Source organism: Misgurnus anguillicaudatus, chromosome 5 (assembly GCF_027580225.2).
Source record: "Misgurnus anguillicaudatus chromosome 5, ASM2758022v2, whole genome shotgun sequence".
Taxonomy (NCBI): domain Eukaryota; kingdom Metazoa; phylum Chordata; class Actinopteri; order Cypriniformes; family Cobitidae; genus Misgurnus; species Misgurnus anguillicaudatus.
In genome coordinates this window covers 12,142,241-12,286,419 of record NC_073341.2, presented here as the reverse complement: position 1 = coordinate 12,286,419, position 144,179 = coordinate 12,142,241, and the positions used below count along the sequence as shown (strand labels likewise).

Genomic DNA, 144,179 nt, shown 5'->3' with positions numbered 1-144,179 from the left:
CATCTGGTTCTGTCTCCAGTAAAGGAATTTCAGGAATACGTCCTGGAACTATGCCCACATCCGTTCACACACACCAGTGTTTTCAATTACACTCCTTTTAAATGGCTCCGAGGAGCTCGCTGTGTGTAAATGTGTGTGTGTCATCTGTTCACACAAAAGTGTGTTTTCAATTAGACTCCTTTAAATGGCTACAAGGAACCTGTGGGCTGGTGAGAAGTGGACATTGGTGGCCGGGCTGGGTTTTGCTGTCCCAGCATGATATGGTGACAAGTAAAACTAGTGCATTTTATATTTAAGCATTTAATAATGCATTTGTATTTTAAGACTGCCGTAAGTTATTTCTCCAGAGAGATTCAAATATCCAAGATGCATCAATAAAAATTTTATTGGAAGAAATACTGTATAGTAAACATCAACATGGGAGCTCCACCAATCAAGAAATCAGTAGTTGTATTTTAGTTCTACCTGCATAGCACTTTCACAATTTTCTACAGTAGTTATGCCACTTTAATTCAATTCAGTTTTATTTATATAGCGCTTTTGGATGAAAGAGGCCAAAGGCATGGAAGCTGCATTTAGACTAGCAGCGACTAGCAGTAGCAAAGCAATGCCATCTCATTCATTTCGTTGGAAGCTTGGCGACCTTCAGCGACACGAGCGATAGTTGGCGTCTGGTTTGGGCACGTCCAGTTGTGCAACAAAGTTGAGAAAAATTTTACTTTAATTATGCAAATTATGAGCGACTTTCGGGAGCGACTACTAATGAGAAATTAATTTACATTATGTGGATGAAGCCGGCTTCAAAAGTGAGTAGATGCAGGAGCAAAATCATTGGGTAAAGGGTCACTGTTACAGTGCCAGGTCAGAGGTCAGATGTGTGCTGCCATCTTCAATGATGATGTCCTATGCCAGTGGTTCTCAATTCCAGTCCTCGGCCCCCACCGCCCTACAACATTTTAGATGTCTTCATATAAAAAAAACCTGATTCAGTTCATCAGCTTGTAACGGTGCATTCACACGGGGCGTAAGCGTTAAGGGAATAGTCTACTCATTTTCAATATTAAAATATGTTATTACCTTAACTAAGAATTGTTGATACATCCCTCTATCATCTGTGTGCGTGCACGTAAGCGCTGGAGCACTTTTGGGAGTACTTCGACTCGCCTGAAAAGTCCGCTCCCCTTCTCACTCTCATAATGGGAGAGGGAGGGTGTTACTGCGCCGAGTCGAAGTGAGTCCCAGGGGTGCTATTGCGCCATGGAATATAGTTCCTCTTTTAAATCCGCTTAGAAAAGCGCAACATTTTATTTTGTACCACCAAACTTGCTCGTATAACTACTCGTCTTAAATAGGAAAAACGTTGATGTGTTTGGTCACTTCTAACTTTATCTCTAAATGGTACCATTGAATGAATGGGGCTAAGCTAAATGCTATCGAAGCGTCGCAGCGCGCTCCAGCGCTTACGTGCACGCACACAGATGATAGAGGGATGTATCAACAATTCTTAGTTAAGGTAATAACATATTTTAATATTGAAAATGAGTAGACTATTCCTTTAATGCTTCCCTTTCACTTTTAATGGGTGACATCATGCGTTGCCGAACTAAATTGTGGATCCGTCGGCGCCGCGTCAGTGCAGTTGCTCACGGCAGAAGTTGAACATTTCTCAACTTTTCAAGCGACAACGTGTGCATCAGCCAATCAGATCGCCTTATGCAAATAACCTAGGCAGAGCCAGCCAATTACGTTTATGGAAGACCAGAGCATGTGTAGCGGCCACTGTGATTGGCTGTTGGCCACGCTTCAGACAAGCCTTTTGTTAAGCGTTAACGCTTACGCCCCATGTGAATTTACCGTGTTAGTGTGTTAATTAAGGAGCCTGATGAATGACATATAAAGCTACATCTAAAACATTTTGGGAGAGGGGGCCCGAGGACCGGAATTGAGAACCACTGGGCTATGCCATATACCAGCTATTGGCCCATACCATACAGAATGTCTCCTCAAATTTCTTGATGCACTGAATGAAAGATTGGTTCCACTTGAGGGGAGAGGGCTGTTATCATTTGGGACAATGTTGCCTTCCACCACTCTCACCTTGTGAATGAAAGGTTTGCAGCATATCCCCGTATGACACAATACAATTCCTCTCTGCATACTTTCCTTTTCTGAACTCAATCGAGGAGTCTCTGCTTGGAGATGCAAGGTCTAGATTATCGTATGCCATATGAGCAGATGTCCCTTCTAGAGGCAATGAATGCTGGTTGCCTGGCAATAGGTGCAGAGGACCGCCAGGGATGAAGGTATTTCCCTTTGTGCATTGCAAGGGAACACATCCAATCTAACATTGAGAACCTCTGGCATAATCGTCAGGAACAAATGGACTAAAAGTTCTGTGTGTTTCTTTCTCTCTTTTATTTCATCCTGTATAATGTTTTATTTCAAATTGATAGCTGTTTTTTGTGTTGTGTTGTTTATTGTGTAATGATTGATTAAAAGCTTACATTAATTTGACCAAAATTGTGATGTTTGATATATATATATATATATAGAGAGAGAGAAATATTGGCATTTGTTGCATGTTTTTAATGTTTGGTGCATTTGCTTATTTTGCAAACAAAATTAGTTGTTCTGTCTAGCGAGCTTTAGGTTTAGCCTAATGTGTTAACTGTTTTAAAAATGTGTCGTCCGAGTGGACAAATGTGTTTAAGCAATCAAGAAAAAATGTAAATGCACATGAAATACAGAATATACAGGATTTACTGTATGGCATTGTTAGTACATAGGCACAAAAAATAAGACTAGTACTGTACTAAAAGTATGCTGTTTACCAGTAACTTACTGTAGATTGTTAAATGTTATTTACTCCCAACAGTTGAAAAGTTGTTAAATGAACATTAAACATTATCAAGTCTTTGTCTTTACAGAATAAAATGATAAAAACAGCCTCATGCAAAGCATTCTGGGAACTAGAAATCTTCATTAACCCTTTACTGTTTTTTTATTTCAGATTTTGGTTCCCAGAATGCTTTAAATGATGCTGTTATTTTAGTTTTATTCTGTAAAGACTTGTTAAAGGTGGGGTGCGTGATTATTGAAAAGCACTTTGGAAAAGGGAGTCTGGCCAAACACACTTGTAGCCAATCAGCAATAAGGGGCGTGTCTACTAAACAACATCATTGCCTGGGTTGCGTATGTGTGGGGCGGGTCTATCAAAATAAGGTCCAGATTCTATGGTGGTAGGGGCGTGTTTGTTTAGGTGATTTCAAATATCAACATTGGCTTTCAGAGATCATGCACCCCGCCTTTAATGTTTAATGTTCATTTAACTTCGAACAACATGTTGCCAGTAAATAACATAAATGTATATCTACAGGAAGTTACTGGCAAACAGCTGTCATTAATACAGTAATCTCTACACTGTAAAAAACTTTGCTGCATTAAAATTTTTTGTTAAATCAACTCAACTTACAAGTCATGTCAACAGAGATGAGTTGTCACAACTTACAAAATATAGTTGAGAGAAGTCAACTTAATTTTATAAGTTATAACAACTCTTTTAACAACTTTTTAAGGCAGCAAAGTTTGAAACATTTAACAGTGACATTAAAAGCCCTCCCCAGTAGCCCCTATCATACCCAATAAATGCTTTTTGCACTTTATTTCCAATTTTTGAACATTTCTTTTTTGGATATCTGATAGGAAAAAGAGATGAGCGAAGCTGGCAAAAAGGCAGATACACTGTAAATAAAATGTATAAAAGTTAAAAAAAACTTGAATTTGCAAGTTTTGCCCTGTGATAAGTTGACATAACTTATAAAAACAATTTGAAATTGTTTAACGTAATTTGTTGAGTGAAAGTAACATAAAAATGCCAACTAATCTGAATGTTTTAAGTATGCTCCATACGCTGTGATTAAACACCTTCAATAGATCTATGATGCATGGAGAAGGATCTTGTTAGCATTTGAAGACAAATGGCATAGTCTTAATTCCTCCCGACTATAAATCCTGTATTGCTTCATAATCAGGAAATTACACATAAAGAGACTAATTATTATACAATTATACAGTGTTTGTCAGTCAAGAAAAAAGTCTCATAGCAACCAAATTGCAGAGACTAGGCATGCTTGAATTGGCCTTGCAGGTGTAAAGCATCAAAATGTCAACATCAAAAATGTAATTTGTAAAGAATAATTGACGATGGACTGTTAAAAAAGGAATGCACACCCTGAGGTGATACTGTCATGAAACTGTCATGCGGCTACCTAGTCATTACTGAAAAATCTTTGAACGGTAAGAAGGTCCGTCAGCCTATCAGAGTCATTCATATATACTGTACCACTACAGTATGCATTTGACAGCACATTCAAGCTACCTGTATAGCCTACATTTCATCAATTTGTGTGTATTCAAACCTTTGCTCTGCCCATGACAAATTTTGCCAGATGAGCTACAGAAACACAATCGATGTCAATCTAACCTCCTTACGATGGCTCTATTCTATGGTTTTTTGAGCATAATGATGACTTTGTAGATACAGTACAGTGGTGGTCATCGTAAGGAGATTCACGTCATTTTCCTTAATGGTCCCCTTAAAGTACAGACCTCAACCCCTTAATCAAACCAATTTTAGGGTGATTTAAGAAATCAACTGCACTTGTACATTCAAAGGAAGTTGCAGAAGGCATGGAAGAATATTACTGATGAATACTAGAGAAATATATTGATAATATGTCAGAGAAATGTGCTGCTGTAATTGATACAAAAAGTGGACATACAGTACCAAATATTAAAGTTAAAAATTTATAAAAACAGTATGACATTCTTGTTGTGCTTAGAGCAACCATCATTATTAAATGAAAACATGTGTCATGAATTTATAAAGACCCTTTATAAATCAGTCAGTTAATATGTAATATTAATACATAACTTTCAAAAAAACAAAAAAATACTTTTATGTATTTTTAAATAGAAGCTGAAGCGTACAATATAGACATATTTGCAACATTATAGTATAATATTTTTACAGCTACAAAACGTAAAACATTTACAAATCTTTCATACCATAAAGATTGCTGTATTTCCCTTTAACCATTTTATTGATAATGTTACCCAAACTTTACCCTAAACTCAAACCCTTTTTGTACAAAAAAAATTAAATACATAATGCAGTCCCTCCAGAAGAACGTGATTATGCGATAGCATGATTCAATGCATAACCAGCCAAATCCGCAGGGGCCGCATTTTTCACATACACTGCAATTTCGTCGCAAAAATTGCAGATTTCCATGCGCAAAATATGTGGGGCTTGCATGCTTTCATAATTCATAGCAAAAAGTCACATATATCTCAGCAGACAGTTTAAAAGTGTGGCATTTAATTTACCCAAGCGCAGCCATGTCCCCTGTTGCACTGTAAAAAATACTTTGCTGCCCCAAACTTTTTTTGTTAAATCAACTCAGATTTACAAGTCATGTCAACAGAGATCAGTTGTCACAACTTATAAAATATAGTTGAGAAAAGTCTACTTAATTTTAGTAACTATTTTTAGTTATAACAACCCATCTCTAGTCAAGATAAATAATAGTAAGTTGAAATGACTTGTAAATCCGAGCTGATTCAACAAAAAATTCCAAGGCAGCAAAGTATTTTTTACAGTGTATGGGAACGTTATGAAGTGACGTAATTATGAACATCACTGAAAAGCTGCAAACTCCAACCGCAGTTTTTGCAAGTTCACGCAATTTCATCGCTTAAAATTGTATCAATATTCTGTATATTCCATCACATAAAAAAACTTGCCTCAAAATCAAGGATTTTTGCCTGCAACACTCACAAAAAAACTTTGCATTTTCTGGAGGAACTGGTAATGTATGCATGTTTTTTATATTACACCACATAACCTACAGAAATGTGTAGTCATTTGTTTTTAACAATATAGCATTTAAAAGTTCATTTAAGCCGCTAATACAGTCCTACCCAAAACTTATTTTTATTTTTATTAAAATCATGTACTGTTAGAATAAAAAAGAATAACAGACAGACAAGTGTAGTCACAATAACTTATTTATTGCAAACTTTTAAAAGCAATACAAAAAGTAGTTAAAATGATGATGTGCTGAAACCACGGTCCTTTCTGAAGTATATGAATTACAGAGAAGTATTAAAGTTATTAAACCATGATAACTTTAATCCAGCTTCTCTCTGTCAAGAGCGCATTTTGAATTTCAAAAGTACAGACTGAAAGATGGAAATACTGCCATAAAGCAATGTGTCGTAAAGCTTCTTGAGGTGCAATATTTAAATTAAAATTCATAACAAATTCCAGATTTGACGTTTACGATCACTGATGAAAATCATCAAGATTGCTGGATAAAGGGATGATCTCAAAACAATCTCAAAACGAGCGAATGAATAAAATTAACATCCTTTGTGAATTTATGTTGTGTTTTTTGAACGGTCTTAAATACATAAGACAGAAAATACAACCGAAAACATGTTAACATGAGTAAGAGATGCAAATGCCTGCGATTTCAATATTTATGAATATGAATACGTACAAATTTGTATGTCTGTAAAGCTGTTAATACATAAATAATTAATGTATTTGTGCTGTCAACATGTCGATATTATACGTTTTAGTGTGTATTAATACGCAAGTAATGTACGTGTGGTACAACCTCACTTTACGTAAACATATACTTATCACGTTACATAAATATAAACAAACCGTACATACAGTATACCACAGTTAAATACAGACATGGTAAGATTGGCATATTTAAATATGCATTATGTAAGATTGTTACTGCAGAAATAAGCCCCAACAGTGTAATCAGGACCCTCTTTCATACCTTAGGAGATTTAAAGGATTAGTCCATTTTCTTAAAAAAAATCCAGATAATTTACTCACCACCATGTCATCCAAAATGTTGATGTCTTTCTTTGTTTAGTCGAGAAGAAATTATGTTTTTTTAGAAAACATTTCAGGATTTTTCTCATTTTAATGGACTTTAATGGACCCCAATTCTTAACAGTTTTAATGCAGTTTAAAATTGCAGTTTCAATGCACTTTAAACGATCTCAAAGGGTCTTATCTAGCGAAATGATTGTCATTTTTGGCAAGAAAAATAAAAAAATGTGCACTTTTAAACCACAACTTCTCTTCTTCCTCTGGTCTTAAGACATGTCATGTCAGAATATGTCATCATGTCAAAAGGTCATGGATGACGTATCGAAACTACGCCCCAGTGTTTACAAGTGTGGAGAAAGAAGACCGTTCCGACGTTGTTGTATGTGGAATGATACTAATTAATGTCTTTGTGTCAGTTTATTGTTTAAAACTGTCTGCAAATGTACGTTTCACATATGTAATGCGTGACCTTTCGAAATCATTACGCAATTACGTGAGGTCGCGCTGGCTCGTCACATAGCCGGAGGAAGAAGAGAAGTTGTGGTTTAAAAGGCATATTTTTTATTTTTCTTGTCAAAAATCACAATCGTTTTGCTAGATAAGACCCTTATGCCTCGTTTGGGATTGTTTAGAGTCCGTTGAAACTGCAATTTTGGACTGCGTTGGGACTGTTGAGTGTTGGGGTCCATTAAAGTCCATTAAAATGTAAAAAATCCTGGAATGTTTTCCTCAAAAAACATAATTTCTTCTCGACTGAACAAAGAAAGACATCAACATTTTGGATGACATGGTGGTGAGTAAATTATCTGGATTTTTTTTAAGAAAATGGACTAATCGTTTAATGGATCTCTCTGTTGTGTTTCATTTATGTTTCAAATTAGTCTCATATAATTCTCCTAAAATTGCTTGAAAAAAAAATAAAAACAGAAACCAATGAGACCAAGTTTGTGACATTGTTGAGATGTCTTCTGGAGACATTAATTTCTCCGTTAAAATTTGTGGACGCACGAGACTTAAAAGTTTCCTTTTGCTCTCCATTTAATAACATTGATGTCTAGAAGAAATAATTGAAATAATAGAGGTCTCATCTGTGATTTTTCTTTCCTAAGAGCAAGTAAAATTATTTTGACATCCTTCATTTCAAACTCTTCCATGTGTTGAAGTCACTTTAATGTAGCTTTAAAAACTTCCCATGAGTTGAGATCAAAAGAAGAACTGTGAACAGTTTCAGAGTAAAAGGTATTTGAGTATGAAAGGGACATTTGTTTTGGAAAGTGTGTGTCTGTGTGTGTTCCTCTGAACACAGCAGCATCCTTCCGGCCGGAAGCTGTAGCTCAAGAACATCAGCAAGTCAATTACACTGGTTAAGGGACTTTCTCAGAGACATGCGCATGTGTGTGAATGAATGCCAGTGTAAATGTATGAATCATGCCCAACAACATATGCCAAGCAAGGAGATTTCCCATAATCGCAAATAACAAGGATATGAACTTAAGTTCACATGAGAAATGTAGGTTAAAGAATATATGAAAAAGTCTTTCCAGTCCAGTTTTTACTTAAATTATCATTTTTTTATGCGTATTGTGACCATTTCAATCCAGTTTCTGTTGAATTTCAACAAAAGCAACCCTCAGGAGTGACATAAAGTCACCAAAAAGCAGTGTACATGTAAATGACTGAGAGCATGATAGGACACATGACAGATGCGATTAAAAATCAGGGTTATTCCATCAAATATTGTTTTTTGAAGTATACAACATGTAAAACATTAGCATTGTGTTGTTTCAAAATTTTAATGTGTTTTCTTTGCAGTGCAAGACCTGAAAACATTGCATGTTTTGTTAGTTTTATTAGGAATTTTGCCGAAATGCTGACAGAATTAAACAAAAAATTACACTTTTACTTAAACATATCCCTAACAGTACATTTAAAAAATATATATATCTTAAAGTGGTCTCTTAACTTTTCCATGGCTATACTGCACACTTACCTAAAGGACTATTAGGAACAACTGTTCAATTTCTCATTAATGAAATTATCTAATCAACCAATCGCATGACAGTTGCTTCAATGCATTTAGGGGTGTGGTCAAGACAATCTCCTGAACTTCAAACTGAATGTCAGAATGGGAAAGAAAGGTGATTTAAGCAATTTGAGCGTGGCATGGTTGTTGGTGACAGACGGGCCGGTCTGAGTATTTTACAATCTGCTCATTTACTGGGATTTCACGCACAACCATTTCTAGGGTTTACAAAGAAAAGGGAAAAACATCCAGTATGCGGCAGTCCTGTGGGCGAAAATGCCTTGTTGATGCTAGAGGTCAGAGGAGAATGAGACGACTGATTCAAGCTGATAGAAGAGTAACTTTGACTGAAATAACCACTCATTACAACAGAGGTATGCAGCAAAGCATTTGTGAAGCCACAACACACACAACCTTGAGGTGGATGGGCTACAACAGCAGAAGACCCCACCGGGTACCACTCATCTCCACTACAAATAGAAAAAAAGAGGCTACAATTGCACGAGCTCAACAAAATTGGACAGTTGAAGACTGGAAAATTGTTTCCTGGTCTGATTAGTCTCGAATTCTGTTGAGACATTCAGATGGTAGAGTCAGAATTTTGACGTAAACAGAATGAGAACATGGATCCATTATGTCTTGTTACCACTGTGCAGGCTTGTGGTGTAATGGTGTGGGGGATGTTTTCTTGGCACACTTTAGGCCCCTTAGTGCCAATTGGGGATAGTTTAAATGCTGTGGCCTACCTGAGCATTGTTTCTGACCATGTCCATCCCTTTATGACCACCATGTACTCATCCTCTGATGGCTACTTCCAGCAGGACAATGCACCATGTCACAAAGCTTGAATCATTTCAAATTGGTTTCTTGAACATGACAATGAGTTCACTGTCCTAAAATGGCTCCCACAGTCACCAGATCTCAACCCAATAGAGCATCTTTGGGATGTGGTGGAACGGGAGCTTCGTGCGTTGGACGTGCATCCCACAAATCTCCATCAACTGCAAGATGTTATCCTATCAATATGGGCCAACATTTCTAAAGAATGCTTTCAGCACCTCGTTGAATCAATGCCACATAGAATTAAGGCAGTTCTGAAGGCGAAATGGGGTCAAATACAGTATTAGTATGGTGGGTCAAATACTGTATAAACATTTTGTGAGAACTACAACTTGCTTAATAATTTGGAACAGCATCATTAGCATATTTTTCAAAGTATTAAAGTATCTTTTGACATTTTTATTTTATTTAAATAAAAAACATCCACACTGTCATAACTGTTAAGGGTAAAATAAAATTTGTAAACTTACTGACTGTATTGGAAAAATAAACCAAAATGGCATGTGCAAAATAATTTATAACGCGGTGTAGTATGACGGTAATATATTTTTGATGGTTTTTAAAACAAATCGTTTAAATGTTTTCTCAGCGCATACTTCAGTTCGCTCTTGTTTCGTTTGCTGCATCATGCCACATAATTCTCTGAAAACCTGCATATTTGCTCCATACAGCTTGCATCTCTCAAAGAATGCAGGCACGGTAACAGAAGTTTCGGCATGCCTTGGGAATAAAAGGAACAAAAGCCAGATGTGAGTATGTTTACTCGGCCCATAGTTTCTGTCGACAGCGCTGTACACAACCCCCTCCCTCCACACGCCCACATTTTTCCATGCTCATCTGACTCTTCCAGTCCTTCCTGCGTTCACATCAGACGTGCGGCCCGATCGCAGTACAGCGTCAGTTGGGTCACTGTCAGGGTCAAATGTGTTGGAAGTGACGTCTGAGCTGTTTGCTTTTCAGCCATTTGAGACGGGTGTGAAGGAAGATGACTTGCAAGAGGTGCTGAGCAGCTGAAATGGACTTAAACAAGCATCCCGTGAGATGACAGGCATTTCAAACTGATTCACGACCGAACCGTAATGTGTTAGAGTTTTATATAAAGCATTTGCACGTAACAGCATGGCTTTTAAATCCTAATAAAACTGCAGGAGGGAAAGAAAAAAAATCTACAGATTATTCACACTCTCAGCTGTCCAGCAATGTGGCCAATAAAAAACAGAGACCCGTGTGTCATTTACATCAATAGTTAGGTGTACTGGAAGACGAATACTTGTAGTAATTATGTAACTAATATAATAGCGTTTTAAAAAATGGCATTTTACTAGTAGCATTGCTTTGTTGTTAATGCATTTAATTAACTTGTTTCTTTTGTTTTTATGAGGTGATCCAAACTGTGAGAGTAATCTATAAACTAAAAGTAATCAGATGTAGCAATATTTGGATTATGTTTCTTAGTGAATGTTTTCTAAATATATTTACATTTGGCAGATGCTTTGATCCAAAGCAACTTACAGTGCATTACAAGGTATACATCTTATCAACATGTGTTTCCTGGGATTGAACCCATGACCTTTTGCACTGTTAACACAATGCTCTACCACTGAATTTCTATAGTACATTTATAGCTACTAAATTATGGCTTTTCCAAAACTCTAGATGTTGATCTATTTACAGAACAGGAATTATACAGGTAGTGTAAACTGACCATAGTATAACTAAACCAAGGCTTAATGTAAACTCCTTTACAGCGACTGAGGGCCGTATGGTGTCAGAACGAGTTCAGAAACAGTTCAGTGATCAACAACGACGGTTTCAAATATTGTATTTCACAGACATGTCCTTCTTATTTAAACATACTTGTATGTGTGTTTACTGGGAATTGAACTCATGACCTTGGCATTGAGTGTTCACTTGTTACTGTATACAGTGGTACTGTAGCTGTACTAAAGCTTTTACTGTACAGCCTTACTTAAGAAGTGCAAAGGTCATGGTTTTGATTTCTGTAGTGAACAGTGTTGGGTGATATGCCCCGTTTTGAGATCGTCCTATCGTCAGCATGTGAGATCGCCAAGGCACTATAGTATTAGGGGGGCGGGGCAATAGTTGACTCATTTATTTATTTGTTCATTTATCATCATGAAAATCTGACTTTTTCCATGTTTAAGTGCTATAATTGGGTCCCCAGTGCTTCTATCAACCTAGAAAATGTGAAAAAAATCAACCCAGTAATTTAGTTTTGGTTAACTATTCTCTGCAAGCATGTGAAAAATAGGTCATTGAAATTTGACTCCCCTTGTGATGTCAGAAGGGGATAATACGGCCCCTTAATCTGTACTAATCAACCACAGCACTGCCATTTAGTGCAGAGATCAGCTCATTAGCATTTTAAAGGACACACCCGAAAATGGCACATTTTTGCTCATACCTACAAAGGGGCAATTTAAACATGCTATAATAAAGGATCTATATGTTATACTACGGGTCTGTTGAATGCTGTAATGTTCCACGGGTATGCATTAATTTTCCATAACTGCAGACCTAACTTGTTAAATGTCTTAAAAATAGGCACCAGAGCAATATTTGTGGTAACCGTGGTATAAGCGAAAATAATCGACTCCGGTCCTTTGAATTATCTGAAAATAATGCACACCCATGATGTGCATTATTTTCTTATAATTCAATGGCCCGTCGTCAGTTATTCCTTACATATTTTGAGCTAAAACTTCACATATGTACTCTGGGGACACCAAATATTTATTTGATATCTGTAAAAAGTCTTGTGAAATGTCTCTTTTAAAGCCCAGGCTCTCTGAAATTTCCTGCGTGCCGGGGAGTGGAAACAACACACTCGCTAGTTTTAAACCCCTGCATGCCTAACAACCTCTCTAGTGCAAGAAAATGTCAGAGCCGCACGTATTAGAAGCTCAGGTGCGAGGAAGAGTCCGAGTCATGCGCATTACAAGTTCGAGTGCAAGAAGGAATCCGTGCCACGCGTGTTACAAGCTCAGGCAAAGTGAAGCCCACAAACTATCTCAAGCCAGCAATGCACATACTAAAGGGATAGTTGGGTGAAAACTGGGGTTCACGTACTTCAAGTCCAAAAAATGTGCACCCATCCTTCACAAAATAAATCCAAACGGCTCCACGATGATAAACAAAGTCCTTCTGAGGGTAATCCGTGCCGTTTTGTTGTAGAAATTTCAAAAGTTAAAACTTTATAAACGAAAATAACTAGCATCCTGTAACGCCGCTAAGTCCAATATTTTTTGGACTTGGGGGACGTGGACCCCGTGCCTTTGCATTTGATTAACTGAAAGATCTAAAACATCATCTGAAAATGATGGACATGTGCGTCTCGTGCAGCTTGGGGGTGAGTAGATCATGGGCTTAATATAATTTTTGTTCGAACTATCCCTTTAATATTAAACTATGATGATAATATTGAATTTAAAACTATAATGCACAAACATGCCAACTATCAGAGGTGTATAATACTTAAGTATTTTAGTTACATTTTCCAAGCATCTATGCTTTATCAGAGTGTTTGTCTTGGGAAAAATTTTTACTTTTCTTTACTGAAAAATGTTCACTACATTCTAAAGCATAGAATCATACTGTGTATTCATTATATATTGCATATTAAAATTGATGTAATGCCTAATTACATAAAAATTGTGTACTTTTACTTTCTTGAGTAAAAGTACGAACAATTTTTTTACTTAAGTAAAAGTACAAAAATTGACTAGATGTTTAATGTACTTAAATATTAAATATAAACCAATAACTTGAAATTATGAAATGTAGTGGAGTAAAAATTATGATAATATGTTTTGGAATGTTTGTTTTCCAAAGAAAAACACTAATAAAATACGAATAATTGAAAATTTACTTTTATGTAAAAAGTAAAAATACTTAAGTACTATACAACTCTGCCAACTATCATCATAAAGGCCCGCTATCAGTCATATGTCTGAGTTTTGTCTATGTGTGTTCACTATTAAGGTTGATAGTGAACACACATTCTTACAAAAAGTAAGTTGCTTTGGAGTGTTTGCCAAATCCATAAATCTAAGTGAGTTGTAGGAATTACAATAGATTGCTGTAGAAAAAAAATGAGTTCTCATAGATATTTATACTTGACATCCAGCATTTTTTACAAGATTATCTTAGTTTACCTTAGTCATTTTAAAATGTGCCAGTTCAATTGGGACACATTTGATTTTTATAAAACTCCTTAAGCCCTCCGCATAGACCTCCATTTAACTGACCATTACTGTAAAAGCATTTTTGTTTCGTAAGGGAGTTATGTACATTGAAATTACATTGAGTAATAATTGACACCACACCACAGATGTTGTGAATAGAGTATGTTTTCCCTTTAACCTTGCAATTTTGCGCAGTACACTGCGACCAATAAAGAGCTAACAATGACAAAGACATGTACAGAAACGCAAAGCATGTTTTCCATGCAAAATAAAAAATCCAGTTTGTCAGCAAATCCACTATGATTTACGTTGGCCTAATGAGTGGTTTATTTTTCTTCGGATCACAAACATGTTTCGAATGATCACAAATCAAAGTTGTCATCCGAACAGCTCTCCCATGAAGTTGTCAATGGCATAGATCTTGATGTTATTTTGGAATGCATCTATATCCACTGCATTAACTGGCACAAGACATGTCAATAAATTATGATCTGCTGAAGTTTCTCATGCCATATTTTGGCACTTAAAGCATTTTCTAATATGAAATCTGAATTAAGCAATTCCAATGCATATATTCGATCCACAAAGCAAAAGTTGCATGTGGGAGCATGTGGACCCGGCTCTCTAGCCAAGTACTATTTTTGGGCCCATTAATACGTTGAAGATGGGTCAAATGGAAAATTTTGATATTATATAAATAACCTGACGTCACGAAACATCTTTCTGAATTAAGTGCAGACGCAAGGCCGGTTTAGCTGCGTATGTGCTTATGAACACTTGGTTGGCTGTGTAATGCATGCAAGCTGAAGAGGTCTATTACAAACAGTTGTATTCCACATCAATCAGTAACCATCTGCATTCACACGCCCTTTGCCAGGGACAGCGAATCAAACAAGCGAGAGAGGCCGAACGAAAGTATGCAACGTATTCGTCGAATTTCCTCGTTCCCTATCCGACCACCCCACCCATCCTCTGTCAAGCATGTCTCCCGTTTCGAAACGAGCTGCTCGGGAGTTTTGGTGCAAGCAAACACAGATGGTTTGCCCAGCAATGGAAAAACGGAGGGGATAAACGCTGTAATGAAAGCACGATGGAACAGTGAAAATCCAGTCCAAGCTATCAATGAGAAAGCCTTCGGGGTAGGAAGATGTGCTGCAGTGTGCGTGCTGGGGGCTGGAAGGACGCCCATGCTAATCCAAGAACGAGATCTGAGCTGGGCCAAACATAACTCCCTTTACGCTAACTCATCTTGCTTTGTTTTACCCACTGCATCTCCGGGGAGCAGTCAGACTTACAGTTGTTCTAGTAGTGAGCCAAACAACAGGTTAAATCCAACAAAGAAATGATGAAGACCTGATGTGTGAAAGAGTATGTGTGGGTCTTGAAGGGCTTTATGGCTTTGATTGCTAAATTGGGTTCGCAGCCTTAGTAGGAGCTCTTAGGTGTGCATGAGTCTTCATCTAACAGCCTGAAAACCCAGGCATCGATCAGAAAAAGCATTTCAAAAGATTTGCTTAAATGTTGCTCTGTTTACTTAAGCAGTTCGATGGTGTGAATTTAAGGATGGTTTTGTTATCCTATGACCTACACTGTAAAAAAATGCAGTAAGATGTTTAAACAACTTAGGGGCTGTTTACACTTGGTATTAAGATGTGTTTTCATCGATCGGATCACAAGTGGACGAGAGAGACACGTCACGTTTACACCTGGTATTTAAATCTGTCTCTTTAGTCCACTTTCGACCGCTTCTGTCCTGAATACTGTGAGGGGGTGGTCTGTGAGACTGTGGGCGAGACTCTCTTTTAAACGTGAGCGGGAGTAATGACGAGTTTAAATGGACGTGAACTAATATTATGTCAGAGTCCGCTGCTTGTGTTGTAAGTGAACATGCTGCACAGTTTTTTGTACACGTATATGTTAAAGCTTTCTCTGATATTTCAGCGCAATTGATGAAATAAGATCGCGCAACTTTCACACGCTTTCAAAACGAAACTATGGAGATCACCCGCTTTAGTTTTATCAATGAAAGGCTAAAAATAGCACTGTACACCGTGTGTTCGCGTCAGAAGTCAGAAAAGACGTAAAACATTGAGGTCAGTACCTCAGATTAGATAAATTGGTGGAGAGAAGGCGGTCGCGTGTGGCTGTTCGAACAAATTGAACTACATGTGCGTTTACACTACAAAAGCAATCCGATCCTAATGGTTTTCGACTACCTCTGAATGTGGTTGAAAGTGGTCGGAAGTGGACGAGCTCAAAACGTTTTGAACACCGTTTACACCTGGCATTAACGTCGTCCACTTGTGATCCGATCGATGAAAACGCATGTTAATGCCAAGTGTAAACAGCCTCTTAATTATGCAACACTGTAAAAAAAATCTTTGCTGCCATAAAATGTTTTGTTTGTCAACTCGCAAGTCATTTTAACTTACTATTTATCTTGACTAGAAATTAGTTGTTATATATCAACTTAAATATAGTTGAAATAAGTCAACTTCATTTTATAAATTGTAGCAACTCATCTCTAGTCAAGATAAATAATCGTAAGTTAAAATGACTTGTAAATCTAAGTTGAGTAAACTTAAAAATTTAAGGCAGCAAGAATTTTTTACACTGTACTTTTTTAAGACCTGTGATAAGTTGACATAACTTACTGTGTAAAAACAAGTTGAAATTATTTTACTTAATTTGTTAGGTTAAAGTAACATAAAAATATATTTTGATATAATATGAAGTTTTACAGTGTATGCACTGTAAAAAATACTTTGCTGCCTTAAAATTTTTTGTTGAATCAACTCGGATTTACAAGTCATTTCAACGTACTATTATTTATCTTGACTAGAGATGAGTTGTTATAACTACAGGTGAGTTGTTATAACTTATAGATTTAAGTTGACTTTTCTCAACTATATTTTATAAGTTGTGACAACTAATCTCTGTTGACATGACTTAAAAAATCTGAGTTGATTTAACAAAAAATTTAAGGCAGCAAAGTTTTTTTACAGTGTGTGATTTTTAGGACACTTTGTTCTTTCCTAATTATTTAAAAAGTTATTTAAAGCTGTCATCTTTCTAACATGTTCTCATCTCTTTATCTCATAAAAACATGTATATACGTTACAAAAACATCAACCAACTCAGTATAACTGAAAGCCACAGCAAAAACGGACCACAAAGTATTGTTTAACTAAGTATCGGTTAACTAAGCTGGATGTTATGACGGAATGGAGAGAATTTGTCAAACGAAACGAGTCATTATTAAACTACATGGCAAGAAGAGAAAAACAATTTGTAGCTGAATGAAAGGAGGGTTGCCGTTAAACGAACAAAGCTGCTAAGGAAAAATTTAATAGATGCTTTGAATAGAAAAAGAAGAGTCTTTGCAAAGCACTTTCCGTAGTATGAGTCAGAATTAGTGGCACCATGACACACCCAAAACTATTTGATGTTCAGTGGCCATTAAGTTTTACTTTTCGGGGGGTGACAATTTGTTGAGTCAAGGAAACTAGAGCAGTGACCTAAAGAAAAAACATTGTACGTTGTAAAAAGTGAAAGTTGATTTACTTAAAAAATTATTTTAATTGGTAACACTTACATTTTAAAACACTTAAAAACTTAAATTTTCTCAATTAAAAAATAAAATAAAAAATTACTTCAGTTGGTGACACCTAAAAAAAGCTTATTAACTTAAGAATTAAGAAAAGTTTAATTTAAGAGAAAAATCCATTTTTTAGGGGTTACCAACTGAAGTATTTTTTTTAAGTTAATCCAACTTTCACTTTTTAAAGTGTATGTGTTCTCTTAATTCAAGTATCTGGTTTATTAGAAGAAAAAAAGTGTTAAGTAACGACACATGATGGTGGTCAAATCAAGCATGAGCATTCAAGAACCGTTTCTAAATGTGCTAAAGAATGCATTGAAATAATCTGTTAAATTGTTCTCTGATAGATACATAGAAGGTATTTAGCTTTAAAAAGTGCAAAAATTACCCAGAGATGGTTTTACATGTCCATTTACAACCCTTGGATTTGCCTTTAGAATGAAAAAGTCTATTATTACATTATTTGAAAGGGTCATGAATAATAATGATGAGCTCTGCTCTGATTGGCTGTTTCTCAGAGCAGTTCAGAAGTGCATTTCCCAAAAGCATTGTTAGCCAACTACGGTCGCAATTTCCATCGTTTCAGCATAGATCAACGATTCGGGTGTTTCTTGAAACTATCGTTCTAGCGGACATTCGCAAACTGCATCGCAAACGTGTGTGGTTGTAACTACAGTGGTTGAGCTGTGGTTAGAAGTGTAGTTCCTTGTTATTATGACATGTAGGCTGGCATTGATCACGCTTTTGAACAAAATAAGCAAGCAACATGCATTGCATGCTATATCCATCTTCATCTTACTTTCTCATATTAAGAACACTGTCATTGCTGTTGTCATCTTTGGGACATCGTCGCTGAACTTTTTTGACAGCAATCAGGTGTAAAATGTTTTGGTCCTGCATGATTTTCATTGACTTTGAGTAAAATAATGGAAAAGTTTTAGTCAATGTGTTAGCATGACAGAAGCTTGATGCTGTCGTGTGAGAACAAGCAACAGCCGGCATTTTTCCTTCGCCCGAGTGCCTCTCACATAAATTATTTGATTTTGATGGTTTACGTTTCTTGCCCGCCAAAGAAAACCACCACAGGTTTATCAATGGCATCAAATTTACTATTTTGTTTTTGTTTGTTTGTAGATCACAAAGTACAAAGTAGATGAGGAAAACTAGGATTCTGTGTGTATTCAAATGATTGTTTACGATGTGGTGCGCTGTGATTTGTTGAGCAGATTTATTGAGGATTGGGGTTTGTCGCTGTTTGTAAAAAAGGAAAAAAATACGACAGAACAACACGTCGGATATCGGATTTTCTTTTTAATACTGACCAGATACAATATTGATTTGGCGGTAACTAATTAAAAAAAAGACGTTTTGGAACTAAGCTCTTCATATTAAATTTTTTATTCATGTAATTTTGTATTTTCTGCAAATAATTACTCCCTGAGATGAGCTGGCCATTTTAATTACAATTTTACAGTTAATGCAAAACCTAGCTAGCGAGTGTTTGAGATTGTTAAAGCAAATTGATTGACTTTTTTGGGCCTGGACCAATAAAATGTAACGGTTACGCTTTTACAACGCATACAATATGTGATTCATGTTGGCTGGCCATAAATTATTTGAGAGGACATTTTAATATTCTCTCATAAAGAGGATGTAAAATCAGCCTCCCACCACACACCCATGCCTCTCTAGCACTTTGCCTATCTTAGTTTGGCACAGATCCTAAGATATACAGAATCTACGATTACATAAAGTTTTGAATTGCAGCACTAATATCTTGCAAAGTATCAATCCCGGTGTGCACTTTTCCTCTCCAACAGCCGGTCCAGATACTCTTCACAGCCCCGTCGTGCCCGTGACAAGCTGGTGTTTACAAGGTAATAATGTTCATCATGGAAAATCAGTCCGCTCCCCCACATTACCATCTCTGGTGGAGCAGTCGCTCTCACCTTGGCTTTTCCACATAAAACTCAACATCTCCTACTCAGAGCCACACCACTATTGATGCCACTTTAAAAACAAATAATTACTATCGCCACAAATTAAACATTTGAAGAAACTTCAGCATATTTATTTTATTACATATTAAATAACATGCACGCCAACTGAGGGTTGCATTTACTAACAATTTGTAGCATTTTTTTATAAAACGTTATTCACTAACCAATCAAAATAAATGTTCTCAATTTGTTGTGAAATAGTGATACACATATGAGTTGAGCCGCTGTCGTTCTGTTTAGCGCAAATACAACACAATATTGGTAAGCTAAGGCATAAAAGTGAGACTGTTCTGTAAAAAATACTACTAATAAAATAATGACCCTGTACATTTGTGCAAGCAGCTTATTACATACAGTTATTTTAGGGATAAGCGTCATCTCACCAGCAACTTATTACGACCTGTTTGCATTATGCGTCAGATTAAGATGCATGAAATGGTTTCATCAGCATTTGGATTTAAAAGGATCATATCATGAAAATCTGACTTTTTCATGTTTAAGTGCTATAATTGGGTCCCCAGTGTTTCTATCAATTTAGTAAATGTGAAAAAGATCAACCCAGTAACTTAGTTTTGGTAAGCCATTCTCTGCAAGCATGTGAAAAAATAGGTCATTGAAATTTGGCTTCCTTTGTGATGTCAGAAGGGGATAATACCGCCCCTTAATCTGTACTATCCAACCACAGCACTGCCATTTAGTGCAGAGATCAGCTCATTTGCATTTTAAAAGGAAACACCAAAAAATGGCACATTTTTGCTCATACCTACAAAGTGGCAATTTAAACATGTTATAATAAATTATTTATATAGAACTCGAATTTCACATACACACACCAAAGTTTTATTTTACATCTTAAAAAAGCCTTGTGAATACAGGTATGTCCCCTGTAAATATATTCTGGAACACTGTAAAAAATTGCACTTTATTTTTGGATTCATAATTTTCATTTTTAATTTTGACTAGTGATGAGTTGCTGTAATTCATAAAATAAAGTTGAATAAGTTAAATTTATTTTAACTTTATGGGGCGGGCTTAAGCCCAGTCTCAGACTAAAATGGATGTTTTAACTAGGGGTGGGCCTATCAATAATTTAGGATTGACCTTTTTTCTGGCCCATTAGTTCAATCCAAATCCAAAACTGGATTGTTACTTTCATGCTATAGAAAAGTCAGACGTTTATAAAAGCACCATAAACGTTGTTATACACTATATTCAAAGTCTTCCTAATATATTCAACAGCTTTATGTGAAAAACCAATATGAAGTTATTTAAGATTACAAACCCAGATCGATATCGGCCGATACTCAGAATTCAGGTAGCGTAATCGGATCGGTATAGACAAAGTGGAATAAACACACCCATCTTACTTTAAAACAGCTTGCACTGACCTATTTTTAATTATATCAGGGCCACAGTTTTGGCTCAAGAGTATTGTTAAAACAACTGAATAGTCAAGATAAAAATAATTGTTGAAATGACTTGTGAATATAAGCTGATTATACTTAAAATGTAAGTGCAAAAATGTTTTCGTGTGTAACCCCGCCCCAAATCCAGATGCTGGGGGCCCTAGGCAAACCTTTGTGGGGCCCCTGTCAGTGCATTAATAAAACCCATTCATTGTTTCTGCTTAACCTAGTTAGTGCTGGTATTATCTTACAGCTGTATATTATTGCCACATATGGACATTACTTTGACACTAATCTCTGATGGATAAAAGAATACTTGGTGATTATAACATGGAACATGCATTTGCTGTAAAGCTGTTTTAATTTAATATGTGTTGAGAGAAGCATTAAAAATAAACCTGATTTAATTTTAAATATGGGACACGCTGTTTTATCATATTAGACTCATATTATATTAGCAAGGTTACATTTTAATAATTTTAATTTGCTTTCAGGCAATGGTTCTGGGCACTTTGGCGGAGCACTCACTGCTATTCACAATGGCCCCCGTCATCGTCAACCTTGCACAGACGCTGGCTGAGGACAAAGTGGCTCTGTCTCATGCTCATGAAGCTTTCGCGAACATCAGCAAAATTTTAAATGTTTTTTATGTCTGTCTGTCTTTTGTTATTTTTTATTTCAGTGTCATGCTTCACAACACTTCCAGGTGTTTCCGTTAGTTGTAAATAAAATCATTTTAAAATATTAGATATGTCATTCTCTTTAAGCCTCAAGGATGTTTTGACATTGATTTTTCAATGAAAAGTCAGAAATGTTTCATTTGCATTTTAAAATCGAGCTGTGGCAATTTTATGAAAATCATAAAAAATGCTGGCACTGGCTGTCAACTTATTAAAAAAGAAGCTGGCGGTAAGAGTTAAAGGTACAGACATGAAAACAGTGCTTTTTTGCTCTCACCCAAATATGGGTCATTATGGACATGCTATAATAAATGATCTGTGTGGTATTGTGAGCCTAAACTTCACAGACACATTCTGAGTCTTGGCATACTTGGAAAAATTGGCAAAATATGTTTCTTTTAAGTCAATTCTCTACCCACTGAGCTTTACTGTTGTATAGGTTGAACGCAGGGGTCCAAACTCGGTCCTGGAGGGCCGGTGTCCTGCAGAATTTATCTCCAGCTTGCCTCAGCACACCTGCATGGAAGTTTCTAGTAGGCTTAGTAATACCATAATGAGCTGCTTTAGGTTTGTTTGATTAGGGTTGGAGCTATAGCGGCCCTCCAGGACCGAGCTTGGACACCCCTGGGTTGAAGGATACGTTGAATTTCTTTAGGAAAACTGGCACAGACAGCAAATGTGAATAAATGATACTACACCGGGCACAGTTCATTCAAAATGAATCAGATATGTGAAGGGAAAAGTTCCTGCAGTATCTTGGCACATTCAAATTTTGGAGAATAATTTTGGAAGGACGGAAGAAAATGGTCTTTTTTAAGTGTAGTACTTTGTTTAATTTGCAATCCAGATTTCATTCATCTATAAAAGTCATATCATTATATTATACTGACTGCAATCAGAAGCAGAATAAAAGACCCTTTCTTTTTCTATTATAATAAATGGAGGCTAATCAAGTACTTTATAGGATGTTTGAGACATTATCCCATTGAGTTATCTACAAAATCCCTATCCATGATATAGCATAATCGTTCAGAAAGCCATATCACCCTGTAGCCCAAGTCTGGTTGCCCACTGAAGCTAAAGTAGGGTTGAGCCTGGTCAGTACTTTGATGAGAGATCTCCAGGAAAATTAGGTTGCTGCTGGTAGAGGTGGTATTAAGAGCAGCAGGGGGTGCTCACCCTGTAGTCTTTGTGGGTCCTCACTCCCTAGAATAGTGTTGGGGACACCATACTGTCAAAAAGCACCATCCTTTGGATGAGACGTAAAACCGAGGTCTTCTCTGTGGTCGTTTAAAATCCTAGGATGTCTTTCGAGTAGGGGTATATCCCAGCATCCTGGCCAAGTTTGTGCATCCCAGACAGTAGACGATTTCGGGCCAGATCCGGAACTGCTGACTTCAGCAAGGATCAAGCCTGGAGTCATCTGCTGTCTGGGATTCGCCTACTAATCATCCCCATATATAATTGGCAATATCACTCTGTCTCCTCTTCACTAATAAGCTGGTGTGAGGTGGGTAAGCTGGTGTGCACAATAACGCTGCCATCACATTATCCAGGCGGATGCCCTACCCAGTCTCATAAAATTATGTACCTATAGTCATGTAATTTTTTTATTCTTTTTAGTGATCTTATCACAAATTTTGTTTATGTGTCATTGTCACACATTGGCTATGCTTTTTCCTATTTTCAAACCATTTTCGCTTCGGTTTAGGGTTAGATTTGGTGTTTGCGTTAGGATGTTACTTTAAGTATTGGTTATTTTTTCTGATTTCTTTTTTTATATTTTCTCAATTTTAAAACATTGTCACCTGGCGTCAGGGTTGGAGTTCGGGTTTGGGTAAGGATGTAATTTTATGTAAATCTAACCTTAAACCGAAGGGAAAATGGTAAGAAAATAGGACAAAACAGTTGAGTAACCAATACGTGACAATGACACATAAACAGAAATTCGTAATACGATCACGAAAAAATGCGGAAATTCGTGACAGTATCACGAAAAATAATCAAAAAATTATGTTACTATAGGTATGTAATTTCGTGTGACTGTGCTGGAATGCAACACATGGTGATTGAGAAGAATCCCCGTTTCTTATGTAAAGCGCTTTGAGTGCTGCAAAAACTGCTATATAAATGTAACAAATTATTATTAGGAGTCAAGCCCCAAAATTGTTAGTTTTAGGTAAGTCATGAAATTTTGCACACAGAGATCAGTCCGAAAAATTACCAAAGCAAATTTGGAGTCAAACCTGCTAGTGCCACCAAGAGTCCAAAATTTCACTTATGTTTTTGCTTATAACTTCTAATACGTAGGTTGTAGAAACAAAATTCCTTTTTCCTCTGAATCCTTGGCTTAAGACGATTCAAGATGATAATGTAAAAGCGTAAGGTCGAACTAGTACTTCGCATGGCTAGTGTAAGACGAGAAGTTGTAGTTTAAAAGTACTTTTTTGTGCGAAAATGACAATTGTTTTACTAGATAAGACCTTTATGCCTCGGTTGGGATCAGAGACCAATTTGAAGTCCACTATATGTTTTCTTTAAAAAACTTAATTTCTTCTCAATTGAACAAAGAAAGACTAAAGGATTACTTACAAATGTTTCTCATCTCGCCATATCCACAGGTACATCATATACAATAAATCCGTAAGGTAGCATTAAAAAAAAACATTTAAAAACAGACGCATTTGTTCAAAGCAAAGCATTTATTTTCTTACCAGGCTGCAGGTAAAGCAGCTCTTTGTGCCTTTTAACGTCTCATAATCGGTCCTCATTTATGTCCAAGAGACTCAATAATAATCTCTTAAACTCAATCCTTTAATCTTTCATATTTAAAAGCATCTTTGTGCTGCTGCGCATTTATGTACTTTGTGATAAGCAAACCCGCGTTGTCCTCCCGTTTATAGGCGCATATTATTACTAATGCGCTCTTTAAATAACATAAAACATATTGCGCCATTGACTTTAGACCAGGTTTTTGTTGGTCAATGGCGTAGTCTATTTTAGTTGCCTCAAAATAGCAACGTGCCAACAATGCGCCTGAACACACCTCGTTTTTCAGACCAGAACGCCCATGGGCGCAAAGGGGGCGCAAATGCATTTGCTATTTAAACAACGCGGCGCTAAACGTGAAAATTAGGGTGGAAACTAGCGAAAGACACTTGCGTCGCGCATTGCGCTGCATTGCGCCGGGTGTAAGATAGAGCCCTAAAAGTCTATGCTGTAGATTATTCGTAGCCTCTGCATAGCCTGACGTGAACCTCGTCAAAAATTTTAACAGCGCGTCAGTTCTACGAGGAAACGCAATCGCTGTTATTGGTCCACTCCCGTACGGAAAAAAGGCATCATAGGCGTCATTTCCTTTGTGACGGTGATAACAAAGATGGGCCAAGTTGAGGAGTAATTTAACTCAAACTGGAACAAAAGTCACTGTCTCTTTACTCCCATCACTGCTGGTCTACTCAAAACAAACAAGCTGCTGCTTCTTTTTCGTTGTGGGTTAAACTGGTCAAGCGGCTTCTTCATTGACGGTCGCACTGCTACTGTGGTTACACGAGTGGATACTGCCTACCAGCGGTCTGTGTGTTTGCTTGTCAACGCAGACAATGATGCAGAAGTATTTATGAAGAGTTTGGTTCCAAAACGCAATAAATCCATTTTGACCAAAAACGTGTTTTCTATACAAAGAAAGTGACAAGATAAAAACCACTATTTTCTGTTACAAACTTTCACATAGCAGCTTTAGGTTATAATAACATTAAAGATTCAAATCCATAACTTGATTTTTAAAGATTTATTATTAAAACTGATTATTTTTTTTCACAAAATGCATAAAACCATGACAAGTTTTTTTTCATAATGCTATAAATCTATTGAATCAATATATAAATATGCATTCATCTTTGCCGTGTTATATTCATTTAGTTGACTAGTCGTATACCAGGCGCGGAGCTATGGGCGGGCCTGGGTGGGCCTGGGCCCGCCCAGATTGACAGCTGGCCCGCCCAATCAGAAATGTAAAAAATACTACTCTGTATAGTTAGACATGTATACTACTTTATGTGGTGTAATTTATCTATTGCATGTTATGTTAAAAACAGTAAAATTATAAGTAAGCCTGATAACTATTTAAAAACTATTAAAGCAGTTGAATGTTGCGTTATAATGAAATATTCCCAAGCAGCTTTCAGCCATGATCACTTTGAGAACTTTTTTTGCAAGCAAGTAGAAAACGTATTTTGAATAACAACACGTTATAAATATGTGCTGCGCGCTTTCCTCTCAATAACATAAACACACAACAAATATGACAGCGGGGTAAAAAATAGAAAGAAAACATCTGATCATAGTGATGTTGTTTGATATAGCGATATAGCAGCACTATAAGTCACGCCACGTTTATTGCTACACTTTATACAATATAGCCTATTGCTTTTAAGCAACAAATAGCCTATCATAACAACCTATAAGCCTACTGTGTAATTGAGACATTAATTTAAGAAATGCATTAAAGCAGAAAGACGTAGGCTGCGGAAATATAGTGGGTTCACTTCAATCCACACCACAGACGTTCTTGGTTTGCTTCTACTGATAAAAAACATGAATGGCATTTATCAAAACACTTACTTTGTCATATTTAGAAGACTGTCATTGCTGCTGTTATCCTTTGGGACGTCGTCAATGAATTTTCTTGACAGCGATCAGCCTGTAAAATGTTTTGGTCCTGCTTGATTTTGAGTGCCTCTCAGGTAAATTATTCGATTTTGATGGTTTATGTTTCTTCCCCGCCACAGAAACTACCACAGGTTTTTTAAAGCCATCAAAAGTACTATTTTGTTATTGTTTGTTTGTTGATCACAAAGTACAAAGTAGATGAGGAAAACTAGAATTTCGTGTTTATTCAAAGCGTTTGCCATTATAGTTTACAGTGCGTGGAATGGTGCGTTGTGATATGTTGAGCGGATTTATTGCATTCTGCAGAGAAGGAAAAGTGCCGTTTGTTGCGATTTGGAAAAAAGGGAGAAAAGATGACAGAATAACACGGCAGATATCGGATTTTGCGTAAAATTAAGAATTTACTTTTTGATACTGACCAGATACAATCCTTATTTGGTGGTAACAATAAAAAATAGTGTTTATCTTGTTTTGGAAACAAACTCTTAATATGAAAACCGACGCGTAACATATGCCGTGACTGCTACACCATGAGACCTACACACAACTATAAAAAGCTCAGTAAACATCTTGGATGACATGGGGTGAGTAAATTATCTGGAGTAATCCTTTAATGTTAATGCACTGAAAAAAAATGATTCATTCAATTTACTCAATTTTTTTAAGGTAAGTGGTTGCAATCAATTTATTTAAGCTACATTTAAACAAAAGTCATTTTGTTTTGTTTAGTATTTCTAGTTTTTTAATGTAGCTTAAATAAATTGATTGCAACCATTTACCTTAAAAAAATTTGAGTAAATTGAATGAATAATTTTTTTGTCCGTGTGTTGAGAATAGAGGTCTTCTCGGGTCCAAAGAAATGTACCCGACCCGAAATGACCCGAATCACTTCATACCCGAACCCGATGTGCATAAATACAATTTTTTTAAAGAAAGACCCGACCCGAGACAAACCCGAGAAAATTAGACCCGAGTCCGACCCGAACTAGTGAAATTTTTTTTTTAGCCCGACTGGAACCGAATGTAAACGGCACTAACGTGTGTGCATTCTGCAGACCCACACACAGCAGTCAGACAGAATGAAACTCCGGTGGCCTTGCAACCAATTTGGCGAGCTGCTCCATTCGTTTTACTTTGTTATCTGACAACGACACCAACGTAACCGCTAAAATGTACATTTATAATTGACTGACATGTTTGTCTCAACAAAAATGAACCTTCCGACAACCACACAATGTCGCAGGCGCTCTTGGCAAACAGATGAGAGGTTTGAAAAGGACATTGACGCACACAGGCGAGAGAGTTCGGGTCTTCTCGGGTCCGTTCAGAAAAAACACATTCATTTTTAAATTACCCGATGCCGCTATTATTGTACCCGACCCGTGTCCGAGGCACATGTGAAACTTTTAGACCCAAACCCGATCGGGTCTCGGGTCGGACCTCGGGTTTTCGGATCTAAGTGGACCCGTGAAGACCTCTAGTTGAGAACTAAATGTGTTACCATGACCCAGTGATGGGTTGTTTTAACCCAACTGCTGGGTTATTATAACCCATGGTTGCATAACAACCACCCAACATTGGGTCATTTTTAACCCAGCACTTGTTCTACAGTTCTGTGCATGTGTCTAATATTTAACCATTATACAGTATTTAAATAACCCCAAAAAAACTATATGAATAATTAAGTACAATAAAATTTATATATATATATTTTTTTTTTTCTTTTTTTTTCTCTTTGTGTATCTTTGTATTTATATCTTCATAAATTGTCTTTTGTAACTGTATGTTTATTTTGAATGAACCAGTTTTGCTTATTGCGTAATTATGTATAAAAATAGGCAAAATAAGCATAAGCTTCAGCCTGCAACTTTTTCGGTTGATATGTATGTATACATTTTGTTTGTTTTGTAAATTATGTGTGAGGACCGAAATAAATTTTGTTGATTGATTGATTGATTGATTGATTGATTGAAGCATTTTTAGAGTGTAGAATCATTTTATAGAAAAAATAACGTTAGCTGGGTTTTTACAGACAGGGTCACAAATTTTCATTTTTGGATGAACTACTCTTTTAAATTGAAACTTAGTGCAACAGTCCCCAGAATGTTTGGGTGTGTTTTCTTCAAGTGGGTGCAAACACTTAGAGAAGGTTGAGTTGTCTAAATAAGAAAGTTTCCGCTGCACCTGCAGCCGGCCTAAAAAAGTGACTCACAAAACATCGGCTTTCCCTGTTTGTCTAATAGCGTGTTAGTAATGCACTTACTCACCAAAAAAAAGTAAAAAAATACATCAAAGGTGATGAATGTAAACCAGAGGTGGATCTACAGTCAAGTTCAGCTGAAATGACTATGAGTTGCCATACAGATTTCATTATGTCCCACTGTTTAATATCATTTGTTTGGAATTACAGTACATGTGTTTGTGTATCTGTAAATCAATATTTGCTACATACACGATGGTATACCGGTTAATAGCGTGCATCATATTTATATTTTACACCTGCGAGGCTGCATGATGTGTTTGAATGAGAAGTGACCATGTCTGTGAGTGATCAACATCTGTCTGCAGTCTCTCTGTATCGGTTCACTGAGGACACATGCACACTAAAAAAGGCATTTTCCCTTTTGCCCCAGACCTCCTTTTCACGCAAACTATTTTTGGCTCGTCCGTCATTGTACACAGGAATGCAAACAGCGTTGTTAACAAACACCAGCAGAGTGTGGGTGTTGTGTATTTATGAATAGCACTGTTTGTGCTTTGGGATAGTATTACATATTACATGATGTCTTATACACGTTAATATTTATCTTATTGCTTGTTTTTTCTCAATTATTTATTATCATTTATGCATTTGACAGAAAACGAGTGGATGCAAGGTACATACTGTATCAGTACATGCGTTCTCTGTAAACAAACCCGTGACCTTGGCGTTGCCGGATGAACTATGGGAACACCAGTATAGCTCACCTTCCTATAAAAATAACTTTTTTGTTTACAAAACGATACCTCTGAGTGAGGAACGGAAAGATGTTATTAATTTTCCCCTCTGACGAAGCTCTGATATGTCACTCGCATCTGTGTTTAGATTAAGAGAAATGACATGTTGATGGGCCGCATCAGATTTTACGTCACGTCTCCCACACGCTATCGGTTCTCACGTATGTCCCGAAATGATTTGATAATGTATTGCACAGAACAATATGGAAATATTTCTGTCTTTCATATGGATTAGAAAGTCTTATTCATCAGGTAGCAGAAAGCGAGCATTTATTCACCTTCATTAAACAACAGCTTCCCACATGCTACGGTTTAACATGCTGGCAACTTGAAAACATCAGTGGGGAGTCGACTTTCATCACTGTGGTCGGGGAACAGGTGTGGGCTCCAAACTCAATCTGTTTACAGATGTAGCTCAGGATCAAAGCTACTATAACGTCTGTGGCCTGGGATGGTGGATTGTGTTGAATGAAAAAATCAACTTCTTCATGTCTTAAAAAAAGTTCACCAGCATCTGAGGAAAATGACTAACAAGGGAAGGCTACAGGTCATAGCAGTCAAAGAGATTACAGCAAACCTTTAGTCTTTAGTGAGGTATTAGGTTACCTTTTAGACCACACAGTGTCACGGCTGTTGGTAGATTAAAGAATTTAATCATAATTAATCCCGGCAAAAACTTGATCTCATCTCAAGTCCAGTGACATTAAACCTTGTTTTCTCTAGCAGTGGTATCTAGTAGTTGTAAATCAGAATGATTTTTGTGAATTAGTTCCCTTTATGCTATAATAGCAGTTTTTGGGGGGGATCAAGGGTAGTAGAGTGTTTTGCCAGTTGTGTTCTTATTACAGTGTAATTGCACAGATAAGTACTGATTTATACACTATATTGCCAAACATTTTGGGACCCCCCTCCAAATAACTGAATTCAGGTGTTCCAATCACATCCACGGCGTCAGGTAAAATTACAAACAATGCTGTTACAATACTGCATATTTACTGTATAAGCATCTTATTTAATTTATCTATTATGTATCATTCTACAACCAAACTGTAGATTCTAATTTCAATAAACAGAAATACATCTAAAACAAAGTTATTAAAAGCTGCTGGAGACTTCCTAGTGGCTGTTGTATTTAAATAAATTATGAGGTGAGTCTAATGCTGCGTTCACACCAGACACGGAAGAGGCGGCAAGCGCGTGTGATTTACGTGTTAAGTCAATGCAAAGATGGCAAACGGCATCCTGCGGCGCAGTAAGCGCGAATGACGTGAACTGAGCATTTGCCGCGAGTTGAAAAATCTGATCTTTGATGTATTTTCGCGGCACGTTAACCAATCAGGAGCTTGCTCTAGCAGTGACGTTATTACAGGAGTCGAGCGGAGGCAGAAAAACAAAACAACAATGGAGGACAATCATCATCGCTACATGAGACATCTTCGTACTTTTACAGGAATTAAAAGGATCTTGTTTGGAAGAAAGTGAGTGAGGAGGTCATACAATCTCTTAAGTTTACTCAATTTGAGCTATATAAGCCCCTCCCTTGATGCGAATTTAGGTGTGAATGTCTTGAATGACTAGAATTTTACACGCGACTTTCACGCGCAAATAAAGCGAGTTAACTCAAAATGTGCGCGTTTTTTCAGCCTCTTCCGCGTCTGGTGTGAATGCACAGTAAAAAGGATTAGGGGTTATTTTGGGGATGTTTTACTGTAAATATATAAGTTTCATATTAATATGTGTTGTGTTATTACCAGGCTTGTGCACAATTCAGAATTTCAGAATTGGCCTCCATTCAATTCATGAATTGGAATTTGAATTGAATTGAATTGACTCCGCCCAACAGGAAGTTGAATTTGAATTTGAATTGGAATGACAGGAAGTGGAATTAAATTCATGGCAATTCAAAGAAATTCCACAGTCACACAACAAAAAGAATCTCACATTCAGTGTTAGGAAAGTTACTTTGGAAAACTGTTTGGCAACCATTTTAAATACTTGATTAAAGTAAAGCATTCTGGGAAATGAAGTCATGTTCAATCGTGTTCCACAAAATTTCAATTACAAAAAAATCAACCTTCATTATTTGTTATGTGACTAGAGTTTTTAACATTAATTGCTGGGGGAAAACATTTCCTGTTAATGTAATATGTACAAGTAGTTCAAACTAATGTAATTTATAGAATATGTAATGCAGTCATATCTGACATATACTGAAAGCTTCATTTTAAACACTTTACTTACTGTATAATATGTATATGAATTTCTTTGAATTTCTATTGAATTGCAATTCTGCTTCCTTTAATTCAAATTCGAATTGTAATTCTAGATCCTTTTTTTGACATCAATTCAAATTCAATTCAAATTTAAGAATTGAATTGGAATTTAGGAGTCATTCTCAATTCAATTCTGAATTGTGCACAAGCCTGGTTATTACATTTATATAATAGTGAATTGCATGTTTTCTGATATATATTTTAAAGATGCTTTTCTTTAAGTTACAGACCTAAGTCTGAGTTAAATAGTTAAATAATGCTGAAGAGACCTCTGAGCTTTATGAGATAACCAGACATTGGTGGGCGGGATCTAATATTTTGCCAACAAGGGACGCTATTTGTGTATAGAGACACTTCGTTTTTTTTATATAGTTAACAGGATTTTTTTTGGGGGGGGGGGGGCAGAGGGAAAATCTGGGGGTGAAGCCCCGTCCTTGGTGACACATACAATCCAATGGATTTTGTAAATAAGAACATAAATGCAAATACAGCCCACTTTCATGAAATTTCATGATATAGTCAAGTAAATTTTTGATTCTTTTTTCGTGATATTTCCCAGTTTTTGCGACCGTATTACGAATGTCGGTTTACGTGTAACTGTCACGTATTGGTTACTCAACTGTTTTGTCCTATTTTCTTACCATTGTCGCTTCGGTTTAGGGTTAGATTTACATAAAATGACATTCTTACCCAAACCCAGTGCTTCTCAATTATTTTCTGTCACGCCCCCCCCTAAGAAGAAGTAAACATTTCGCGCCCCCCCCCCCCCCCAACTCTCTGCCGCGACTGTAAATAGTATAATTTGTCTATAAAATTACACATCTGCAAAACATTGTATCCTTATTAATATTGAGAAAACACAAAAAGAAAACAAAAAAAGAAATATCGATCAACTTACAATAACTTTATTAACATTGTTTTTTAGTCTGTAACAGAAAAGACTTAAAATGCATCAACTTGACGGAAAAAAAAAAATCAAACCTTATTAAAAGAAAAATATACTTTGACCATTTCATACTGAAAAACAAAATTAAATATAATCAATAAATAATAATAAAAAAACAAGCGACTTATCAGCGTGATTGGGGTGTAATGTCTTTAAGTGACGGTGCAAAAAAAATCACTTCCTGAAAAAGTATTTTCCCCAGGGGCTCGCGCGCCCCCCCTGGTGTCGCTTCGAGCCCCCCCTGGGGGTCCCGCCCCACTATTTGAGAAGCACTGTACAATACTGTACGATCACAAAAAATGAGGAAATTCGTGACAATATCACAGAAAAAAATCAAAAAGTTACGTGACTATATCACACAATTTTGCGAGACTGGGTAGGCAAATAAAATGTTAGATCATCAGCAGGAAAAACGATTTGCAGTCATAATGAAGATTCCAAAAAAATAGTTGAAATTGTGCAGCATGGCTTAATACAGTTTATATATACAGCAGTGTTTTTTTTATCCTGACAGCCTTTTAGCAGTCTATCGTATTGTGTGAAGATTCGTCACAATTCTTCTATGATTTTACGACGAAAAAAGGACACTTAATTTTTGGTAAGCAATTTCTTCAGATGTGTTTTTTTTTAAAGAGAGAGTGATATTTATTACTAACTCTGCCATGTCTTACAGTGGCGAAAGAGATGAAAGACGTGTGGCAAAAATAACATTTCAATATCATTAAAGTTACTGCAAATCTTTCATCTCCTCCGCTGTGCTCCTTTCACATGTTTTCCTCTTATCTCCATTTTGCTTTTCAGAATCATATCATCTAATATCCGGACCAAACAAAGCAGAGTGAACCTGCCTGTGTGTTTTGTTTTCCGCCAGATATAGATGGAGCTTTGATGGATTGGTGGAAAAAGCATGCTATCCTCTCTCTCTCTCTCTCTCTCTCTCTCTCTCTCTCTCTCTCTCTCTCTCTCTCTATGAGCCCCCTCGCTATAATTGGAAGTTGTACATAGCTGCCATAGTGTAGCAGACAATAATAAACATTCAATAGACCTCCACATCACTAGAGATACACTAACTCAATCCAGGTTGCCTTTTTTAAAGTAAAGTAAAATGACATTCACAACCTATTTTACATTATGTGATTTCTGGGTTATTTCTGGGATAAACAAAATAAAAAATGAGAAAGAAAAAAAACATCAGGAATTGACTGGATAGTGACAATTTTCACTTTATACCAAAATGATGCCAAAGGGATTGAGTGGATTTGTGTAGTTTTGAGAATATGCTGAATTTGTATTAATAAAGCACTGAAATCTATCTAAATCATAATCTTTCTTTTTTTCTCAAATGATTGGTTATTTGCTTTTTATGACTTAGCATTTATAATCTCCATTACATTACCGTGTGTACGGTTTTAACGGCTGCATTACCTACAGCTGTGTTTCCAACTCCAGTTCTCACACACCCTTTCCTTTTTTTCCTTATAAAAAACACCTGATTTGACTCATTAGATATAATGTCATGCAGCATGGCAAGAACTGACAGGAGGAGGATGTCCAATTACCACGAGAACGATTTAAGAAATCACACGTGGATGAGTCTGTTTTCTAATCGCTCTTACTTTGATGTCATCTGCCTGTCGGTCTGCACGGTGAGTCGGACATGAAGTCAATAATAATACAATATCTGGGGAAATAACTCACTAACTGTGCAGCCCTTTCAAAAAATATATATTTATATGCATTGATGCATAATAAAAGGATGGTTAGACGAAGGATCATGCATGGATATAGATATCCACACACTCATTTATTATAGGCAGATATGTAAACAATATCCACCTTTAGTATATAGACTGAACTTGATTGAATTATTTGTGTTTAAACTAAATCTTCTAGCAGGTGTTACAACAAACCCTCTGTTTGTTACAATTAACCCCACCTATTGGGTAAGTTGTTTGCACTCTTGTAACTTTTTGTATAATTGTACGATAATGGTACGTCCCACAAACCAACTTGAGATGTGTGTGCTGATGTGTGTGTAAAAAAATGATTCATCTTAGCTTGTGCCCCGCTCTCCCATACATTGAATACAAAATCAGTACATGTGTTCTCATCTGTGGGATAAAACCCACAAAAACGTGGGGTTATGCACAGTGCTTGAAGTGGGGAAAAAGTTCTGGACTCTTTTTTTGTCCACCACTGACAAAGATATTAGAATGAACTGATTTTCAGGCTACAATATCATCAAAATAATCTGTACGTTTATAATAGCAGAACCCTCAAACTACAGTAATAAATAAAGCGTCATGTTAAGTGTAAAAAACACAGATGGACCTTTTGTTCCTTCATATAACATCTTGCAAAATACATTGGCAGACAACAGACAACTACAGAAACAAATATGCAGCACACATCATTCTTTATAGTGGAGTACTTGCACATGTTAACACGCATCTGGATACTAAAAGAGAAACAACACAGATATTTTTAGTCAACTAAAAATACTTGTATAAATAGTCAAACTGTCAAAAGCAATAACTTGTTGATACTTACATTTACATCTATAATTGTTGGGAAAAGAAGCCCCACATGAAAATCTTTATGTCCGATTAAATCAAATCATATCACAAAAAAACATTAAATAATTAAAGGGCACCTATCCTCCGATTCACATTTTTACATTTCCTTTGGTGTGTAAGTGTGTATTAGTACATGTTAATGATATGCAAAAGATACAAACCCCAAAGTAAACGATGATGCGAGTTATCGTCTCCAAGTAAATCTCTTTAACAAACACACGGATTGTAGGAAACAGTTTACTTCCTGGGATTGGTGATGTAGACAAGACGGACATTTTCATAATTACTCCTGCTTCAGACTCACAGCCTGTAAGTTAACTCCTGTTAGCAACCGAATCTTTCAAACATGGTAAGCGGCGTCACATTTCCGGCTGACTTCAGAGGTATTCAGGCCAGATTAGCTGGCCAATCAGGGACATCAATGAGTTTCAATGAGTTTTGTACAGCGTTTGAGGAAAGCAGGAAATCTGGAGCTACAAAAATGTACAGTATGTGGAAAAAATTGTTTTTTTACCAAAAACCATGCAAACACATTGCATTATATCAAATACACAAAATAACGTTGTTTTGTACACTGAAAAAAATGATTCATTGAATTTAATCAATTGTTTTAAGGTAAGTGGTTGCAATCAATTTATTTAAGCTACATTTAAACAAAAAAGATTAGTAAAGTAAAATACAATATAAAACTTTTGTTTAAATGTAGCTTGAATGGATTGGTTGCAACCACTTACCTTAAAAAAATGATTAAATTCAATGAATCATTTTTTTCAGTGAAGGCATGAAATAGGTGAACTTTAACTCTAACTTGTGAGGTCAAGACTGTTTCACCACTAGGGCTCTTGTTCCTTGCCACTGTGACCTTTATATGTCTTGTAAAGTATTTGACAGGCTTGTTTGATAGCAAAATAAATTTTACAGTCTGATAAGTTTTTTATACTGCTTATGTGCATGGATTTTGTAAAATTACCATATATTATATTTCATATTACACACCAGTGTTGTAGTCGAGTCACCAACTGTCGAGTCCGAGTCGAGTCTCGAGTCCCAGTGTTCGAGTCCGAGTCCAAGTCCGAGTCATCAAAGAAGAGTCCGAGTCGAGTCCAAGTCGAGTCACCATTACCAGAGTTCGAGTCCGAGTCGAGTCTCAAGTCCCCAGTGTTCGAGTCCTAGTCGAGTCTCAAGTCCTGTATTCGAGTCTGAGAGTGCCTACATGTCTCCACTTTGGGACCTTCAAAAAACTGATAAAATGTATTAAAGAGGTTCTACATTAAACAAAAATGACACCACTGTCACGATTGCAAAGGGAGTTTATTTACTGATTTGACATATACACTTTGCAACACACTTTGTAACTTTACGAAGTCATCAAAAGCATGTGTGTACTTCCATTGTTTTAACTTGTGATTGAGAACTAGCGTAGAAAATTTACAAATTTAATGTGTAATCATGCTGCATTTTGTTTTTTGAGGAAATAAGAACAAACAACTGAGTTGGCATTGAAGTCTATTAAGAAAACATCCTGAAATGATTTTCTTTAAAAAAAAAACAATTTATTTTCCATAGTAGGAGTCATTTTTTGGACCCAACATCAAATAGGAAAATTCAACTGCAGTAGCCACCGTTCAACCTGAAGAGGGCAGCACTCAGACGTTTTTACACCATATATTGTAGTATTGAAACACTTTATATCCAAATGTCAAAAAACGTACATCAAAATCAATGAACAGCACTATTAAACCATCATTCTTACAGATCAGTAACAAAAAAAAAACTTGGATTAGGGTTTAGTTACTCTTTTGAAGTTATCAACAGACAAAAAATGCTGTAATCTGAACCAGACATACAGTACATTAACCCTAGCTTCTTCTGTTAGTTATATATGCATTAGTCAGTAATATTTTTTGAAAAAAGCTAACGTTAGGCACTGGAAAGCATTTTACTTACTTTTCTGGGTGCATCCGTGACAGGTGTCTGTTAAAGTTTGAGTTTGTTGTCCCAGTCTTTTCCTACACACACAACATTTAGCGCTGCTCTTTCCAGCATTAGAAGCAAAATTCGCGTAGGCGAACTTCACGATCCGGGGCACGTCTTTCTGCATTTTACAAATGTGAACATTTAGCCCGCGAATCATGCATCATGCATTGCACGAGCGTAAAAGTTAGTGACGTCAGGGAGTGTGTTGTCAAGCAAAGAGAGCGAGAGGTAGCAGTGTCTGTGAAGGGAGATCGCGACCGGTCTTGGGCACGAAACAGGAAAAGTGTAACACATTATATAATTTTTTATAACATATTTAGTCAAAAACAAAGTGATGAATGCTCAAGTCCGATTGTATATATCCTCGAGTCCGAGTCCAAGTACGAGTCATCAGTCCGCGAGTCCAAGTCGAGTCACAAGTCCAGAGAATGGATTCTCGAGTCGGACTCGAGTCCAAAGAATAGTGACTCGAGTCGGACTCGAGTCCGAGTCCAGGACTCGAGTACTCCATCACTGTTACACACTAAAAACATTGTGTTATTTTCAACCCAGCATTGGGTCAACAAGAGACGAATTCGACACCCTGGGTTGTAATTTAACCCAAGGCATGAGCATTTGCAGGGCCTAAAACATGGTACATGAAGGTACAAAAGTTGTCACTGGGGTGGTACGGTACCTTTCAAAAAGTACACTTTTGTACCTAAAAGCCTTTTACCTTTACCTGTTTTAGTAAAAAGGTACACATTGGCACCTCAAATGTGTACCTAAATGGTACAATAACGTCCCAGTGAAAGTGTGGATATTAAAAAATTCTAATATTGGGGGGCAATTGGGCATCAGTGTCTATTGTGGTTACAGTCCTGATATAATCTATGCTTTGTTGTTTTAACCCCAAAATGCTGGGTTGATTTAATTCATTGTTGGTTCAAATCTAAACATTTTCTCGGTTAATTTATCCCAATGGCTGGGTTCATCCATTTTTGACCAAAACCTAGCATTTTTAGAGTCTATATGTTTCACATTTTATTTTCCTGTACTGCAACCAGGAAAACTGTGTAAAGCGCTATAGTAATAAATTGCATTGAAAAAAAGTGCTGCACACGTGTCAAAAGAGTAATTTTTTTTAGTATTTCACATTCACAATATACCTGCAAGACATTCACTTAACACTAAACTCTGATTACACATGAGATTAAGCGAGTATCTGGCAAACGCGAGCATCTCTTTTATCATAAACCTCGTCTAAGCGTCAGCAGCAAGCACGTATTTTGAAATGATGCATGATGCACATAGGTTCACATGACTCTCTGAACGCATACACTCACCTAAAGGATTATTAGGAACACCATACTAATACTGTGTTTGATCCCCTTTCGCCTTCAGAACTGTTGTAATTCCTTGTGGCATTGAATCAACAAGGTGCTGAAAGCATTCTTTAGAAATGTTGGCCCATATTGATAGGATAGCATCTTGCAGTTGATGGAGATTTGTGGGATGCATATCCAGGGCACGAAGCTCCCGTTCCACCACATCCCAAAGATGCTCTATTGGGTTGAGATCTGGTGACTGTGGGGGCCATTTTAGTACAGTGAACTCATTGTCATGTTCAAGAAACCAATTTGAAATGATTCGAGCTTTGTGACATGGTGCATTATCCTGCTGGAAGTAGCCATCAGAGGATGTGTACATGACGGTCATAAACGGATGGACATGGTCAGAAACAATGCTCAGGTAGGCCATGGCATTTAAACGATGCCCAATTGGCACTAAAGGGCCTAAAGCGTGCCAAGAAAACATTTCCCACACCATTACACCACCACAACCAGCCTGCACAGTGGTAACAAGGCATGATGGATCCATGTTCTCATTCTGTTTACGCCAAATTCTGACTCAACCATCTGAATGTCTCAACAGAAATCGAGACTGATCAGACCAGGCAACATTTTTCCAGCCTTTAACTGTTCAATTTTGTTGAGCTTGTGCAAATTGTAGCCTCTTTTTTTCTATTTGTAGTGGAGATGAGTGGTATATGGTGAGGTCTTCTGCTGTTGTAGCCCATCCGCCTCAAGGTTGTGCGTGTTGTGGCTTCACAAATGCTTTGCTGCATACCTCGGTTGTAACGAGTGATTATTTCATTTAAAGTTGCTCTTCTATCAGCTTGAATCAGTCGGCCCATTCTCCTCTGACCTCTAGCATCAACAAGGCATTTCACCAACAACCATGCCAAGCTCAAAATTGCTTAAATCACCTTTCTTTCCCATTCTGACATTCAGTTTGGAGTTCAGGAGATTGTCTTGACCAGGACCACACCCCTAAATGCATTGAAGCAACTGCCATGTGATTGGTTGATTAGATAATTGCATTAATGAGAAATTGAACAGGTGTTCCTAATAATCCTTTAGGTGAGTGTATTTTGACATGACGAGCTATATACTGCCACTGTCCAAGAATCAATCAGATGCTGCTATATTTTATTTAGGCTGTGTGTGCACTAAAATTATGTAAAAGTATGTAAAAAGTATTTTTATTTTATTCCAAACCCTATTGTATGCCTTTGGAGCACTAGAATTATAAGGCATGAATTTGTTTCTCAATACAGTGCTTTTGTGTCCTTAGTTAAAATGATAGCGATGGGTGCTTTTCATTGAATGGACAAAAGTGAGCAGAAGTCATATACTGTAGCTTAGTGATCCCTTTAACCAAAACCTTTTTTTATTAAGTTTTTAGTCTGTTCAAAAAAGATTTAGAGCAGATCAAACTGTGCAGATCAAACTGGACACACTTATCCGTTCTGTCAGCACAATGTTTTAAATTGTTGGTCTATAAACTGAAGCAGACAGACACATTCTGCTCTATTTCATTGCGTTCCATGCAGTTATTTTTGTGCAACAAAAAGAATATGTGAATTGTTTCTTTATTAAGGGCTGGCTGATGTTGATAAGTGATTTGGTGAGGCCTGTTGTCTCTTACAGCAGATGGAACTTAAAATCACAAACTGGTACTTGACTTACTGGGATGGTAAAGAAATATTTATTATAAAATGAACTTACAGATAATACACTTTTTAAAAAGTTGTGTTATTTTCCACCCTGCATTTTTATTGAATGATTAAATTCATAAATTTATTAACACATTATTAATAATTATATAATTAACTATGCACTCTTAATTAAGAAAAACAGCGTTTTTCTTTTCTGGACCACATCCAACCTGCTAGTATTACAGATTGCATCTTTGAATTGTTAAGCATATCCTGGTCGACAGGAACCTGTCAGGGTGAGTCATTGCAATACAACACTTTATAAAAACTAATGCTTTCCTGAAGATGACTATGCATGTCCAGTTAAATATATAAAACGTCACCCACTTTTTGGGCTCTTTGCACAGTAACTTGCAAGTGTTTTGAGGTTTTCACTTCTCCACTGCTGTAAATTTGCCAAAATAATTTTAAGGATATTAATTTGCCCCGAGAGTTTCATTTTCTTGGCTGGTGCATTTCTGCCAATTGAATTTTTGGGTCCCAAACCTCAATCGACGCAATGCTCTACAATAAAATTCCCATTACAAAATGTGCCAAGGCTTTTTGAATAAAACTCATAATATATTAAGCTGTCGCAAGGCCGGAAACAGTTATAGACCACAATTATTTTAACTGGAATCGCTCCAGGGATGGAATCTGATGTAATTGAATTTCTATGGCATAAGTGGACACTCATTAATAGTGTGATCTAATCAATATTATAAAATGGGCAGTTCTGGTTCTTCATTCTGATTGGTTGAAATGTGTTCTAAGCCGTGATAAAATACCCCGGTAACCTCACGGTTCAGACCTTATTACATAAGTATCACTGCGCCACTGTTGCTGCATACTGATTTATGAAAATAAACACCACAGTCTTTAATCATAATTTTAATTTGTCTACAATTGCACAATTAAATGGCGATATCCAGATAAATATCAATAAATATTGTTGAGTCATTTCGTCGATAAAGAGAAAACGTTGTCTGAGGAGTTTCTAATTCAAGTTACGTCCGCTATTATCCACTAGATGGCGATCTCACCCAACACTGACGCATTCACTCAACATTGAAAACACAGCGTGTACGTTTTGATGGCTTTGAATCTGTTGATCTCTTACTAAAGTTCTTCACAAAAATGGAATTATTTCCGCTTTTAGCTAATAAATTTGAGAGGTGATAAGAGAACAAATGAAGGTAGGATGAAACTTTGTTGTTGTTGTTGTTGTTGTTGTTGTTGTTGTTGTTTGAAAGCAGATGATCTGTTCTTTCATTTGATATTTTATGTTTATTTAAAGAAGATAATTTTTCGGCAAGGCATTAAACTAAAACTGTGTGGCAACTTAAAAAAAAAATGCTTACGGGGAAAGAGTTAAGCATGCTTCCAAGCATATTTGATCATCACTTAAACAGTTGCACGATTTAAATGTTAATGTATGAATTAGATGAATGTTGGTTTATAAAATAAACACCACAGTCTTAAATCATATTTTCATTGCGTATTTGCTGCATCTGCATTGGTTGGGAACTGCGCTCTGTTTCAGCCACTTGATTCTGAGGAACTACTTTGTTTGGCGGAAGAGTAATATTTGTACTAATATAATTACAACTTATTTGTGTTTTATTTTATAAAATCCCGCTAACGTTATGCATGTGAAGTAACCGTTTTATAAACGCAATAACCCCCGCGAAGCAGTGGGGTTACAGTGCATTTTATAACAGCTAAGGGGGACGCTTCACATCGTGCCTAACAACGCCCCTTAGCTGTTATAAAAAGCACTGGTAACCCCACTGCTTCTTGAGGCTTATTGCTTTAGCTTAGCTTCATTTACAATTTATCTATAAAGGTCAAAACAATTTACGCTACACCAACGAACACTGAAAATACTGTGCATGGAAAACTGCAAGGGTTGATGCTACACCAATCAAATGCTTTTAATTTCATTTATTTTTTGCATTGGAGTCTGATAGATAGTTGTTTACCAGTTCAATAGGTCTAATTATAGTTTTAGAAATCCAGTTGACTCTAAACCGTTTTGTTTTTAAACTATCCTGGCTTTACTTAGAAAACAGATCCTATATGCTTTACAATCCATGCGATGCCCTCACTGTCAGGATTCATTTGATTGTTCAATTATACAAAAATGATACAGACAGTCTGTTTATATGCTAATATATTCATGCGAGCAGTTGCACAACATTTTCAAAGAGAAGTCATCTAGACCAATCTTCCCAACCTTGTTCACTTCAAGGCCCCCTAGTTGCCCACAACAATATTTGAAGGCCGCCCACTCACTCATTTTTTTCACAAAAAATTCAATAGAACTTGAAATTACCAAACAGATTTATATTCGCTACTAAAATCTTGATTTTTTGTTTTGTCCAATTTTTGATACTTTTAAGTCATCTTGAGGCCCCCTTGGAAATCTGCTGAGGCCCCCTGTGGGCCCAGACCCACTGATTGGGAAACACTAGACCCACTGAAATGTAGTATGTTTAAAAAAGGAAATAAAAATAAAAAAAGGAAATAATATTAGGAAGTAAAATCATTGTCTGTGTGGTATTACAACAAAATAAAATTTAATAACAAACAAACAAACCACAGCAAAACATCCTTGTAAACACATGGACTTCCTACTATGCGCAATGTTTACAATCCATCTTTTAAGTGTATGTTTTCACACCAAACTCATCACCACTAATCATCCATAGCTTCGACAGGAAGTTGCTGGACTTCCTTTTGTTTTGACATCATTTCCTGTCCAGGCCGCTCTGGCCACATTGTTTTCCCCAGCATGCTTATTCTTAGTTCACACGCATATTTATTCATACTTCAGCGCAGGCTACCGATCGCTTTATTGGTTCTGCCCCCAAATCCCACTGTACCTTATTCCCCCCGCTCTCTGCTTTTTTGGTCTTCTAATGTTCACACTTTGCTAAATGTGAACACTGTGTGTTGAAAGCAACTCTCTCCTCACTTACTCATATGGTAGCCCATTTAGATTCGGAGTTCCTCTGGATTTCTGGTTGGCTGCAGCGAGCCCTTCCTCTCAGCTCACACTGGAAGTGTAATCAGTAAATTTAGCCCTCCTGTTTACGCGGTGCTGAAAACTGAGCTATTATTCTAGGATCTCATCTTGCTCGCAGCCGACAGGGAAAGAAGTGTTGACGTACAAAGTTCCCCGGTTAGTATCAAAGAGAGTAGCTTTATTGGGATTCCCCAAGATTGTCAATAAGACAATGTTTGTGTATTTATTTAAGTGTTTTTTGTGTGTGTGTTTGTGTGTGTGTGGGGGGGGGTTGTTATATGTGGTTTACGTGAACATGAATAGTGTATAATGATATGTTTATTATTATTATTACTATTTTTAGGAAGTGTCCCTGTAAACTGTACTTTTCATAAATGAAATACTGCCAACAGGTTTTTGTGATGTTTGGGGTTAGGGACTGGGGTAGGTTAGGGGAATAGAATATACAGTTTGTACAATAAAAATGCATTGCGTCTATGGAATTGTCGCCGTAAACCACATATGCTAATATGTGTGTGTGTGTGTGTGTGTGTGTGTGTGTACCTGGTAATTATCACGTTGTGAGGACCAATTGTCCCCACAAAGATAGGAATACCAGTGTTTTTGTGACCTTGTGGGGACATTTTGATGTCCCCATGAGGAAACAAGCTTATAAATCAAACAGAATGATGTTTTTTGAAAATGTGAAGTAGTAGAAGGGTTTCAGTGATTGTTGGGGTTAGGGAATGGGGTAGGTAAGGGGAATAGAATATACAGTTTGTACGGTATAAAATGCATTACGTCAATGGAATGTCCCCACAAAACATGGAAACCAGAATGTGTGTGTGTGTGTGTGTGTGTGTGTGTGTGTGTGTGTGTGCGTGCGTGCGTGCGTGCATGCAAAAAATATTGTGTTAAAAAATAGGTAATTGAAATTTGTCTCCCCTTGTGATGCAAAAAGGGGATCATATTACAATAATACCACCCCTTAATCTGCACTAATTGACAGCACAATTGAGGCTTTGTCCACACGAAGCCGGTGCATTCCCTATCCAATCTGTTTTTTTCCTTGTTCTAAAAAAATAATCCGTAAACACGAAACCACTGAAACCGACTGAAAGCGGTGTAGTTTATATGCCGGACCAGTATGGGGCATTGTAATTCTGCCACAGATATACACTATACACGAAGAAAAAGACTTTGAGCATGCACATAACCAACGTATGGTGTTGTCCATTATCGCTTGTTGCTCACCACAATTGCATAGAAGCAATAGATTTTGCGGTAATAAAGCTAGTAGGCTTTAGTAGCTTCTGTAGCACGAACAAAATCATGTAGTTCGCCGTTATTGTTGATGCTGTTACGTGTGACGCTTCCGACACGTGATGTGATGACGTTTTCGCTTTCCAAAATATACGGATCGGCTGTACACACGAAACCGAAAAGGTGTCGATTTCAGATTTATCCACTTTAGGACACGGTTTCAAAAAATAGCGGTTTCACTCTCTCAAAACGCCGGATCCGTGTGGATGAAACGGCAATACGATAACAAATTTATACGTATACAGTGATATGTGTCTCCGTGTGGACAGCCCCTGAGTTTCAGGCTGTTTCCCAATTCCAAGAACACAAAGATCGGACTTGCATTCTCGTGGAGATCTGTCTTGACAGGCGACCTTGCAAGAACAAATTCAGAAAGTCGCGAGAACACAGAACGCACTTGTAAGAATTGAGATGTGTGCGATCTTCCTGTTGGTCACCTGACCTCTGCCATAGTTTTGCCGCAATGACTTCTGGGGCATAAAGTGATTTCAGCGCGCAAGTCTGCACTTGACGCAACCTCGAAATTCAAGAACACATGCGGGTATTTTCATGCGTCCTCTGTACTTGCGTTCTTGAGAATTGGAATTGAACTTTGACGGTTAATGATGACGTAGAGGGAGAACGCGAGGATGCAAGATCGCTGAAGAACGCATATTGAGAAACAGCCTCAATTTCAACAAACCACCATTATGGCGATCAGTGTTTGCATTTCATCAGCTTATTTGCATTTAAAAGGACACCCCCAAAAACAGCAAATTTTGGTCACACACTCTTAAAATGGCTGGGTTATTTTTGACCCATAATGGGTAAATATTGGACAGAACACGTGCTGGGTTAAAAATTGACCCAATGCTGGGTTATTATAACCCAACTGCTGGGTTATTATACCACATGGTTGCATAACAACAACCCAATATTGGGTCATTTTTGACCCAGCATGGGGTAATTTTTAACCCAGCACGTGTTCTGTCCAATATTTACCCATTATGGGTTAAAAAATAACCTATTTTTTAGAATGCACCTACAAAGTGGCAATTTTAAAGGGACACTTTTTTTGAAAATATACTTATTTTCCAGGTCCCCTAGAGTTAAACATTTGATTTTTACCATTTTGGAATCCATTCAGCTGATCTCCGGATCTGGTGCTACCACTTTTAACATAGCTAGCACAATCCATTAAATCTGATAAGACTATTAGCATCGTGCTCAAAATAACCAAAGAGTTTTACTATTTTTGACAATTTAAAACAAGACTCTTCTGTAGTTACATTGTGTACTAAGACCGACGGAAAATTTAAATGTGTGATTTTCTACGCCAATATGGCTAGGAACTAGACTCTCATTCCGACATAATAATCAAGGACTTTGCTGACGTAACATGGCTGCAGGAGTGCAATAATATTACACAGTTCCCAAAAATAGTCGTTTGCTATTGAAAGCAACCAAAGGGACTACTTTCAGGCACTGCGTAATATCACTTCACCTGCTGCAGCCATGTTACAGTAGCAATCCTTGATTATTTATATCCTTGAATAAATTGTCTACATGGTATTTTGAGCTAAAAAATTCACATATGTAGCCTACTCTGGAGACACCAAAGATTTATTTTACTTTTAAAAAAAATCTTGTGAAATGTCCCTTTAACCTATGAACATCAGAAATTTGGCATTTAACCAGATACAAAATGTGCTAAAAATGTGATGCACTGTATTTAAATCAAATTGCGGTTGTTTTTAGTGGGAACACCCAAGTTATTCTTATATACAGTAATGCATATATGTTGCAAATGTTACAAATTAGTGATTACAATCGAAGTATGACTAAACATTTCAGCAAGTTTTCTATGGACGCCTGTGCATGACAATTACAAATAGCCGCACAGTCTGTGGCACAGTCATCAGCGTTCCAGTAGCTTAATTGGTAGAACATTGCATAACCAGCATGAAAGATAATGGGTTTGATCCGCAGGGCACACACAAATTTAGTTGCTCTGGAGGGGCTCTTGAATGTCTGTTGCAAATAAAGCAAAATACCTCCAGATAATCAGAAATTGCCCAATTCATGTACATTTCTTATTCAAAATATATAATAGTAATGTACTTTCTTATGTTGTCCACAGGCCCATGTACTGTGTCCTTCAGACATCATCAGTCAGTGTAGAAGCTTGCCATTTTCATTTGTAAATATGTGTAAATATCTGATACTTGTCAATGCCGCATTCAATAGGGTTGAAATGTGAAAACGAAGAAATGTCAGGAATATCCAAACTCTACAATGTGGCCAGGCACAGTGTCAAAAATCCTATTAAAACAATTAATGTTTTTTGACTTGCAAATGCACTGTGAAATGATTTCCATCATCACAAAACACACAAAGATTCCCACACGCATTATAAGTTCACTCTTGCACAGGAAAGGACACGGTCTCTCTTTATCTTGGCAAAACATGGCTTCCGAGAGCAGGGCAATGAGTAATTTGTGAACGGGACAGAAGCCAGTAGCTCTCTGCCGTTCCTTTCATCCATTCCCACAACACGGAGACTCAAGGATCCCGGTTATGGCAGGAAAGTGGATGTGGTTAGACAGCAACAGGGATGTTCGACTTCCCACAGGTCACATGGTCAGGATACAAGGCATGCGGAGGTGTGGAGTACAGTAACCCTTTACAAAAAAGCTCGGTGTGACAGAAGTTGTGCGAGCAATGTTGCATATATTTCTCACGAACTGCAGAACCTGTTTATTTCTGGAGATAGCAAAGTAAGTGCCGAAGGAAATTGAGTGATGTTGGCTGGTGACAGTTCCTGGAAACTTTTACAATTACTTTATGTAAATAAGTGTAAAAAAGGTTTGATTTTATGAAGCACTCAGTCTGTGGGGTAAACGTGTTGTTTTACTTTTGTTACATTTTGTTGACACATTTGTTTTGCTGTCTAATTTCCCCAGGCTTGGAACACTCACAATAATTCATGTTCATCTCTGAGCTAAATTTAAGCAATCCAAGTGCTAAAAATAGCAAATCACAAATAGTGATCAGAAATTACGGCTATTGCTGATGTTTAGTTGACCAGGGTTGTTTACAGACCCACAGAGCACCTGGATTTTCTTGGTAACACTTGGAAACCTTCAAAAACAGAATTAAATAACAGATTTGTCATAGTAACACTACAGTAAGATTCCAAATATTGGAATTAATTAATTTATTGGCTATAATTTGTCACAAACTCACACAGATGAAGGGGCCCAGTTTTGCAGGATTTACTGGTGATAGAACAGTGAGGTATAACAAAAATACAAGTTTTAAACTGGGTGGACCTCGGTGAAATAGGGTGGACCTCAAGGCCTCAAGCTGTCCTCAAACTGTGACCTCAACCTTTTTAAAAAGTACAGCTTTGCACCTAAGGATTTCATTTTAGTACCTCAGATGTACATAATGGTACCAATTACCTTTATTAAACATGGTGGGTACATGGTGATCATAAAGGGATGGACATGGTCAGAAACAATGCGCAGGTAGGCCGTGGCATTTAAATTATGCCCAATTGGCACAAAGGGACCTAAAGTGTGCCAAGAAAACATCCCCCACACCATTACACCACCACCAGCAGCCTGCAGAGTGGTAACAAGGCATGATGCATCCATGTTCTCATTCTGTTTACGCCAAATTCTGACTCTACCATCTGAATGTCTTAACAGAAATCGAGACTCATAAGACCCGGTGGGGTCTTCTGCTGTTGTAGCCCATCCGCCTCACGGTTGTGCGTGTTGTGGCTTCACAAATGCTTTGCTGCATACCTCGGTTGTAACGAGTGGTTATTTCAGTCAAAGTTGTCACCTCAAGCTGTCACTGGAGCTGTACCCTTTTTAAAAAGTACAGCTTGGCACCTAAGGATTTCATTTTAGTACATCAGAGGTACATAATGGTACCAAAGAGAGCCTATTAGTACCTCAAAAATACATATTAATATGTCAAAGGTACATATTAGTACTAAATGTTTACTTATCTATACCTAATGGTCCATATTAGGACCTTTTTAAAGGGTAATGGCCCAGTGAAAGCTAGGGTACATATTTTGACCATTTTTCTAACAATGTAGGTCCTTAAGGTACAGTAATCTACCCAAAATTGTATTCTGTTTTATATCCCTGTAAAGGTACAAAACAGAAATTTAGGTACAACCCCATTGACAAAAAAGGTACAGTTTCAAACCTTTTTTTTTGACAGTGTAGGAACAGAAATAAGGTCAAATGAATTAAACCTTTATTCAATAAATGAAATATACACTCACCTAAAGGATTATTAGGAACACCATACTAATACTGTGTTGGACCCTCTTTCACATTTAGAACTCCCTTAATTCTACATGGTGTTGAAAGCATTCCTTAGAAATATTGGCCCATATTGATAGGATAGCATCTTGCAGTTGATGCAGATTTGTGGGATGCACATCCAGGGCACGAAGCTTAGAGCTGAAGATCTTTGCCCGAACCCGACGGGACCCGACAGGGTTCGGGCTTCATTTCTAACATTTTACGCTCCGGCTTTGCGCAGTAAATGAGCGGTCAAGTTCAATGCTGCTGGATGCAGCGCAGGATCAGTAAGCGCAGGACCGCACTGAAGCCATTTACAGTGGATTTAATAATTTTCCTTAACAAAAACATGTAGCCTAATCTTGGTGAGTAAAGGTTTTTCAATGTATAACTAATTATTAATTGAGTCTTAAATACATAATTTAGACAGAGGATATAGACTAATGTTGGCATTAATGGAGAGAAGTGCCGACGCAAATCCTGCGGAGCCTTTATCTTAATTTCATTATTGCCAAATACCCATCTTAATTCAGAATGTATCATCTTTATTTAATTCGTTAAGAAATAATAATTTTGATTGGCATGTTGGCCTATTTATAGTGTATTGCATAGGCCTATTTAGAATGAGATGTTACGATGTTACAGATTCATTATTTCATTTGTTTTAACTTCCAAGTTGCGTAGCCTATATAGTTAGTCATAAATAAATAATGTTAAAACCAGTGTAAATTACTCATTCTTGACAAAAGCTGTGTACGTGCGCACATTTAAATAATGTCGGGCTGTAAACGGGTTAGGGCTTTTAAAAAGCTGTCAATCAAAATGTACTTTCGGGTTCGAGCCGAATTCTGTCGGGCTTCGGTCATTTCGGGCCTAACTTTTAAGGCCCGATTACAGCTCTAACGAAGCTCCCGTTCCACCACATCCCAAAGATGCTCTATTGGGTTGAGATCTGGTGACTGTGGGGGCCATTTTAGTACAGTGAACTCATTGTCATGTTCAAGAAACCAATTTAAAATTATTCGAGCTTTATGACATGGTGCATTATCCTGCTGGAAGTAGCATCAGAGGATGAGTACATGGTGGTCATAAAGGGATGAAGATGGTCAGAAACAATGCTCAGGTAGGCCGTGGCATTTAAACTATCCCCAATTGGCACTAAGGTGCCTAAAATGTGCCAAGAAAACATCCCCCACACCATTACACCACCACCAGCAGCCTGCACAGTGGTAACAAGGCATAATGGATCCATGTTCTCATTCTGTTTACACCAAATTCTGACTCTACCATCTGAATGCGTCAACAGAAATCGAGACTCATCAGACCAGGCAACATTTTTCCAGTCTTCAACAGTCCAATTTTGGTGAGCTCGTGCAAATTGTAGCCACTTTTTCCTGTTTGTAGTGGAGATGAGTGATACCCAGTGGGGTCTTCTGCTGTTGTAGCCCATCCGCCTCAAGGTTGTGCGTGTTGTGGCTTCACAAATGCTTTGCTGCATACCTCGGTTGTAACGAGTGGTTATTTCAGTCAAAGTTGCTCTTCTAACAGCTTGAATCAGTTGGCCCATTGGACTGCCGCATACTGGATGTTTTTCCCTTTTCACACCATTCTTTGTAAACCTTAGAAATGGTTATGCGTGAAAATCCCAGTAACTGAGCAGACTGTGAAATACTCAGACCGGCCCGTCTGGCACCAACAACCATGCCACGCTCAAAATTGCTTAAATCACATTTCTTTCCCATTCTGACATTCAGTTTGGAGGTCAGGAGATTGTCTTGACCAGGACAACTGCCATGTGATTGATTGATTTGATTGATTGATTGATTGATTGATTGATTGATTGATTAGATAGTTGCATTAATGAGAAATTGAACAGGTGTTCCTAATAATCCTTTAGGTGAGTGTAATTAATCTTTTTAAAGCTACAGAAGTGATTTTCCTTTTGTCTTCTGTTAATGTGATTAACATAATGACACAAACATAAGCCGATTTCTTGAGGGTACTGCCACTTTAAGGACGCATAAGCGCAGATCCATAGAGAAGGAGGTCTCTGCAGAACAAAAAGAGGTGTTTACCAATTTTGGTGGCTTTTAAAACTGAAATAGGCGTTAAAAATAATGATGTACGGCTTTTCAGGGCTTCCGTACTTTTTTGATTGGATGGTTAAAAAACGCCTAATCATAGTCTGAAAACACCCCAAAATCGTGAAACGCCCCTTTTTTGTTCTGCAGAGACCTATACTTGGGATCCATACACTAACACACATCTGACTTCTATCTGAACTGTTTGCGTTTTCATGAGAATACTTGCCAATACTTGGAATTTCGAGATATTTTTGCGCGTATGTTTCTTGTCAAGTTCATAGAGATTCTGTTTTTGCGTGCTTTTTGAAACGTACATCTCTGTGCGTGTACCCAAGGCTTTGAAAAGGATTTGAAATGGCTTAAATGTTAACATTTGCAAAGTTTAGAAACACATGCAAATGATAAACTTTCTAAATTAAATAGTTATTTATTTCAGAATGATGCATATTTGAGTGATTATTATTATTAAAGAGATTATGGGGCGGTTTCCCGGACAATGATTAGACTAGTCCTAGACTAAAATGAATGTAAAAGCTGTCCTAACTGAAAACAACTTGCACTGACATATCTTAAAATACATCAGTGCCATTTATTTTGCTTTAAAATGCACACAAGTAATGGTTTTAGTAAGGCATGTTTGTTAAAACTACTTTTATTTCTTAATTAAACTAAGGCCTAGTCCTGTCTGAAGATAATCCATGTCCGGGAAACCACCCCTATACCATTTATGCATGATTTCTTCTGCTTTTCCACAAAATATTTTGTGTCTCTTCGGACTGGGTGGGCCAGCCGTCAATCTGAGTGGGCCAATGCCACCCTGGCCCTCATGTAGCCTTGCCACTGCTGTGCAGAATGGCTATTTTTAGTTTGCTTCGAGAAGGCCCACAGTTTGGCTAGATCTGTCTCTGTAGAGCTCTTTCAGATGTACATGATTTGCTATTTTTGTCATTATTTGTTCTAATAAAGGCCAGGTTGTGGTAGTGTGGGATGAAGCAACATGCATTGAGTCAAGGACTGCTGTTTCCATTGAGTTTGTGTAAGCATGTATATGTGTGGGCCTCTTACAGTACTGCATATACAATGCACTTTTGTATATGTTTGTACACGTATGTAAGCAATCATAAGATGCTTTGCATTCATGTGTGTGCCTTGGCTGAAGAATGCAGATCTATTCACATTGTACAGAAAAAAAAGCACTGTGCAAGCATTTACAGTATACGAATGCGTTTACTCTCTGTCTGTTTCTAATATCTTCCCTCAATACATTTTTCTTACTTTTTCAAACAAAGCTATGCAATGGAGTCTAAATATACACAGTGGAACTATAATACGTTCAAGCTGGTTTTAGACAGTCCATCTTTGGAAACAATGTCAAAGGTTACTATTGGAAATGCTTTCATTTGGCATTTTTTTTTTCGAATTTTGCATTACATATGAAATTATCAGCAAAACATTTTGAGTAAGAAATGTGCATGAATTTATCAAATTTTGTTAGTATCTGGCGTTATTTTGCTTTAATGAAAGCACACATTCAAACTGGCATGGACTCCACAAGACCCTTACACTCTTAGAAAGGATGTGTTAATTTTTTACACATCATTGAGTGGTAAGCTTTTAACACATATGTAATTTTAACACATTATGTGTCGTTTTGTGTTGATTTTGAGTTAAAATATATCACATGTTGTGTTAAAAGTAACACAAAATGTGTTGTTTCAATAATAACACAGAGAAGGGTGAATTCTGGGACAACGCAGTTACTGTGTTGTCCCAGAATCAACCCTAATGTGTTGTTTTTAACACATTCATTCTAAGAGTGTACTTCCATTAAATTCCAAAATGTGTCTTGTTTTAGACCTTTCAAAAATCCTAAATTTTAAATCAGATATTGAACTCAAGATTTTCAGTGTTGTAAGTAGGGTGACCCCGAATCCTGCTCCAATTGTCCCGAAAATGATACTGAAGCAAAATCTTGAGTAACGTTAGTTATTGCCTGATAAAACATGAGCGAGGAGGTTAAGACATGCTGCATCCAGCCCCCGCCGGCTGCTCATTGGCTGCAGCATCTTGTTTGTTTTTTATATACAGTATGCGTGCTTTAAAATATGCACTGATAAGGCACAGGAGTGCTGGCAGCAGTTAAAACCTCCGCGAAATATGCTGACGTTGAGCCGGCAAAAAATTTATTTAAATAAGATAAATAAATTAAACTATTATTAGATGATCCCCCCGTAACGTCTGCCCCCCGTCCCGAATTTCAGCCAATCTCATTTGGTCACACTTGTTGTAAGGGAACCACCCGATGGCCCGATGGTGCAGTCCAATCGGCTTGGCGAAGAGTCCTGTGAGTTCTGTCTTTTCCGGCACTTAATGGTGTCATTTTTATGTTCGGTAGTTTTGGTAATTTGATCTGACTCCAAAAGATAAAATCTTGTTGTTTATCGTTGAATCGATTGTAACCTAGAAATCCAAAACCCCATTCACAGAACACTTCCCAGAAAATTTCCGTAAAAAAAGGCTTCTGTGTGAACGCAAACACATCCCATGAATGTTCTGGGATCGCTCCCGTAAAGCGGACCTACATTGCCATAATATTCACGGAAAGCATTCTGTGTGAACGAGATGCAAAAAACAATGTCATAAGGGGTGTACTGTATGAGGATGCGCATGCGCATGTCATTGAAACCAGAAGTTTTGGTTCAGCTTTTTGACACAGGGATTTAAATGCAGATCAACATCCATTACAAGAAATATCAGCAAACTGGACTGAAGCTGAGATCATTCACCAGCATGACAGAACAGTGCACACGCGCCTTTGTCACGACCTGGTCTCTCTGTTTCTTGTCTCATCCGAGTTTGAGGGATTAGGTTGTGACAGTATGTGTCTGCCCTGAGAGAGTTGTGTGACATGCCCTTCCGTGGTCCACGTTCCTCTCAGGGTTCGTGAATTGTTTCCCGCTCCCTTATGTTTGATTAAGCTCCAGGTGTATGTTGTTAGTTCTCCCTATTTAATACCCTTCTGTCCTGTCCTCCGTGCGTTGGTATTATTCTCTGTTTCTTTCCCAGTTCCTAGTGTTTATTCCTGTTCCAGATATTGTGTAAGTTTATGTAGTTAGTGTTTTTCAGTATTGATGTTAGTCAGTGTAGTTCTTGTACCTGTCATTGTATGTTTTACCCCCTTGTGGGTGTTTTTGTTCCGTATGTTCATGTTTATTAAAGTATTGTTTATTTAAGTCTGCGTTTGGGTTTTCCTCGTCCTCCCAGTGTACCGTGTCGCGACAGAATACCAACGCCCAAAACTAAACCCAGCAGACTATGGACATCAACCCCAAGTTTGACTACGCGGCGTTTAGTGGGACCAGACTGGTTCGACGCGGGGGAAGTAATGCGTGGAGAGGTGCCACGTCCAGAGGGGCATTCCAGGGAGGAAGGACCTCTTTTCCAGCCCCTCTGGCAACCATCCCGGAGCGTCGGCGAGTGGGAGTGTTTGCTTTAGACAGGCCTTTCTCGTCGCTGCCACCGGTGTCCTGTCCACCCGACAGTCTCAGGGGGAAACGTGAAAGACATGCCTCCTGGGACTCGGCGTCGGGTGGATCATCTTCGGAGTTCGGTGGTCCGGCCGTGCTGTCTCCCACTCCTCCGGCGCTTTCCGCTCCTCGTCCCAGACGGAAGACGAGGAGGAAGAACACCTCTCCCGCGCCGCCTGTGCCAGCTACTTCCCCCAAATCTCCAGAGTCGCCGGCGCGTCCAGAGTCGCCGGCGCGTCCAGAGTCGCCGGCGCGTCCAGAGTCGCCGGCGCGTCCAGAGTCGCCGGCGCGTCCAGAGTCGCCGGCGCGTCCAGAGTCGCCGGCGCGTCCAGAGTCGCCGGCGCGTCTTAAGTCACCTCTACGTCCGATGGACTTTGAGGAATCCGCCTTTTCCTGCGGGGCAGAACCGTTTTGTTCAGGTCAGTCTGCTTTTCCTGTGGCCCCTGTGTTCCCTGTTCCTTCGGCGATTCCTGAGTCCTTTGTACCTCCTGTGCCCCCTGTGCTTCCTGTTTCTGAGTTCCCTGTACCTCCTGTGTCCCCGGTGTTCCCTCGTCAGTCCCCTCCCGTTGTGGTGAACTCTTGTCCCTCCCTCCGGACTTCCCCATCTGTACCCACCACCACCAAAAGAACTCATAAAACTGTAAGGACACAAACTGACTCTCATCATTCAAATTTTACCGTTGCTCACCCTCCGCTTCCATGCATATTGTTTTTGTTAACACATCCCAACCCTGTTATTATGTTATCTGTTTTACCATTAATTTTGGTGTCTCTGTTTTCTTGGTTTTTGTCTCACTTTAGGTCCTGTGTTTAGTGTCTCCTCCTGAGGGCGTCTAGTATCCGCCCTTAGGGGGAGGGTACTGTCACGACCTGGTCTCTCTGTTTCTTGTCTCATCCGAGTTTGAGGGATTAGGTTGTGACAGTATGTGTCTGCCCTGAGAGAGTTGTGTGACATGCCCTTCCGTGGTCCACGTTCCTCTCAGGGTTCGTGAATTGTTTCCCGCTCCCTTATGTTTGATTAAGCTCCAGGTGTATGTTGTTAGTTCTCCCTATTTAATACCCTTCTGTCCTGTCCTCCGTGCGTTGGTATTATTCTCTGTTTCTTTCCCAGTTCCTAGTGTTTATTCCTGTTCCAGATATTGTGTAAGTTTATGTAGTTAGTGTTTTTCAGTATTGATGTTAGTCAGTGTAGTTCTTGTACCTGTCATTGTATGTTTTACCCCCTTGTGGGTGTTTTTGTTCCGTATGTTCATGTTTATTAAAGTATTGTTTATTTAAGTCTGCGTTTGGGTTTTCCTCGTCCTCCCAGTGTACCGTGTCGCGACAGCCTTATAATCTTGTCATAAACAAAAATGCATGCGCGTGGTTTCTTGGGAGAGAAATTATCACAGATAATTAGCAAACTTCAGATGCTGTGGAAAAAACTTACCAAGTGCAGGACTTTAAATGTTTTACGGGATCTTTACGGTATGTGTGAATGCACACACAGATTCCAGAAAATCATTGGCATTGTGAATGAATCAAAAAACGAATGATCCCAGACAAATCCCGGACGCATTTTCTGTGTATTTTCCATAATCTCAAATGTGAACTCTTTCGAACAAGACTCTCAGTTTGCTACTGTATAATGTAAAAGTGTCCTGATCCTACAATTTCCCAAAACATGCATATATCTTAAATATTGACACTTCCAAAAAAAAACACTCAAACACATTTTTATTTAAAAAGCTCTTAATAATGTCTGATCAAAGACCATTATAGCTGAACAAGAGAAATTTGGCTTCATTTACTGAAAGGTCATTGTCATCCCGGTCCATTGTATTATGTTTCAACTCACTCATGATCCAGATGGTCGTCTGGAAGTTGAATCTGAAACATATTTATAGTGTCTGTTTTGATGTCCCGATCTTGTTGTGCTCTGGTTCTTTTGTTGTTAAGTTTATGCAAATTGAAAAGTCAAGGAAATAAACAAAAAGAAAAGGCTTGAATTTGTTTTAAAGACCTTTATGATTTAATAAACAGTAATACAGCTTATATAACATTTGCTCAACAAAATGGTGTTGTGGTAATAAGTATTTTATAGTCCTGTAGCTTGATTCTAGGCAGGTTTATTTTACTTATTGAAAGATTAGTACCACAGGTGATGTTTATTCAGAAAATTATTAGCTCATAATAACAGCTTAAAGATTAATGTTAGTATTGATATATGGGAACACATGTACTGATAAAATAGCTTATTAAATAAGTAAATAAGTCACTTTGGATAAAAATGCATGGATAATCTCTCAAATGCACATATGCTAAATGCAATCAAAAATCCATTTAAGCCAAGACATCTAAATGTGAAGTTTAGTTTAGTTTTTAAAATAAAAATGCATCATAATAATAACTGTCTCCATCTCCAGCTAAGAAATGGTTGAGTTTTCCTCTTAAATTACCTTTAAGAATTCTACCCAATCTTAAACCTTCAATTTCAATGCCAAAGCACATATTCCTATTTACTTTTAGCGTTACCTAAAGCTAACGATACAAGACAGTGACATACCATATCTTGGACAGAAGCATATAGCATTAAAAAATGTTGTCTTGCGCTAGGAGTCCGGATTATCCATAGACGAGATTGGACAAGTGCACTGGGGCACCAGGCAATAGGGGCGCACCAAGGGCTCCTGACTGTGACCAAAATGTTTTTAACTTGTGCATGTGCATGAACTTGTGACAAAAATATGAAATGCGCGATCGGGTTTTAACCGCTCATACCCATCAATTGTTTAATGTCCGATGGGTCTACACAGCCCGGATAAAGTCAACACATTTCACTCAGAACCGCGAGAAATCAGGGTCTACAGTGCTCCTAATAACAAAAAGGTTAGTCTGGAGCCCTAAATGATTAGAGTTTTAAAATATTTTTTGTGATTTCCGAAAAAAAAAACAATTGTCTGAAGCTCATATTAGAGTTGATCATGTCTGATAGCATTCCTTCCCTAGGGACTGTTGTATTAAAACAGAAAATGCCTTGAATAGTGCTGCCAGGAAATCATTACCTCTGCTCTTAATGAGGTACTTGTTAGTCACATTACTGGCCGCATCCTTCACAGCATGGCAGTACATCCTAACCCAATACATTTAATAACGTTATTACTGCACAATACTGAATTCACTAGGTCGCCTGAGCATTCAGGTCTTAATGATTAATGGTAAATTAACTTGGCTTGCTGTTCTCGAAGGGAGCTCTGCACCAGAGCTCTCAACCTAGAGAGCGAACCTGAGGCCGGGGCTCGAGCCCCAAGTTCGACCCCCCTACAACAGAAACTGCACGAAGGAAGAAAAAGAGCAGTGAAGATGTGTAGGAGGAGGGATGCCGGAAAAAATTGCAGCTGGACCCGGAGGCCTGAAGGATGCCTTAATTACGCCCATAAGGATGATTGACAGGCCTGAATGTTTAACCTTCTCCTGAACCTACATTTAGAACTACATAAGAAGTAGGCTAGGTAAACTACAGACAAGTTGCACTTGCAAGTAACTACTAAATGTATTTAAAGAGAGTTAAAACAGTTTTTTTTCAAATACAGTATGTTATACTATTGGATGATATATGTATTATTGCAGTCGTGAAATTGGGACAGTCAATGCCTGATGGGGCAATCGTGGCCTTATGGTTAGAGAGTCTTGTAACCCAAGGTTGTCTGTTTGAGTCTGAGGTGCATGCCCTTGAGTCACAGACTGTAAAAAAATATGGACGTAGTGTCTGTGTCATCACCCATAGCTCTTTTGAAGCCAATAGTGAACTAAACTAATAACACACGGTTACCTGGATGCTGCAAATCATTCTGACAGATACATATTACACAAAAATATAAATAATATCTTTTACATAATGATTAAATCAAATAGTGTGGTCATGACATTTAAACACCTTGTCTTATCTTGAACCTGAAAGTAAACATGTTTTCCTTGTGAAAGTCTACATTCATTACAAATAATACACAAAAATATTTCAAATTAATATTTAATGTTCCTCACCTTACTTATGAAAGGAATAACTGACGACGGGCCGTTGAATTATTAGAAAAATAATGCACACCCGAGGTGGGCCGTTACACCTCGGGTGTGCATTATTTTTCAATAATTCAACGGCCCGGTGTCAATTATTCCACTTATACTATGGTTACGACACCTCAAGACATTGATCACATGTACTTTACTTAAATCGCTATTGTGAGTAGGACTATTTCTTCCGTGTCTCATCCAACGGCTCTTTTGCTTGTTCCAAATGTAATTTTAAAGCTGGCAATGGAGGCTTGAGCTGTTGATAGCATTCTAATGCAGTTATTAATGAAGTTATTGGAAAGAGAGCGAGAGCGACATAAACACAGAGAGAAGAAAGAGAGAGAGAGAGAGAGAGAGAGAGAGAGAGAGAGAGAGAGAAAGGGCGAGCGAGAGAGAGATTGTGTAAATGAGGCTACCTCTAAACGTCTCTAAACAGTGCTGTTATTGCCTCGGAAAATAGTCTGTCATGTTGTTTTTGTTAGTCCGTTATTACAGTTTACTATGCGAAGTGATATGGAACTCTCATGCTGTCAAGAGAGCTGCCTGGAACTACGTTCCCCGTGCGTTTCCCAGAAAATAATTGCACACCTCAGAACGTTCATCAGCCAATCAGATTCAAGCATTCAACAGAATGGGATAAATCATCTCAAGTGCATTGCTAAATAATTGCTACATATAAATCATGAAAACAAATTTGTTAAAAACAGAGAAAAGCAGGTTGTAGTCTTAGAAAACAGCTGTACTATTTGAAAAAATAAGCCTTCTGTCTGATGCTTTTGGTGTCCTTTCTGTGTTAAACTCGTGAGTTTATCTTTGTATTTTGTTGCTGTGCTGCAGCCAGAGCCGGCACCAGACCATAACTAACGGGGGCACTTGGCTTCCAACGGGGGGCACGCAATAGCAACAATAATTAGCAAAAACAAGACATTAAAACAACAAATACAGCAAGACAACCTCATACAACTGGTACAGACTTTCAGCTCATTTCCCGTATAAAGTGCAAAAGACCACAAACTATGCGCAAAACTATTAAACTTCGACCGCGGCGTGAGCGCAAGCTGAGCTCCACTGCGCTCACTCTTGGCTCGACGCAACAACAAACCGTCCTCGTGCGCCGCAAGCCATTGAAATGAATGGGTTTCATAGCGCAGCGCACACCGCGCCCTAGCTTTAAAAAAGCCGCTTTACCATAATCACGTCGTAATGCTGTTAATGGTCTATAGCCATACTTCACATTTAAGCTTATGTAATTTAAAACAAAGCTAATTTACCTTTAAAATAGCTGAAGACGGCGTAAGAACATTAAACTTCCTTAAAACAGTGTCCTGTAGATTTGTAAATTCCACCTCAACCTCTAATCTCTGAGTTTGAGCCAGTCTGTGTTTGCATGAAGATGAAGCAGGCGGTGCTGGTTCATTCTAAATGTTCTAATATCCATATTTTACACGATCCATAAAATGCCGCGAAAAAACACGTTGCTAGTATCAAGTCACAAATATGCTAAAGACGTAAGACGGGTGAGACACGGCAATACATCCAATCAGGGAAACTGGTCTATTTTAATTAAAGTAAACATATATCAACTATATTTTCCTCATTTGATTACATTACAAGTCATGAAACATTCAATGTTTATTTATTTTTTATTCTTGATATATATTAAAGTAATAAAAAACTTTGTAGGGGGGGCACAACAACCTGTTCGGGGGGGCACTGCCCGCGAATGCCCCCCCTTGACGCCGGCCCTGGCTGCAGCCCTCATTTCCACTGATTCATGTCAGTGAGCAGTAATCTGTGTAAATGAAAAGTATATTGGTGCACCCTCCTGTTGGTGCTGCCCTAGGCGACTGCCTAGTTCGCCTATGCCTAAAAATATCCCTGTTTGCAATGACAGCGGCACACTGTTTCTTTAGCTCAAACTGTGATCAAAAACTTTTTGAAGGTTGTTTCAACTACTTTGCATGCTCACATGTTGTCAAGCACCTTACATGACTCTGTACAGAGTTCCATCCCCAGTCTCTATCCATTGATGATTGGTTCTTTTAACTGGAAGGTGGGACTTTCATCACCAGAGCAGTCATATTGAACCTTGCATTGTTCCCAATTCATATGAATAGGAGTGCTCAATTTTGTTATATCCAACATCTTTGGTGATTCTTAAACAAATTAAGGGAGCATTCTTTTTACTTACAAAGCACCATATTTTAAGGCAGTTCAGCTCATAAAGCAAATGAACTTGTTCTGACTGCATAAGTGCTTCCTGCAAATTATAAAGTATGGCAGTATCCTAGCAATGCCAAGGTAATAGGATCGATTCCCATGAACTTTAAATTACTTGGGATAAAATGTCAACCAAAGAATTGTTTAAAAATGTATGGTACATATTGTACACACCCTTTTCTGGGAAAAAGTTGCCTTTTTTAATTCCCACCCTCAGTATTCTGTTCTCTTCATTAACATGCTGATAAATTGAGAGAAAGAATTTTCCATTGGACTTAATGAGAGAGGAGTGAAAGTGAGGGAACGGTTGAATTCTCGTGAAGGTGGGAAGGCGAAGTTTGAGTAAGCGACTTTGATGAGAGCAGGATTTATTAAGTACCAAAATTATTAAAGTTCCATTCAGGTTGTAGTGCACCACATTGTTACAAGATTTTGTTTAGGGCAATTAGCTTTTATAGAGCTGACTGCCAGAGCACCAGAACACTGCTGTCTAGACCCAAACCGCTCTCATGATACAGCAACACGTCTTTCATGGGTTGTGTGAAATACAGCGGGGGTTAATGAGGGGAGGATTTGGTCGATAACCAACGTCGTCCTGACTCTGCATGTGTTTTACAGACGAGGGCATATGGAGATGAAGGCTTTCTCTTAAACGCTTTTGAAATAGTGCAAAGAAGATTGTTGCCGTAAATCGTTGGCGTAATTCACGTACAAGTCTCAGACTACTGGAATTCATTGTTGGGATTGGCCAGACACCATGTCTTGATGTTGCTGGATGGGATTAGTATTGCAGAGATTTATTTTAGGCAGATGGCAGTCTTAAAAGTGTTTAATGTGAATATGTGCGCAGGGGTGTAGGAGTGACGGGGATTGGGATTACACAATGTGTTAGAATGTGAAGGTCAAATACAACATTAAAGGGGCAATAAGTAGGATTTTAAGTGCTTAGAATTTATTTTCTTTACTTACATTGAACGGGTAAGTCCAAGGAGGCATCCATATCGTTCCGCCATAATGATAAACTATAATAGCAGAGAGGGACAAAAAGCACTAGCCTACCAACGCGTTTCCACAACGCGTTTTCATTCAGAACACGTGAACCAGCTGCAACAGACAAGGAGATCAGTGATTACATAACGGCCACCGTAGTTGCAACACACATTTGAAAGGGGAGGCGCTAGAGAGCACTGTTCGTTTGAATGCAAAATACAATTCCACCACTAGATGGGGTAAATCCTACTTATTGCCCCTTTAAAATGCAAATAGTTTGCTGTTCTTTTCTGTTGGTAGTTTATATAAATAATTATGTTATAAGGTAATGTTTGTTTGTAATTACTTACTGTAACTGTCACTTGGAAGTGGTGTTTAATTACTAGTCTTATTAATTAATGTTGTTAACTCTGCTCTCTCTTGCCTTTCCTTATAGGGGACATTCCATGAAAATCAGACTTTTTCATTGTTTAATTGTTATAATTGGGTACCCGGTGATTTTACCAAGCCAGAAAACATCTAAAATAGCAATCCTGTAACTTTGTTTTGGTAAGGCTCTCTCTACAAGCATGTGAAAAAATAGGTTATTCAGATTTCGCTCCGCCCATGACGTAGTAAGGGGATCTTATTAAAATGATACCGCCCCTTCATCTGCACTATCCAACCATAACGCCGCCTAACCAGTGCGAGAGACAGACAGAGAGAAAGAATGACTGACAGCACAACACATTTGTATTCCCTCAAACACATGCAGTACAATCTTATAACTTGTAGTTTTAATTGTCTTTCTAAAGGTTAAAGGATTAGTCAATTTTCTTAAAAGAAAAATCCAGATAATTTACTCACCACCATGTCATCCAAAATGTTGATGTCTTTCTTTGTTCAGTCGAGAAGAAATTATGTTTTTTGCAACACATCCTCACCCCATGTCGTCAATATTTGACGACACTTGACCATTTGTCAATATGTGACGGGGAGGGTATACCTTTCGCTTCATTTTTTGACAAACTGGGGACTTCAATACTATTACGTCCGTTGCATTCTCTTTCCTATTTTCTTACCATTTTCGCGTTGGTTTAGGGTTAGATTACGCAAAATTAAACAGTGTACGCGAAATTAAACAGTTGTCACCTGGCGTTGGGGTTAGAGTTAGGTTTGGGTAGGGATGTCATTATGTAAATCTAACCCTAAACCGACGCGAAAACGGCAAGAAAATAGGAAAGAGACTGCAACGGACGCAACAGCACCGAAGTCCCCAGTTCGTCAAAAAACGACGCGAAAGGCACACCCCCCCGCCACACACCGACGAACGGTCAAGCGTCGCCAAACACCGACGACATGGGGTGAGGATGGGCTGGTTCCCTGAGGAAAACAATCCAGGATTTTTCTCATTTTAATGGACTTTAATGGACACCAACACTAAACACTTAACTCAACACGTAACAGTTTTTTTCAACGGAGTTTCAAAGGACTCTAAATGATCCCAAACGAGGCATAAGGGTCTTATCTAGCGAAAGATCATTTTTGACAAGAAAAATAAAAAATATGCACTTTTAAACCACAACTTCTCGTCTATATCCGGTCCTGTGATACGCCAGTGTGCCCTCACGCAATACGTCATGACGTCAAGAGGTCACAGAGGACGAACGCAAAACTACGCCCCAGTGTTTACGAGTGTGTTGAAAGAGGACCATTCCGACGTTGTTGTATGTGGAATGATACTAATTAATGTCTTTGTGTCAGTTTATTGTTTACAATGGTCCGCAAATGTGCGTTTCATATATGTAACACGTGACCTTTCTACATCACTACGCATTTACGTTAGGGCGCGCTGGCGTATCACAGGACCAGATATAGACAAGAAGTTGTGGTTTAAAAGAGCATTTTTTTTTTTTTGTCAAAAATGACAATCGTTTTGCCAGACAAGACCCTTAAGTGTTGAGTTAAGTATTAAGTGTTGGGCTCTATCAAAGTCCATTAAAATGAGAAAAATCCTGCAATGCTCTCCCCAAAAAACACAATTTCCTCTCGACCGAACAAAGAAAGACATCAACACCCCGGATGACATTGTGGTGAGCAAACCATCTGGATCCTTCCTCCAAGAAAATGGAATATTCCTTTAAAGATGAGAATTATCTTAGTGCAAGAGCGAGAGAGAGAAAGAGCGAACGAGCAATGGAGAGAGCAACGCGACTGTATTCACTTTCATCAATATAAGTATAAATATGTTGTTTAATTTGTTTCTCTAAAGTTTAAAATGAATACAAGGAGTCAGAAGACAAGCAGCTCTAAAGATTGAGCATCATTTAAATGTGCTTGCGTGGTTCGGTCAAAAAGTAAACTCCTGAGTGTTTGTGGAAGTGTATTTTAATGTAAATTGCTGAAAATCATTGTGCCTGTTTAAAACACAAGCACGTGAAGGTAGCATAAGACCTAAAAGTCTTTAGTTTTATCCCACAATGTTCTCTATCTGCTGATGAGCTCGTATTTAATATGCATAGAACAGATGATTGACTTTTTAAACTGGTTCAAATATATAATGCTGAACACCGCTTATTGACAATTGTTTTGTGAGAATCTCCTGATACTGTTGCTGCCTTCACGTGCTATGGTAATTATGGTAAATACCAAAAGCCTATGTGGAAAATGCATATGAACACCTCTCATGTGGTATTTTCCACTGTGCAACTAATAGAATATTTTGATGTACGAGTTGTCGAGATGAGATAACCTTTGACCTTTTCAAAATGGCAGAGAGCAACAGAAGAGTCGTGAATGATAAGCATTTTTGCTACTGTTAGCGCTATACAATGTTGTGTCATTGACAATTGTAATATAATGCATTAACACTCAGTGTCACTTTTAAAAATACAGTTATGATTTGGTGTCACCTATATGATACCTATTTAAAAGCTATCCCGCATACTATTAGCTTGCAAAATATACATAGATGGGTGATTCTCACGAAACCATTGAAACACCACGGCACTGATGATTTTAGCTTTAAAATGTGTAATATAGTAACATTAAAAAGCATCAGAATTAACACAATACTGTGTTCTACCTTGCACAATGTGTGATTTCAACATAAGAATTTATAATTGGAAATTTTATCTCATTTTCTGCTGAAATTCTCATTACCGCAATGTGTCCGGCTGTGTTTGAACATGCGTTATGTTGTAATTTAATCAAATTAACACAAAAATATTAAGAAAAAAAATAAATGGATGTTTTGCTAGACTACTTTAGATGACAGAAAAAATATTTACTGAATATTCATGTATAATAATAATGAAGAAAAATTAGGAAAATGATGTGTCCATGCCTGATGTTCTCATCCTCCGCAACACTTTTTGAGAACAGTTTAAGCACACATACAGAATTTTAATAAAGTTTTTGAGTGACCAAGCACATGGACCAGTTACTTCAAGATGGCTACCAGGTAAGATCATTTTTTTACAGTTAATTTGAAACATTGTCTTGTCAGAATGCTTACACGACATTTTGATTATCATTACCGCAACAGATGCTTATTAAATGTTAATTTAACTAATAGAAGCATAATACTTTGATTTTAAATGCATGTGCAGAATCTCCAAATTATGTTCTTTCAGGTTTGTCATGTCATTTTGAAAATATGTCAGTGTTGATGTTTTCTGACTGTTGCGGTAATGAGATAGCCTGGTAATACCATCCTCTGCTATTTTGCTTCGCTTCATAGACAGAGTCTGGCTGGGCATAATTGACAATCGTTTTCCTTCTCGTGGGAGGGGCTTGTTTGAAGTTTAAAATCATTGGTCTAAACGTAAGCCAATCACACATAACATTTGGATATGATGTGCTTTATGCGCCGGATCAGCCGCATCGAATCTCTGCTGTAAAATACACGTATGATGTGAAAACAAACCCATCGAGCGAAATACCAGAGTTAACATGGCTATGAACGACTTTTGCAGATTATGTAAAGTAAATCGGGCCAGAGCTAGTTGAACACTATCCTTACGGTGGCTTTCCACTCACGTCTAACGGGAGGAAAGCCCCTCTCTCCTCTCAAACTCTTCCACCAGACAACCATAACCATATGTAAATTAAATCTCCCTACCTTATTTTCTGGTTAATCAGGAATGTCACGTTTGCCCACGCGTCCTCCACCATTAACTGTGAACAATATAATGCCCTTCCATGATTTCTCGATCGTTGTGCACGTCAAGCTGTGCTGCACACAGTTTCTCGCTGACGATCGGTAAAGTTGATAAATTAAACTTTTCCAAAAACTTGTCGGGAGCAGGGCAACAACATAATCTCCATTCAAATGTTTAACAAACACTTTTCTTGTTCGGGTTTAAGTTGGCAAGTGCCGGTTCTCCACAACAGAGCTTTCTGTGTCTCCATGTCCTCAACAGACTTCAACCGTGATTCGGCGTTTAGCGTCTACGTCACGGCTCTCAGCCCGCCCTCTGTTCGTTGATTGGACGGTCGTTTTGAGACCGGTGGAAAACGGTTTGAATGGGAGGTATCTCAGACTGAGTACAGAAGCGTAATGAAATTTAGCGGAAGTACGAAGTCTGACGTAGTCAGGCTAGTAATGAGATTTTTTAGGACTAATTTTTTTAATTATGTTACAAAAAGTGTTAAATGATAAGTAAAAGTTTTTTAATTAATGTTCCCATTTACTCCAGACTTTGTTTTTCAATGTCTGGTGGGAAAAAAAGTAAATTTAAGCAATTTTTACATTTTCATGCTTGACATTTTTAAAAACAAGTTTTCGTGAGAATCACCCAGATACAAGATCTTCATCAGGCATACATACATGGTTGCAGTTCCATGAAGTTATTTAAAAACCTCTCTTGAGACTCTTTATTTTGATAGGAAACAGTAGAGTTAAAATAAAGATAGAATTTTGGGTAACACATTATTTTACGATGTCTTTGTTACACATGCTACATGTAATTATTATAGTAATAACAGTTAGTTATACATAATTACATGCAACTAACCCTAAACCAAACCCTTATCCTATTCCCAACATATAGTAAGTACATATTGTAGATGATTATTAATTGGTACTTAAATGTATAATTACACTGTAGCAGTGATGCCGTAAAATAAAGTGTAACCAAATTTTGTTTTGGAGCTCACCCATTTACAAAGCTTGTGAAGTGGCATTGTAACACTAAGACAAAAGAATTGAATACACAGATAACACTTACTTTCTCACACGATGTGCATCAATTATTTTAATCACATCTTACACTACGTAGCATAAAGTGGGGGCTCACCTGGGACTTGAACCTGGGACCTCTCGAAGCCTGAGCAAGAATTATATGTAAGGAATAATTGACGACGGGCCATTGAATTATAAGAAAATAATGCACACCCAAGGTGCAATGCACCGCATTATTTTCAAATAATTCAAAGGACTGGAGTCAATTAATTCAATTCAATTCAATTTTATTTATATAGCGCTTTTCACAAGTGTTAATTGTTGCAAAGCAGCTTTACATGAGAAGATGTAGAGGAGAACACAGAAAATCAATAGATAATATAAGAAGTAGAGATAGCGGTTAAACCGTACAAGCGAGCATATTAATAATGTAACGTATACAGTAAAGTGCTAAGTTAAGCCAAAGTTGGCTGACTCTCCCTGGGACGAAAAAACCCCCTAGGAAAAAAAACCCAATGGGAAAAACTCCTAAAAGGACAAAAACCCTTGGGAGGAATTAATATATATTTATATATAGATATATATATATATAGATACGGTAGGGAGAAAATTATTCCTCTTATACCACGGTTACCACAAACATTGATCTGGTGCCTATTTTTAAGACATTTGACAAGTTAGGTGTGCGGTTATCAGAAAATAATGCATACCCACGGAACATTTATCAGCCAATCAGAATACAGCATTCAACAGACCCGTGGTATAATACATTATATTTACATTTATGAATACCTTTATGCTATTTACATTTATGCTATTATTCAGAGCAATTTACAATGGGTTCCAGTTATACTTTTCATGTTTCCTTGAAATTGGACCAATTTACATGTTAAAATCAGATTGGAGATTCCTAAAATTGGGAGCTACAGTACTATCAAGGGTATTGACAGTGTATCTGTTCCTCGTCTGAAAAACATTGAATATAACATTATTCTAATTTCTGGATGACCTGTTCGTTAATGTTATGTAAGGAATAATTGACGACAGGCCACTGAAATATATTAAAAAATAATGCACACCCAAGGTGGTAATGCGGCATGATGTGAAGCAGAGTGTGTATTGTTTTCAAATAATTCAAAAGACCGGACTCAATTATTCCTCTTTTACTACAGGGACCACAAACATTGCTCTGGTTATTTTAAGACATTTGACAAATCAGATGTGTGTATTACAACTCATGGAACATTTGTCAACCAATCAGAATAAAGCATTCAACAGGCCTGTGGTATAATGCTTATAATAGAATTCTTGTTCTTGTTCTGCAGAAGGGGGTCTTTTTTATAATATTTTTAAAGAGCACCTATTACATTGCTAAAAACAACAAATATATTGTGTATTTGGTTTTGTATGTTCCACATACCGTACATTATTGTTGCTTATCTATGCCCTGCCTCTCTGAAACATGTTGATTTTGTACAAAGCTCATCGCTCTGAAAAGTGTAGTGTCCTCCGATTGGCCAGCTAACCAGAACAATGTGATTGATCTGAATACCTCTGACGTCAGCCGAAAATGTGTCGCTCCTTAGCATGTTTGGAAGATTACTCCCAATGCAATACTGACAGGAGTTACTATCATCTTTACTATCTTATTAATACGAGCCAAATCTGATCCAGAAAATGCAGATGACCAAGCTGATCGATCAACTTTACCAGTGCGGCTTGAGCAGGAGTTAACAGATTGTTAAGGTAATGGTACTAAACATTGACATTGGAAGCCAATTAACTTACTTGTCAGTAGTATATTGCAGGTAGGCCTATATGGTTTTCGTTTAAGATTATATTAAAAAGAATTTTTACTGAAATGACCAATTACATTTTCTCTGGCACCTTAAAGGTATTGCGGAGGATTTTCTATTTCCGGGTGGATCATCAAGACTATTGGTCCTCCTATATGTCAATATATGTCAAGAGTGTTGCGCAATTGCATTTTTTAAAAAAGTGGAGAAGGCGGTTCTTTTCTAAAATTTGAGAAAATCCTCTGCTATACCTTTAAGAGAGAGAGAGAAAGATATAAAGGTCGGTTTTTCGAAAAGAGACGTCAAGATGATTGTTGTCTTGACATTCTGTTGTTAAAACAATGTCAATTAAAAAGAAGGTTTTAAGGTGGTTTTGTTTCGCAAGCAAACGGGTTTCCTTCATTAATATTTTGCAATTAATTTGATTGAAAAAAGTCACATTTCAGCTACAATATTTTTTTACAAGATGCATAAAGGTAACATTTTACAATCTCACTCACAGATTTGAAAGGAGATTCATTTATGTAATGGTATCCGTCGGGTCAGGAAAATCATTAGATGGGGAAAACAGAGTGATGCGATATTTTAAGTGTGAGCGGGTGGTTGCGAAATAGAAACTTTCGGTAGACGGAAAAAAAGGACCTCGCAAACCTCTAGTGCAGCATGGCGAAAAAAGTGAAAACACAATTTTTTATGTTTGTGTTTTATATAATTTTCATGAGTTTAATTTATATTGAATATAAAGTGAGACAAGTGAGATGGATTTGAGGAAGCAGCAGCATGGAAGGTTAAGGTTGTAGCTGAAAAACGGAACAGAGTTTAGTTTATTATGGCATTCCTCTAGTCTAGTGGAATGGATTTTGACTGACAAGTGAACAGACATATGCGCTATATTAGAGAAAAAGTGGGTGGGTCCATTATCATGGTCCTAAAAAGTGGGTGGGTCTTTTCCCACCCACATATAATGGTTCCGACGCCCATGATACTAAAACATTAAAACCATGTCTTTGGCATTTGAAGTAACGACAAATAACAAGCGCTAATCTGCATTGCACAAAACTTGTGTTTAATTCATGGTTTAGTCAGTAGTAAATTCTTTAAATATGAAAACATTGGCTACCTACAGGCTGTGAGTCCATGCAAGAAGAATTATGATAATGACCGTTGTGTCCACGTCAACAGGCCGAGGAAGTAACCTGTTGCCTACAACCCGTGTGTTTTTTGTAGTCCAAGAAAAGAGGTTAAAAGGAATAGTCTACTTATTTTCAATATTAAAATATGTTATTACCTCAACTAAGAATTGTTGATACATCCCTCTATCATCTGTGTGCGTGCACGTAAGCGCTGGAGCGCGCTGCGACGCTTCGATAGCATTTAGCTTAGCCCCATTCATTCAATGCTACCAATCAGAGATAAAGTTAGAAGTGACCAAACACATCAACGTTTTTCCAATTTAAGACGAGTAGTTATACGAGCAAGTTTGGTGGTACAAAATAAAACGTAGCGCTTTTCTAAGCGGATTTAAAAGAGGAACTATATTTTATGGCGTAATAGCACTTTTGGGAGTACTTCGACTCGCCTGAAAAGTCCGCTCCCCTTCTCCCTCTCATAATGGGAGAGGGAGGGTGTTACTGCGCCGAGTCGAAGTGCTCCCAAAAGTGCTATTACACCATAAAATATAGTTCCTCTTTTAAATCCGCTTAGAAAAGCGCTACGTTTTATTTGGTCACTTCTAACTTTATCTCTAAATGGTACCATTGAATGAATGGGGCTAAGCTAAATGCTATCGAAGCGTCGCAGCGCGCTCCAGCGCTTACGTGCACGCACACAGATGATAGAGGGATGAATCAACAATTCTTAGTTAAGGTAATAACATATTTTAATATTGAAAATGAGTGGACTATTCCTTTAAGTTGAAAACAATAACTTGTGTCATCGTTTACTTTGGGATTTGTGTCTTTAGCATATTGTTAACATAATACACACTTACCAAACGATGTGTAAAATCGTGAATCGAATAATAGGTGCTCTTTAAATTATGTGCTTAGATGCTGCTTTTCATTACATTTGTCATTTATTTTGCCTTATTACTTTATGCTGGGAAAAGTGTTGAACTTTGGGAAATGCTCTAAATTGTTAAAGCTACAAATTAGATGTATATTTCAATACATTTAGAAATAAAGATTGAGATAAAAATCAGAGCTGAATCACTGCCCACTTTTATTTTCCAAACAAACAGACACATTCATCATGTTGCACAGAATACATTTCAAGTGACTTCAAACTTATTAAAACAAGAATTGTGAAACAAGAATCGGGACAATTTGATGGAAATAAAATGTATCTTCTTACAAATGCAAATAGCATTTAGTAGCATGTACTGAAATGAATGAGATCTGGCACTCAAGACAGCTTTCGCCATGTTCCTATTCCCATACTTTGATGTAGTTTTAAAAAAAAAATGCAGTTTATATTACCAATGATTGCCAATGAAAAATTATAAAATGTCAAAGTCTCTTTGATCATTTTACACAGTCTCTTCCCACACTTAAAAAATGCGATGTTGTTTTCAACCCATGGTTAGGTCAAATCTAGATTTTTTTTCAAGGTGAATCCAAACCAACATTTTTTGCTCAACCATGAGTTGAATATTACCCAGTGTTTTTTTGCAAGCAAGCTATGCCTTTAATAAATGGCACAACATTTGACAAGATAATTAAGATGAAGTTGTCTTTGGCTTTAATGTAGTGCATACTTTGGCAGAACAGTCCGAAATATTACTGATCAGGGTAAATAAATGTTCATGTTTTTTTTTTTTTGACCCTGATGTTGTAAACTTCATGTACAAACCTAAGAAGCTGAGGTTGTTGGCTGGCTACAGTAACTTGACATTAAGCTACATCAAACAGTTATTTAGCTATTTTTCCTTACTGATGTTTTAATCATCATCAAAAATATATCCCACATTCCTCGTGTCATTGCAGTTGTGTTGTAGAGCTGATCCTGCTGTAATGTCTCCCACCTGTATCCTGAGCATGTAGTGTTCTGGAGAAGCCTGTACCTCCCACTTGTGCAGCTGTAATATTTTCCCAGTGAATTCTGGGATATAAGCCTCTGATCAATATGGATTAATGAGCTTTAACGGAGAGAAGTGCTGTGGAACGTACAAACATTACACAGAAAGGACAAAGTGTTCAACGTTTCGCTTCTTTTAAAACTTCTCTGACTATTTCCAATTCATAGTTAGGGAATAATGTTTTAGGATTTGTGTTTGTAACCTCTGTCTCAAGCGAACCACATTCAGATGTTTTTATTGCGTGCAATATCATTTCAACATTATACAAATTTATTTGAGGCATGAAAGATCTGTTTGTCTCTGTATGTCTGTTTGTCTGTCCATCCATCATCTAAGCAGAGATCTGCCATTCGTCAAGAAGAACAATTGATTCAGATTATTTGACTTGAGAGGAACAGTCAGACAGATTTTGGCAGTGAGTGACTAACACTATTACAATTAGGCTTGGTCCAGTCAGATTCACACTTTGATCTTATTATTTGTTTAACCTTTCGTTACATTTATAGGTTTTCTTTCACGTCATAATTACAAAATGCAAGATTGTTTTATGTTAAAATCCCATCTGAATAAAACACAGCAGAATTAAGTAACACTTTACAATCAGGTTGTATTTTTGAACATTAATGAATGAATTCACTAACATGAACTAACAATGATCAATAAATATTTATTAATCCAAGTTTTAAATCAAAAGTTCTTAACATCGGTTAATGCACATAATAATTGTATTGGCATTCATTAACAGTAACAAAGACTACAAAATGTTGAACGTTAAGGGGGCGGTAGGGTTAACGGTATTTCATGCATTCTGACTTATTAACACAGTTTAAAAGTTGGTTCAGTTCGCAGTTCGCCAGGGTTTGTACAAGTTTCAGAGTTTTTTTTCGAATACTGGTCCAGCTGACGTTTCAGGGGTAAGCTATACCTATCACTTCTTTTTATGGGCACTATTTATTCACGCTGCAAGTCTAGCATGGAAACTATGGACCAATTTTGCCCTTGATATAAGGAACCAATCACAGAAAGGGGAGGGGGCAGCAAGACGATGACGACGTCTATGTACACACCGAAGCAGTTTTGTTTGTCCAACATGGCAGCAGACTTGAAGTTACTTTTCGATGCAGCCTTAGATAGTGTTCGAAGTAGTTTTGAATGCAAGTTTATTTAAAAAAGAGCAACTTTTGGCGTTAAAAAATTCCATATCCAAAGAATATGGTTGGATATGGCAATATATGATAGCCACGGAGTTTTATAGGACCAACCTGCTAGGCATCGTCGTTGACGAAGTACAGTTAACTTATACGGACTACCGGCACATCCGGGAACTTGACTGTAAATTTCGTCACCGCCCCTTTTTGGGGGAAAACAAACTAGACTTCTCATAGACTTCCATACAAAATAGCGAAACAAAGCAACATTCGTACACAGCCAGCAGGCGTAAATAATTTGTGTAACAAATGTTTTGTAAAATTTGTGTAACAACGCTACAGAGTGATTGCTGGAAATATCACTAAGCTAGTTAGTGGTATGGCTTGACGGAAAAGTGGACTCAGTACTCTAAATATAAAGACATAATATATGAATACGAAGTAACTTTCAAATACGAAGTAAAATCATTCACTGGCTTCCCTGTTGACTCGATGAGGTACAAGTAAATGTCCGGGTAAGACACGTCTGGCCAATGGGGAGCGTTGTTACACAAATTTGACGCTGGGAGAATGAAAGAGACATGTTTTTATATTGACCAAATTAAATGTGTTAATGTATCTTTCGCGCTCTATGGCAGGCAGGGTGGACAGATAATTGCTCAACATGTTTAATCTCAGTGATTTCTTAAGTTATTTACGCCTGCCGGCTGTGTACAAACGTTGCTTTTTCCGCTATTTTGAATGGAAGACGCGCTGTTTTTAAACACTCTCCGTGTGTCTCATTAGTTCACTAGCTCGTGAAGTGATTATCCCGTCAAAGATCAGTGCTTTTGGTTGTAACTTTAAACTTAAGTGGAGTAATGTCACATCGTGTGGACGATTAACACTTGGAAAAAGGAATGAAAACAATCATTTTCTCTGAAGCGATCTCTCTTCTCAGAACGCAAAAACACCATGGAACTGCAGGAAAGCACTGCAACTTTTAAATTGGACAATAAGGTAATTTATTTTATCGTGACGTAACTATTAAACACATTATGAGATATCACCACTGATATATTTATAAGCAGCATGCAAAAAACATCTCTCTGACCCTTATAAAAAACTGTTTTATATAGTACTGACAAGAACGAAGTCTAATAATAAGCGAGTGCTCGTATCGCGTTAAGATTAAATGGGAAAGCAATAGTAACGTTTAAATATAAATATAGTTTTATTAACATTTACCTCGCGCCAAAACAACAACAACACCAAAGACACTAAATATGAACAAGAAACCAAGTAATAGTTTCATGACACCAAATACTGCTGATTTGATATAATTTTTGACCATCAAAAACAGACAGGACCAACATGAGAGCCAGGGAATCCCTGTCAGAGATGTAGCCCAGAGAGGGCGGTGATCAGCGGGGCGAGTGAACACTGACGTCCGCTCATGCTTTGGTTCTCATACGTACCGAATCTCACTGAGCTACGTACAGACGCATTTGATAGACATTTGTAGCGCCCAATAAACGGCTCTGGGCTTTCGTAAACCACGCCTCAAATACGAGAAAATGAGCATAGGGTTCCCAGACCACGTCTCATTCTCTATGAGACTGGTCTGGTGTTAACCAGGCTAATAAACAACACGAAAATGTGGTGAATCATAAGTTATACAATCAATGTTGTATAAAGTGTTGACACGTGACTCACTCCTCCCGCAGTTCGTAACGCCTCCTTCCAAATTTTTCTGTACGTTATCGGAAAGACTCGGTAAAGCTAATCTTTCTTCGATAAATCTGATAAAACTAATGACTCTTTGGAGATATGAACAATCTAATACTACTCTATAGGTACTCCAGATTATCATCAGATACGCAGAAACAAGGTGTGTTATGGACGCTTTAACAAATACAAACTTTTGTTAAAGGGACAGTAAGTAGGGTGTTAAGTGTTTTCATAAATATTCATAAATATGTCCTCGTTGGTGTCAAATGAACTCTGCCAGTGATCTGACTTTCTTTGTAAGCTTAGAATTTCTTCTCTTTACTTACATTGAACGGGTAAGTCCAAGGAGGCGTCTATATCGTTCCGCCGTATTGATAAACTATAATAGCAAAGAGAGACAAAAAGCACTAGCCTACCAACGCGTTTTCATTCAGAACACGTGAACTAGCTGAATCGGACAAGGAGACGCATTTGGAAAGGGGAGGCGCTAAAGAGCACTATTTGTTTGAATGCAAAATACAATTCCAACACTAGATGTGGGTAAATCCTACTTATTGTCCCTTTAAGTGTTTACAAGATAACGCTGACTGTATAAACTAAGCAATTTACCAAAATAAAATGCAAACATTTTAATATCTATACATTGTAGGGTGCAGTGCTTCACTGTTTACAAAGGTTAAAGGTGAATGAAAGGCAGGAAATCTCACCCCTTACGATATGACTTCAGTTTGCATGCATGCAAATGTGAATGGATTAAAATTTAAATGTTTCCCTCATACACTTTTCTTCCATAGGTTATTTAAGACTTTGTTTCAGAACCATCTATATACTATAGCAAATTAATATATGTGCTGAGTTTTTTAAATATTGTTTTACTGTTAAGAGCTTATTATTGATTATCTTTTTAATACAGTAGCATAAAATCTACATAGTGCTTTCTTATTAACAAACGCATATCTGTGTGAAAGTCAGTTTGTTTCATTGTCATTGTCATTCTTTATATTGTGTGTGTGTCTGTTGATATAAATTTAATCCATGCTTAAACCGTTTGAAAAATCGATTCAAACAATTAACCCATTGTTATATAAACGTGTTTTCGTATTATTTTACAACATGGGGTGTTTCCTTGTAAAGAACTGCATCGAAACCTAAATGAATATGTTAGTTTCTTCAGTTGCTTTATTGTATCAGTCTGGAACCATAACATCATCATCTTTTCCCCACCTTTTAATGTTTACAGGGTGGCAATAAGATTTCATTCATCTTTTCCGTTACTTCAGTTAATCACTTTGCCATTCGTCACTTTAGAAGTTTCAGTTCATGAATCTTTTTTTGTTGTTGTTGCTGAAATTAAGATCTGTGATAGCTGCATGATGGATTGAAATGATTCACATGAACAACAAACACTTTTAAGCGCAACATTTTCTAACATTAAACTATTACCAAGTTGGTGGGTTTTGATGGCTTAAATACTGATCTGGTTATGCATATTCACCCTCATGTTTTTTTTCTTTCAGAAGATTGAACCCTGGTGCTAATTTCTGGTCTGGTAATTTGAAACAACATACTTAACTAACTTCACTGCATTACAGTAAGCACTGCAGAGGTTTACAAAGCATCAAATGTACATACAATATGTTTTTATATATTTGTATTTTACTCATTATTTATTATAATTGTATTACATTTTTTATAGAAGCTAGGACACATTTCTCAATACATAGGTCACTTTTGCTTAACTCTTCACACAGTTCTCCTAAGCAACTTTCAGCTTGGCAAAGCAGTTCATTTCACATTCAAAATGCACTACAACTACCAAAACACTATTCAGGTCTCAAATCAACTCATTCTTCTAGAACACTAGCAAAGGTTGACAGCCGACAAACACACTTTGTCACCCACAAAACAATGAACTAAAAAACACTAACAACATATAGCATTATACAATGTTTTCTTGTGTAAAACAAGGACAAACTTCTGTTTATAATTCACTGCAATATATGTTACTGGAATGAATCAGACATGATGCAGAATTCTTCAATATTTTATGTCGTTTATTTATTTTTACTTTTTTGCATTGCGTAATTCCAAAATACAATAATTTGTATACACACCATCCACTGATACAGATACAGTAGTAATGCTAATCTACTCGGCTGTGGACCGTTGTGGCTGGTCCAATTGTCAAATAGATTTTATAGCATTTAATTTTAAGATTTAAAATATATTTCATTAAAATATTACTGTTGAAATGTAGCAAATTGCTGTCTTATTCAATTTTCTATTATGTTATTGTTTTGAACATAAGTTTAACAGTTTTGAAAACAGTATGTAAGCATGTGCAAATTGGCATGTATGTATAAAGAGTTTTGGCTGTTGTTGTATCTGAGTGAGAAAAGAATTCATGAAATTTGAGAGATGTAGTCATTGAATGCATTTTGTGCCAAAGCAATGATAATTGATCCTCAGTTTAGCCCACATAGACTTCTGTTGTGCTCACTGTGTGAAGAGTTTTGCAAAAGTGACCTAAGTATTGAAAAATGTGTCCTAGCGTCTGCAAAAAACTGTAATATATGTTGTATTTCAATGTCTGGAAGCTTCAATTACCAAAGAAAAGTCCTTGTGTGCGCAACCTGGCAGTAAAGTTCTCTTTTTGAATCTGAACGTAATAAATAATCATAAAATTTTCATTTTTTTCCCAAGCTTTACTTTAAAGATCTTTGTACAATTATCTTCAGTCCCAGGTACTCAAGGTTTGACCTATGAAATGAAGTCAATGCCTTTTAACAAGCACTGACTTTCATTTTAGTCAATTGTAATATGTTTGCTTCAGTAGAAGTGTCTAAATATGTATTTTATTGATCCAGAATTTTATAAGGTTTGCTGTTATATGGTGCAAATAAGCGATGATTTGTTATCAACTGTTATCTGAAAGCTTTGCAAATATCCAGATGCTCTGAGTTTATCTTCGATTACCTACTTTGTGATATGATATCTACAGTACAGCTTCCCACATTATTTAATGTATTTGTGTGTGTGTGTGTGTGTGTGTGTGTGTGCGTGCGTGCGTGCGTGCGTGCGTGCGCGTGCGTGCGCGTGCGTGCGTGTGTGTGTGTGTGAGCACTCTAATAGTAAGCATCTGATAAGGGAGAGAGGTAAGAACATCCAGGTAGCTATACATTGGAAGGAGAAAAACATGAAAGCAGTGAAAAATAAGATGTATTATGTTGTGATCTAGTGACTAGGACTGCCAGATTCTTTAAAGGGGTAGTTCACCCAAAAATGAAAAATCTGTCATCATTTACTCACTCTCATGTTGTTACAAACTCGCATACATTTCTTTGTTTTTTCAGACGCTAGGACACATTTCTCAATACTTAGGTCACTTTTGCAAAACTCTTCACACAGTGAGCACAACAGAAGTCTATGTGGGCTAAACTGAGGATCAATTATCATTGCTTTGGCAGAAAATGCATTCAATGACTACATCTCTCAAATTTCATGAATTCTTTTCTCACTCAGACACAACAACTGCCAAACCTTTTTATACATACAAGCCAATTTGCACATGCTTACATACTGTTTTCAAAACTCTTAAACTTATGATCAAAACAATAACATAATACAAAACTGAACAAGACAGCAATTTGCTATTTTTCAACAGTAATATTTTAATGAAATATATTTTAAATCTTAAAATTAAATGCTATAAAACAATTGGACAATTGGACCAGCCACAGCTGTCCACAGCCGAGTATATTAGCATTACTATTGTATCTGTATCTGTATCTGTATCAGTGGATGGTGTGTATACAAAGTCTTGCATTTTGGAATTATGCAGTGAAAAAAAAACACATAAAATATTGACGAATTCTGCATCATGTCTGATTCATTCCAGTAACATATATTGCAGTGAATTATAAACAGAGACACGTCCTTGTTTTACACAAAAAAACGTATAATGCAGGCCCGGATTGGCCATAGGGAGAACCGGGAGGATTCCCGGTGGGCCGGTCTGTTTTTTTTGGCCACGAGGGCCGGTGTTGTCATGCCACCGGGATGACGCGTATTTGCGGGTGAGAGATGTCCCCACCGCTTTATGCACAAGTTGATTGTGTCCCGAGTCCCGACCACTTATTGGAAGAATTCTTGCATTAGGGTTCATTGACATCTAAAACGCATGGGAAACGCAGGACGTGCCGCTGTCTTCTGGTTTTCAAAGCGCTTACGTGGACACGAGTTTTGTTTCAGACGCATATTGAGTGCGCTTGCCGGCCGCGCGACTATTTAAAATAAACTTGAGCCCGTCTTTTGAGTGCGCTTGCCGGCCGCGCGTCTATATTTTAAATAAACTTGAGCGCGTCTTTTGAGTGCGCTTGCCGGTGTTGTGTCGAACTCAGTTCCCCCTATGTTTCCCCTTTAGTGTAGTGCTTTTATAGCGTTTTCATCACGTTACATTTAGAAAGATTAAAGATTTGAATTGGTTATACTAAAAAGGCATAATATCATGTATTTTATAATAGAATTTATTAAATATTTCATGCATTTGACAGTTTTCTATTAGGGTATTTCTTTTAAAATATAGCCTGTCTTTTTCTTTTTTTTCTTTACTGGTTGTTTTAAAAATTTAATGTTTGCATACATAATTAAATAAATATTATACATATAATATGATTCATACTGTAAAAATAATTGACTTACCATTAAGAACAATACAGATACATTACAGAAATGCACACATATACATCTCAGTAGCCATTAAAACTTTAAATATATAAATAATAAAACCTATAACGTGATAAAAACGCCATAAAAACACTACACTGAAGGGAAAAATAGGGGGAACATAGGGGGAACAGACTTCGACACAACACCGCGCGTCTATTATATTTTAAATAAACTTGAGCGCGTCTTTTGAGTGCGCTTGCCGGCCGCGCGTCTATTATATTTTAAATAACTTGAGCGCGTCTTTTGAGTGCGCTTGCCGGCCGCGCGTCTATTATATTTTAAATAAACTTGAGCGAGTCTTTTGAGTGCGCTTGCCGGACGCGCGTCTATTATATTTTAAATAACTTGAGCGCGTCTTTTGAGTGCGCTTGCCGGCCGCGCGTCTATTATATTTTAAATAAACTTGAGCAGGTCTTAATACAAACAGGCTGGCCTCTTAAAGGAAAATAATTTACAAAACGTATTTTTTATCCAAGTCAGATGAATTCTCTATGAATAGTCTATGAATTATTGCAAGAGGAACAAACATCTATTTGATGCAAAACTCATTAGTTTATTTGAAAAAAGTAGTTTTAAAAGTATATCCATGATGTTTTCTTTTTTTTACCACAATGTAGGCCTACGTTATTTAGCAATAGACATGATCTAAGTACTAAAAAAAGATACAGATTTTTCCCATTTGTTTCCAATGCATACTTGATAAATCTTGATTGTGTATTGTATATCAGGGGTTTCCAAACGTTATCAACCCAACAGTTAATCTCAAGACTCACCATTTTTTAGAAATAGAAATATATAGAGGAAAACACAAACACATTTGTTTCCTTTAGTTTTTGAATAAGTTTACTTTAGTAATATTACTTATGGTAGGGCTGCATGATTATGGCAAAAATTATAATTGTTTACTGCATTTGCACGGAATATGAAATTATATATTTGAAAAATACAGTGAATTGCAAGGCTGCAGAGAACAGTGCTCTACTGCAGACTTATACTAGTACTGAGGGTTTAAAGATATTATTTTAATAGTCAGTCATGAACTAAAGTGGGCCGGTCTAAGGCATGAAACTCCAGGGCTGAAAATGAGTCCCACTCCGGCCCTGGTATAATGCTACATGTTGTTAGTGTTTTTTCAGTCATTGTTTTGTGGGTGACGAAGTGTGTTTGTCGGCTGTCAACCTTTGCTAGTGTTCTGGAAGAATGAGTTGATTTGAGACCTGAATAAAGTGTTTTGGTAGTTATAGTGCATTTTGAATATGAAATGAACTGCTTTGCCAAGCTGAAAGTTGCTTAGGAGAACTGTGTGAAGAGTTTTGCAAAAGTGACCTAAGTTTTGAGAAATGTGTCCTAGCGTCTGTAAAAAACTGTAAAATAATGTATCCTGAAGAGTCCCAGATAACCCAATACATTTGCCAAAATTTGCACACCCAACACCCAAACAGATTCATTCATTGACTTAGACTGACATAGCGTTACATTATGTAGAATGCTTGTTATTAAAATGTTTATATTCATTTTGTTTCGCAAAATATTTATACTTTATATATATACTGCAATAGACAGCAATATACTGTTTAACTGTGCAGGAAGCAATGATGTTTCAAAAAATAGTGTCTAAAACCTTAACATAAAAGATAGTTGAAAATATAAAAGATGGTTACAAAATAAAAAATATGTCTTACACAATGTCTACTGACTCACCTGTGTTTGTGCCTTCAGTACAGTTAACCCTTAAAATAAAAATCCACCCAAAATGGAAAATTCTGTCATTATAGGCAACTCCCCCTTGTGTCACTCCAAACCCATATGCTGTTGTTTATGGAACAGAAAAGAAGAAATGAACAATCCCTATAAGCTCTTTTTCATACTATGTCTGTCAAGCAACTAAAAGAAAAACAAACACCCCCCACCCCCCATACAAACGGCATAAAAATATGAGTCATTCCCTATATTATGATACAAGTCTTCAGATTATCAGTGGAAAATGACTTAAATTTTATTTCTCACTCAAAGCTACACCCTTTAAAAAGCTACCCAGTCTCACAAAGTTATGTAGCTATAGTCCCGTCATTTTTTTTTATTCTTTTTCGTGATACTGTCATGAATTTCCGAGTTTTTTCGTGATCGTATTACGAATTTCTGTTTATCTGTCATTGTCATGTATTGGTTACTCAACTGCTTTTTTCTATTTTCAAACCATTGTCGCTTCAGTTTAGAGACTGGGCAGTAAAATAAAGACGATAGAAAGGATTATTCACAGCGATACTATAGGAGAACTATTTTGGGTTCAGCAGCCTCTTATACGTTACATTATTACTACGCTCACTAGTATGGTTAATCTTAAAGGCTGTATTCTGCTATATGTTTTATAATTTCTAAAGCTGCTTTGAACCAGTTAAACAATTGTGAAAAGCGCTATTTAAATAAAATTGAATGTTTCATTGTCATTAATAAAAAGAAAATGGTTCCTAGCTGTCACTGGGGCAGAACGCTTTTAAAAAGTACACCTTTGTACCTACAGAGTTCATATTAGTACCTCACAGGTACATACAGTATTGGTACTAAAGGGTGCATATTATGCCGCTTTTCCATTGCATAGTACCCCACAGGTTGGGTCAGGTCAGCTATGATTTTCAGGGGCTTTTCCACGGGGTACAGTACGTAGTACCCGCTACATTACTTTTTTTAGGACCACCTCAGTTGGGGTTTCAAGCGAGCTGAGCTGATACTAAAACGTGAGAAAACACTGAAGATCACTGATTGGTCTGACAGAATCGTCACTACCAGTGACATTGCTAAACCCAAGATTAGCTTTACCTTTGTGCATGCGCTGTCTTGAGCAAACCTGTTGGCATCTTGCTTTCTTTGTAAGTTCCCAAACTCCCTTATAGCGGTGAAAAACATCCACGGTTGAGAATCAGGAACACCAGCGCTTTCCTTGCAGTTTGCAGCACATCCGTGACAGACATGTCTGCACACCCTTTTTGTAATTTTTACTGGAGAGGGTTGACGGACAGAGGTATAGTGATAAATGCAATGTGCAAACATCTATGTTGTGGCGGGAATGTATGTATGGGAAACACTGCACTCCGACGATGTTCGCTCCCACTTTTTGTATGATGTCACAGCAGTAGGCAGTGCAAATATAAATACACGCCTATAATCCCTCCCGCTCTGAAGTGCTACTAAACTGAATGGAAAAGCTAACCAAGCCAAGGTAAGGTGAGCTGACACAACCTGACCCATGGGGTACTATGCAAGTGTGCCGCACAAGCCCTGAAAACTGAAGCCAAAACGTATCGATCGTCCCTCAGTGACTGGTCCCAGTATAGATTGTAAACCCCGCCTCCCCATGTTATTCAATGGGACTTGAGACCAACTAAACAATTTAATTACACTTCAATTATCTGTAAATTCAAGTGTTTGTTTTTAAAATAAGTTTGTTTTTAGTTAGTTATTTAATGCTATAAAAAGGGTTGTGTCACGTCATGATTGACAGCTGTAATATGCACATTCTGCGAGAGTGAGGGCGGGCCTTGATTTTGCGGCTTTACTTCCTGCTCAATACTGTGCAGGACTGGTCCCGAAATCGCTACTGCGCAGACTCAAGACCCAGGATGTCAGCGCCGCATTGGGACACTGGCGACTTCACTTTTCTTTCACAAATGAAAGAGAGCAAATGGCGTCGTCCATCTTTTTTTACAGTCTATACTATGCAATGGAAAAGTGCCATTAGTACCTTAAAGGTACATATTAGTACCTTTTTAAGGGGAACAGTCCCAGGGGGTCATTTAATGATCATTTATTTCTGACAGTGTCCTATGGAGGTTAAAGTTCTTTATCATGTAGCACCTTTATGTTTAGAAGTGTGTCATTTATAGGAGTGTGAATAAACGACACAAACCATTTCTGTTTTGCAAAAGCTTTAGACTAGAAAAGGTAAAAAAGAAATGATTTTTAGAAAGGAAAACTCCACTCATAAAAAAACCATAATAATTTAGGAAAACATTCCAGGATTTTTCCATATAGTGAACTTTACTGGTCCTCAACAGTTTCAATGCAGTTTAAAATTGCAGTTTCAAATGGCTCTAAACGTTCCCAAACGAGGCCTAAAGGGATAGTTCACCCAAAAATGAAAATGATGTCATAATTTTCTCATCCTCATGTTAATTTACACCTTTATGAATTTCTTTTATCTGATAAACACAAAAGAAGATATTTTGATAAATGATGGTAAGCACACAGCTGATTGTAACCATTGACTTTCATGGTAGGAAAAACAAATACGATGGAAATATCGTGAAAAATGATGAAAAAAATATTTTGCTAAATGATGGTAAGCACACAGTTGACTGTACCCATTGAAATCCATCGTATTTGTTACATGTGAAATGCACACTTGCGGACCATCCGTCATGCGTGCCCTTTTAATGTGATAATGTAAATACGTAAGGTTACATTGGCGCATCACAAAGTTAGCGCAAGACAAGAGGTTTTGGTTAAAAAGTAAATCTTTTTTAGCAAAAAATACGATTTTCTAGACCCTTATGCCTCGGTTGGGATCGTTTAGAGCCCTTTGAATCTGCACTAAAAATGAAAAACCATTGAAGTCCACTATATGGAGAAAAATCCTGGAAGGTTTTCCTCAAAAAACTTCATTTCTTTTTGACTAAACAAGGATGACATGGGGTGAGTAAACCAAAAATGGTTATTTTATGGCATCGCTGTGAAGATCCTTTGGTAGCACCCTTATTTTTAAGCGTGAACACAGTGATGAGTAAATTTGGGTGGACTAATTTACCAACCTACTTCCTGAAATTATCCACATTCTTCATATCTGACTAGTGTCTGATCTTGTGCTACCCAGAGGTCAGGACTCCCAGCATAACCTGCTCGCAGGCATCTTCAGCATCACACCCAACATGGAAGGTTTCACCACAAACCTCGATGATTGGAAAACGTGATGTTTGCCAAACAGGTCGAATGAAAGGAATTTGTACAATTCTGACCTGAGTATCTGGGAGAGGCCTAGCATCCAGGATCATACTTGTGCGTTTTGACATTGTGATCAACCACAAGTACCTGTTCACACGACTTTACCTAATATACCTCTAACCAAACAGTGAGTACATCCTTGATACTGCTGTGTTTGTGGGTGTGTTGTCAGTGATCTTAGGCAATAGGGAAAGCATTGCATTTGCCTTGGATGCCTCCAAGAGGAAGCAAGTAATTAGACAAATACAGTAAGACACAGGTCCCCCCACTTTACTGTCATTTCCCCTCAAACCTTTGTTCTGATGACTTAGTTTGACCTTTCACCCATTTATCCTGTAAAAGGGTGAGTGATACAGTAGCATGTTTGTGCAAGTATAACTCTAGATATTGTCATTGTACACTATTGACGCTACTGTAGGCCTGAGGTGTGTCATCAATGATACCGAATATTTGGAATAGTTTGGTTTCCGTATTATTGCTCTTCAGGCTACATGTGCATGTCAGGGGTAAAGTCAGAATTTGCATATTTTGTCAATACGAGTTGGGATAGATAAAATAAAGTCACTGTTGCACTGAACATCCTGTTGTGTGTGTAGTGCATTGAGGCACTAAAGGTATTTGGCCTCATAAGCCACACTTCAAAATATATACATATAATTGAATTATTTAACCCTGATAAGCCTCTATTTTTCTGTATACGTAAGAGTTCCTTGGGGGTAAAAATGACCCCAGAGATTAAAAGAGTGATTACAAAAAATATATACATTTTTAATGATACAAAAAATATATCTTTTTTTTGTTTACTTCCCATCTATACATTAATGCTGTGTTTTGGGAGATCTGAAGTACTTTTGTACCTGTTTACCACTCAATTCCTCAACTACACCATTAGCTTGCCTGAAAAATATCAAATTGTTATAAAAATACACATAAATTATTATCTAAATTTGATTTACATTGTTTTAAGATATTGATCTACATGTTATGTGTTGCATTCGGCCATTTGGTGTTTAGAAAAAAACATAAAAGAGTTACAGTTTAGGAAATAAATCATTTCGACCAGCAGATGATCATAGAGACCCATTCATTTTACTGTGTGTGGCCAACTGCTCAACATCACAACTTTATTTATACATTTTGTGAATTTATGTTTATATAAACATTATAAAGCACATTCAAAATAAATATGATTTCAAATAGTAGAATTATTATTAGTTTTTGATGCATTTTTACCCCCAAAGGGCCTCTTTTGGTGAATTTTTTTACACCTCTTTAGAACGACCGAATCAAGCCCAGTTTTTTATACGAATCTTGACAGATAATCTGTAAAAGTCACAAAATCTTATTCCACTGTGATAAAGGGAACCATGTTTTTTTTAACTAAAGAAAAGTGGCTTGGGGGTAAGATTGACCCAAAGGGACTTATTAGGGTTAATTATAATAAACCATTGCTTATAAAAGACAACAGAAAAATTATTTTTAAAAAGAGAAATGTCAAAGATATAGGGTAAGATGAGGAAATACGATGCTTTCTGTCAGAAAGAAATGTGCAAATACTGTCACTGGATGATACCCTTTAAAGGGTTGCTAATATTTATCTTTGACATGACCTTACTCAGTCAGTATTAAATATATCAAGGTTATATTTTCACTAAATTATCTTCACATTATGTAGGATGATTTTATGGAAAAAAAACTGTAAATGCCAAAAAAAATAAAAATGACTTTAGATGGGTTTTCAAAGACTGGGTCATTGTGATGGAGGTGGTGTTTGAAGGCTTTTGCATCTGAGCTCCTCATATGTTCATTGGAGACTAATGACAAAATAATTCACTTTAATTTGAGGATTAAGTGTAAAGTTAAACGTTTTTCCTTTTTGAAGTAAAATTGCCTTAAAAAAATGGGGCAAAGGCACAAAATTGGAGGTTTGGAGGTATTAAGTTTACCTTTACTTTAGGATTAAATAGACTAAAGTTCCAGTAAATGGTTAAATTTGTTAAGGGGAGCATCTTGCTCCTTACCAAATTTGGTTTTGGTATTCTGGTTGTCAAAGGTTAATTGAACATGTCTGTAGTTAATGTAATGGATTTGACCCTAAGTTTATTTTTCCATTTTATATGCTTCTATAACAATGTTTTATTCAACTACAGTACCACTACAGCTGTTGTTTTACAGCAGTCTACCGCAAATTCAAAAATACAGTAAATCGCTTTAAATTAAATTTTAATACCCATAATGCAATGCATATTACAGTATGAACTGGGAAAAAAATGATGGTATTTTACTGGGCAGTTTGTGGTAAGTAACTGTAGAAGTCTAACAGTGTAGGACACATGTGTGAACTGTAAGGAGATCTAGGGCCTCATTTATAAAATGCTGCGTAGAAACCATCCTACATTTGATCTTATGATCATTTATCAAATATGCGTACGTGTGATTCATAAACCGAACTTACGCACAGAAAATGCGCATACCCCTTTCTTTCAAATGTGAAATTTATAAATCGTAAATGATCTTGAACTTGTGCACAGCTGAGCAGTTTCAGACCTCGGCCTTTAAACGATGCCTAATTAATGTCATAGACATATAAAAGAGCGCTTGTCAATGTTTAAACCCAATTTCGAGCAATTTCAAGAATGGCTTAAATTGCCAAAAACCTGCAGCAATCGGAAAAGCAAAAGTGCGTACATCTGCTCAGACCCTGACGTGGAGCAAAGCCCTTTTCCACGTCAAAGAGAGTTTTTATAAATATGGACTTTATAAATGAGGCCACTAATTTAATGCAAACATTAAAATGTAATCTTAAAATGGCTCATAGTGCACTCTGAGAAAAGATCTAGCATCATTTGTTTGGAAATTCCACTTGGTTAGATATCAGACTTTTATCTAACACAAGTGGCTTAAGTATCCAAATAGGTTTTGAGAGCCACTATACTGTACGCTACGTGCGTGTGTGCAAAAATGACCTGATCATCCCAACAATCTATGTTTTCCATAAGAGGTAGTTTAAGGAAGAGTGAATCATTGTGAGCAAATGGACGAGCAGGAAGAAAGAGAACATGTGGGTGGACGTAGGCTTAGAAAATCTCTCAGATAAATGCAGAACATCTCTATCTGCCTTTCTCTCCCCATCCATTTCATACAGAAAAGTGTATGGTATAAAGCCTAGGCCGGGTCCAGCAGAATAATGTTTGTGTTGTGCTGGGGTTAAGCGTGGGTTCAGCGCAGGGCTATTCTGATTCTAGATAACAGCTTTAGCAAAACTCTTCCCGCAGGCTAATTCCCTTTTCCTTTTCCTACACGCAGTTGATGTATGGCAGCCGGATGTTACAGCTTAAGAGTATAGTTAAAGGTACTTTGGCTAACGGATGTATTCAGTCATATTACAGCTGTTTTTAGACAAATCATATGTGACATAATTGAAGTATAGTGTATACTCTTATATATGTTGCATGTAAAGCAGCTAGAAAAGGTTCTTCACAGCGATCCCATAGAAGAACCATTTTTGGTTCCTTAAGAACCAAACAGTCAAAGTTTAAAAAAACAACAACATTTCTTTCATAACTTTTCCACTACCAAGAAACTTTGGGTTCTTCAGCGTTAAAGGTTCTTTATGTAACCCTAAACCAAAAATTGTTATTTTATTGTATCGTGTAGCACCTTTATTATTAGCAAAAATTACTATTAGTTTTGTTTATACATATTGAATAATTAAAATTGATTTATCTACAGCAAAACAGTCGTTAATATCATGTAATTAAAATCAATTAAAGAGAGACTTCAATATATTGCGACCTAAAGTATTACATAATCATGTTGAATGGTCACACGTCACATATGTGAAACGCACACTTGCGGACCATTTTAAAAAATAAACTAAAACAAAGACTTTAATTATCATACAACAACTTGAAACGGTCATCTTTCTCCTCACTTTACACTGGAGCAGTAGTTTTGTATACGCCCACCTTTCGGCGTGATCACATAATACGTAAGGTCACATTGGCGCATCACATGGTTAGTGCAAGACGAGAAGATGTGGTTTAAAAGTATATATATATTAGGGCTGTAACGATTTATCGTGCAAATGCGTGTTTTCTGTATGAATGAATTTGAATGAATTACGGTGAAATGCCGCCACATCCAAAAGCCAGGGGGCGCTCTCGTGCAGAAACTCCAATTGTGCAACAGAAGAAGTAGCATTACGAACCCTATTCCAATGTCTACAGGAATATGTATATTGCCGTTCTTTAGATTGTTTCAGGTATTTTTATGATAATAAAGAATATTTTGAATGATTTTGTTTAACGAGTGTTGTTTTTTTAAATGCACGTTATAAACGACTCAGACTCATAATGATTTTAGATTAATAATGGACTTCTTACTGACCAAAACGCCATAGTACACGCACAAGCTGCGCATGAAACACAGAATCGCGATGCAGCGATGCAGATTCGATTTAGACAGGTCTTTTTAATGTTACACACGATATATTGTTACAGCCCTAATATATATGTATATGTATGTATATATTGTGGTCAGTATTAAAAAGTAAATTCTTACTTTTACGCAAAACCCAATATCTGCCGTGATGTTCTGTCATGTTTTCTCCATTTTTTTAAATCCGCAAAAAACGACAGTCCTCCTTCTCTGCAGACTGCAATAAATCTGCCTAACCAATCACAGCGCACCATTTCACGCATTGTAAACAATAATGGTGGTGCTTCAAATACACATGGAATCCTAGTTTTCCTCATCTACTTTGTACTTCGTGATCAACAATCAAACAAAACCAAAATAATACTTTTGATGGCATTGATAAACCTGTGGTGATTTTCTGTGGCAGGGAAGAAACTTAAGCCTTAAAAATTGAATAATTTACTTGACAGGCACTCTGGAGACAGAAAAATGCCAATAAAAATCGAGCAGGATCAAAACATTTTACAACCAGTGCTTTAAGTGGGCCGGAACGCGCCGGTACTCAGTACCGCCACTTCTAAAAATAGCTCTTGAGCGTACCACCACCTCTCCCTGAGCCCAGAACGTGCTTTTAGCGTACCGGAACGCTCATTTGCACATCTGTTTAAATCAGAGGTTTTAATCCTTTGGCTGCGCTGGCGCTTTTCAGAGCGCTTTTCAGAATGTACACTTCCTAATTCGTCCCACCGAGAGCAGAAATACATTACCCATACACCCTTGAGTTTACAAGTTAAAAGCGCATGCGTCGCCTTTGCTGTGTCAGTCAGCCTCAACGTGGTGTGGAGAAGTATCCCGTTTTGGCCGGGAAAGTCCCGTATTTTACCCTACTTTCCCGCCGTCCTCCCGTATTAGTATTTTCCCTTAAATCTCCTGTATTTTATCCTCCGTAATTTCGCACGCAAAGGTTGTGATCTATAAAAAGATCCTAAAGATCGCTAAAGATCCACTGATTCCGCTAATCCACTTCGTGTTTTCCCACCCGCTCCAGACACTATTGTCTCTGTGTGCACTCTCTGCCTGGACGACAGTTTCTGAAGTTCGTTGCATTAACAGGTAGATTTATTACATTATATCAGCTGTTAAACTGCAGAATTACTCATTTGGAAGTTTGTTTATGTATTTGTAAAATGTAAAAGTGCTAACAACTTAGCAAGCAAACAACAACAAAATATCCACATTCTTACTATTATCGCTTGTCTAATGGATTTAATGTTCCCGATCAGATCTAAGTTAATATAAACACTAAATTTGCTGTTGTTGGCACACTTTGTAGGAAAAAAATACAAAAAACACAAATGCCTTCACAAAATAAAGACAGAGAACGGAAAGGGAGGCTGCTTCTAAAGGCAGTTCAACATTGCAAACATGGATTCAAAGATCCATCAAGCCAGCAGGTAAGTCATATTGAATATTTTTTTGTCACACTTTAATTCTTGTTATTATATTTCCCATTATAATCACTTGTCTAAGTTGATGCTAGTAATATAACACATCATATTTATAATACTTTATTAAAACCATACTAATAGTACCACCCCCCCCTTAGTGCCCTTTTTGGTTTGGGACACTGCCCAATGAAATTTCAATGAATTTGAACGACGCGCACAGTAGTTTTACCACCCGCAAAATGGAAAACAATGGGAAAAAATAAAGTGACGCAATTTTTTTAAATTGCCAGTATTTTGTTATTCTTGAACCCATAGACATGGTCTTGGTGTCATTTTAAAGTTTTTGTTTTAAGCTCTTTCTATCTGAACAACTAGTTTTAGCATTTGACCATGCTGAAAATTTTACTTATATATCTACCTTTTGCACATTTTATGTATGTCAATAGCTATTTCTAGCTCAAGCAAATCCACAAACTTATATAAGGATTTATTATTTTTTACAAGGTCGTCTGTTGACTGCTGAATATAAAACCCCTTCAATATAGAAGTCCAGTCAGCAAAAAAAAGAAAAAAAAGAAAAATAGAGTACCGGCACTTTTTTTGGGCCACTTAAAGCACTGTTTACAACTAATCGCTGTCAGAAAAGTTCAGCGACGACGTCCCAAGTATAACAGCAGCAATAATAGTTTTCTTAATATGACAAAGTAAGTGTTTTGGTTAATGCCATTAATGTTTATTTTTTTAATCAGTGGATACCACTAGTCAACTAAATGAATATAACATGGCAAAGATAAATGCACATTTATACATTGATTAAATAGATTTATAGCATTTAGTTTTATAATAAATCTTTAAAAATCAAATTATGAATTTGAATTTTTTTATGTCATAATAACCTAAAGATGCTATGTGAAAGTTTGTAACAGAAAATAGTGGTTTTTATCTTGTCACTTTCATTTTTAAATTTTTACCCAAATTAGTCAAAATGGATTTATTGCGTTTTGGAACCAAACTCTTCATATGTGTATATATATTTTTTTTTTTCTTTTTTTTGGCAAACAAAGAAAGACAAACTTCTTGGATCACAGGGGGGTGAGTAAATTTTATGAAAGTAGAATATTCCTTTAAGAACACAGAGACTGGGCAGGGGGCTTTGAACAGTTAAACAGGGGTTAATTCCATCGAATTACAAAATATTGAAAGAGGGACTCCAATATATTAAGGTCCATTTGTTATAGTGCCGCTTGTGTAAAGCTGCACTGAAACAATAACACATTGTAAAAAGCACTTTTCAAATAAAATACTTGAACTTAACTCTTTCCCCACCATTGACGAGTTATCTCGTCAATTAAGAGAAAACATTTGCATAAAAAACATGTTCCTGATGAGGTTTTATGTTAATCTGTAATACCGCAATTTTCCACTAGATGGCACACTTACCCAATTTATAAAAAAAACACTTTTTTACTAATTTTAAACTCTGTGTATGTTTTGATAATTGTTCTGAATCTGATCTTTAACATAATTCCTTCACAAAAATGCAATTATTTCAGCTTTTTGCTTAAAAAATGTATTTTTAAAGAAAAATACCAATATTTAAGAGTTTATAAGCAGAGAAAAAATATAAATAGGATTAAACTTTATTCCCATTTTGTTTGTTTATTGTTTATTTGTTAGCAGAGGGTCTGTTCTTTCATTTGAAATATTTGTATGTTTATATATTTTTAGAAGAAATTTTTCTGGAAGGCATTTTGTGAAACTTTTGAATTAAGTTCATTAATTAATTAATTAATTAGTTAAGAGTAAACAGTAAAACAGGGTTTAATTATATGTAATTATAATATATTGAAAGAGAGACCCTAAAACAACAATGTAAAAAAGTGCTATATAACTGAAATTAACTAAAACTTGAGCTTAAAGTTTGGGGGGGCTTTGTTATTGCTTTTATTTAGCCAGTAACCCTAAATCGCTTTTGTAACTGTGTAGCAATGGGCTAAAGAAAGAGGACTCAAAACACCTTAACCACATAAATAACGTCTTGACAACAACATACAGAAAATTTTGTTATTGAGTTTTGGATCGAGTTATTGTTTTTTTCCAATGTATGAATGACTATTGCGATCACAATGCTTACTATTGTGCCCTTGAGCTGAGAAAGTAACCACAAACTGTTAGTAATTGTGTACGTGTCACGATTAATTGATACGATTTAAATGTCTAAGCAAGCAGCTAACTTTAGATCAGGCGTTTGCTTTTATATACACTAGACTTTAAAAATAACCAGTCGGATTTACTTTTGGTTTTGTTGTTTCGCTGCATTCACGTGCCATTTTCGGAAACAATGAGAGTGTCATCAAGGGTGTAACAAGCTCGCCCTCCCTGTCATCATTCATCTTTTAGGCAATGCTCTGTGGGAAATTCTTAGCCGTGCTTGATTGAAACCAACACCCTTGGTTTCGCGTTTATCAATATAACATTACATGTTAAGGCATGACTTTTCAAATGATCTGTGAATTACTTAGATATGAACCATGAAGTTCGTAAGTGTGGATCATATCCGGACTGGATTTAATACGAGACCTGGACATCTCTAATGCAGACACGCCTTACCACCCAATAACAAAAAACATTATAGCCCAGAAAAGCTGATTCTGGAATGCCTAGAGGAACTACAGTACACACCCAAAGCCATCATTCATAGTAAAACCTCTTTAGTTACAGATTAGAAATATGATCATGAGCTTTCTTCTGCTGTTATCTCTGCTGTGATGTGATGAGATAAGAGTATAAGCTCTGCTTTGGTCCAAGCTACTTTCACTGAATGCCTCCTTGAACCAATATTAAATATCTATATTTACTGCACACTGTATTTCGTTCATTGGTTTAGGATACAATAACCATTAAAACATGTCTAAGCTTTGCATACTGTTATAATTATAGTATATGCTAATTACATGCAAAAATGCAAATGAGCAGCAACAGCTGCTTACTGAAATTCTCCAGTTATTTGCTAAAAATAAATATCCACAATAAAAACGCCTGATAGCTGTCTTATTACAGCTAATTGTGAACTGGTTTGAATTGGATCATGGTTTGAACCGAATAACACAGAGGGGGTCGGGGGACATGCTGTATTTTAAATGAAATGGAAATATTAGCGGTTACATATAATGGAAATTAAATGTGATGGTTCAGATTATGGTTTGGCTTGAAATGTTGACTTTTATTTTTGCTACAGAAAAGCCATAACATTCATTTTCATTTTGAAGGTTAATTTTAAAGTCATTTAGCAAACGCTTTAATCCTAAGCAATTGACAAAAGCAAGGAAAAACAGCAGAATGATTTGTCATAGATTAGTGCTGTACAATTTTTTTATAGGCAGGGCTTTCAACAGCAAGAAACAGTAACGGTGAATTCCTTTTGCAGGGTTTTGGTGTGTAATCATAAACTTCATACGCCTTATTCAGCCTGCCGCCATGTTGATTTCAAAAGCTTTAAACCTATTGTTTTGTATCAGGATACTGGCCACCCAGCCACCAAAACACAAAAAATACATTGCCCTACACATTTTCACAGGAAAAAGAACCTCAGAAATCATGGATTGTTAAAATGAGAAAGGACATGATGTAATAAGAGCAGCTCAATGTGTACATAAATTTTGTTTTGTTATTAGCCTGTTGGTTAATCACTAATATCTAGTGTTGGAAGCATTCTAACATTTCTTTAGCCTCCTAAGACATGGATGCATTTTTTGTTGTTTGCACCATAATACTTAATTCTGTGTAACTGCATTGCAAAAAAATGAAAAATTTATTTTTCTCTTGTTTTCAGTACAAAATTAAGATATTTTCTCTTTATGAGCAAAATGACCTAAAAAAAGTCTAGTTTTTAGACAAAAAATATATCATTTATTGAATTTGTGCTTTAAAGCAAAAGTATCTGCCCAATGGGGTGAGGAAAAAAATCTTGAAATAAGTTAACTTTTTTCTTAAACACTTAATTTAAGAAAAATGTTCTCACCCCATTGGCAGATATTTAAGCTTGTTTAAGCACATACACTCACTTAAATAAAATAAAAGAAATACTAAACCTAGACTTTTTTTCTTAGGTAATTTTGTTTATCAAGAAAATGCACCTTGATTTAAGAATTTTTAGATATTTGTACTGAAAATAAGACAAAAATACTATTTTTTTGCAGTGTGGAACCTGTTGAAGCAGTGTTTGGTTTGGTAAATATTTGGTTATTATATTTATTGGTTCTTCCTAACCCCAAAATAGCTGAAAGAAATTTGAAAAAAAGACAAACCAAAGTTCGTGTTTTAGGAGATTAAAACACTAATATAGTCCTATAACTAAATACATCTAAATACAATGTCCAATTCATACAGATTATAAAAAAGCACATTGACCAAAATCAACAGAAGCATCATTTATTTCTAACTAAATAACATTTGTACACAACTTTGGGGTTCATATGGGATATAACTCTGACAATACTTGCACAACCAACTATCACATAAAGAACTTGTTATTAAGTCAATCACACGTTATTAAGTCAATGATACATAACAGAAAAAATACATGGGACAAACTCTTATGATCTATACAAACTTGGATGTTGTCATAAAATATTGTATTCACTGAAAAAAATATTCATTCAATCTACTAAATTTTAAAGGCAAGCGGTCGCAATCAATTCATTCAAGCTACATTAAAAAAATAGGGATACAAAACAAAACAAAAAACTTGTTTAAATGCAGCCTAAATGAATTGATTGCAACCGCCCACCTTAAAAAATTGAGCAAATTGAATGAATAATTTCAGTGTTGTTATTGTTGTTTTAAAGTAAACATGCTTACAACATGAGAAAAAAGTGATTAGCCAACAGGCTAGGGATGGGACGAATACACTGAAAAAAATGATTTTTAAGTGGTTGCAATAAATCCATTTAAGCTACATTTAAACAAAAAAGATTAGTAAAGTAAAATAAAATATAGAACTTTTGTTTAAATGAAGCTTAAAGGAACAGTATGTAGGATTGTGGCCAAAACTGGTATTGCAACGACAAAACTTGTGGCTAAAACTGGTACTGCAATCACACAACTGGTGGCCAATACACAACATGACAACATAAACATCATGATGGTTGCAACTCCACTTTTTAAATGACAATATCCTGGCCAGACCACTGTTGTCAGTGATATAAGTATTTGAAATGAAAATGATTTATTAATGTCTAGTGACATATCAGGGCCATTTTATGATTCATTGATATAAATGTATTACATACTGTTCCTTTAAATAAATTGTTTGCAAACACTTACCTTAAAAAACTTGATTAAATTCAATTAATCATTTTTTTCAGTGTACCGGTTTCTTATTAACCACGATAAAATGTTCTGACAGTTAGTATAATCGTTTAAAATTTAATTATCATTATAACCGTGTTTGATTACCGTGATTTTGAAAACTTGCGGTAAATCCTGTCCAGCCAGAATTAGTTTGACGCAGGCGCGCACATGCAACATAGTTTTTTGCACAAGAAGGCATTAAAGGGATAATGTATTGTATTCATTAATGGTAAACTTATTAGACAGATTTAATTTTTTTACCACAGAAATAATTTCAGGGACATGAAATATTAAATTGTGATTTTCAAAAATAAAACTTGTTCAAATGTTTTCAGTGTGTGTATCAGTTCTTTTTGAACATTTCATCTCATTTTTAACAAAAACGTGATAATATTGATACCGTGATAACTTTGGTCACTATAATCAAGATATGACATTTTCATACTTTCCCATCCCTATTATGTACACATTGCGCTATTTTCAACTCAAATTGTATGTCCCTTCTAATTTCAACAATACACATCTTCTGAGATTGTTTGTCCCATGGAAATTTGTAAAACTATGTATTTTCCGTGTCCCGATGGCTGAACGACCAGCATCCTGACACAAAACAATAGATTCAAACGAACACTCTGGACGTCCATCCCTCACAGCCTTGGTTTGGAATTAACATGGAAGTGGACTGAATAAGGCGGATAGATACAGGGGAATTTAATTCAAACACCATTGGTGAAAATGCTTTTATTTGGCATGGCATACTTTTATTATTTAATACGTTTTCATTGAACTTTTATTATCTTCAAAATATTAAAGGTGACATACCATGAAAATTTGACTTTTTCCACATTTAAGTGTTATAATTGGGTCCCCAGTGCTTCTATCAACCTAGAAAAAGATCAACCCAGTAACTTAGTTTTGGTAAACCATTCTCCACAAGCATGTGGAAAAATAGCTCACTGAAATTAACGGCCCCTTAATCTGCACTATCCAACCACGCCACTGCCATTTAGTGCAGAGATCAGCTCATTTGCATTTAAAGCACACCCAAAACTGCAAATATTTACTTACACCTAAAAAGTGTCAATTTTAACATGCTATATTATCTACATGGTATTTTGAGCTATAACTTTACATATGTACTCGGGGGACACCAAAAATTTATTTAACATCTTTAAAAAGTCTTGTGAAATGTCCCCTTTAACTCCCCAAGTTTAAGCTTTGTTTATACTTGCGCCTTGCTCCGCACCACGTGCCTCGAGGAGTAGTTGTTGTTGGATTACACTAAAGCATCATTGTTACATAGACAGAGCTCAAATCAACATCGGATTCAAAAAATTCTAACAACCTGTTGGACAAGTTTGAGTTTTTAATTCTCTAAAATATGACAATTAGAAAGCAAACTCGATCTGAAGTTCCTCTGGTGTTCATTACATTTTAAGCTCAGATGTCGCCTGCTGTATCTCTGTCATCGATGGGTCTGGTAAGACCTGTTTCACACCAGTATGCTGAGAGATGGAAGTGTTTTTGGTTTTATCTCTTACCCTCTTCAGAAAGCTCATAATCCCAGAACCTCCGGTCCCTCTTTCCTCCAGGGCTGTAGGGGCTTCACTGATCACGTCGAGCTCTTTGACCGAATCACGTCCATTAGCACGGAGCTGTCTGGCACGAGAGGCCGGTATAGTGACGAAACGCGTGACAATATTGATGTGATAGTTACGCAGGTCCACCAGTCGAGTTAGACACTGCTCATATGTGTGTGTTAGATGTTCATCTGCTTGCTGCAGCACAAAGTTGTGCAAGGATAGATGACTAGAGATGCTTTCAATAAAACGCTTATGGGAGGGGGGCATGTAGTCCCTCATTCTCCTCAGGAAGGCACCTGAAACAAACATTATTCTCAATGTAATGATAGCTTCTCAATAACTTAAATATAAACACATTGGTCTGGTTTCACAGACAAGGCTTAGCTAAAGCCAGGACTAGGCCTTAGATGTTTAAGCATGTTTTATATAAATGTGTTATATAAAAGACGTTTTGAAACCAATCAATAGCACTGACATATTTTAAGGATCTCTCAGTGAAAGTTATTTAGTCTAGGACTAGCCCTAAGCCTTTTCTGTAAAATAAAGATGCTTAAAAGGTTCTTCCCAGCAAAGACCCATTTTTGGTTCCTCAAAGAGCCATTGAGTCAAAGGTTCTTTTAACCTTTTTCTACACAAAGAAGCTTTTGTGAAACAGAATTTGTTCTTGGCATTGTCAGGCACCTTTATTTTTAAGAAAGCTGTGTCACTCCATTTGGAGGTTCATCTCATCTTCAGCAAGTATTTGTTTCTTCTTTTATGATAAAAAAAATCAGTTTAACATTTTAAATATGGTCATCAGTCAAACTGTGTTTATGGTGGAAATGTTTTAAACAGTTATAAGATGTTAATGTGTTGCATAAAGAATCTTAACAATACAATAACAGTATAACGTAGCATGAAGTCCGGGACAGAAGGTTCTAGGGGCCCCCAGAAAATGTTGGAGAAAATAATCAGATGAAATATTTGCTTGGAATCTTTCTAGTGTGTTCTGTAGGTAGCCAATTATATTTGTTATACATAAAAATATGTATATTTATATATATTAGAGCTGGGCATAGATTAATCTCATACAAAATAAAAGTATTTTTTTGCATAAGATATGAGTTTGTGCTGCGTGTACTTATTATGTATATATAAATACACACACATTCATGTATGTATTTAAGAAACATTTACATGTGAATATATATTTATGTATATTTTTATATTTTCTAAATTATATATAAATAAAAAATTATATTTAAATAAAACATTTCTTAAATGTATATACATGTATGTGTGTGTGTATAAATATTCATAACATTTAAACACATCACAAACTCAAATATAATGCAAAACATTACTTGTATTTTGTATGAGATTAATCTATGCCCAGCCCTAATTTATATATAGAGGTCTCGCTGTGCGAATGAGGTGTTTAGCACGCGCCTCAACGGTTGAAAGTTTGAACTTTGGCAGAAAAACGCGCCACGTTAACCAATCAGGAGCTTGCTCTAGTAGTGATGTGATTACAAGAAGCGAGTCGCAGAAGCCCCTCCCATGAAGCAAATTTCCACGTGAATGTCTCAATGACTAGAATTTCACGCGCGGCTTTGATGTGCGAATGAAGCGAGTAAACTCAAAACATTCAAGCGGCAAACTAGATGTGGTAGACGCGAATTTGACGGCTCAAACGCGGCTGGTGTGAACCCACGGTTAGGGGGCGTTTAGTGTTTACGACACTGTTTCCAATGGAGCTGGCGTGTTTTGTCTGCGCTGAGTGCGTTTTTCCAAGCTCGGCACGGAGCGCAGAGAGTTCAAAAATGTTAAACTTTGGGTGAAACAGCCCTTCAATGTCACTTCTCACTCAGCCGTCCAATCAAAGTGGAGGAGAGGCGGGACAAATATCACAACAACCAACCGGAGCATCGTTCAACGACTGATAAAGCAGAAGTATCATAGCAACCAAAGCACTCAGCTGAAAAAACTCTAGTAAGCCGTTAAGTATGTTAATCTGTAATACAGCGATTATCCATTAGATGGCGGACTTACACAATTTATAAAAAACTGAAGGAAATTTTTTTACTGATTTTAAACTCTGTGTATGTTATAATCATTCTAAATCTGATCTCTAACAAAGTTCCTTCACAAAAATGCAATTATTTCAGCTTTTTGCTAAAAAATATTTTTGATGAAAAATACCAATATTTAAGAGTTTATAAGCAGAGAAAAAATATAGATAGGATGAAACATTTTATTTTACCCCGTTTTGTTTGTTTGTTTGAAAGCAGAGGGTCTATTCTTTCATTTGATATATTTGTATGTGTATATATTTTTAGAAGAACATTTCCCTGGAAGACATTTTGTGAAAATCACAAAAATGCTGGCGGGCAACTTTTCAAAAAAATGTCTGGCGGGGAATGAGTTAAACATTATAATTAATGTGTATGCAGATACATAGTTCTTACCACTATCACCATCATGCTTGACTCCCAGTAGCCCATCAAAACAGTGCAAGGTGCTGCTCTGGGCGGCGCTTCCCCCCGAAAACTCCATTGGCTTCTCCTGAACCCCCTCATACACTAGACCTTCTGCCATTGATGGGTTATCTTTCCATCTGAGACACACACACATGTGCATAAGTAAAGTCAAATATTATAGATTCAGAGAAATTTACATTAAACCAAAGAGCTGTAAAATCTTTGCTTACCCAGACAGAAAGATCCTTATGATACCATAGAATATGGAGGGGTCTACATATTCTGTGGCATAATAAAAAGTGACGTATTAAAGTCACTTGAATTGAAATGAATTCATGAATAAACCTGAGCTCATTTATCATCTGAAAATATTACCGTGCATTAGTTTAAGGGTCTGCCTCATGCTGTCGATGGCCTGGCCTACAACATTCAGAGCTTTGGTGACCATAGCAACATCATTATAATGGACACCCGTGAGGACTTCAGGAATTGCCTGTAAAAGAAGAAACAGTTCCTTTATTTCTGAGATGAGAGTGATTTCTAAACAACATCCTGACAAAATAGACATACAGCTTTATCGTACATGGTACAGTAGTGGCAAAGGATTGCTATTCCATAGTAACATTATTGTAGCCTTTGCCTAGATATTTTAAAGAATACCATGGTAGGGTACTTTCTCGGATTTGCCTTTTATTGTGTATCACTAAATCAATGTTTATTACTCACAATCATGTTTTCCACTATGTATCTTATTAAACTGCTTAAGAACTGTGGCCTTTGAAAAGGATATAAAGGTGTCAGACCTTCAGGCCAGGGACAGCTGCCAACTCCACCAGAAGTGTAACTAGAAAGAAACCTCGCACGCTTTCGCCTCCTGGCAATGTCAATAACAACTCCAAGTTGCTACAGGAAGAAAGAGTCAAAACATTAATTCTGAATAACAGAAACATTAGCTAAAAACCAGAGAAACAAGTGGTTTGCAATGCGATCTATGTGGTATTTTTTCCTGACTTCAAACTGCACTGCAGTGAGGATATGAATGCACACTGAGTCTATTAACATTTCTACATTGTACATAATGAGATGGCTCCCTCTGCTGGTTCTTTTCATTAGTGAGTTTTTTGATTTGTTATTTTTTAGGATCCCCTTCAGCTATGCCCTAGAGCAGGGGCTTTCAATAGAGGGGGGCTCCAGAAGGTTCTAAGGCAGGGGTCTCCAATGTGGTGCCCGTGTATATTTATATACATTTTTAGGTAGGGGGTCCCTCACAAAAGTTTCATCATATTTGAGGGGGTCCCATTATAAAGTTTGAAACCACCTGTGTTTGAGCACTAATAGTCTTCCCGGGGTTCACATATAGTATAGTAAACATGGATCTTATGCCACCATCACCAGCTTTGTTGTTTTAGCCAAATTTTAATGTCCATCCATATTTATTTTTCACTCTTTTTTAAGATACCAACAGAAAATACAGGAAATATATACACAAAATTAAAAACAAAACAACTTTCAGAACTAAATGTCTTCTTCAGGCATCAGTCAGTATTTATTATGACTATATATATATATATATATATATATATATATATATATATATATATATATATATATATATATATATATATATATATATATATATATATATATATATTCATATATATATATACTGTATATATATATATATATATATATATATATATATATAGTCAAATATACATTGCAAATACATTGTCAAAATCTGACCCATTATTACATTTCATCTATCATCTATTCTATACTGTCTCTGCAGAACATCCGATAAATATTATAATGAAAGATGTGCCCTTATTTTTCTCCTTAAAGTTGATTTCTGGGTTAATTTTGTGAACAATAGTGATAATGATTTCAATACTTCCACTGAACATTTTAGGAAGTTTGGTTTTGCTTCGGGTGTAGTGAACATTTCTGTTTATTCAACAAAATACTTACTCCATAGCAAAAGGTCTGGGATCAATCAGTATCCAATTGTGCATGAAAAACAAATAGACAGGGAATGGTCAGACAGGGCATTGTTCATATCTCAGGTCATTGGGTCAGTCTCATATCATCATTAATATGACAAACTTATTTATTTTCACAAACTTATTTTACTTCAGATTATTAAAGGGACACTTCACCCATTTGCATTAAGCTTTGTATAGAACCCCAGTCGTGTTTTTGAATGGTCATGCATCATTCCCTCAGTTTCCGCTGGGACAGGAAAATATGGATTTCAGTGTTGCACTTCCTTCTTTCAATGATGTAAAAATCATCATTTTGCATCATTGTAAGAAGGAAGTAGAGGGGTGAGACTACAAACACCCCTTTTCTCGGTCAAACAGGCACCAAATTCGAAATTTATGTTACATTTCGATTACAAATATGATCCACTTTTAATAAAGATTAAGTCATTTTAGATTTGGTATTTTAATAAAAAATATTCATTTGTGTTCAACTGAATGTATTTTCTTATATAATTATCTATACATATGAAGCTATCTCGAAGCTACATGACTAAAGTAACCGCACATTTACTGTACCGTATGAATTTGGCAGACACTTTTGTCCAAGGCGACTACAAGGTATACATTTTGGGATCGAACCCACAACCATCAGTGCTCGCCTAGTAACGCAATGCTCTACCATGCAGAATCACTGACATGTACATTCCCAAGATGTGAACCGATTTGCATCTCAGTAAATTACAATATTGTGGAAAAGTTCATTTATTTCAGTAAATCAACTCAAATTGTGGAACTCGTGTATTTAATACACTCTTATGGCGCTTTTCCATTGCATAGTACCCCACGGTTTGGTTTAGTTTGGGTCGGGTCAGCTTACTTTTGGGAGCTTTTCCATTGGGTCCGATACTTTTTTTCGTACCACCTCGGTTTGGGTTCCAAGTGACCCGAGCTGATACCAAACGTGACGCGAAAACACTGTAGATCACTGATTGGTCTGAGAGAATCGTCATCGCTAAAATGTAAAATATTAGCTTTAGCTTACTGCTAGCTTGCGCTGTCTCGAGCAAACATGTGGTTATCTGTGTTCTGCTATAAGTTTCCAAACACCCTTTTAGCGATGAAAAACATCCACAGAGACAGAGGTAGTTATAAACACGATGTGCAAACGTCTATTTTTGGTGGCCAATTTTAATTTTGTGGCGGACTGAGAAATAAATGAATGTATGGGAATGTACAACAACGCTTTCACTTGTATGATGTCACAGCAGTAGGCAGCGTAAATATAACGACACGCCTATAATCCCTCCCACTGCGAAGTGATACTAAACTCAATGGAAAAGTTAGCCACGCCAAAGTGAGGTGAGGTGAGCTGACCCGACCCAAACTAAACTAAACCGTGGGGAACTATGCAATGGAAAAGCGCCATTAGAAAGAATGCGTTAATTTTTTACACATTTTTTGTGTAAAGCTTTTAACATATTATGTGTCATTTTCTGTTGATTTTGTGTTAAAATAAAACACAAGTTGTGTTATAAGTAGGCCTAATACAAAATAAGTTGTTTCAATAATTTTAGTGTGTTGTCCCAGAATCAACACTAATGTGTTGTTTTTAAGGACTTTTAAAGTATTTTTAAGTCTTTTTTTCTTTTAATAGTGATGATTTTGGCTCACATTTAACAAAAACACACCAATCTCATTCTCAACAAATTAGAATATTTCATAAGACCAATATATATATATATATATATATATATATATATATATATATATATATATATATATATATATATATATATATATATATATATATATATATATATATACAGTAATAATTTCTGTATACTACTGAAGGTGAAGGCACTGCTGAGGTGGTATGGAAACAGGTTTCTTTGACAATGCCCTTCAGCTCATCTGCATGTTTCGGTCTCTTGTTTCCTATTTTTCTCTTGACAATACATCAATTCTCTATGGGGTTCAGGTCTGGTGAGTTTGCTGGTTAGTCAAGCACACATAAACGGCAATGTAACCAACTTTTGGTGCTTTTGGCAGTGTGGGCAGGTGCCAAATCTTGCTAGAAAATGAAATCGGCATCTTTTAAAAGCTGGTCAGCAGAGGGAAGCATGAAGTGCTCTGATATTTCTTCTTGGTAAACGGTGCAGTGACTTTGGTTTTCAGAAAATACAGTGGACCAACACCAGCAGACGACATTGCACCTTAAATCATCACAAACTGTGGAAACTTAACACTGGACTTTAAGCAACTTGGCCTATTAGCTTCTCCACCCTTCCTCCAGACTCTAGGACCTTGGTTTCAAATGAAATGAAAAAGAGGACTTTGGACCACTGGGCAACATTTTAGTCCTTCTTCCTCTCAGACCAGTTAACCTCTAACATTGTCTGTGGTTCATGGGTGGCTTAACAAGAGGATTACGACAACTGTAGCCAAATTCCTTGACATGTCTGGGTGTGGTGGCTATTGCTTGTGAAGTTCACCCAAATTCTTGAATCGATTTTGCTTGACAAACCACTCAAGGCTGCGGTTCTCTCGGTTGGTTGTGCATCTTTTTCTTTTACACTATTTCCTCCCACTCGACTTTCTGTTAACATGCATGGATACAGCAATCTTTGGCAAAGAATGTTTGTGGCTTACCCTCCTTATGAAGGGTTTCAATTATTGTCTTCTGGACAACTGTCTTCCCCATGATTGTGTAGCTTAGTAATAGTAAACCAAACTGAGAGACATTTTTGGACGCCAGAAACCTTTGCAGTTGTTTAGCTGATTGGCATTGAGATTTTTTAAGGATGTGAACCAAAATCATCACAAGTACTTCTCTTAAAGTACTTCAGTCTGTGTGCATTGAATTTATTTAAAGGGAAACTCTACTTTTTTTGAAAATATGCTCATTTTCCAGCTCCTCTAGAGTTAAACGTTTGATTTTTGTTGTTTTGGAATCCATTCAGCTGATCTCCGGGTCTGGCGATACCACTTTTAGCACAGCTTAGCATAATCCATTGAATCTGATTAGACCATTAGCATTGTGCAAAAAACCCCAAAGAGTTTTGATATTTTTCCTATTTAAAACTTGACTCTTCTGTATTTACATTGGGTAAAGTTGTGATTTTCTATGCAGATATGGCTAGGAACTATACTCTCATTCTGGCGTAATAATCTAGGACTTTGCTTCTGTAACATGGCTGCAGCAGGCGTAGTGATGATATGCACTGCCAGAAAATAGTCCCCTTGGTAACTTTTAATAGCAGGGGACTATTTTCTGGCACTGCGTATCATTGTGCCTCCTGCAGCCATGTTACAGAAGCAAAGTCCTAGATTATTACGCCAGAATGAGAGTATAGTTCCTAGCCATATCTGCCTAGAAAATCACAACTTTACACAATGTAAATACAGAAGAGTCAAGTTTGAAATAGGAAAAAAATCAAAACTCTTTGGGGGGTTTTTTGCACAATGCTAATGGTCTAATCGGATTCAATGAATTATAAGCTATGTTAAAAGTGGTAGCGCCAGACCCGGAGAACAGCTGAATGGATTCCAAAACAGTAAAAATCAAATATTTAACTCTAGGGGAGCTGGAAAATGAGCATATTTTTTAAAAAAATAATACATATATTAATACATGAGTTCCACAATCTGAGTTGTGTTACTGAAATAAATTAAAACATGTACAGATGCATCTCAATAAATTGTGGAAAAGTTAAAGATATGCAAATTGCAATTATCACCACAAAATTAAACTAAAGGGGGAAAAGTGTTACAACTAGAGAAGGATAACAAAAAGCTAATTTGCATAATTTCAAATAATATATTATAGTAAGTTTACCCATCTGGGTTTGTTTTCTTCCAGTTAGCAAGAACTGAATCAGCATGGGTGAGGATTGGAGGTAGACCCAGTCTCTGAGACACTTCCCAGAATGGTACAGCCAAATTTCGTGGAAGGACCTGATAGAGTTCAATACAAACATCAGCACACACATAATAAGTGTAACTGGGTCTTCTACAGATGAATATTAAATACAGTAAAAAAATTTTTAAAAATGTACTTTAACTGTTTCTTTTTCCCCCTCCTGCCATACGTAGCCCATAGTCAATGTACTCAAAATGAGATGGGCCAAACGGAGCTCACGGTGACTCTGCAAAAGTTCAGTCTCCAATAGAGGCATCTGCAAGGGATATTGCACATTTTATATATCAACCACAGACAAAAATGAATTCAACTACTAAGAATTATAATGTTCACATACATTTAATAAACAGAAAATACATGAAAATAAAAAAGTAAAATGTTGAATAATGTTGAATAATTTATTAAAGGTGCAGTGTGTAAATTTTAGCGGCATCTAGTGGTGAGGTTGCGAATTGCAACCAACGGCTCAGTCCACTGCTCACCCATCACTTTTGAAATGCATAGAGAAGCTAGCCACCACTGGAAAAATGTCATCATCTGAGACAACTTAGTAAAAAAAGTTTGTCCGTTAAGGGCTCCTGTAGAAACATGGCGGAACAAAATGGCGACTGCCACGTAAGGGGACCCTTAGTCTCGCGTAGCCAGACCTTCAATACTGAAGGTCTGGTGTTTTTTTCGCTGCTTTTTCTGGACAAAGCCCGCCCACAAGCTGTTTGACCGACATGTCAAACAACCAATCACAGTTTGTTTCGTCTAGCGTCATGTTTTGGACTCCCCACAATAACGAGCTGGCTAGCAACAAGTCAGTTATTGAAATAACCAGCCGCAATCGAATAGCATTTAAATAAACAACATTACTCACCATAGAACAACATTGTGCACTTCATCAACAGCCACACCAATGAGACGCTCCCGTTAAATGTCTGTTTGACATGGAACCCAAAAGTGTGGAAGACGGGTTCCGCCCGACGGTGGTTCCGCCCGGACGACTAACTCCAAACACCGGAATTTCCGGGGTTTCCCCGAACACTAAATCAGGCCAAATTACACACAGGTGAGGGCGATTTACACAGCGATTTCTGATAGGTCAATCAGGAGAAAAAGCAGAGTACAAAAAGGCCTTGGAAGACATCAGAAGGAGACTTGTTGGTGTACTTTGTACACGCTGTGTTGCTGCTGTGTAGGGCCGCCGTTTTGATTCACATCGATCCCTTGGGGAAGAAAGAGGCAGAAGGTGACTGGGTGAAGAGATTGGTGGACGGATTTACTTGTGAGTGTGCGAATCCAGAGTCAACGAGTGCAGTTAAACCCCAGGTTGTGAGAACAAACAACGAGTGAGTAACCGCTGTTGTGTGTGGATGCAGTATTGACAAACGGCTGCTATTGTGTATTCTGAGTGTGTTAAAGGTACCTGGCCCCACTGTGAAGGGAAGCATGGGTGAGCCGCGGAACTACCGGAAGCACGAACAGGAACCACTCGTTTGGGGAAGCCGTCTGCTGTAGGTCGTCTGGCCCTGCGAACATAAGAAGTGTGGGTGAGCCAAACAGGTAGTAAAATAACACACAGGGGTTGTGCTGATTTTTCCATTGTGTACTATACTATCTCTCCTGCGACAAGAGCGACGCCCAACCAGCCTCACTGATCGGTCGAGGCCAGGTGGTCCAGTCCCGAAATTCACGTGAGAGTGTGTCGAGTGCTGTGGGTGAGTGCAATTATCATTGATGTCTACACAAAGCTTGCTGTGTGTGCTGTGCTTGTAGTGTCTAGAACTGCCCCAGCCTCGGACGACTCGTGAGGGAAGAAGAACATGTTGTGGCTCGTGCCCCGTGCGAAGAAGAGACCAAATCTTTCGGCCCCCTGTGTGTCAGTAATAACCGCATCACTTTGAAAGTAGACAGTGGTGAAGTCCAGCGTTACGTCCAAGTGAGTAGCAACTAAGTGTACTGTACGGATTTTGGGTCGTGGCAATATTTGAATCTATCCCCCAGAAGTCATTGGTGTGTGCGGAGCCTCATCGAGAGTTCGCCCCAGCTCGCGGCCCCCGGCTGTCCAAGCAAGGAGGGAGAGCTAGGGAAGCATTCGGCTCCGTAGCACTCGACCCATCAGCCCCTATGACACCCCTGAGGCGTAAGCAGACGGGTGGAGGTATACGGTGCACGAACGTTGTTGCGAAAGCCCACTGTCCGAAGTAAACAAGAAGTTCAAACCTTGTGAGTAACCTATCTGTGTGATGTATTAACCTACCTATACTTACAGCAGCGCCCCGAGGAAGGAACGAACTGTGAAGAGAGAGTGAAATACCTACCTTTGCCCTAGTGCACTGCCTCGAAGCAAACGAGAAGTCCAAGCCTCGTGAGTAACTTACCTGTGTGATGTGTTAATCTGTCTGTGCTTATAGCAAAGTCCTGAGAAGGAAACGAACTGTGAAATATCTACCTTCGCCCTAGTGTACTGCCTCGAAGCAAACGAGAAGTCCAAGCCTCGTGAGTAACTTACCTGTGTGATGTGGTAATCTGTCTGTGCTTATAGCAAAGTCCTGAGGAGGAAACGAACTGTGAAATACCTACCTTTGCCCTAGTGCACTGCCTCGAAGCAAACGAGAAGTCCAAGCCTCGTGAGTAACTTACCTGTGTGATGTGTTAATCTGTCTGTGCTTATAGGAAAGTCCTGCGGAGGAAACGAACTGTGAGGAGAGAGTGAAATACCTACCTTTGCCCTAGTGCACCGTCTCGAAGCAGACGAGAGGTCCAAGCCCCGTGAGTAACTTACCTGTGTTATGTGTTGATCCATCTGTGCCCACAGCAACGTCCTGCGGAAGGAACAAACTGTGTAGAAGGAGTAAATTACTTACCTTTGTCCTAGTACACCGTCCCGAAGAGAGAGTGAGGGGCCCCAACAAGGAAAACCTAAGGGTGTAGGAGATACGGAGGAAAAATCAGAGTAGTTGCAATCCCGTGTTGGAAACAAGTCACTAACAGTGTTTTACCTGTTTTGCCTCCAGGAGGAAGCGGAGGGCGCCACGGATTTAAGGACCAAGTCGGACAGGAGTCCTGGCCCCCGCTCCATGGTCTAAGCCGCCCTGGGGGGCGAGAAGAAGTGTTTTTAAAGTGCCCTTTCCCCTTTTCCCCTCCCCTTTCCTTATTTTTAATTATTTAAATAAAGACATATTTTTAAACGTAGTATACTTGTCTGTCTGGTCATTGGAGTGGTCTTGGGAACCTCCTCGAGGTGGAAAGTAGAGAGGGGCGTGACACATATCTCTCCACTTTTTAACACATACAAGCAATTCAGGAGAACCAAACTTTTTGACTCCACTAACTGCCTCAAGCAAAACTCTTGGACGTCTTTTAGAGAGTCTATGCTGCGAACTTTGCATATTTTTGTGAATCCAATCTTTAGCTGATCATGATAACTGCTCATTATTATCCACGTGAACACAACTGATTCTCTTCCTCAATGGAACGTCAGAGCTTTGTTTTCCAGGGACCGAAACTAATCGCGACACTCGCGTCTCCTGGAAATCCGGTTCATTTCAATCAATCAAAAGGACTTCAACATTCTCACAGGGTTTCCAGAAAAGTGTATGAAAAACATCAGACGTTCAGCCAACAGTTTGTGGGCGTGACGTCTGAGGCTGAGACTAGGGGACTCTCAGTGTATGTAGATAAAAACGTCTCATTCTAAGGTAATAAAAACATAACGGTTTATTAAAAAAGGTCTTTATACACCTCTTAAGATATAGTTTTGTATATTATTTTGCATTTCTGTCAAGAGGTCCTTTGAAAAATTACACCCTGCACCTTTAATATAGCTGTAGCTCAGATTAATACAATTCCTGGATTCATAAAGACAGGACTTTCCTTTGGTTCACATTATCTCTTCTCTTTACTTGTGTAGCATTTGTCAATTTACTTCAGATTTAATGTAGCATGCAATACATACTGTACATCATACATACATCATGAACTCTGAGGCGCAAGGAATGGGATGAGATGAGTTCACTGACATTTTTGGCAATGTCCATCCAGGGCTTGAAGTATTCTGGCAGGTCTGTCTAAAAACACAGTTTAGAAAGGAAAATTACCTAAGCATTATAAAATGAAGAGTTTCGTTGCAAAACGAGATAAATCCATTTTTTTACATTTTTGTCGAAAAATGTTTTTTATTATCTTATCATGTTATTATTTAGTTTCATGGTGCTACTTAGCTGTATTTTGTAAGTTATGAAGGTTTAAATCAAAACAAACCAACTGCAGTTGCATTGAAATCAATTGGAATGCACAACCAAAAAACGAGATTTCTGAACAATTAAAAAAAACGGTGGTTATCTCGTTTTGCAACGAAACTCTTCAAGTTTTCATGCAATCCATGCAAATTTTTTGTGCAAATTAAAAGTGCAAATGCAAATGTTTTGCACCATCTTAGAAATACATCAACCATGCAAAACAATTCTATATAGATACATATCTGTACTGAAATAGTACATATTAGGATTTTTTAAAGGGTACTTCCCTAGTGACAGCTTTTGTACCTACCTGTATTTATATCAGTATACTGCAGTATAGTACATTTTTAACCTTTTTTAAAAAGTTAATAGATAACAGGTGCAAACCTTGCAAAAGTAGTACCAAATGGTAGCAAATAGATAAAGGTCGGGCAGAAAGCAAACAGTGTCAAAGTCTATTTAATATACAACCAATACATATCTGACAGTGCATCTTAACATGTAAATGTATATATTTTATTCTTATAGACATTCCCACACCACAGTAAATAAAAAATTCTCAATGTGATCAGTTTATGTAATTGTAAAGCAAATTGTGGCTTTGCACAAGACTTAACGGGAACACACTCATTTCTTTATCATAAATTAACTTTTTTTCTAGCCTCTGCATTGTTAAATCACCTGAATACAGCATTGCATGGCATAAAACAATACATACTAAATACAATATATTGTATCACTTAGTAATACAATTGTTAACTAACAAAATGTAATAGTTTATGTACCCACCAGAGGCTCAGGAAGAATAAACCCATAATCTTCATTGACGTGAAACTGGTCCAAAGACAGTCGGGTCTCAATATTTGTCCCTTCAGTGGCCATAATGTTAAATTCAGTACCAGTGTCTGCCTTTCTATTTAAATTGCCAAGTGTCACTGCTCTATAGAATAAGCTTTATGTTGCAGGTAAGGCAACTCTCTCTCTCTCTCTCTCTCTCTCTCTCTGTCTCTCTATCTATCTCTCTCTCTCTCTCTCTCTCTCTCTCTGTCTGTCTCTCTCTCTATCTATCTATCACTTCCTCCCTCCCTCCCTCTCTCTCGCTTTACTGTTATGCCGTTAGCATTAACATTGTTTTCACTTCCTCACTTCAGTTAAGCATTTGCATTTGAATTATTTGTTAAAGACATTTTTCATATGTGTTTTCGAGTTTCTGAGCTCCTGTAGCTTGACTGATTTCATTAGCAGCACAAAAGGTTGTGGGTTCGATCGCAGGGAACACACATACTCATAAACTGTATACATGTCATAATGGATAGTTATTGCATGTAACATAATTACTTTTATAGTAATGACGAATGCAGATCTTTTTTCCTCTCTGGAAAAGCGTTCAGTCTTTGCTCTTTTAAATTCCACCATGGGAAATCTGCCATGATGCAAGCGCAACTTTAAATGGGATTTGGAGATACTCTGATTCATTAAGATAATAGGTACAACTCTTTTAGATCACGCACCTGACATTTTTTTCTGTCGTTAGAATAGCAAAAGTGGATTCAGAGATGCTCTGAGATTGTTAAAATACGTCCATATGTGTGTTTCCTGGAAATTAAACACCTGACCTCGGTATTACCAGTATGTTCTTCTGACAAATGCACACACCAAACAGTTACAGATATTCGTATGCCACACCCATAAGGCACTGTGGATATAGAATTACACTACAAAAATGACTTTCTTGCTTAGTATTTTTGTCTTGTATTTAGTAAACATTTCTAAAAAGTCTTAAATCAAGATTCTTTTTCCCTAATTAGCAAAATGACCTAAGAAAATAATAAACCTTCTACTCCAAAAAGTGTTATTGTCAGAGCAAAATGATATAATTAGTCATTAATCTCAGTGGTGTAGTGGTGTCTGGAGAAGTGGGTATACTCTTAAATTATCCCCCTTGTAGAAGTGGGTATACTCATCCAAAACGACTAACAGTTCATGGTCTATGTCGGCCCTGTAGTTGGAGGCTTGAACCTCTTAAGGTTTCCTAGAATGGGGAGCGGCCACTACAAGCTTTCTCGTCCAACATCAGTGTCTGATGTGCTTTTAGAAGAATGCCCAAAAAATTCCCATAAACACACTCCTAAACCTTGCAGAAAGTCTTCCAAGAAGAGTTTAAACTGTTATAGCTACAAAGGGTGGGCCATATTAAACCCCATTGGATTAAGAATGGGATGTCATTTAGGTTCATGCGCATAAAGGCAGGTGTCCCAAAACTGCTGGCATTATAGTGTACATAATAGTGAGTGAATGCTGACTATTTTTTTGGATGAACTACTACTGTAAAAAGTATTCAGTACTTCCGTGACCCTGTATCATATAAGCAATATATCAAAAATGGATGTATGGATTCCTTGATGTTCATTTATGGCTAAATAGCAAAGGCTTCAAGCTTTTATTAAATAGGTCCGTGTACGTTTTATTCATTTGATATCCTGGACCTAAATATAGTAATTACCACTATTTCCTAATTGTTTTTCAGATGACAGTACTTCCAGTATTGGGGGAATTTCTCATCCTTCCATGGGTCCCAAATCCTTCATTCAGAGGGTGAGAGGACACATTTACATTCTGTCTGGACAAGGACTGAATTTTTAGGGGTTAATTATTCTTAAAAACAACATCTTGTTAATGGTCAAGAAAATACAATTTTAAGAAACGTTTTTAAGTTTAAGGTCAAGAATAAAAGGCTGTTGATGCATTGTTATTGCTTACTGCATGCAAGTAAATTATTTTAAAAGGGAAGCTTAATATCTTCTTAAATAAACAGTAGGTATTACAATACATTTAATGACTGGACCATTATAAACATATAAACACACCCTATGACCTTTCTGGAAAAAAACCAAAGTCCCAAAGCACGACAAGATTGTACCTATTAAAGAAACATTTTCTGCATTTTGTAGTTGCATATACAATTGTCATTAAGTTAATAGAAACCAACCTTATTAGTTTGTGATTTGTATCCACATGCACAAGAGTCAAATATATAAAATGATATTAAGATGAGTTATATTAAAATGATATTAAGATATATATAAGGGATTTCAAAATCTAATATGTAAGATGACCAATAGGGGGAAGCATTATACAAAGCAACTTACAATACTACTACACTATACAAAGGGCTGTCTCTGGGCAGTAATGAAGAAGTAATTATTTAACTTCAACATCACTGTTATGTCAAATGTATTTTAAAGCACAGTGATTGTGGAATAAACTACATTTTAATCCATAAATTTATATCAAATATAGTTTCTTTTGAAATGCATGGCAACTGTTTCATAAATAAAACATACATTACACTTAAACACTTAAGGTGTTATATTGTTATTGTGTGAAGTAAGTGTATTTTAATATTTAATATTGAAATAAAACCAATGCATGTCTGAGGAATGTATTTCAGCAACTCGAGTTGTTGTTGTTGTTATGAGCAGGTCAATGCCTGCGAGGTTTCTTTTTTCACGTGTCTATTTTACAGGTTATGGTCCACAAATCATTCCACTATTTTTGGTAAATGTATATTTTTGTGTCTAACACATGGTCAAACTTATAAGGCTTATGAGGGTTTTTACAGTCAATAGGCTTGTTCGACTTCACGCGGCGCCGCAAGAAGCGACAGCCAGGCGACGTCAAAGTAACGCGAGAATGATTCAAGAACTCATATTTCGTCTTGCTCTCGCGATACTTTGACATCATCTGGCAGTCGATTCTTGCAGCGCCGCATGAAGTCAAACAAGCCTATTGACTGTAAAAACCCTCCCGACTCCCGTTTTTTTTTTTTTTAGAAAGGCACCCCGTCGGGCTTTCTTTAACAGGGTCCGAGAGAGCCGATTAATCAAGCACTTTGCAAGCTGTTTGTACTGACCTGTAAATTGTTAAATATCGATTTTGCATTGTGTGAACGGTGTGTGCGTGTGTCACTGGCGAGGAAATGGCATTTACAACGAAAATCACCTCAAGTTGGTTATCACGCCACCACTCGCCTGCCTAGGATGCAATCCGACTTCAGCACGACTTTTCAACTTGCTCGAGGCCGCCATTTAAGGTTGTCCGTTATCTGCAGCAGAGAAATCACAAATTTTGTTTGTTTTTGTATTTACGTTCTCCTTAAGTTTCCTCTAAAGTGAAGGTGAGTGACAATGTTTAATAAACGGGCAATTACAAACAGACTATATAAATACTTGTCAATTTTTAAACAAAAGTATTCGTTTTTAATGATTTCAGTAACGTGACCTCACGCAATACGTCAAGAGGTCAGGGAGGACGTATGCGAAACTATGGCCCAGTGTTTACAAGTGTGGAGAAAGGACGACGTTGTTGTATGTCGAATAACACTAATTAATGTCTTTGTGTCAGTTTATTGTTTAAAATGGTCCGCAAAAATATGCGTTTCATATATGTAACACGTGACCTTTTTACGTCACTACGCATTTACTTGAGGTCGCCTGGCGCATCGCAGGACCAGATAGACAAGAAGTTGTGGTTTAAAAGTGCATACTTTTTATTTTTCTTGTCACAAATGACAATCGATTCGCTAGATAAGACCCTTATGCCTCGTTTGGGAGTCCTTTGAAACTCCGTTGATAAAACTGTTAAGTGTTGAGTTAAGTGTTTGTGTCCATTAAAGTTAGAAAAATCCTGGAATGTTTTCCTCAAAAAACATAATTTCTTCTCCACTAAACAAAGAAAGGCATAAACATTTTGGATGACATGGTGGTGAGTAAATTATCTGGATTTTTTTTTTAAAGAAAATTGACTAATCTTTTAACGGTTTTTACGCACTTCGGCGATGACGTCACGTTGCGGAGAAGTGGATGAAAGCCTTAGCCAGAGCCATAGAGATAGATGAGACATTTATTGCCATTTAATACTTACGTATGCAATATGGAAATCATATACATAGTAGGAAATATATAATTTGGTATACTGTAAGTTAACATGCTAATTATTATGTAGGATAATATGTGGACATTTGCAAATCTGCTGATTGATTCATTCATGTCCTGACCATAGATATGTATAAAGGCTAGATGGCTCAAGGCGGAGTCCCTAACGGCATCACCTGGCGGCCATCTTAGGACAGGGCGCTCGCTCACTCGTAGCATTGAGTTTAATGGTGCAGGTACTTTTAAATGACCATAACTTGCTCAATTTTCTACCGATTTTCAAACGGTTTGGGTTTTTACAAACGTTATTAACGTGGCTATAATTCTGGATGCTTTAACATGTTTCATGAATTTATTTTTTATTTTTAGTATAGGTATGCAGTGTCATAGGTACATCTTTGACGTTTATAACAAACCAAACCGTTTGAAAATCGGTAAAAAATTAAGCAAGTTATGGTCATTTAAAAGTACCTGCATCATTAAAACTCAATGCTACGAGTGAGCGAGCGCCCTGTCCTAAGATGGCCGCCAAAATGCGGACGTTGCACTCAATTGGCCAGCAGCGCGGACGAGCCATCTAGCCTTTATATCTATGGTCCTGACCACCAGCCTAGAGATTTTTAAACATCCTTAACCCACACTTACTAGTCTATCAAATAATATAAAAAATATATTGTTTTGTGAAATAAAAGGATGCTTTGTTATATTGTTTATGCAATCATAACGAATCACACGATCATTTTATACACAGAAGCAGCGGTCAGCAGCTGCAGCGCACTCGGATCCGATTGCATACATACTGCAATAAACAGGAGTTTGGTGGCTTTTTACATCAAAGGATGACAGGCTATCCCATTTGGGGAGGAACCGCTCACTGATCCCCGTATTTTTATAAATCCTGGACATGGTTGGACCTGCCGAACGAGTTGCGCACTTTTATATAACTTTGTTGAGCAGAGAGGCTGCACAGTTTGACCAGGGTGCTGCGGGAACCGGTTTCTGAAGATCGTTTTTGAAACCACTAGTAAGCGGTGTCTGCCGTTGCCATCTTGGCCGTGCGTCACCCGCATCACTTGCGGATATATGAAAATGGGTAAAGAGGCGGGACGTGAGTGAAGCTGAGGTGGCTGGTTGCTGAAACCGCGCCTCCCTAGCTCGACTGTAGTGACAGCAGTTCAACTGTCAATCAAGTGGCCACGCCCTTAATTATGCAGAACTTTAAGGCTTAATATAATTTAAACGGAGTTACAACAATCCCCCCTCACAGTTATCATGAAGGGCAAAATTAGCTATACAGACCAAAAACTCTTTTTGTACCAGGCTGTAAACATATTTTATATATTTTTAATTCATATATTTTTTCTACTCTAAAGGCATTTTAACATGGAGGTCTCAATTGACTCTCTTTTGGAGCCAGCCTCTAGCGACCGGTCAATGAATTGCAGTTTAAATCACTTTCCTATTGCTTCATCAGAGAGCAACATAAAAAGCAACATATTTATAACAAAAACCTTTGTGTTTATTGCAGGATTAGTACATTTTCCATTCAGAGAACGCTTTATCATCGAGGAATGATGAAGACCAGGTTCAAAGCCATCCTTCTTCAAGCACTGGAGGTGCACCAGACCTTTGTGCCTCAAGTGAGTAATATTTACAGCAAAGCTTATAATTATCAAAGATACAGAGAAGTTGTTAGATATAAAGAGCGATACAAAATGATAGTAGAACCTAAATCACAAACTTTTTATTCTGGTTTCATATTAAACATATTTCAAGTTAAATTTTTTGGTGTGACGTGCAATAAACCAATGAGAGTCTCATCTCACATCCCCTTTAAAAGCCAGTGTGTAATTTTTATAAAAAGCGCATTGAATCCACTGTTTATATCATAGACGCTTGTGCTGCTGGAGCGATGTAGTTTGTCGCGCCATTTGCTTATAGTACAAACATCTCTGATCAGACAGATGGTTTAGGTCTGATCTAATAGAAAGTAAAGGGCGTCAAGACCTTAAAACAGACTCATAGCACTGGTCATATTTATAATATTTATATCTAGAGCTCCGTCTCTCATATAGCCTGTAGGTTTGTGCATACATTCATACCTGTTCATTTTACATATTGCCAATTTTTAATGTACTGTATGCATGAATACAAAGTACAATGAATGCATACTAGAGCTTCAATAGTTTTTAAAATGTATAACTCAATTAAAAACAAGATTCTGTCTATCAAGACTAACTGCTTTAAATTTGCACAAACACGCCATCGTTTACTAAAGCTGTTTGTGAACGAGACACGGCTGCAGTCACACACAGCCTCAGCGAGAGATCTGCTTACAGGCAACAAGAAGCGGCGTCACGAGTTCTACAACAACACTTAGGTTCCCGAACTTCCGGCTGATGTGCCTGCCTATTAATCGGCCTACTTTTGCAGGAAAATCGTCCAAAGCTGATTTTTTTAAATATGCCAAAAATCGGCCAAATTAAATCGGTCAACCTCTAGTTTGAAGTGTCATGTGTGTTGCTTGTGTTTTCAAACTATGTGTTCTGATGATCCTGTGCATCATGTGTTTTGTCAAAATAAGTGCCTGCTGCACACGTGTCAAAACAGTTTATAATAAAAGAGACGCTCACATTCACAAAATACACACAAGACACTCCCTTAACTGTAAACTCTGATTATGCATGAGATTATGTGAGTATCTGGCAAACGCGAGCGTCTCATAAACCCTTTAGACGCATCTGCAGCAGGCACTTATTTTGACAAGACACATGATGCACATAGGTTCACTCGACGTGCAGAACACATACTTTGAAATTTCGAACGACACACATGATGGGCTACATACTGTACATGTTGTGACAAACTTCACATCAAGCGCCCTCGAAAAAAGTCACCAGCCGCCACTGTTGGTAAGTTAGACTGTAATACCACAATCATTTTAAATGGCCTTTGTTTTAACACAATATGCAATTCATAGACGGTTATAATTACTTAACATATTTAAATTTAAGAAATTAAAATTCTTAACAAAACGTAAAGGCATATATTGACAACCAATACATTCTGAAGTAAAGTAAATAAGTAAGTAAAAAGTCAGTGGAAGTCCTAAATGAGACAGCCTAGCCTTCGAAGGATTCCCCTAAATTATTGCATTAGTATGTGTAGGTAGGCATGGGCCAGTTTCAAGGTATACCAAGGTTTTAAACAGTCAAGGTTTTAAAACCACTAAATGTTCTTTGATATGGTCTCCAAGCTATGTGTTTATACAAAATTCATTAAATCATGTGATTGATTTGATGTTTACATATAATATACATTACGAAAATATTATATATTTTTGAAAGCATATTATAATTTAAAGGCTTTGTTTTTACCTGGCATTTGAAAATAACACATTTTAATGTTGCAATGGCAATACTGGCAATACTGCAACTGTGGTATTTTGGTACAACTGTGGTACACCGTCATTTGTAAAACAAATAAAGAATAAAGCAAAAAACAAACAAAACAAAAATAGTAAACATGGACCCAGAAAATAATACAATAATTGTTTTATTTGCAATTACAGTTTTCTCCAGGAGATGGCGGAGACGCTTCACTCATGGCGGTGCTGTTTTGTATTTCAGGATTGTAGAAGAGCTTGGCCAGGTAAAATAAGTTAACATGCTTTACTGTTCAGTACTGTTTTGTAGTGAGCAATAATTGAGGAAAATGGAGTCTAAACATTTCATTATTTTCATTTAGAAAACAACCAGTGGTGCATTGTAACTAGGGGTGGAACGGTACATGTATTCGTTTCGAATCGGTACGGGGGTCGCGGTTCGGTGCGTGAATTTAAACGGAGAATACACGGTATGAAAATAAAAAAAAACTTATGTGCAAAATAATTAATGTAATGCGGAACTACTGTTAGATACGCGGGTTCTTTATGGACAGCTAATCTGTTGCCCCGCTTTAGCTCTGAAGCTCTGATTGGCGCCGATGCAGCCGAGCTCTGCTTATGTATGCGCTCTATTAGAGCCCGTCTACATTCTGGCACTCTGCAGTTTTTTGTCAGGTCGACGCCGGTCCAGTCAGTTAGTGAGCAGAGATAGCGAGGATGGCAAGTGGTGTTCCACAAGAGTTAGACGCTCCGCCGGCCTCTTTAAGATCGCAAGTTTGGCAAAACTTTAGTTTTCCAGTCAGTTACAGTAGTACAGGCGAGAGAGTGATGGAAAAGACGAGGACTGTGCGTGGAAATGCATCTAATCGGGGCTCTCAAGTCTCACGCATTCACCTTGACACACGCATTTCAGTCAGTTCACACGCTCACACGCCACACTTTGTATTTCTCACGCTGAGAAATAGGAGATAAATTGTCCTGCTTATATACAATTAAAGGACGAGGCGCAGTTCTGTCGAGTTCAGTGCTTTTTTAAGTGTGCTCAACTTTACGCAGCGCCATCAGCGTCAGAGTACCGCGAGAAATCTTGCGGAGGAGGCTGATTTCAAATCGCTCTCGCGTTACTCTGACGTCATCCACTTGTCGTTTCTTGCAGCGGCTCGTTTAGTCGTACACACCTATTAATTCATCCTACAAGCCTATTTTTTTGTTCTTTAGTAGATTAATAAAAAAAAATGTAATTTTAAAATGTATTTAGGTAACACTTGTAATACATTTGAACCCATATTTGTATGAAAGATGAGTGCAAGATTACTTAAAGTGGTATACATTTTTGAAATACGAGATAGTATGTTAAATGCATTTCAGTTCATATTCATGACATCTCAAAATAACACTGATAAGGACACCTATGTTTTTAAGATTAGCTTAAGTACTAAAAAAATGCCTTCTTCATTTTTATTTTGCTTTTCCCTCCATTATACCGAAAGTGAATCGAACCGTGGCGCCTGAACCGAGGTACGAACCGAACCGGGACTTCTGTGTACCGTTCCACCCCTAATTGTAACACAATATATGTAATATGTATTCAGAAATAAAAATTAAAGGTAGGGTATCACATTTTGAAAAATGCTAACGGTAGCCGACTAGCAATGAAATCACGATCCCACCTTCCAGTCAAATCACCATCCAAAGTCACGCCTCTTTCAAAACACATGAACACGCACAGATCAGACGGTCACATCTCATGTCTCATTTACCAGTGAGAAAACTTTGCAGTACAAAGTGAATAACATTACCAAAATAACCAACATAAACAACTGTTTTTTCACACACTTTTGATTGTGTAGACGTAGTAACTATATCGTTACGCTTATCTGTAAACGAACACAAATTTCATAAGCAACACAATGTTTCATCAAAGTAGAATATCTTAATTTATCTCAATACAAATATATCGCGTACCTACCTTACCAAAATAAACAGTGTAACGACCCTTTCAGACCCTTTGCCTCCTGCAGCTGTTTGCATCTCGTGGTAAAGCAGTAAAGTTACCGATGTTAATTTGGGTTTTTGTTATTTGCTGATCCAGGCAGTTTTTGCTGTTGTTGTTATAAAAGATGTCTTTGGTTTTGTGGCTCCTGTGCAGGTTGTCAATTCAGCAGAAAAATTTCCCATTCTCTCTCTCTGTTTACAGGTCAGCGCACGTGAATGCGCCGATGACGTATGGTGTCTGTGTGAACAAGCTACGCGGTGGCATTCAAATTACGCTTACGGATGAGGGACAAAAAAGGCAACGTCCGTTTGGATCGAGATCTATGATTGGTTGAACATTTTTTGGTCCTACGCTTTTCACAGATTACATAAATTTCTACAAATACATTTAAACAACTTAACATAGTGATTGCTATCAGGATGTGAGGAGACTTTTAACCAGCATAACTAAAAATGTTTCAGGATCAAATAAGATGCCCTGCCTTTAATGACTTGCAACCTTTAGTGGATTAGTGGATCAATATCAATGCAAACACCTGTGTAATATAAAATTCACTTTTTCCTGCAGAATACATAACCTACTTTAAGTAGCCAGCAAGATAATACGTACTCTTAAGGTTTTACATGTCTGACTTCCATATTTTCACAATGTTGTTTCAGTACACCATGTATTTTACTAAACTATATCAATATGTCTTACACCTGTGACTTTCTCATAGATGTACACAAGGGCAGGACCGGATACACACAGAGCTTTCTTGAAAGCTGCGGAGCAATCAATGGCTGGCATGTCCACATTGAGCCACCAAGCGGCCCTGTTGGTGACTGCTACAGAAGCTGGAAATGTTTGCCTTCAATGATTCTGCAGGCTGTTTGCTTCATTAGGTACGTTTACATGCAACCAAATAATCTGTTTGTAATCGTATTGATGACTCAATCATATTGAAAAACCTTCATGTAAACAGCTTAATCAATACAATTGAGTTCGATCAGATGCAAATTTGGATGGTATTGAAGGGAGTGGTGTATTCCGACCTGTGATCAGATCAGCAGGAGAAAAGTAAGCATGTAAACGCGTGAATCATAGTATTTTCTCAGTTGGATGCAAAAATACATGCGCAGAACATTTGTGCTCAAGTTCATGTCTTTACCTCATATTTACATCTTATACAATTCTCATCACATAAACATGCAATAGCAACACACATTATTAAAGTAATGGGGTCACGCGCTTGACATTCTACAAGATTCATGTGCGCTTTTATAACATTACATAAAGCAATAAAATAATGTCAATATTTTTGAAAATTTTGTTCATTGCCTATATCTATAAACTTCTTAAGAAGAACTTTCTATTGCTGTTTTTCGATTTGGCTATTGTTTACACTTTCAGATTGCAATTTTTAGGGTGCATGTAAACTGGGTGCATGTAAACTTGTCGTAACCTTCAATCATAATAAATAAAGTCGGATTGAGAAAATGTTGTGCCTGTGAACAAAGCCATTGATACCCACATGGGCTGTCCTGGGTCTGTTCAGTAGTCAAATAGTTTGACCAGCGTGCTGTGGGAACCGGTTTCTGAAGATCGTTTTTGAAACCACTAGTAGGCGGTGCCTGCCGTTGCCACCTTGGCCGTGCGTCACCCGCATCACTTGTGGATATCTGAAAATGGGTAAAGAGGCGGGACGTGGGTGAAGCTGAGGTTGCTGGTTGCTGAAACCGCACCTCCCTAGCTCGACTCTAGTGAGAGCAGTGGCTGTTCAACCGTCAATCAAGTGGCCACGCCCTCAATTATGCAAAACTTTAAGGCTTAATATAATTTAAACGGAGTTACAACAATCCCCCCCACAGTTATCATTAAGGGCAAAATTGTCACTGACAGAAGACTACGGAGGCAGAGATATAAAATATAACAGAGTTTATTGAATGATGTATGGAACAAGCAAAGTTGTAATGGATGATGTAGATCCTCAGAAGGTAATAACAGACACACAGACACACTGGGGAAGAAGTAATCCACACGATGATGATGATGATGATGAGGAGAAGTTCTGAAAAGACACAGAGATTAGCAAGTCTGGTAATCACATGAACTGTTGTACTTGTGACGAGACCGGACGATGACTGTGTGATTGTGAGTGGTATTTAAAGGGAGTGCTTGATGAGAGGTGACAGGTGCAGCTGATTAGTATTCAGGTGATTGTGATCGGTGTTGATGAGGAGTGTATGTGGAAGGACCTGGCAAATCCGTGACAGTACCCCCCCCCTGAGGGTCCGCTCCTGAGGACCCTTGAGCTCTAGGACGCCGAGGAGGACGGCCTCTGGGTCTGGGAGCTGGTTTGTCTGGATGAGCTTGATGGTAATCACTGAGGAGTTCTGGGTCCAGAATGTCATCACGAGGAACCCAGGATCTCTCTTCTGGTCCATATCCCTCCCAGTCCACCAGGTATTCAAGCCGCCCACCTCGCCGTCTGGAGTCCAGGAGCTGCCTGACGGTGTAGATGGTCTCATCTTCATCAAGAGGGGGGGCTTCTTCACCAGGTCCTGTGGGAGGAACAGAAGTGACAGGTGAGTGAAATGGTTTCAATTGAGAAACATGGAAAACAGGGTGAATCCGGTAGTGTGCAGGGAGACGGAGTTGAAAGGCTACCGGATTGACCTCCTTGATGATGGTAAATGGACCAATGTACCTGGGACTCAGCTTTTTGCAGGGTAGTTAGAGACGGATATTTTGAGTAGACAACCAAACCTTATCACCAACTTGAAAGTTCGGAGTTGGAGCCCTTCTGCTATCTGCCTGCTGTTGATGACGACGGATAGCGGATTGAAGGTGATGGTGAGCTGAGTCCCAGACCCTCTCGCTCTCTTGGAACCAGTGCTGCACTGATGGTACGTCACAGGGTTCTTCAGTCCAAGGAAACGTGGGTGGCTGGTAACCGAGTACGCACTGGAAAGGCGTGAGACCTGTAGCCTGCTGATGTAGAGAATTCTGTGCGTACTCGGCCCAGGGTAGAAACTGGCTCCAAGAGTCCTGGTGGTTATGGCAGAAGGTTCGGAGGAAACGACTAACTTCCTGGATCTTGCGTTCCGTTTGACCATTTGTTTGAGGGTGATACCCTGAGGAGAGACTTACAGTCACATCTAATAGTTTAAAGAATTCTTTCCAGACTCTAGATATAAACTGGGGACCTCTGTCCGAGACGATGTCTTCTGGGAGGCCAAAATATCTGAAGACGTGCTGGAAAAGGATTTCTGCAGACTCCATTGCTGTAGGTAGACCTTTGAGAGGGATTAATCGCAGCATCTTTGAAAAGCGATCTACCACAACAAAGATACAGGTGTTACCTTTGGATGGCGGAAGATTGGTGGCGAAATCCACTCCTAGATGTGACCATGGACGATGAGGGACAGGAAGAGGACGTAATTTACCATGGGGTAAATGCCTTGGGGTCTTAGCCATGGCGCACTCCTTACATCCCCTCACGAACCTTCTGATATCTTCTGCCATATTAGACCACCAGAAGCGATGTTTAAGCAGCGAGAGGGTTTGTTGAGCGCCCGGATGACCAGTACCAGCGGAGGTGTGAGCTTTTGTGATGAGAGATGTTCGATGTTGCAAGGGTACATACTTCATTCCTGGGGGACAGCCCGGCGGAACATTTGTGGTTTCGGGGATCTCGTCTTCCTGACTCCAGTCAATTGGACACACGAAGATTTTCTCAGGTAGAATAGTCTCTGGAGGTGAGAGATCTTCATCTGCAACGAACATCCTTGACAATGCATCTGCTTTACAATTCTTAGTACCTGGACGATAGGAGATGACAAAATGGAAACGAGTGAAGAAAAGAGCCCACCTTGCTTGTCTTGGATTCAATCTTTTTGCCTCACGTAGATACTGAAGATTCTTGTGGTCTGTTAACACGGTGAAAGGATGACGTGCACCTTCTAGCCAGTGGCGCCACTCTTCAAGAGCCAGCTTGATGGCCAACAGTTCCCGATCTCCGATGTCGTAATTCTTTTCCGCCGGGCTGAACTTGTGGGAGTAGTACGCACAAGGACGAACGTCAGATGTTTTCCCCTGCTGCTGAGATAAAACGGCTCCGACCCCTGTTGATGATGCATCCACTTCTACAATGAAAGGTTTATTAGGGTTTGGATGAACAAGAATGGGTGCTTCACAAAAGGTGTTCTTCAGCAATTGAAAGGCTGTGTTAGTATCATCATTCCAAAGCAGAACTTTTGGTTTACCTTTTAAGGCAGATGTCAAGGGAGTAACAATTTGGCTGAATTTCTTAATAAATCGCCGGTAAAAGTTTGCAAAGCCTAGAAATCTTTGTAATTCTTTTACCGTCTTGGGTTGGGGCCATGTTTTGATTGCTGCTACTTTTCCTTCGTCCATACTCACTCCGTTAGATGAGACATCATATCCCAGGAATTGTATCTGTGACTGATGGAATTCACATTTCTCTGCTTTGACGAAGAGTGAGTGTTGGCGAAGTCTTTGTAGTACCTCCTTGACATGTTGTACATGAATCTTGGGATCACTGGAATAAATCAGAATGTCGTCAATATAGACAATCACAAACCGATGAAGAAGATCTCTGAAAATGGTATGCATGAAGTCTTGGAATACCGAAGGAGCGTTTACTAGACCATATGGCATCACTAAATATTCCCAGTGACCAGTAGGGGTCACAAAAGCGGTCTTCCATTCATCACCAGCTCGAATTCTGACCAGATTGTATGCACTTCTGAGATCGAGTTTGGTGAAGATGGTTGCGCCACCGAGCTGTTCTAATGCAGTAGGAACAAGAGGAAGAGGGTAGCAAAACTTCTGAGTGATGTTATTCAGGCCACGGTAATCAATACAGGGTCGGAGACCGCCGTCCTTCTTGGTTACGAAGAAAAAGGGAGAAGCAGCAGGGGAGTTGGACGGTTGTATGTACCCTTGTTCTAACGCCTCCGTGATGTACTTTTCCATGGCTTCTTGTTCCGGTATGGATAATGAATAAATTTTACCTTTTGGTACTGGTTCACCCGGGAGGAGGTCAATCGCACAGTCCCATGGCCGGTGAGGTGGTAATTTAGAAGCTCTCTTGGGACAAAAGACATCCCCAAATTCTTTGTACTCTGGAGGAATAGATACAGAAACATTCTTGTTAGGGCTTTCAATGGATGTGCTGCATACCTGAAGTTTTTCACGATGAAGAGGAGGTTTCGGAAGGTTTGGAAAACATCTTGGAAAGCAATGATCACTCCAACGTTTAATTTCTCCTGTGTCCCAAGAGAGCTCCGGATGGTGTTCCATCAACCATGGTCTTCCAAGAATCACATCCGCGGTGGAATTCTCCAGGACCAGAAATTTAATTCTCTCCTGATGTAAGATTCCCACTGTCAGAGTGATTTCCCCAGATCGTTGACGGATATCAGAGCGGTTAAGAGGTTTTCCGGTGATTGACTGTACCTTTAATTTTTGCTCGATGGATTCTTTCTTGATGTGGTACTGTTTGCATAACTGAGAAGAGATGAAGTTCCCGGCCGACCCTGAATCAAGGAGTGCAGATACTATAATCGAGACATTACGGTAGGATAATTTCACTTGTGTAGTAAGAGGAGTGTAAATGTGCTTTTCTGGTTGGACAGTACTCACCAATGCTCGTGGTGGACGGATGGGACATTCGGAGATGAGATGTCCTTTACTGGCACAGTATAAGCACAAACCTTCTTTGATACGTCGTTGTCTCTCTGACAGTGGGATGCGAGTGGAATCCAACTGCATAGGTTCTGGTCCTGGAGGGGACGGTTCTGGTGAGCGGTAGAGTGCAAATTGAGAGGGATTACATGCCAGCATGCGGTTTTCAGTTCGGATTGCTCTTTGAATGAAACTTTCGAGCCCAATGTTATCATCAAAAGTGGCTAACTGTAGTCGAAGATTGGCTTTTAAACCATTACGATAGGTAGTGATGAGTGCTCGTTCATCCCAACCACTAGCAGCCGCTAGTGTGCGAAAACGCAAAGAAAACTCTGCTGCCGATTCATTACCTTGTTTCATATTATATAGTTCATCACAGATGGAATTGTCACCTACTGGAAATCCGAAAACTTCCCGAAAATGTGCACTAAAGGCTCGGTAGGATTGGAGAACGGATCCGTTTTGCTCTCGGATAGAGACTGCCCAATGCAACGCTTTTCCGGTAAGTAGAGACATTATGAAAGCGATCTTACTGCTGTCTGTGGGGAAACGGTTAGGTTGCATCTCAAAGATAAGCTCACATTGCAAAATAAATCCTTTGCACTCACTCGCTTCACCAGAATATGGATTTGGATGGGCCATGGGAACTGTGTTAACGGTAGCCTGAGGAGTAGCAGTGGTCTGGTGTGTCTGTTGCAATTCGTTGCGTATGGTGTCCACAAGGCTCTGGAAAGCGTCCTGTTGAGACATGGTGTTAGTTTTGTTTGGTCCGGTCTTCTGTCACTGACAGAAGACTACGGAGGCAGAGATATAAAATATAACAGAGTTTATTGAATGATGTATGGAACAAGCAAAGTTGTAATGGATGATGTAGATCCTCAGAAGGTAATAACAGACACACAGACACACTGGGGAAGAAGTAATCCACACGATGATGATGATGATGATGAGGAGAAGTTCTGAAAAGACACAGAGATTAGCAAGTCTGGTAATCACATGAACTGTTGTACTTGTGACGAGACCGGACGATGACTGTGTGATTGTGAGTGGTATTTAAAGGGAGTGCTTGATGAGAGGTGACAGGTGCAGCTGATTAGTATTCAGGTGATTGTGATCGGTGTTGATGAGGAGTGTATGTGGAAGGACCTGGCAAATCCGTGACAAAAATTAGCTATACAGACCAAAAAGTATTTTTGTATCAGGCTGTAAATACACGCAAGAAAGTTATACTGTAATATCGCAATCATTTTAAATGGTCTTATGTTTTAACACAATCTGCAATTCATAGACGGGTATAATTACTTGACATATTTAAATTCTTAACAAAGCGTAGAGGCATATATTGACGACCAATACATTCTGAAGTAAAGTAAATAAGTAAAAAGTCAGTGGAAGTCCTAAATGAGACAGCCTAGCCTTTGGAGGATTCCCCTAAATTATTGCATCAGTATGTGTAGGTAGGCATGGGCCAGTTACCGGTTTCAAGGTATACCAAGGTTTTAAACAGTCAAGGTTTTAAAACCACAAAATGTTCTGTGATACCGTCTCAAAGCTATGAGCTGTGTTAATACAAAATTCATTAAATCATTAAATCATGTTATTGATTTGATGTTTACATGTAATATTATATATATTTTTGAAAGCATATTATAATTTAAAGGCTTTATTTTTACCTGGAATTTGAAAATAACTAATTTTAGTGTTGCAATGGCAATACCGCAACACCGTGAAACCGTGGTATTTTTGCTAAAGGTTATCATACCGCCAGAATCTTATATCGGCCCATGCCTAGGTGTAGGTGTATCAGTAGGTGTCCGCCTACCTGTCCTGTCACCTGGCAATAGTAAGTGAAAGTTCACTTGCAGTGTTCCCACAGTCATTTGTAAAACAAATAAAGAATAAAGCAAAAACAAACAAAACAAAAATAGTAAACATGGACCCAGAAATTAATACAATAATTGTTTTATTTGCAATTAAAGTTTTCTCCAGGAGATGGCAGAGACGCTTCACTCATGGCGGTGCTGTTTTGTATTTCAGGCTTGTAGAAGAGCTTGGCCAGGTAAAATAAGTTAACATGCTTTACTGTTCAGTACTGTTTTGTAGTGTGCAATAATTGAGGAAAATGGAATTTAAACATTTCGATATTTTCATTTAGAAAACAACCAGTGATGCATTGTAACACAATATATGTAATATGTATGCAGAAATGAAAATTAAAGGTAGGGTATCTCATTTTGAAAAAAGCTAACGGTGGCCAACTAGCAATGAAATCACGATTTCACCCTCCAGTCAAATCGCAATCTAAAGTCACGCCTCTTTCAAAACACATGAACGCGCACAGATCAGACGGTCACATCTCATGTCTCATTCACCAGTGAGAAAACTTTGCAGTACAAAGTGAATAACATTACCAACATAACCAACTGTTTTACATCAGAATTAGTTAAAGCACACTTTCGGTTGTGTAGACGTAGTAACTATATCGTTACGCTAATCCGTAACACATATTTCATAAGCAACACAATGTTTCATCAAAGTAGAATATCTTCATTCATCTCAATACAAACATATCGCGTACCTTCCTTACCAAAATAAACAGTGTAACGACCCTTTCAGACCCTTTGCGTCCTGCAGCTGTTTGCATCTCGTGGTAAAGCAGTAAAGTTACCGATGTTAATTTGGGTTTTTGTTATTTGCTGATCCAGGCAGTTTTTGCTGTTGTTGTTCTAAAAGATGTCTTTGGTTTTGTGGCTCCTGTGCAGGTTGTCAATTCAGCAGAAAAATGTGCCATTCTCTCTCTGTTTACAGACTGAAGGTGAGTGCACGTGAACACGCCAATGACGTATGGGATCTGCATGAACAAGCTGCGCGGTGGCAAATTGCGCTTACGGATGAGGGACAAAAAAAGGGCAACGTCCGTTCGGATCGAGATCTATGATTGGGAACATTTTTGTCCTACGCCTTTCACTGATTACATAAATGTCTACAAATACATTTAAACATTTTACCATAGTGATTCAGGATGTGAGGAGACTTTTTTTAACTAACAAAAATTTCTGGATCAAATAAGATACCCTGCCTTTAATGACTTGCAACCTTTAACATTTGCTGAAGGGAAATGCACCACATACATTAGTGGATCAATGTCAATGCAAACACCTATGTAATATTGAAATGGACTTTTAATTTTCCGGCAGAATACATAACCTACTTTAAGTAGCCAGCAAGATTGTTGTTTCAACACACCATGTATTTTACTAAACTATATCAATATGTCTTACACCTGTGACTTTCTCATAGATGTACACAAGGGCAGGACCGGATACACACAGAGCTTTCTTGAAAGCTGCTGGAGTAATCGACGGCTGCCATGTCTACATTGAGCCACCAAGCGACCCTGTTGGTGACTGCTACAGAAGCAGGAAATGTACAGTAAAGGATTAAATTCATTGCCACCAGAATATGTAAGGTCTGTTACCTTTGTCCCTTTTTTTTTACATTCTATCCTTTCAGGTCATAACAACCTGTGCCATCCTCCACAAGATCTGCCTTGGGGTTGTTGACATTGCTTCCCTGCAGTATGAGCCTGAGGATGAAGGGGAGCATGGTTTGAACACAGCCAGTGCTGCGCCATTGTGAGACCAGCTGTCTGCACAGGTAGGCAAGTTAAAAAATGGCATAGCACCACTACAATGTTGTTATTGATGCCGACACTTAAAGATAACATAGTACTAATAATTACTACTATTACATCTACAGACATGGCAGCCGTTGATTCTGCCCTGCAGACCAGATGTTGAACAATGCGATGGACATTGGAAATATTTAATCCAAGCACCCTGGGGACCAGCCTACATGATGTCGTGCTGAGAGACGTTACCAGGTTTTTAGTGTGACAGCCCCTCCTGATCCAGCAGGAGCACATTGGAGTATCTGCACAGCTGAAAAGGGGGTGAACCAAACCCAACAAAAGACGGATGGGAAGTGTTTTTCGCGATTGAATGGTTGTTTTTAAAGAAGACACATAAACACACATCATCAGTGTAGTTTTTTTTTTTTTTATTGACACATCCCAAAAATAACAAATTTTTCTATTGGCACAAAGCGTTTTTCCATTTGTTTGTGTTTGTTAGTGCTAAAAAACTACTTTGCAAAATGTATTAAGTTTTAAACTGAACCATCCATGAGGAAAGTTAATCATGGTATTCTGTTGAAGTCTATTCCCTCTGTTGTTGTGTTTTCATCATGTTACATTTATTATATGGTAAATTATTTGGAAACCATCAAGGTCATCTGAAGTCAGACGTTGTTATTATACAATTTTTTTTCCAGAATGTTCTTGTGACGCGGTGCCAACTTGTCTACGACAAGTTACAGGGTCGCAAACCTGGTGGTTGGGGACTTCTGAACTATACAAACACCATATCCCTAACACGCAGAAAATAATGAAAATGTTACACCATACACATTCTTGACTTTTTTTAAGCTTACATTGTGTATTTTGTGTGATCTTATTCATAGTACATTCTGTGTATATGTTGTGTATTGTGTTTGGCTGTAGATTTTACATTTTTATTTATTGTATAGCATTCCTGTACTTTTTTGTACTCTTTGTATTTTTGTATTGTTTGTTATGCTTGGCTGCTCATGCAAACCAATTTCCTATCTACCACAAATTTAAGATGCACTAAATCCAGTAAGAATGCATTTAATCGTTGTGTCTTTTTTAAGGGAATGTACGTGTTTATTTGCAAATGTACTTATAAGATTTTTTCCACACTTCTTTATATTTAGATTAGTTGGTTTGCATAGAACCTGTGCCAGGTGTATTAGCGATATGAAGTCTGGTGAACATCACTGCAAAAAGACGGAATTTAAAATGAACCGTTATATATAATAGTGACAGTAGAATATTTCTTGCTTGTGTCCCACAAAAATTGTCCTGCAACAGCAAAGACTATGCTTTATTGCAACATGTGGTCAACCTAGATTGAGCAAAATTAACATGTAGAAACAATGTGGCATTAAAGTACAATACACCTTTATATTGCATTGAAAGGAACAGTACAGCCTGTAGAAAACAAAATAATTAATACAACTTTGAGAGCTAGGACTTTTGATCAAGCTCATATTTTTTATTTATAAAGAAAATTTTGTGGTATTTTTGTTTTTGCTTTGGTAAAGGAAATAATAATTATGAAATGCATAAAATATAAGTTTAACTTTCATGTATTTTGATTTGTGTATGTAAGTTTTCACAGCATAAGTATTAACCAAATACTGATTAATATTATTGTCCTTAATCAGTCCATATGTAATGTCCTTTTAGGAAAAAATTGGAAAAAAATGTAATGGTGAAAACAGTTATAAATATCCATACATAGTTGTTCAATATTAACACAATGATATGATAAATGTACAAAAAAATATATATATATGTGTGTGTGTGTAATAATGTTCTGTTGTCATGTTGTCATAGAGACAAGTCCTTAGAATCCCCAGTGTGCGTTCTATGGAATGTGTGACGTCACCGACCATATAAAAAGGCTCGCTCTTGCATATTCTGTTCACTAGTGATTCTCTGAGCGCAAGCTAAGATTACCACTGGCTCTCCCGACTTTACAAGTCAATTTCAAACGATTTACCTCAAGTCTGTTCAAGCAACTTGTCAAGCAACACCTGACTGTTGTCGAATAGACTTATAGACATTTACATCATGTCTAACCTAAGGGATCTCGAGACCGGCCGCGGTGCAGATGTTCGACGGAAGTTGAACACATCTGCACCTGCAGCGGATCGAAAAACCTTTGCCCTACCGGGGGCTGTACCGGAAGATGAGTGGAGCTTTGGAGGTCAGTAAATATTTAGCCGTTTCTCCATCAGAAGGCTGCAGCCAACGGAGGTCGCATATGCAAGCTGCATACGTCGTCAAGTTTGGTTTAAGTTAACTGAGCATTACATTCACAAGTCTTAAGCTTATTACAACAATTTACGATTAACTAAGAATAATAGTCAACTTTATAATTGTTATTCTGCAATAAGACAGCGTTGATGACGTATGCGGCCTATAAATGCGACCTCCGAAGGGAAACGGCCTTCAACTAATTAACCTTTTGGTCCGCACGGTCACATATTTATCACATTTCGGGTTTGTCATCGTCAGCTCATTTAACTCGTGTTAGAGAAAAACACATGCAAAATTAAATGGAAATTAAGTTTAGTAGCTTTATTTTAATGGCGAGTGAGTAACTTACTTTAATATGCTAACGCTATACGGACGGACGTTTTGCTATCTGGCTGGTATGTATTTTTTATTATTACTGTGAATTGTTGGTGGAATTAAAGACCCGTATTAGCATGAGACGTTTTGTTGTAGTTGATTTAATACGTGTTTTATTGTTTATGTGAGGCGAATGTCTGTTTCTTTATACGGCCCTGCCGCCATCATATCACTTAGGAAATTAACCATGGTTTTTACTACAGTTAAAACAAAAACATGGTCACTGTAGTGTAGTGTAATCAAAACACACAAAAAAAACATTTTCAAAACACTTTTACCACAGTAAAACCATGGTTAATTTTCGTAAGGGATGGCCGAGGTGAGGTAACTCTTTCAAGTTTAGAAACCGAAGCTACTGAATTCAATATTGATATCTGAATTATTTAGTCAATGTCATAATAAGGTAAAACATGGCGTTTTATAATGTTAGGTTTGTTATTATGTCTAATTTGTTGTGTTATAAACAAAACAGTGTGTGATTTCTCTTTAGACTCGTCGCGCGCGCACTTGGGCAAGTGCTGTTGTCTAGTAACGGTTTCTCTCAGACGCGATAAGCATATTCATTTGTCAAATTGCTTCCATTATGTTTTATCAATATGTTATTTAAAGCGTGTTGTGCGTTGTTGTGATATATGAGCATTTTAGCTGTAGCAGCACGTGTGATAGAGTAAGTAGCTAATAATATATGGGATCGGTGGTAAGAAGATTAAATGACGTAACCATAGCCTTGGTTTGGTGAATTGCTATTTTGAAGGGAGGAGGGCACGGGGCAAAAAAACGGAATGCACGAACTGTTTTTACTACTAATTTGCACGACGTGTCGTTTTATGTCAGCATGCATTCAGTTCATTCTTTGATGGGTCTGCGTAGCCCTTCATGAAGTCAAACACACTTTAATAAATCTCACTCATAACCGTGAGAAGATGAATGACTTTCTTCTTTTATCACACCACACGTATATTTAACTCACGAAGTTTGAGTGCCATCTAGTGGTGCATTAATGTAAGTACATTACAGCGTGTAAACATAAACAAACTCCTTTCAACAAACGTAACTTCCGGTAAACTTCAAAGAATCAATAACAAGATACTTTTAGAGCAGTTTATTTGTGCTAACAAGTAAAATAAACAACAAGTAGATAACTTTAGATCAAATCATAGATAAAGCCTATCAAAACCCTCCTGAAAAATCCAGCAAAGACCAGCATAACCTGGTAGCTGGTTTTAGCTGGTTGAAGGTGGCAGCAGCTGGTCCTCTCAGACTGGCAAAGCTGGTCAAGTTGGTGGATAAGCTGGTGTTCCAGCATGACCAGCTAATTCCAGTTAGACCAGCTTAAAAAGTGACCAAAACACAGCTAGACCAGCTTGCAATACCAGCTAAAACCAAGCTGGAAGACCAGCTAAAACCTGCTCACCAGCTTAGCTGGACTTTTGTAGTGAAACTACACTAAGCTAATGTTACTGTGTAAAATGTGTACTATATAATGTATACAATGTTAACTACGGATAACTATGAGGGGCCACGCTGCTAGAAAATCATGCTTCACTTATGAATTCATATATAAAAGCATGCATACACACATATAAACATATACATGTATACCATTGGATGTTTAAGCAAATACCTATAATACACGTGTGCATACTTATGTGAAATTCATACAAATACATCTTAGGTTAGTAATGCATACATATACACTTGTGAATAACTTGCACATGCAAACTTGATCCATGCATACACCTATAAACACTCGCATATACATACAAAGTTTCAGTTAAAAAGGAAATTATTTCAGTATAAATGGAAGACATTTCTGTATAAACTGAAGTCTTGATGGAGGGGAGGAGCTAAGATGACCACAGATACCATGAAGCAAGCGTGTGCACCACTAATATTTGATGTAAACTTGCAGTAATTAACAAAAATCTAAGCCTTATTCGACAGCAACACTAATTGAACTATTTGACCCTATGCATTTGCTATAAAGACCGCAAACAGACAACACTCACATTTCACACTGTTATAAGAAACCTTTAACTTACTTCTGATGGAAAAGCTCAGATGTTTTTTATTTGGTTTTTTTTTAGACAAAAAATAAGTTTGTCACTAAATAAAATACCCGAAACCGTGATACATACCGAACCATGCGAAATGTGAACCGTTCCACCCCATAACACACACACACATATATATATGTGTATATATATATATGTGTGTGTGTGTGTGTGTGTGTGTGTGTGTGTGTATATATATATATATATATATATATATATATATATATATATATATATATATATATATATATATATATATATATATATATATATATATATATATATATAAATCAAAACATTCGTGATAATAATTTTTCCTGGAATCGTGCAGCCCTAATATATATATATATATATATATATATATATATATATATATATATATATATATATATATATATATATATATATATATATATATATATATATATATATATATTAGGGCTGCACGATTCCAGGAAAAAATATTATCACGATTGTTTTGCTCAAACTTTTGATCACGATTAGAAATCATCTCGAAGTGAAGAACTTCTATTCACTTCAGTATTTTTATTACACTTTACAGCCATGTAATATTAGGCTATATATATTTATTATAAAATATTTTATTGTTTTGTAATATTCATAGCTCCCATTCTCTTTTTAAAAGATTTAAAAATTATTCAGCAAAATTCTGCAAAGATTTTGCAAAAGAAATCAGCAGAAATAGCGAAAAAAAACTCTTACAGCAATTAAAGCAGTTCAGTTTTGTTTTTACTGTCAAAATAATTTAATATCTTTTATTTCTTACATTTTAGAGCATTTTGTGTTTGTTAAATTAAGGTTTTTGATGATGACCAAACGGTTTGCAGCCGACTGCAAGTTAACGACATGTTTGATCAGTTGTGCCTCTCAAATTAACACTTCACTTGCCTAAAATAACATTTATATAAAATATATATTTTCAGCATATAACAATGTTTGTTTAAATATTTATTATCAACACAGATTATTTTTAAAAAGCGGAGGCAGGCTGCTTTGCTGCTCGCAGTCGTAACGGAGTGCAGAACAATAATGAAAAGGGCTATACAATCAAAACAAAACGAAATAAACATGACACGAAATAAACATGCAGGTTGCCTTACCTTACACATTCACTATGCATCAATTAAAATGTAATGCTTTAACACAGAACATGGCTATTCGTGTATCCAACAGTTAGGTTAAACTAAAAAAGAAGTCCAATCTCAAACAAGAAAAAAATACACAGCATTCTTACATGACTACAGAAAGAAGTATTTTATAGATTGTGTCTTAGATAATGTGTGCATAGATTATGTGCAGTATTTAAGGTTTTAATCAAGTCCTCCATTTATATTTTCCCCTGTGCTGCGGGCAGAGACGCTAAACACCTTTGCAACAGGTACCTTGTGAATGTATGTGTGTGCGTAGCGGACTTGTGCGATAGGTGACACGTTTTTCTTTAACAATCATCAATGGCTCGACGTTTCTTTTAATTGAATTGAAAAATATAAAAGACGAAGAAGCCTAAAAAAGCCCGAAGCCTGCCTGCGTATTGACTGTGATGTTAAAATTGGCCCGAAACCTGACCAGAGGGGCGTAAATGGCTGCAATGCAGGGCTCTAATATATTATGTATGTCGTGGATGATCGGGGTTTTTTATGGTTGCGACTTGTGTTTTTAGCTTTTCAAAATCTTGATATTTCACGTTTGTACGAAACAAAAGCACAGTTTGACAATGGCTCAACGTTTCTTTTAATTGAATTGTATGTATGTATATATATGTATGTATGTATGTATGTATGTATATAGCTCTACAGACAATAGAATGAAGTTACTGTGTTCCTGTCTTAAGTGTAGCATAGCATCAGGGTGGCGTTTAGTATTTTTGGTGTTATTGTTTTTATTTTTCAATTAAATTTGTATTAAATTATGAAATTGTTCATGTGATGTTTTTTGAATTAAGTAAAATAGTTCACATAGTTTATTCAATTAATAGTAATAGTAATGTTTAAAAACATTGTTTATAATGTGTTCTTTGTGTCCGGTCTGTCCAGCTGATGGACAGAGTAACATCATGTCTTCATCAGCTCAAGGGCTCGTGACCAGCAGTGGGGAACGAGATGCTCAGCGGAGGTTGTGCGTCTCTGCCCCCGCAGTTCGTCACATGAGGTCTGTCCTTCCTAGGACAGTAAATAATGATGAGTGGGTCCCTGCAGGTAAGTCTCATACACTATTATAATGACACATTAAATATATATAATTTAAAACACTCATTCTATATATTTCTCCACATTTTACAATAAAAATAAACGCAGTAACAATGTGGAATAACACACATTGACACTAGCATATATTAAATATTATGTAATAGGTTTTGTAACATTTGTCAAAATACCACAATAACTATACCGTAACAATGTGTTAGATTTTAAAGAAGTTTATCATTTGTTCTTTGTGTCCGATCTGTCCAGCTGGTAGACAGACTAACATCAAGTCTACACCAGCTCAGGGGCAAGCAGTGACCCGCAGCGGTGTACGAGATGCTCAGCCGAGGTTGAGCGCCTCTACACCCGCAGCTCGTCACATGAGGTTTGTCCTTCCTGGGACAGTGGATAATGAGGAGTGGTTTCCTGCAGGTCAGTCTCTTACACCAGTGTTTCCCAATCCTGGTCCTCGATAAATATTTCATATATGCTATATATAGAATATTTCAAATATAGAATGAGTGTTTTAAAATTATACATATTTAATGTGTCATTATAATAGTGTAAGACAGTGGTTCCCAATCCTGGTCCTCGAGGCCCCCCTGACAGAAAGTTTTAGATGTCTCCTTATTTAAAACACCTGATTCAACTTATCAGCCTACTTCAAAAATGGTAAACATGTCTCCCTAACGAGCTGATGAGTTAAATCAGGTGTGTTAAAAAAGGAGACATCTAAAACTTTCTGTCAGGGGGCCTCGAGGACCAGGATTGGGAACCACTGTCTTACACTATTATAATGACACATTAAATATGTATAATTTTAAAACACTCATTCTATACTTAAAATATTCTATATATAGCATATATGAAATATTTATGTAATAGGTTTTATAATGTTTGTCACAAAAACTATATAGTAACAATGTGTTACATTTTAGAGTTTATAATGTCTTCTTTGTGTCCGATCTGTCCAGCTGTGTCTACACCAGCTCAGGGGCCAGCAGTGATCGGCAGCGGTGTACTAGATGCTCAACGGAGGTTGAGCGTCTCTACAACTGCAGCTGATCAAGAGAGCAGTGCCCCTTCAGGGGCTTTAGAGGAGGAGGAGAGAAGCGGACCAGGTCAGTTTATTACACCATTATAATGACACCCCAAATATGGTGGTAATATAAGATTTGTAATGGTAAGATTTGAATTGACAGATCTCTAATCAGAAATAGGGGTGGGACAAGACATCAATATACATTTTGTACACTGACATCGAAATATCGATATAATAAATTAATAAACAAGATCCTCTTCATTTATCTCCCAGTGTCATTACTTCAAGGATTTCCAAAAAACCCATATCGATCAGGCTCTAATCTGGTGATAACATCTCTTGTTCATCTTTTCTATTTTTGTCTTTCAGAACCAAAACCAAGTAGACGGAAGAGAAAGTCTATCCGTGCTTTCTTGCGCAGAACATTGCGAGCTATTAGAAAAGCTTGCTGTATCTGCGCAAATGAGGATGAAGTGGAGCCATTTGATCCTCAGGCAGGCCCATCCGGCCTGCTTTCAAGTGCCCGTAAAAAACAAGCTGATCTGCAGAAAGGTTCTGGTCTGAAGCAAACGGGTCAAGAACCACCCTATTGCCGGTCTGGTTCATCATCCTTGGATTTATCAGCTTTCCAAGAAGCAGCTGATCATGGTCCATTCGACCTTAGCCCATGTGCTCCGGCAGATCAGGCTGATTTTAAGTCGGGTATTTCTTACCTGCACCCAGTCCGTGAACAACACTGGCAGAATAGTCCCATCGGACTCGAGCCGGCGGGCTTGTTTTCCTTGGAGACATGCCAGCTCCAAGAAGAGGATGATCCTAAATGTGGTCCTTACGACCATGAGCTTCATGCTCAACCGGATCATGCTGATAGTCAGTCAGGTTCTTCTTACCTGCACCCAGCTCGTGAACAACACTGGCAGAATAGTCCCATCGGACTCGAGCCGGCGAGCTTGTTTTCCTTGGAGACATGCCAGCTCCAAGAAGAGGATGATCTTAAATGTGGTCCTTTCGACCATGAGCGCCATGCTCAACCGGATCATTCTGATAGTCAGTCAGGTTCTTCTTACCTGCACCCAGCTCGTGAACAACACTGGCAGAATAGTCCCATCGGACTCGAGCCGGCGAGCTTGTTTTCCTTGGAGAAATGCCAGCTCCAAGAAGAGGATGATCTTAAATGTGGTCCTTTCGACCATGAGCGCCATGCTCAACCGGATCATTCTGATAGTCAGTCAGGTTCTTCTTACCTGCACCCAGCTCGTGAGAAACACAGGCAGTATAGTCCCATCGGACTCGAGCCGGCGAGCTTTGTGGAACCAGACTATTGCCAGTCTGGTTCATCAGCCTTGGACCTAACAGCTTTTCAAGAAGCAGCTGATCTGTCAGGTTCATCTAGCCTCATAAGCAATAATGAGAGTGAGTATAATGTTATTATGTTCTGATTTGTATTGTCGGCTTTGTTTCCCTTGTTAACTGTTTCTCTTATTGATTCAAATCTGTGTCCAGTTTTGGTAATACATCCATTTACACACCAAGAAGTAGCTGATAGTCAATGTGGTCCATTCGACCAGGATCAGAGTGCTGAAGATCAAGATGATCCTCGGGAAGGTTCATCCAGCATGAAGTCAAGTGATGGTGAAAGTGAGTATAATGTTATTGTGTTCTGCTCTTTATTGTCTGCTTTAATTTTCTCCTTTGTCGACTGTACTTTATTGTTTCAAACCGTTGCCCAGTTATCGTAATAAGTGTGTTTATACGACAGATGTTTATGTAATACCTTCTCCCTGTATTCGGTATGTCGTGTTATTCAGATGGACTGAGTTCTCTTGATTCATCAGAATGACTCCTGAGCTTTTCTCTTTATCTTGTCCTGATTTACTTATTTAAAGAAATATTTAGGTTTTTAAAAATAGTTTCACTCTTACTTGATCCCAAACATCTTGTTTATTCTGCTAGTAGTTAAAGGCGGAGTCCATGATGTTTGAAAGCCAATGTTGATATTTGAAATCACCTTAACAAACACGCCCCTACCCCAATAGAATCTGGACCTTCTGTTGATAGACCCGCCCCACGCATAAGCAACCCGGCATTTGATTTGATTTGATTGGCTATAAGTGTGTTTTGGTAGTCGGCCCGTCTCCTTTTCCAAAGTGTTTTTCAAACATCGTGGACTCCGCCTTTAATTAGCATTGGATGTAATGAACAACTCTCCATTATCTATTTTATTATAAGCAGCACTGCTATTGGAGTTCATGTGAGACAAAACATTTCTTCTTAATTTTGTATTGTTTGTTTTTCAGGAGAAATGTCATTGCTATACGAAGTGGGAAATCAGATAGGAATCGGTTCCTTTGGGAAAGTGTTCGAGGGGATTCGCAAATCTGATGGCAAAAAGGTAGACCCACTTTTCATCAAACGTTTTGCCCAACTCTACATTATATATGACTTTCATATGATTATTTTCCCTTGTAGGTCGCCATCAAATACAGTAAGAAGATGCGTATGCAGAATGTCTATGCTGACATTGTAAGTTGCCAAGATTTAATATATTAAAAATACAATATACAATAATGTCCACAAGTTTGAGAGCAAAGATTCTGCACTATATTTAAGTTATTCACCAAACAGAGAATTTGTGACAATGACATGTAACACTTTTTAACAAAAACTGTAAATAAATTTATCAATAATGATAAAGAAATTGAACATCTTCCCTATATTCAGCTAACCTCTTTTTAATGCTTTGTTACTAGCCTGGATACTCCAAGCCTCTGTGTCTAGAAGTGGCTGCAAATGTACTACTGAAAATACCGGAGAAGAGCCCTCACATTGTGGAAATGTTGGATTGGTATGAAGAGGAAGATAAAAACGTCCTTATTATGGAGTTCCCACATCCCTGCACTAATCTCGAAGACTTTCTCGAGAAGAATGGAGAATGTCTGCCTGAGACCCAAGCACGGGATTTTATGCGCCAAGCACTGCTCGCATATAAACACTGCTTGGACCACGGCGTCTATCACTATGACTTCAAGCTGGACAACTTCCTGGTGAACACCGAGACAATGCAACTCAAATTAATCGATTTTGGAATCAGTATGATTGTCCCTCCTTGCGACCGTGGAGGCACAGAAGACAGCAATACAAGTAAGTTGTTTCCTGATAGCACACTACTGAGATAGATTGGATGCCATTGTACTATAACTTGATGGATGAGTTTTACTAATGAAATAATGTCTTGCCTCTTGTTTATGTTAAAGAGCGAGAATTTGCTACCTCGTACATGGTCTATATGTTGGGTGTTTTATTGTTCAAACTGTTGCATGGAGGCTCGATGGCAAGCAAAGATGCCGTTTACACCGCTACGATATCCGATGGTAAGAGAACCGCACTAACAACAAAATGCATTGTTTTACCCAAACAAAGCTTTTGAATGTTCATGAAGAATTCTCACCAATTGCAAGTTCCTAATTAGACATACTTCGCAATGTCAATTACTTATTAGTGTTTCTATTTTTGAGGCTTATACTAAACAGTTATTGAACCTAAATGTCTAATCATTGCTCTTATTACCTTTGTTAATACAGAGTGTCGAGACATGTTGGATCTGTGTCTGGAACGCAAGCCTGGCATTAACGCAACATTAGAAGATCTCTTCGATCACCCGTTTTTCAAGAAGGAATGAAGGTCAGTAGCAGCTCATCTTATTACAGAAATATTATAGGTCATTTTTCAAAGGAAACAAAACTAAAGTAGAATGCTAAATACAAAGTGCTTTACATTTCTTCATTTTGCAGATCCAGCTGTCTTTAAAGAGCATTAAGTGAGGCAGAAGTCTTTCATCTAAGTATTAATTGGGATGTTAGCTTCATGTCAGGATACCACTGTGGAGACGAGAAGTAAGTTTAATGTTTCTTTAATGACATAAAACACTCAGGAAACAGACGTTGCTTTGAACCGACAAACAGTAAGTAAGTAAAGTAATAACGTATTTTTTTTTCGTTCTTTCACAGGATTTCTGTGCAATACTCGGTGAAGTTCACTTCCGGTCATCGTTGACTCATCGGAGAAATGAGAAGCTTGCCACCAGCAAGTAGTCTCTAATGCTCAAAGGTATAAACACTGCCCTTAGACATCTAAACAGACATCTATCAGTACTTGACTATATAAGAGATTATATCAATAATCATTTGTCTTCATAGGACTCGGAGGATATATCCCATGTCATGGAGTTGACTGACCAATGGAAAGACAAACTAACCATCTTCATGCACGCCTCAAAAAGGCGAAAAACAGTCAACGTGATACCATGAAATCTGTCCGAGTCCAGAGGCGGAGCCAGACAGAGGGGTGTTTTTCTCCCAAGGGTTTTTCCCTCCTAGGACTTTTTTTATTTCCTCGGCTAAATGCCCGGGGTTTTTTTCTCCTAGGGGGTTTTTTAACCCGGGGAGGCAGCCTTCTTGGGCTTAACTTCGCTTCCTCTTCTAGACGTTACATTAGGAATACGCTCGCTTATAATGTTGAGTCATAGCAGCAACAAAAATTTAACTGCTTATACTATCGTGTATTATGTTTTGCTATCTGTCGCTTTCCTGTGCTTTTCACTGTTTCTATTAATGTAACGCTGCTTTGAAGCAATTAACTATTGTGAAAAGCGCTATATGAATAAAATTGAATTGAATTGAATAATTTACTTACCTTTCATTTATTATTATTATTATTATTATACATGATGGCTAAACACTATAAAACTATGTTTATACACTTTTTTTAGTTCTTGTTGTCAGTTATTTTATACATTAAAAAAAGTATTTTTTTAATTCTTATTACTGTAAAGCACTTTGGTAACTTGTATGTTTGTTTAAATTGTGCTGTATAAATAAAGTGGATTGGATAGTACTTAAAAAAAGATACCTTTTATTTAAAATGCATATTTTTATTAAATATAATAAACCAGCATAAATATGAAAAGCAGTTTTTTTGTTCTCTTTATTATCAACTTCATTCAATAAACAAGACATTTGTGACAAACAGTAAGAAAGTAAACTTTACAGTTTCACAGTAGAATCCATAAAGCCACACAGGAGTTTATGACGAATGGTATTTACGTCAGTGTCCAAAATTGCTTACTCATTTTTACTCTATGCAGGGCCGCTGTTGGTCAAATGGGTGCCCTAAGCAGACTTTTATTGTGGTGCTCTCTTTAGTTAAAAAAACAAAGTCACACACACTTTATTAAAAATTTATTAAAAATACTTTATTAAAAATGGTATTGTTATTATTTATAATTGTATTTTGACAGCATCACAAACTACAAATATGCAATTATATATTATAGCCTATATTTCTGCATCTGTACCTGTGTAGCTTAATTTAATGTGACGAAGCTAATCTTACATGTCAGTATAAATCCAAGCAATTTTTGGAAATTACAAAATGTCTTGAAAGTAATTTAAAAGTCAGCTTTCAGAAAACAGCAGATGTCTATTAACAAAAGTAAAAGTTGGTATGTATATGTCTCAGTAAAACAGGTGTTTGACTGATTCCAAGCATTCAGTTAAGCAAGTTTTGTTCATTCAAATAATAAATAAGTGTAGTTATTAGCATATACATAACAACCAATGTCTTTAGAATAGATATCCTTACCATGCACAATGTCATTTAAACAGTTGAAGTTACATGATATTAGTTGGTACATTGTTACAGTGGCTGCTGGTCAATAGGGGGCGCTGGAGCGCCGCCCCTTTAAAGTTAGTCAGAGAAGAAAGCTACTTTTACATGTTACCAAAAAGTTAAAGAAAAGTGCAAATTAATACAAAATAAAATCATTTAGCTGTACTATTTCACTGTTAGTCATGTTATCATTTATTTTAAAAACTGAGATCGATGGCTAATCACTTAAAAGACCGAGGGAATATTTTTTTAAGTAGGAAAAAGGAAAAATGTGAATGCCAACTTCACTAAATGTAATTCCTATTGATGTCGAGTTGGTGTCAGTGTGTTGCTTTTTGCAGCACTGTAGTAGGTCAATACACTGCAATTTGGATTAAAATTTTTGTCACTTCTTTAACAATATAATTGTTAGAATTGTAGTATCCTAAAATTGGTGTAATAAGATTGTAACTTATTTTTTTAGCATAAGTCTAAACATTTGAGAGGCCTATCACATACCATATAATTAAACACATGTCTATATTGTATTAATTATTATTGTAATAAATTGTGTTAAATTTAGTATATAAGTTCATTATTACACTGATAGTGGTTTATTAAGTCAAATAAAATGTCAGAGTCAGCAGTAATATCATGGCATTTACAGTTCAGTGTAAGTCAGGGATGGGCAACTTCGGTCCTGGAGGGCTGGTGTCCTGCAGAGTTTAGCTCCAACTTGCCTCAGCACACCTGCCTAAAAGTTTCTAGTATGCCTAGTAAGACCTTAATTGGCTGCTTCAGGTGTGTTTAATTATGATTGGAGTTAAACTCTGCAGGACACCGGCCCACCAGGACCGACATTGCCCATCCCTGGTGTAAGTGAAAGTCTAGTTAAGCAACAACTGAGGCTTAGCCTGAGAGTTAGCCTGCCCCGGACCAGGCTAGTTTCCAAGCATAAGTTGCCATAGTGACTGAGTTCAAACTTTTTCAAGTTTGCTTAATGGAACCGAATCGACTGACAAAAGTGTGTGGGACCTTAGAATCGTCCTACCCCCCCCCCCCCCAAAATATACACTAAATGTGCCAAAAACATGTGCAGAAACTATAAGCCTGTATTTATATTTTTATAAATGAAAAGTGCGTTATTTGGAAGAAAGTCAACCTTTTTCCTCTATATATACAGTGCATCCCCTGTCTCCACCCGTCTGTTCCATTTGGGAGAGAACCAAATGTGAACTCTCCCTCGTGCCGCTTTACCATCTCAGAGCTTCTGTGCAGAGTACCTTCTAAGAAAGTAGGGCCAC

General features: G+C 37.5%; 2 protein-coding genes and 2 long non-coding RNA genes across 10 annotated transcripts; 3 read left to right on the top strand and 1 right to left on the bottom strand.

The window, feature by feature from the left end:
* Window positions 1–96,820: 96,820 nt before the first annotated feature.
* ido1 (indoleamine 2,3-dioxygenase 1) lies at window positions 96,821–113,782 on the bottom strand. 3 transcript variants are annotated; one of them, XM_055167550.2, is made up of 10 exons: window positions 113,646–113,782; window positions 109,377–109,472; window positions 105,554–105,673; window positions 105,334–105,452; window positions 101,485–101,499; window positions 100,320–100,419; window positions 99,892–100,009; window positions 99,747–99,798; window positions 99,505–99,653; window positions 96,821–97,353 (listed from the first exon to the last, which is right to left on the bottom strand). In XM_055167550.2, the coding sequence occupies exons 2-10, from the start codon at window positions 109,440–109,442 to the stop codon at window positions 96,902–96,904; spliced, it is 1,191 nt and encodes a 396-aa protein (XP_055023525.2). In that variant the 5' UTR covers window positions 109,443–109,472; window positions 113,646–113,782; the 3' UTR covers window positions 96,821–96,901. The 3 variants fall into 3 exon arrangements, with proteins under 3 accessions (XP_055023525.2, XP_055023523.2, XP_055023524.2); XM_055167548.2 differs by lacking the exon at window positions 113,646–113,782 and adding an exon at window positions 110,433–110,597; XM_055167549.2 differs by lacking the exons at window positions 101,485–101,499; window positions 113,646–113,782 and adding an exon at window positions 110,433–110,597.
* LOC141363921 (uncharacterized) lies at window positions 112,164–130,356 on the top strand. 5 transcript variants are annotated; one of them, XR_012369580.1, is made up of 7 exons: window positions 113,682–113,820; window positions 116,106–116,217; window positions 118,149–118,228; window positions 120,160–120,260; window positions 128,950–129,076; window positions 129,163–129,306; window positions 129,409–130,356. It is a non-coding gene; the product is annotated as an uncharacterized lncRNA (long non-coding RNA). The 5 variants fall into 5 exon arrangements; XR_012369583.1 differs by lacking the exons at window positions 113,682–113,820; window positions 120,160–120,260 and adding an exon at window positions 112,164–112,238 and having other exon boundaries at window positions 128,458–129,076; XR_012369581.1 differs by lacking the exon at window positions 120,160–120,260.
* Window positions 130,357–131,092: 736 nt separating this feature from the next.
* Window positions 131,093–140,908, top strand: LOC129413738 (uncharacterized). Its single transcript, XM_073867560.1, has 11 exons — window positions 131,093–131,501; window positions 136,038–136,199; window positions 136,455–136,619; window positions 137,162–137,308; window positions 137,599–138,642; window positions 138,733–138,867; window positions 139,527–139,621; window positions 139,699–139,752; window positions 139,980–140,370; window positions 140,484–140,600; window positions 140,811–140,908. Exons 1-11 carry the CDS (start codon window positions 131,366–131,368, stop codon window positions 140,906–140,908), a joined length of 2,544 nt encoding a protein of 847 aa, XP_073723661.1. The 5' UTR covers window positions 131,093–131,365.
* Window positions 140,909–141,236: 328 nt separating this feature from the next.
* Window positions 141,237–142,197, top strand: LOC141363920 (uncharacterized). The gene is made up of 2 exons (XR_012369577.1): window positions 141,237–141,336; window positions 141,426–142,197. It is a non-coding gene; the product is annotated as an uncharacterized lncRNA (long non-coding RNA).
* Window positions 142,198–144,179: the final 1,982 nt, after the last annotated feature.

What these genes read in the sequence shown, in the direction of transcription:
- ido1 (XM_055167548.2), bottom strand. Translation starts at nt 110,525, where the DNA reads ATGGCCACTGAAGGGACAAATATTGAGACCCGACTGTCTTTGGACCAG. An exon ending in GGGAAAAAGAAACAGTTAAA is followed by an intron (nt 105,453 to 105,553) that starts GTACATTTTTAA and finishes GAACTCTATCAG; the next exon opens with GTCCTTCCACGAAATTTGGC. An exon ending in CAAGCATGATGGTGATAGTG is followed by an intron (nt 97,354 to 99,504) that starts GTAAGAACTATG and finishes TGTTTGTTTCAG; the next exon opens with GTGCCTTCCTGAGGAGAATG.
- LOC129413738 (XM_073867560.1), top strand. Translation starts at nt 131,366, where the DNA reads ATGTCTAACCTAAGGGATCTCGAGACCGGCCGCGGTGCAGATGTTCGA. An exon ending in AGATGAGTGGAGCTTTGGAG is followed by an intron (nt 131,502 to 136,037) that starts GTCAGTAAATAT and finishes CGGTCTGTCCAG; the next exon opens with CTGATGGACAGAGTAACATC. An exon ending in GAAGTCAAGTGATGGTGAAA is followed by an intron (nt 138,868 to 139,526) that starts GTGAGTATAATG and finishes TTTGTTTTTCAG; the next exon opens with GAGAAATGTCATTGCTATAC.